This window comes from Oryctolagus cuniculus, chromosome 12 (genome assembly GCF_964237555.1).
Source record: "Oryctolagus cuniculus chromosome 12, mOryCun1.1, whole genome shotgun sequence".
Taxonomy (NCBI): Eukaryota; Metazoa; Chordata; class Mammalia; order Lagomorpha; family Leporidae; genus Oryctolagus; species Oryctolagus cuniculus.
In genome coordinates, this window is record NC_091443.1 from 37,358,877 (window position 1) to 37,503,055 (window position 144,179).

The 144,179-nt window shown below is 40.0% G+C and overlaps 1 protein-coding gene and 1 long non-coding RNA gene across 4 annotated transcripts; both read right to left on the reverse strand.

Annotated features, from left to right (window-relative positions):
- Positions 1 to 2,263: 2,263 nt before the first annotated feature.
- SSTR1 (somatostatin receptor 1) lies at positions 2,264 to 7,124 on the reverse strand. Its single transcript, XM_051822183.2, has 2 exons — positions 6,484 to 7,124; positions 2,264 to 6,320 (listed from the first exon to the last, which is right to left on the reverse strand). Exon 2 carries the CDS (start codon positions 5,681 to 5,683, stop codon positions 4,508 to 4,510), a length of 1,176 nt encoding a protein of 391 aa, XP_051678143.1. The 5' UTR covers positions 5,684 to 6,320; positions 6,484 to 7,124; the 3' UTR covers positions 2,264 to 4,507.
- A 40,124-nt stretch (positions 7,125 to 47,248) lies between these two features.
- On the reverse strand, positions 47,249 to 110,905 carry LOC103351196 (uncharacterized). 3 transcript variants are annotated; one of them, XR_007910219.2, is made up of 6 exons: positions 110,485 to 110,905; positions 103,123 to 103,235; positions 102,575 to 102,774; positions 57,162 to 57,348; positions 55,086 to 55,254; positions 47,249 to 48,016 (listed from the first exon to the last, which is right to left on the reverse strand). It is a non-coding gene; the product is annotated as an uncharacterized lncRNA (long non-coding RNA). The 3 variants fall into 3 exon arrangements; XR_001795124.3 differs by having other exon boundaries at positions 57,162 to 57,345; positions 110,485 to 110,904; XR_007910221.2 differs by lacking the exon at positions 55,086 to 55,254 and having other exon boundaries at positions 110,485 to 110,903.
- Between the last annotated feature and the right edge of the window lie 33,274 nt (positions 110,906 to 144,179).

Below are 144,179 nucleotides of genomic sequence, written 5' to 3' on the forward strand. Positions count from 1 at the left end.
CTTGATTTCTCCCAAGATGCCTTAGCAGGAAGCTGGGTTGGAAGCAGAGTAGCTAGGACCCAAACAGGCACTCTGATATAGGATACTGTATTTAAAAGCACTGACCACAGTAACTGTTATGGAAACATCTAACAGTCATTTGAGTCAAGTATCAGATCTTTCCAATGTACTACATTGAAACGAAACAGGGAATCACATTTGTTAACTATAACCCATTTCCAAAATGTCCTTTTCAAAGATTAATATAAATATGGCATCTCTATGATTTATTTAAAGTAGGTTGGGAATACATTACAATTTTTAAAAATTTATCTCCCAGAACGCTCTCCAGAGGAACTTCTTGCCTTTTTTCCTCAGGCCGAAATGACACATTCAACCTTTTCTACAATGGTTAAGTTATAATGGATGAGGCATCAAAAGATTTCAAGTTTGATCCTTTTCTGTGAGAACTGTGTGAGAACATGGCCTGGGAAATGCTACTCCAGGAACACTGAGTTCACACATAATAGAGAGAATAGTTCTTATACACTAAAGTGACACATTTTAACTTCCTCTATAAATCATATTTCATTTCATTCCCTCCTTATGAGGCAAGGCTCATTGCCTTAGGATAGTAGCACACTTACTTTCAACTTCTAGGCAATGCAAAAATGTTTGGACCTAAAGTAGGTGTGTGTCTGGGGTATGGGTGGATATTTGCTAAATACTCTTTTCCGCTCCAGTTCCTCAAAGTCTAAGATGGAGAGACTCAATTCCTGTATTTTTCCTCTAGCATAAAGGTGATATGGGAGTGTGGACTATTTTAACAAGTGAGGTTAACAAAGTTAAAGAGGGATGCAAAAGATCTGAGACGGCCACCGACAAATGGAGAGACTTGGTCAAACAGACATTCTGAGGGTCACCAGTCTAGGGCTACTCTAGTCCTCCTCTAGTCGTTGAGCCAAGAGGTTCATGAAGCCACTGTGGCTGGGGGAGGTCGCTTCTCAGCAGAGCCTGGGGCTGACCTCTGGGCTGGTAGGCTCCATGAGAACCGAGGAAGACCCTGAGTGGGCTGCAGCCCACAGGAGCTGACATGTGTCCTCACCAAGCTGAGAAGTTGAGTCTCAGGCTCTGATTTCAGCAAACTTCATCCAGGAAGTAGCCAGGTGGACAAACGGCTTGGCTCTGGATAGCAGAAGACACTGAAGGCCCCTTTCCCACTCCTTCTCACCTTTTCCTCTTTCTCTCACTCTAATGCCATTTTAGGGGTGAAACAGGAAGATGAGTCCACCCCAGAAAGTGTCCAAACTTACTCAAATAAAATTTGGAAAATTTTTAAATGGCTATTTCTATGATCAGCTCAATCAGATGTTTGAATGCTCACTTCACTTTTCCTCTCAGATAGTTAGAATAAATTTCTGAGTAGTTAAAGTCAAAAGAATAAAACCTATTTTCTAACTTATGGGTTTAATTTGCCACCTTGCTATAGCTTTAAAAAAAAATGAAGACAAAAGTCCAGCTATTCTTAGTCCTACTGAGATAAGTATAGAACCACAGGTATACAAAGCCAAGCCTTAAAGGACATTTGAAAGCATTCAAGTGACAATCTCCATCACCCCCACCCCCACCCCCAACCTCCAGTTCTGGAATCACTGCTATTGCCTGTTTGGAAAACATTCCTTTCTGCTCATTTTGCTGTGGAAATAAAACTGCTCTAAAAAATAACATCTGTTAAAGAAAACACTCCCCTAGTGCCTCCTTAAATTCTTCCAGAGATGGAAATGCCCATCACTGCACAAAGCATAAAATATGTCCTTCTTCCATTGTACAGAAACCTGATTATTCTATTTCTTTTTTTTTTTTTTTCTCCCATTTCTTTTACCCACTGCCCTGTGGAACATCTTTGGGAGACTTTTTGCCTGCCCATTATCTCTTCCTGGGATGTAAATCAGCAATTACTTAGCTCCACAACAAAGACTGAGGTCACAAATGAGGGCAGACAGTAATTTAATCAGCAGGAGATTGCGATATCATCTAGCTAGTTTGTGAGAACAGAGTGCAACCCAGTGCATTGCTTCCTATTCATATGGACTCAACCTCTTCTTATTTCTCTTGTTCTCTGAACCAACAGATTTTTCTTTTAAAGAAAATAATTCAATCTTGGTAAAGCTTCCAAAGTTAATCTGGAACTTTTCTTCTCAGAATCTAACTATCAATGTGTGTGTGTGTGTGTGTTCAAGTAATCTACTGAAACAGTAAAACTCAAATGGCAAAATGAGACAACTTGAAACAGCAAAACACTTCTGTTTATTTAGTTACTATTACAATAATAGATGCAGAGTACTATATCTGTGTCCTCTGAAGAAGATAACAATCCAGATTTTGATTTCTGAATGTCACTGTTCTTAACCAGTAAAAATCTATTTTCCAAAGGAGAAGTAATACGTGTTGTTATTATGGGACAGAACTAAACTTTCTGATATATGGCCAAAAACATTATTTGCTCATTAAACAAAGCATTAGGGACATTTTTACTCTTGGTCGCTGCTTTCAGGAAAGCACAATGTTCTTGAAGCAAATACACACAAAATAACTTTTTCAACAGCGAATTCAACCATTGTGTATCATATCAATGAGAGAACCTGAGAACTCCAGATGTATTGTCTCCAGATACACTTTGGTTTATTTAAACAATCAGCCAACAAACATGTGTTTAGTGCCTACTATGTACAAGCCAGTATATTAGAGCAATACAGGAAATACAAAGAAGTAAAATTATTGGTCATTGTCCTCCTCAGGCTTCCAAAGTAGTCAGTAAGATTTAAACATAGATCTAAGTGGTTCCACTTTCAACTGCCTTAAAAGAAATGATGATGTTAACAGGGTTCTAAGAGTCACTGCTACCAGAACCCAGAAGCAAGTCCATACTTAGCAGTGATTAAAGTCTGACTTAGAGTATTCAGATCTGAGTGGAGGTTGAACATCTAATATTAAAAGTGTTCCAGCCAAGTTCACCCCTGCCATTGTGGCTATACTTAGAATTATTTCATGGAGTCATGACAATAGAGCAAGATGAATATAAATCTATATATATGTATATATATATATATGTGCACACACACACACACAAGCTCTCTTGAATCATATATAGGGTGATGTTTCCATTATATATGCATTTCCTGGAAAACCAGGAGTTCAAGACCTCCCACTCTGTATGAAGAGGAGGTTAACCCATGTTCTCATTTATTTAAGACAGAGGACAGTAAGAAAAGTATGAAAAATCTCCGAACTTCACTGGACGCAAGCAAAAATAGAAAGGCCAGAGGAAAGACTAAGAAAAGAGGGCCCAGCAAAGGGAGGCCCTTAGCGTGGGGAGGGAGCTCTCCACTGCACCCCCGCCCCGGAGTCTTCAAGAAAAAGGCCTGGGGCTAGGCAATTAGAGAAATGGAAAGCGGACATTTTTTTTTTCCAACACCACAAATAAATAAATAAATAAATACGTTCAACGAGAAAAATAACTTTTAGGCACCGCTTGAAAGGCTGCAAACCTCTGGGTCCTGGCAGGCCGCGCTCTGGAAACTGCCTGCCGCGGTCACACGCCCAGGCTTAGCCAAGTCTTCGCGATCAACCGGAGCAGGAAACAGTCTGTTGTCTTAGGTCGGCTCCTCCCAGAGAAGCTTGGGTGAGAAGGAAAGGCAGGCCGAGGGGGCAGCCGCAATTCGGGGCAGCCCTGGGAGAAAGTGCACCGCGTCCTGTCCTGCCCAGCCCTGCCTCTCGCAGACACGCGGCCGGCAGCCCCGCGCGAGGGTGGTTTCTATTACAACGCCCCAGCCCCAAATCGAAAATCTACAAACTCCTCGTTCGTCTTGCTCTCAGATCCTTTTTGCTCCAAAGGAGGGCTTAGATGGGGACTGCCTGGGGTTCAGCACGCGGGGACGCAGTTTTACGAAGCACCTGGCTCCGCCCTGGGTGGAGTGGGAACTGGGAAGGGCCGAGGCGGGAGAGATGCGCTCTCGCCCAGAGCCCGGGGAGAGACCGGCTGCCGAGTTCAGGTTCTAGCGCGACCTCCCTTAAAGTAGGGTTGCGCCACGGGAGGGCGGCGAGTCCCGAGAGACTCAGCCAGGGGCGCCAGGCAGAAGCGGCCAGCCTGGGCGCGGCGGCGGCGCGGGGCTGAGGGCGAGCTGGGGTCTCAGCCCGGGAGTCGTAACCGAGAAATCTCGGCCGGAGTGAGGCGGCGCCCTTAACGAGTTCATGACCTGCGCTCGCGGGACGGTGAGGAAGGAAGGATGGAAGTTCACGGGGTGGGAAGAGTACAGGGTGCCCAGGAGCCAGCGGAGTGGAGAGGCCGAGAGGGCGGCCCGAAACCGTCCCAGATCATAAGCCAAACTCCTCGGTTCTACAGTGCCTTTCCCAGGTCCCTCCGCCCGAGGCGCGAGGTGTCTCAGCCTCACGTTACCCTCGCTGCGCCCCGGCGCCTCGGCACTCTCCTCCACCTCCCAAGGCGCAGGGCCCCCGGCGCGGCCGGAGCTTAGAGCGTCGTGATCCGGGACGTGCAAGTGCCATTACGAAAGACGCCGCCAGACTCCAGGTTCTCGGGCTGGAAGTCCTCCACACTGTAGGCGCGGCTCTTGAGGGCCGTGGCGTAGTAGTCGACCGGCTCCTCAGCCGCGTTGTCCATCCAACTGAGGCACAGGATGCGCTGGAAAGAGCGCTTGAAGTTGTCCGAGAGGAAGCCATAGAGGATGGGGTTGGCGCAGCTGTTGGCATAGCCCAGGATGACCGACAGCTGGCTCACCGTGGCGTCGTCCTGCTCGGCGAACACGTTGACCAACTGCACCACGTAGAAAGGCATCCAACAGATGACAAACACCATCACCACCATCATCACCATGAGGGTGATCTTGCGCTCTGAGCGCTTGCGCTGCTGCCAGCCGGCCTTGAGGGCCACCATGCGCATCTTGGCGATGATGAGCACGTAGCACAGGCAGATGGCCCCGACGGGCAGCAGGAAGCCCATGAGAAACGTGTACAGCACGAAGCCCACCAACCAGCGCTGGGCGGGCTCTGGCATGAGCATGTTGCAAGCCACCGTGCCGTCGCTGTTGGCCGCGGTGCGCGAGAAGACCACGATAGGCAGGATGACCAGCAAGGATAGCACCCACACGCCCAGGTTCACCACTTTGGCCACGGTGGGCCGGCGGTAACGGGCCGCCTTGATGGGGTGCACCACGGCCACGTAGCGGTCCACGCTGAGTACTGTCAGACAGTAGATGCTGGTGAACATGTTGACGGCGTCCACGCTGAGCACGAGGCGGCAGAGCAGCGCGCCGAAAGGCCAGTGGCGCAACAATGTGGAGGTGACCAGGAAGGGCACGCTAAGCATGAGCAGCTCATCCGCAATGGCTAGGTTTAGGATGTAGATGTTGGTGGCCGTCTTCATCTTGGCATAGCGCAGGATCACGTAGATGACCATCGAGTTCCCACACAGCCCCACCAGGCACACCACGGAGTAGATAAAAGAGATGAGGATGGCGCTTCCCTGTCCCTCGCTCAAGGTCCCGTTCTGGGACGCGTTTCGCCCTGGCTCCTCCATGCCGTCCGCACCGCCGGCCCCCGGACCCCTGCTGCAGCCGCCTTCACCGCAGCTGCCCGGGCTGGGGCTAGGAGAGGAGGAAGGAGAGGAGGCGGTGCCATTGGGGAACATCCCAGCTGAGAGGAGCCCGTGGGGCGGCCGGGGCTGGGGGCTGGGGAGCTGTCCTTGCGCCCCCGCCGCCTGCGTCCTTCGTGGGCACCCGACCTGTCTCCTGCAGCTTACAGCCACCCAGCACCTCGGAATAGAGCGCAGCAGCTGCGGGGAGCGCGGATCCTAGCGGCGCGGGCCGGGAACATCGCTTAGCGACTGCCTGCGCGCTCTCTCTTGCAGCTCAGGGGCGCCAGGACACATAGGAGCTTGGAGAGGAGAGGCTAGAGCCCCGCGCAGCACAGCCATTAACTGGCGCGGCTCCGGGCTGGTGAATGATTAATAGGCACCACTAGCGCGTCAGCAGCTACGAAAAAGGTGGGGGGGGGGGGCAGAAAGGGAGGGAGGAGGGCACATAGGTGGTTTGTCCCCGCTCCTGCAATTTTTTTCTTTTTCTTTCTTTCTTTCTTTCTTTTTTTTTTTTTTTACTTCCAAGTCTTTCCCAGGTTCAACTCCAGCGGCTGCTTCCGGGGTTCCCTCGCAGCACCCAAACTCATCCCTCAGAGGGACCTGGTGAGTTCCTCCGCCTTCCTGAAGAATGGGTGCGAATCACCGATGTAGGTTCTGTCCGGTCCCATCCTACTTCTACCCCAAGCGAAGACTGAAACGGATCCGAAACATAGATATCTGCAGTTCATCTCGGTTCTCCTCAGTTGCTGGCCCCTCCTGGGAGAACCTTAGCGCCCCACCTGTCCCTCCCCAGGGACACTAGACCCGCACCTCCCTCCTGCGCTGGCCCTGCGCCTCCGAATCGCGCTCCTTACCCAGAGAGCGCAACCTCCAGACCCGCGCGGAGGTGGCCGGTGCAAAGTGCCTGTGCGGTCCCGGAGCGCGTTGACGTTCTTTGCTGGGTCCAACTGCCTTGGAGCGCGGCCCCAGCGCAGGTGCCCGCTCCAGTCTCCCAGGGTCGCGGAAACGGACTCTAAGCTGCTGGCGCTATGCGTAGGAAGGACAGCAGCCCTGCGTTAGGAGATTCTGAGTTCTAACACTGCAAGCATATCTTCGCGGGCGGGAGAACTCGGGGGCCTGAGGGAAGCACTGTGAATCTCAAAAAAGCTGGTGGTGCCCAGAGCCGCCTGCAGCTCCCACGCGAATCTCAGCTGCAGAGGCGCGGACGCTTGGCTGGGAGCTCGGGAGGTGCCCGAGGCTCCCTCCCCAAGGAGCTGGGTGCGGTACTGGAAATCCATCTAGGTGTTCACCCCGGGAAGATAAGGCTGCGCCGCCTGGAACAGCTCCGCCTGCGTCCCCGCTGTACTTTGTACCCGAGAGAGTTGGCGGCCTCGGGGGCGGAGGGGGAGTCAGGACCCAGGCGGGCGGGGACGACAGCTGCCCAGAATCCATGCAGGGCTGGCCAAGCCGACCAGCAGACCTGTCACCGGCCACAGGCACGGCGTGACGGCATCCCAGTTCTTCTGGCGAAATGCTAGGATGTCAACCTTTTCTGGGACCCCTTGACCTGAGACCTGGCCCTAGGTCACCTGTCTAAGCGAGTAGACGCGGACATCGACGTGAGTCTGCCTAAAGCTTGCGGGCTGCTTCGGGAGCTTGAACAGTTGCTGGTTTCCGAGTGGGAGCGAATGGATATTCGGTTACCAGGAGTTTGAACGACCTCTGGGACTTCCCAGCACCCCTAACCTAGGGTCTCCTTGGCCTTCCAGTGGAAAAAAGCACACCCCATGCAGTCTCTCCTTGCGTTTTCATAACTGCTGCTCTGTCTCATGTCTCACAAGATCCCTGGTCTTTATCTGGAACGTGCCTGCTTGCCTAGAGACTGACCTTCAGGCAGCCTGCGGGCCAGCGACTTGAATGCTTTCTGCTTAGTCCCTCCTCAGCCAGCCTCAGTTTTCTCGCCCTGTACCAGGCAATCCAGAATGCAGAAATGGATGTAGAAATAATAATTAGAAAAAAAAAAAACACCAAATGTAATTTGCAATGTCTTGTTGTTTTGTCCGGGTAACCAGTTGTATCATGTGTTTTAGTTCTCAAAACTAAGTTCTCTAGTTCGGAAAGAATAGTACTGTAGCCTGTTGCCAGCAGAGCCTGAAGTAAATGGCAACGATTCCTCACGGGAATGTGTGCAATGGACATTGAATTATCAGTGAGAAAGGTGCTAGGATGGATTGTGAAATTTCACAAGGCCCAAGTTGTTGAACCTGAAAAAACTGCCTTATCTAAAATGCAACGTGGAATTAGGGTTCCGTTGCATGGCTTTTTCATCTAAAAACATACCACATACGGAGGGAAGCAGGATGACTTTCATCAGGTTAACTAAAAAAAAAAACAAGAGTGGGTTTGTACCAGAAGGGCATTTTACTAGCCAAGCCTCACAAAGATTTAGATGCCTCTGCCAATCACTGACTAAAGACACCTGGCTGTATTCCTGGGGGCGGGCATTTCAACAGTCATCAGCTAGAATCCTTGGCTTGGCTTCTATCCTACTTGCTTTGCAGAGTGGGTGATGGGAGTCAGTAAAAACAGTTTTGCTTTTAGAATTTTCTTAAGCTCCATTTGCAGCTTATCTTAGACAAAAATTCCTCTCAATTTAGTCATGCCCTCATATACAAGAAGAGAGAGTGAGAGGGAGAGAATTTAAGACCTGATGTGAGCATGCTTTCTTTGCTTCTAAAGTGGCTTCTATAATGGGTTATTTATTCATAAAAAGAGATTGACAATGAGATACAGCTTCACACCCACTAGGATGGCTATAATAATTTTAAAACACTAGAAAACAAACATTGGAAAGATGGAGAGACATTGGAATGCTCATACATTGCTGATGAGAATTTTTAAAATGATGTGGCAACTTAAAAATAATTTGGAGAGTCCTCAAAATTTTTAAAATAGAATTACAGGGGCTGGTGTTGTGGCATAATGGGTAAGGATACCACCTGCAGTGCCAGCATCCCATATGGATGCCAGTTCAAGTCCCCGGCTGCTCCACTTCTGATCCAGCTCTCTGCTACGGACTGGGAAAGCAGAAGAGGCCCAAGTGCTCGGGCTCCTGCACCTGTATGGGAGACCCGGAAGAGGCTCCTGGCTCCTGGCTTCAGATTGGCCCAGTTCCGGCCATTGCAGCCATTTGGGGAGTGAACCAGCAGATGGAAGACCTTTCTCTATGTCTCTCTGCCTCTGCCTCTCCATAACTCTGCCTTTCAAATAAATAAATCTTTTTTTAAAATATTCATTTATTTGAAAGTCAGAGAGAGAAGAGAGGCAGAGAGAGACAGAGAGAGAGAGGTCCTCCATCTGCTGGTTCACTCTCCAATTGGCCACAATGGCTGGAGCTGCACCGATCTGAAGCCAGGAGCCAGGAGCTTCTTCCGGGTCTCCAACACGAGTGCAGGGGCCCAAGGACTTAGGCCATCTTCCAGTGCTTTCCCAGGCCATAGCAGAGAGCTGGATCAGGAGTGGAGCCACTAGGACTCAAAGTGGCGCCCAAATGGGATGCTGGCACTGCAGGCAGAGGCTTTACCTACTATGCCACAGTGCCAGAACCAATAAATAAATCTTTTTAAAAAATAGAATTACAATATAACTCAGCAATTCTACTTCGGTCTTTTGAACACTGAAAATTGAAAACAGGCATTTGACAAAAACTTGCACATGAATATTCATGATAGCCCTAAAGTGTAAACAACAGAAATAGCTATCAATAAATTAATGAGTAAACAAAATATGATATACCTATATAAAGGAATATCATTCATCCACAAAAAGGAATGAAGTACTGATCCATACTACAACATAGATGGACCTTGAAAATATTAGAGAAAGAAGTCACACAAAAACTCATAAATCACATGATTAAATTTAATATTAAATTTAATGACATATACAGTATAGGCAAATACATACAGACAGCAAGCCAACTACTGGTTGCCAGGGGCTGGGGGAAGAGACAAATGGGTATGCTTAATGGGATTTTTTTCTGGGTGATGAAAATAACCTGGAATTATAGAGTGGTGAGGGTTACACAGCATTGTGAATATACTAAAAACAAGTGACCTGGCCGGCGCCGTGGCTCAATAGGCTAATCCTCCACCTTGCGGCGCCGGCACACCGGGTTCTAGTCCCGGTCGGGGCGCCGGATTCTGTCCCGGTTGCCCCTCTTCCAGGCCAGCTCTCTGCTATGGCCAGGGAGTGCAGTGGAGGATGGCCCAGGTGCTTGGGCCCTGCACCCCATGGGAGACCAGGAAAAGCACCTGGCTCCTGGCTCCTGCCATCGGATCAGCGCGGTGCGCCGGCTACAGCGGCGGCCATTGGAGGGTGAACCAACGGCGCAGGAAGACCTTTCTCTCTGTCTCTCTCTCTCACTGTCCACTCTGCCTGTCAAAAAAAAAAAAAAAAAAAAAAAAAAAAAAAAAAAAAAAAAAAAAAAAAAAAAACAAGTGACCTGTACACTTTAGAAATGTTAAAATTATGAATGTTAGTGTGAATTTTAGTTCAATAAAAAAGAGAAAGTTATTGAGGTAGGTATAAACCATGAAGAGGTATCAAATCTTCTCAGTCATGTGTTTCCAATGTATCTGTGAACTCACCTATGAGTAAATAAAAACAAGAAAAAGGTGACATTTCTGGATTAAGCAACATGTGGCTTGGAGAGGCTATGGTTTTTAATTATACAAAGAGCCGGAGTCCAGTTAGGAATCTGTCTTCCCTTAGATTTTAATTTAAATATTTCCTTTAAAATAACAGGGAAACTGATAAGGTCATGGGACCACAAGATGCACACAAACCACAGAGCATGAGATGTTAGGCCCTGTTTATCTTCCTATCTGGTTGAGAACTTTATTTTTAACTCATGTGTCTAAAGACTTGAAAAGCTTAGGAAGAACGCATTCTCTCCATGAAAGGTATCTGTCCTCCAGGCCCTCGATTCTTTTGCTACCATCTTTCTTATGCTTCTGTGATTTGAACATTTCTAAATAGGAGAGAAGGGAGATGTTTTCTGGAAAGGAGAAAATGAAAAGTCCTAATTTAAGGAGTTGCAGATTCCTAAGCAAGCTTGTTTTCTTGCTTCACGGTAGCTTTGTCCTACAAGCCAGAGTCCCCCTGATATCTTGTGCCAGGTGTAAACTTTGATTATCTATTCATTACTCTGTGCTCTATTCTGTGTGTGTGTGTGTGTGTGTGTGCACGTACTTGTCTGTCCTCCTTTATAAATCTGTAAGCTTGTTGAAAACAGGGGCCAAATCTTAACATCTTTCTGTTTCCAGAGCCCAGCACATTACTTAGAAACTTACCCCAAACTGCCTTGTTTCATTTTTTAAGACATTCCATGATAGTACCTTTCTCTTTTTAGCTTATAAAATGTAAATTCAAGGAAATGAACTGCGGGTCCCTTATAAGAAGAGCTTTATTATCTGGGTAATACCATCATCTGCAATAATTCCTTATACATTTAAATCATTCTGAATAATTTCCATTTGCATGCCCTATATCAATAATTATCACGCTGATGATTCATTCATCGATCGTTCTTGGTCTTAAATTTCTTGGCAGAGAAAGGGCTCTGGAAAATGGGTAGCACATGCTTTAGTAGCTAATGATGGTTATTTAATAGTATCCTGCAGTGTGAAAGCCATTATACATGGAAGATTGTTTCTTTTTAATTGCAGTCCTGAGTCTCAGTTGGTTTGGTGGAATAGTAATTATCAGGAGCTCAAACTCAGCTTCTGTCAAATCATCATGAATGTGCTTTCCCCAATCAAAGCCTATGGTGATCCTCAAATGAGCTTGTCTAATCCATGCCAGCAGTAAAGGGCTAACTGGGGCCAGGCATTAAAGGGGACACTTCTTGGGACTTATTCACAGTAGCATCATCAGGGTCATGTTTACAAACACCTGTCTGGGCAGATGGGACCAAACTGAGTACAATGGGTGAGCACCACTCAGCAATATGGCCCATGGCAGAGCTTGTGTCACTTAAGAACCATCTGCCACTAGGCAGTTAACATGATGGCAGACTAATAAGAAAGTTACCAGAGTAAAAAGTGGTCGTAGGGCTAAGGAACAATCCTAGTGCCATTTCTCAGGGATTCCCAGTCACTTCATAGCAGCCTTGGTAACCTGTGGTTCAGTTCATCACCAGTCTCAGCAAATTCATCCCTGCCTGCTGATTTTCCTATTGCCTCTTCTGTGAAACAGCATGTCAGTGTCTTTTTGTGCTTTCAGAAAAGACACATATGGTATACCAACTCACATTCTTCCCTGTGGATTCTCTACCACTAAATCATTTTTCTAAGAACAAGAACTCAGCACATCCAGGAAAGTTTTTATTATTATTAACAGATAAACAAAAATAGAACAAAAGTGGCCATGTTACCTGTATCATTTTGAAAAGTAATTTTTTTTACCATTAATGCATTTTTTTCTGTAAGAAAGTCTCTGTTAGTTAAGGATTTCTAGATGGATTGAATTAGTTGTGCCAAGGAAGACAGCTTAAGAAGGCTCAAGTACTGGGGCCCCTGTAACTCATGTGGGAGACCAGGATGGAGTTCTTGGCGGTGGCTTGGCCCCAACCTGCGTTGTCTCTTCCTGTCTATTGTTCTGCCTTTCAAGTAAATATATTTTAAAGAAGATAATGCTGGATTGTGTTAGTTTCAAACAATTTTGTTAAAATCTTTTTTTGGCATCTTTCTTTTTGATAGAATCATAAAAAATTATTTCAATATCACAAAACCATGTGTTTGTCTTTTTTGATACCTGATGTTTGGTTTTTGAGCAGAGCATTTAAACACTAAGAGAAAATCAGCCATTTCTTGAGAATGACTTGTTCCTTTGGAATGGGCTGTATCTGTTCATCATTTTCACTGGTTCAGAAATAGCAGAAAGCCCAATAAAAGGCTCAGTGTAGAAGGAAATCCAGTTTCACAGATGAAAGCTATATGGGCATCTTTAAAATTTTTTTTATTTTTAAACAATTTATTAATACATTAGATTCTTAGGGTCACAGCAAAGGCATGATAATTACTGCAACACAATTTTCATAAATTCTCATGTTGATGTGATATTACTACAAAGAGAAGATTCCATGTAGTTCATACATACAATTTTAGGAATATTATGCCACTTCCCTTCTTCTCTCTTCCTTCATTCCTCCCTTCCTTTCTCTCTCCCTCCCTTCTTTTATTCCTTCCTTCCTTCCTTCCTTCCTTCCTTCCTTCCTTCCTTCCTTCCTTCCTTCCTTCCCACTTTCTCTCTTTCTCTGTAGGCATCTTACACACTCTCATGATGGCTTCCATTTTAAATATGTTGAGGCTAGAAGAGTCTTAGGCACATGTTCCATCAGCCTAATGGTATACAAAGTACTTTAACATTCACAAGTCCACAAACATATTTAAGTTACAACAGAATGAATAAAAACCATATGATCATTTCAATAAATGCAGAAAAAGCCTTTGAGGAGATACAGCTACCCTTCATGATAAAAGCTCTCAGCAAATTAGATATGGAAGACATGTATCTCAAAATTATAAAGGCTATAAATAACAAACACACAGCTAATATCATAAAGAATGGGGAAAAGTTAAAGCATTTCCCCTCAGATCCAGAACAAGACAGGGGTGTCCAATTCACCACTCTCGCTTAATAGTATTGGAAGTATCAGCAAGAGTGATTAGGGAAGAGAAGGAATAAAGGACATAAAAATTGGAAATGAAGAAGTCAAAAAATCTGTGTTTGGAGATGACATGGAGAAACCTAAACACTCCATCTAAAAGCTGTTAGCAAATATAAACACATTCAATGAAGTTGCAGGTTACAAAATAAACATACAAAAAGTAATTTTTTTTTTTTGACAGGCAGAGTGGACAGTGAGAGAGAGAGACAGAGAGAAAGGTCTTCCTTTGCCGTTGGTTCACCCTCCAATGGCCGCCACGGCCGGCGCGCTGCGGCCGGCGCACCGCGCTGATCCGATGGCAGGAGCCAGGAGCCAGGTGCTTTTCCTGGTCTCTCATGGGGTGCAGGGCCCAAGCATCTGGGCCATCCTCCACTGCACTCCCTGGCCACAGCAGAGAGCTGGCCTGGAAGAGGGGCAACCGGGACAGAATCCGGCGCCCCGACCGGGACTAGAACCCGGTGTGCCGGCACCGCTAGGCGGAGGATTAGCCTAGTGAGCCGCGGCGCCGGCCAACAAAAGTAACTTTATATAGTGACCATGAACTTGCTAAAAAAGAAATCATAACAGGCCGGCGCCGCGGCTCAGTAGGCTAATCCTCCACCTTGCGGCGCCAGCACACCAAGTTCTAGTCCCAGTCGGGGCGCCGGATTCTGTCCCGGTTGCCCCTCTTCCAGGCCAGCTCTCTGCTGTGGCCAGGGAGTGCAGTGGAGGATGGCCCAAGTGCTTGGGCCCTGCACCCCATGGGAGACCAGGAAAAGCACCTGGCTCCTGCCTTCGGATCAGTGCAGTGTGCCGGCCGCAGCTGCCATTGGAGGGTGAACCAACGGCAAAGGAAGACCTTTCTCTCTGTCTCTCTCTCACTGTCCACTCTGCCTGTCAAAAAAAAAAAAAAATTATAACAAATCCCATCACAATAGATAGAAAAAATCAAATATTTAGGAATAAATCTAAGCAAAGAAGTGATAGATCTCTACAATGAAAATTACAAAATTTTGATGAAGGAAACCATCAAAGACATGCATGCAAAATGGAAAGATATCCCTCTGTCTGTGAATTTGAAGAATTAATATAATTAAAATATTCATACTACCTAAAATAATCTACAGATTCACTCTTATGTCTATCAAAATACCAATGACATATTCAACAGAAATAGAAAAACAATCCTAAAATTTATATGGAACCACAAAAGACCCAGAATAAGCAAAGTGAGCCTGAGGGGAAAAAATCCAGCTGGAGGCATCACAATTCCTGATTTTAAAGCATACTACAAGCTATAGCAATGAAAACAGCCTGACACTGGCATAAAAACCAACACATAGTGCAACAGAACAGAATAGAGAGGCCAAAATTAATCCACATTAATACAGTAAAACGATTTTTCACCAAGGTACCAAAAGCATATATTTTAGTAAGGTTAGTCTTTTCAATAGATTGTGCTGGCAAAATTGGGTATACATGATACATGTGTAGAAGAAAGATTTTAGGTCCCTGCCTCTCACTATATAAAAAAAATCAACTCAAAGTGAGCCAAAGACCTATATGTAGGACCTGAAACTTGGAATTGCTAGGAAAAGACATTTGGGGAACAATTTAAGATGTTGGTATAGATGATAATTTCTTGTATAAGACCCCTAGAATTCAGACAACAAAAGCAAAACTACACAAATGAGGTTGTATCAAACTCAGAAGCTTCTGTACAGCAAAGGAAACAATCCATAGAGTGAAGAGACATCTGACAGAATAGGAGAAAATATGTACAAGTTACTTAGCTGATGAAAGATTACTACCCAGATTACCAGGAACTAAAAAACTAAAGTACAACCAATCCAATTTATAAATGAGTAAATTACCTTAATAGGTACCACTTCATCCCTGTTAAATGCCTGTTATCAAAAAGATGGAAAATAACAAATGCTGGAGAAGGGGAGCTGTTATACACTTTGGTGGGGATGTAAATTAGTGTAACTACTATGGAAAATAGTATGGAGATTTCTTTTAAAAACTAGAAATAAACTGCCCTATGATGCAACAATCCCACAACTGGATATAGAACCAAAGGCATTAAATCATTGCATCAAAGAGGTACCAGCTTGCCAATGCTTATTGTAGTAGTGTTCACAATAGCCAAGATATAGAATCAACCGAGGTGTCCCTTATTAGATGAACAAATAAAGAAAATGTGGTACATATGCACAATGGAATGCTATTCAGTCAAGAAAAAGAAATCCTGTCTTTTACAGCAAGATGGATGGAACTAGAGGACATTATGTTAAGCTAAATAAGTCCCACATAGAAAGGCAAACATTGAATGTTCTCCTTTATATGAGGGAGAGAAAAGAGAGAAAGAGAGAAAGAGAGAAAGAGAGAGAGAGAAAGAAAGAAACAACACTGTTCTTCAACAGCAGAGACAGTGCTGTAAAACATCATCAAATTTCAAAAATGTTGATTTCATTCCTATACATTACATTTTTGATACTCTGTTATTTACCAGAGATCAGGGAAGATATATGGTATTTTTCTTTTTGGGACTGTCTTATTTCAATTAATATAATGGTTTCCATTTGCATCCATTTTGTTTCAAAAGATAGGATTTGGTTCTTTTTTGTGACTGAGTAGTACTCCAGAACATTTATGTACACCATAATTTCTTTATCCATCTTCAGCTGATGAACATCTGGGTTGATTCCATATCTTAGCTATTGTGAATTGAGTTTCAATAAATGTGTGGGTACAGATCACTCTTTCATATGCTGATTTAATTTCCTTGGATAAATTCCCAGGAGTGGTATTGCTGGGTAATATGGTAGATCTATTTTCAGCTTTCTGAGGTATCTCTACACTGTCTTCCTCAACGGCTATACTAGTTTACATTCCAAACAACAGTGGATTAGGGTACCTTTTTCCCCCACATCCCTGCCAAAATTTATTGTTTGTTGATTTCTGTATGAGAGCCATTTTTATTGGTCTGAGGTGAAACCTCATTGTGGTTTTGAGTTGCACTTCCCTGATGGTTAGTGTTCCTTAGTATTTTTTCATGTGTCCATTGGCCATTTGAATTTATTTTTTTAAAAAACTCCAGTTGAAGTCCTTTGCCCATTTCTTAATTTGATTGTTCAATTGTTGTTGTTGAGTTTCTTGAGCTCTTTATAAATCCTGGATATTAATCCTTTATCAGTTTGGAATGTTGCAAATATTTCCTGCCATTCTGTCATTTGCCTATTCACTTTGCTAAGTGTTTCCTTTGCAATGCAGAAACTTCTTAGCCTGATGTAATCCAATTTGTCTATTTTGTTTTTGACTGCTTCTGCTGCTGGGGTGTTTTCCATGAGTCTTTTTATGACCAACCCATAGCCAGCATCTTATTCAATGTGAAAAGTTGGAGGCATTTCCACTAAGATCCAGAACCAGACAGGGATGCTCACTCTCACCCCTGCTATTCAATATAGTCCTGGAAGTTTTAACCAGAGCCATTAGGCAAGAAAAAGAAATCAAAGGGATACAAATTGGAAAGGATGAAGTCAAATTATCCCTATTTGCAGATGACATGATTCTTTATATAGGGGGAACCAAAAGACTCCATTAAGAGACTGTTGGAACTAATAAAAGAGTTTGGTAAAGTGGCAGGATAAAAAATTAGCACACAAAAATCGATAGTCTCTGTATACACAGACAATGCCATGGCTGAGAAAGAACTTCTAAGATCAATCCCATTCACAATAGCTACAGAAAAATGAAATACCTTGGAATACATATAACCTAGTTATATTTTATGAGCAAATAGAAGAAAAAAGCTCCAAGCCTCCAATCATAAAACAATGTCCAAGAAGGGGAAATGTTGATTAACTGTTTCAATAAATACACACTGTATATATGCATTGAAAGAGCACACTATAGCCCATAACTACGTCTATTTATTATTACTACAACTTTTTAGAAAAAGAAAAAAAAAACACTGCTTATTTAGTTGGAATGAAGCGATTTAAATTTCTTTTCCATGATTAGTTCGAACGGGTCAGAGGTGGTTTCACACTGAAAGCATCTCAGTCTTATCTTCTGCTGGATGTAGGAAGGGTGAGGGTCAGTGTTCGTCAGGTGCAGGAAGGTGGCTCGGAACCACTGGCGCTGGGGAGGGAGGCCGGGATCACCACCCCTCCCTCCTCCTGGGGTGGGCTACCTCGACGCACCAGCACCAGGCTCTGCCTCTGCTCTTCTTTCTTCATCCATCATGGAAGGACAGTGCACTTTAGCAGTGAAGAAACGGCCTGGGTGGCTGTCTGTGGCTGGCAGGCACTGTTCTAGTCACAAAGAAGACAAATGGAGTTCTGCAGGGGAAAGTCGACATGAAGAGCTCCACAGCCCTGGGAGGTGTGTCTGACGTAGATTAACTGGAAAGGGAAGGGAATAAGGTAAGCTTTGAGTAGCCCTGAGCCACATGAAGGGAGAAGAACACATATCGGTGTTTTTCCAGCCAGAGGCAACAGCATCAGTAAACGGGTGGTTCTGCAGTTCCAGGTGTCAGGCACACCAAGGGCACGCTCTACCCCACCCCCACCTTCCTTTCTTTCTAAAACCATAATTTAGAGAGCATCTGTAGGTCTCATCTAGACGGCTCTTTGAGCCTGATGGACCCCAACAACTTTCTTTTTTCTAAGATTTATTTATTTATTTGAAAGGCAGAGTTGTAGAGAGGCAGAGGCAGAGAGAGAGAGAAGTCTTCCATCTGCTGGTTGATGGCCACAGTGGCCAGAGCTGGGCCAATCCAAAGCCAGGAGCCAGGAGCCTCCTCCAGGTCTCCCAGGTGGGTGCAGGGGCCCAAGGACTTGGGCCATCTTCTACTGCTATCCCAGGCCATAGCAGACAGCTGGATCAAAAGTGGAGCAGCCAGGATCCAAACCGGCATCCATATGGGATGCCAGCTCTACAACTGGTAGCTTTATCCACTACACCACAGTGCCAGCCCCATCAGCAACTTTCAGCCAAACACGTCCCATCCCTAGGTAGGCAGAAGAGGTAAGTGATCACCTTCATGCTGCTTCCACCCGGTTTTTCCTTGGGCTGTGTTCTGTGTTTTGCTGGCCCCTGATCCCTGACAAGGGATTCACCATGTGTGCAAGCCAAACAGAAAGCTGGAACAATGTGCTTATTCTCAGCAAGTTGGGAAAAGTTCGTGTTCTTCTGTCATCAAACACTAGCACTCATACTCCAGATTGTTCTGAAGAGAACAGTTTCTGGATCCCTGAGTTTATCCGTGAGAATGGAGCTTGTGTGGTGCTCTTTCGCCTGCTGCTGAGATTAAACAAACACAAAACCAGGGATGTGCTTCAGATTCAGGATGAGTATTGCAGTAGGAACTACAAGGAGGAAAGCAGGCCCGTTGGGGAAGGGGGTAGGATCGGAAAGGGCGGTCTCAGACACATCATAGGACAAGTAGATTTGGTGCTGTCTTCCATACTTTCATTAGATAGACAACTGTCTGACAGTTCTGGGTCAAAAAAATTCCTGGTTTTCAATTTTCAAAGATTTCTCATTGATGATAGCTTGAAATTTACATGCAAATTAGTAGAGATCCCCAGGTGTAAATAATTAATGATTTATTTTGCTGGGTACCTCCTACAGAAGATACGTGGAGGTCTTGCTGTATCTCTCTCACCAGCCACATTCTTCCCCTCACAGCAAGGAGTCCCAGGTACGACAGCAGTCACCTAATCTATACGGTCAAGCTCCCATCTGTGTCATACTGTCAATCACAGTCATCTAAACTCATCACCCCCTGCCCAGAATAAGCCCAGGACATGGCACCTAGCAACACCTACAGGCTGCAGGTACACCCTTGGGAGAGGCTGAGGCAGATGGAAGGAAGCTTGGCTGTGGTGGCTGGAGTATGTGTGCACAAGGCTGCTCACCACGCAGAACACAGCCAGGGGTGGGAATTGAAGTGGGGTGGGCTGCTGGTGGGGGCAGGTCTCGGAGCAGAGCTCCTGGTGAATGTGAGGAGTCTAAGCTGAACTCCACCTCCTGGGTCAGAATGAAGATAGGATGATCAGATGTACTTTATTAAACACATCGTAACTCTGATTTTTAATGCTCGATATAAGCAAACAAGCTAACCAAACAAACCAGTTGGACTTTCGGGCGAATGTTAATCGTCCTGTTTAATCCAAGCTACCGTGAAAATAGAGTGCATCATTTTTCTGACCATACGTTGGCCCTTTCAAACCCAAATAAAATTTTGTTCTTCTTTCATGAAAAGCAAATATTTTATAAATAACAATTAATAAATGTACACACACTCACGTGAGCACACATCCCAAACAAGCATATGTGAAAAAGCTTCAGACAACTTGTGGAAAAATGAAAATAAAAAAAATGTTTATTTTGATGCAGAAATTTTTGACATGCATATATATAATTTTTCTCCAAAAGGTATATGAAAAATGTGTATTAAATATGTATGAGTTCAAAATTTTTTCACCAAAATTTTTAATTCTATTTTCCACAAAGTTTTCGAAGTCCCCTTGTTTATAATAGGCCAGATAGGACAATGACTAGGGTACTAAGAGTGGTTGTCATCAGGTAGCTGGGTCTTGGATGCTGTCTTCTCCCTTTCACAGAGATTTCTTAAATTTCCAGCCACAAGTGTGCTTTGCTTTTTTAGATAAGAACAATAAAAGCTTTTTTTGAATTGGAAAAGATGAAAACTCCAGGCCATAAATGTCTGCTTTATTTAATGAGGCATTTGCTGATTTATTTCCTCCTTAATTATTTTTCTGCCAGAAAAGCACTAATAAATTTATTCTAGAAATTACCATATTGGATGAAAATTGAATTGAAAACAAAATGTGCCCAGCAGAAGGAGGTTGAATAGAGCTCCTCTATTATCCAGGAGTTTGCCTGAGCCTTGCAGTCTCCCCTCCTGAGCTTGCTTCAGTAATGTAAATCTCAAGATGTTTGTGCAAACACAATGTTATAGACCAAACTCCTCCATTTAAATCCTGTATTTCCCATGTATGTAACTTTGCACGGATTGTTTGACTTTTCTGTGCTTCAGTTCCCTCATTCAAAAGGTGAAGATGACAGTGCATCTACCTTAAAGGGTTCTTAAAGGCATTAAATTTATTAAATATTTAGAGTGTTTCTAACATGTAGTAAGCACTCTGAAAGTATTTGGTCTCTTACACAATACTTTGTTAATTAATCAATTAATTTTTATTTGTTTATTAGAGAGAGAGGGAGAGAGACAATAAAAATACTCCCATGAACAACTTGACCATTCTCAAATGCTGCAATGGCTTGGCCTGGGCTTAATCTGAAGCTAGAAGCCAGAAACAGCATCCAGGTCTCAACACAGTAACAGGAGCCCAACTGCCCAAGCCCTCAATATTGTGTCACATAGTCTACCTTAGCAAAGAGCTGGAGTCAGAAATGGAGCCAGGAATCGAACCCAGCACTCTGATATGGGATGTGAGCATCTGAATCAGTAGGCCAAACATTCACCTATAAAATAATTTCTAATGTATAGATCATAATGTAATTTTAGTTTTCAAATTAGCCAAAACAAGAAATTCTGTTTTGCCTCTTGCTTAAGAACTTAATACAGTAGGTCTGTCATTCATTTATTCAATCTAAGAAATGCTTACTAAGCAGTTACTATGCACTTGTTACTTATCCTGTCATTTTCCTTCCACCTGTGCAGTTCAGTCTAAAATTCAACACTGGGAGCTTTCCTCCATTGTAGACTTTTGGTACACATCACATGTTCAGCTAAACCCCTGGGTTCTAGTCCCAATTGGGGTGCCAGATTCTGTCCTGGTTGCTCCTCTTCCAGTCCACCTCTCTCCTGTGGCCTGGGAAGGCAGTGGAGGATGGCCCAAGTCCTTGGGCCCTGCACCCGCATGGGGACCAAGAAGAAGCACCTGGCTCCTGGCTTCAGATCAGTGCAGCACGCCGGCCGTGGCAGCCATCTGGGGAGTGAACCAACAGAAGGAAGACCTTTCTCACTGTCTAACTCTTCCTGTCCAAAAAAAAAAAAAAAAAAACAAGCAAAAACACAAAAAAAACCCTCCAAAGTATCAACATCATACAAGGTGAGTACCTTCTACCCATTTCAGAAGGATTAGGACTCCTTACCATATGCACTGACACAAATGACCCCATTGTTCGAATACTATACAGGCACAGACTAAGTTTAACATAAATTTCTTTTTGTCTCAATTACCAAAGAGGCTCATAAGCTTCCAGGCTGATGATTATATTTAGTAAATGCACCCACATCTAACGAGTGATGCTAATCCCTGCCTCTTAGCCCATCACCCGCCTCTATTCTACATGTAAGAGTGGGAGGAAGATGGGTGATAATTTCTTTAGAGAGTATTTTCTCAGTGTTGAGCATTTTTCTTCCCCCAGGAGATGGGAAGTGGGGGCTTATTGCATCAGTAAAGCCTGAGTAAAATTGTGTAGAGAACTTGGCAGTGTTGCTTGGGCTTTGGCAAGACACCGAGACTGGAGCCTGATACTCACTTGGAAAATTATTTATTTTTGAGATTTATTTTTTTATTTGAAAGCAGAACATGTGCATGTGCACAAGAGAGGGAGGGAGAGAGCAGGGGTGGGAGGGAGAAAGATAAGCTTTCATCCACTGTGGTTCACTCCCCCAAAAGCCTGCAACATCAGGGCTGGGCCAGACCTAAGTCAGGAGCCCTGAATTCAATCCAAGAATGAGAACAGAAAAAATAATGTATAAATTGTTAGAATCAACCACTTCCCTCTTGTAGACTGTAGGACCCAAGCATAGGTCATGTGGGAGTTGTTACAGGAACAAAGAGCTTTAAGTGAATAAGAAGTTAAAGTTCCAGTGTAGAAGGATTGCTTTTTATAAAGTCTGAAAATGAGACGTTCAACAAGGGCACGTGAACAAACGTGTTCTGGGGCTGTGTGTACTAAGTGCTTCCCACTTACAGTTTCAACACAGCGGACCCTGCCAGCTGCACCGTGAGGAAACTTCTGTTTACTGGTCGCCCATTTCGCATGTGAAGAAACCACACCATGGAGGTTAAGTAGCTGGCTCAAGTCGCACAGCTAAAAGCAGTCAAAGCCTGTATTTAACTCCAGCCATCTCGCTTGTGCTCTTATCCACGGTGCCATACTTCTCTCACTGAACTCACGTAATTAAAGGGGACTTCTGATGGCAAGGAATTGCATAAATAGCAAGCCTAATTCACTTTTGTGTTTCATGCTTTCCTTAGTGAACCCAACAATGGCCTCAAATTCTCCTTTACTTATGCGGCCAAATCGTTAAAGAGTAACAAAGTAGCCCCAATTAGAAATTTTTGAATGTTTTGAAAAAAAATGTAACCTTAACAAAATATCATTACAGGAAATATAAGATTGATATCTCTGCCCCAAAATGCATTTTCCATTAGTCATGGACCACCATTGCTTGTCAGTATGTGATGGCCAGTACTGCAGGCACAGCTCTGCCTTGTCTTTTGCATGACAATTTCTGTGGAGTTTTACTACTTTATTCCTGTGTTCTTTTCATGTCTCATCATTTGCCCCACCTGAGGCAAGTGTCTGTCTGAGTGGCGTGTCAGCCAAACCACTAGATAGAGGGTAAAGGGGCAACAGCTGCTGTGAAATGATTTGTACTGACTACGGAATCACAGCCAAAATGTATTACCAGGAAAGGAGAAGGATTGCTCCCGAAACAAAAATCAATTTTTTAAAAAAATTAATTCCCTTCCCTAGAGCAAGTGTGTGCAATTTCAAGTGGTCTAGGGGTTTGATTTTGACTTTCACTGAATTGACTGACAGCTGTAACAGATGAAAATTCACAGATGCTAAATTCATTCAGATGGAGGCATATTCTAAACAATTAAGTGGGGAGTTAGTGTATTTAGTTAGTAAAAAAAAAGTCTTAACTCATTAGAGCAGTATGGCATAAGAAAAGAAAAATTTAAAATGCAAAGCCATACTCTAGTAAACTAAAAATATTCTATTTTAAGTTCTATCATCATTTTGATGGTAAGCCTTTCAATAATTTCAATGTTTTTACCTCTGAACATGGAGATTAATAGATCTGATTTTTACTCCTGAAAAATTTTAGCATTTATCTATTTCCTTGGAAAGTTCTATCCAATTCCATTTGTGAAAACAGATGCTCTTAAGGTCCACCAGGGGGAGATTTTGACATTGAGAACTTGAGTAGAGAAAGTTAGATTTTATGCAGTTGTATTTCAGTTGATGGCTGGAACAATTTAAATTTTGAACTATACTTTGATGATAAGGTTTACATCTTGATAAAGCTACCAAAGATATTCCAGCTATATGAAAACCTCAATTGAGTGCCTAGGGAGAACTGATAAAATATTGCTCAGTCTTATCAGAGAATGCATGTGGGTACATGTGTATGTCTCCTGGAAGAGACAGAGTTGGGTATGTATGGAATGAGACTTTGTGTCTTTAACATAAGAGTCAAATGAAAAGGTAACCTTAAGCCATCACCACGGTGCACACTGTTAGTAATTCTTGGTTTCTACTCATGCATAGAAACTTGATTTGGTTCATCAGGGAGGCCTTGGAATTTGGAATACCACTGAAATTCTTTGTAACAGTGATGAAAGAAACAAAAAATGTATTTGGGGATATTTTTAGATGCCTTATTTGAGAAGAGATGACTTTATTGCAGAAATCTCTAGATAATCAACACGACACAGTAGGTCAAATTACTTGATTATATCAAGCAAAAAAGAGAGTCTGATGCAATCAGAATTCCAGTAAAATTTTAAAAAGAGAGAATCTCTTGAAAAGATCCTATAATGGTATTTGAGATGCGATGTCTTCCCCAAAGTTTGATTAACCCTTATTAACATACAGAGGTTTCCCTAATACCAGCAAAACAATCTTTAGTCGTCTCGATTTCCCTCGGTAGTGTCCTCAGCCTCCTTGCTTCCCTGCCCTTCATGTGCGATTGCCCAACCAAATCCCCACCACCGACCAACCCACCATCCACTTTCTCTACTCTAACCTGCAAGCTGCTGGGTGGCAGCTTGAAAAATTCACAACAGCATGGGATCATTGCTACCAAAAATCATTGTTTCTCATCTCCAATTGAATCTATGACTTTTGCTTGACAGCCTTTGATCTCCCTCTACAGAGTTCCCTTGCCTATTTTCCATGACTGCTATTTCAAACCAGTGCCACTCTTTTCAAGTATCCTACTTTGTTCTGACTTTTTTCTTCACTTGCTGTGGTTAGACCTATGATCTTACTTCACAGAAAAAAAAAAAGAGTTCATCTATGAAGCAGAAATTTTCTCATTTTGATTTCTTCTATTTCCCAAACTTACTACTATCCCAACTCTCCTTCTCCCTCTCATCTTGGTGAGAAGCATCTTCTTTTTCTGAGGGGAAGCCCCCTGCCCACCAGGCACATATTTTGCATCGGGTTTCTGGCTCTCCTCGGAGACCTTCTTTCAAGAATCACCTCCTTTCCCTCCCCGATAACTGACTTTGCCTTTCTACTTGCTCTTACTTCTTAACAACAACAAATAGGTCATAAGTGAGCACTTAACTGATATTGTATATTGGGTACAGTGCTAAGACTGTATATGTTTACTTCCCATAAGCATATGATGCAGCAATCACTACTCTATGCACTTAACAAATGAAAAAATGAAGCGCAGAAAGGATTTTGTGAGTACAACTTGCTCAAGTTCTCACCTCTAGTAAATGGCAGGTATCAATTCAGTTATAGAGGTTCCATTAGAGGCAATTTGCAATTAATGTATGTGTATAATGTTTTTCAAGGTTGTCCTATTCATCTTGAAAAATATAGTAACTTGAAGCTGATACTGTGGTGCAGGGGTCCTGCAGTGCCAGCATCTCATATGGGCATCAATTCAAGTCCTGGCTGCTCTACTCACAATCCAGCTCCCTGTTAATGCACCTGGGAAAGCAGTGATATATGTCCCAAGTCCTTGTACCCCTGACCCCACATCAGAGACCCAGATGAAGCTCCTGGCTCCTGGCTTCAGCCTGGCTCGGCCCCACTGGATGCCGACATTTGGAGAGTGAACAAGAGGATGGAAGATCCCCCCACCTCGCCTCCCATAACTCTGCATTGAATAACTAAATGAATGTTTAAAAAAAGAAAAATATAATGCTAACTCACCTATTGTGCTCTCTCTATTTGCCTTGTTGTATCTCCTTTCTTTCATTCAGGGACAATATTCTGGATAGCAGTCAATACTTGCTCTCTCATTTTTTATCATAGAACTGTTCTTGCTAAGGTCACCTTGTTCTTTTGGTTACTGGTGGAGTTTGGGTATTGCTTGTCTTCACTGAAACTCCTGTTGAAATTAGACTGCCACTGTGGTAGAATCCAGAGGCTATGCCTTTAAGAGATGATTAGTTCACTGGAAAGATTAATGCCTTCTTATAAGAAACTGGGTTGAATCTTGCAAGAGTTGGTTGGTAGGAAGTAAGGCTGACCCTCATATTCTTTCTCTTCTGCAGGCACCTGTTTACAGTTCCACATTCTGCCATGAGTTGAAGCTCCGTGAAGCTCTTGCTAGAGCCACACTGTCCCAGCCTTCATACCTGTGAGCCAACATAGACTTCTCTTCTTATAAATTACCCAGTCTTAGCTGTTTTTTATAGCAACAGAAAAGAGATTAAGACAATTGTCAAATAGGATGAACACATTTCACATGCTAAATTATGATCTTTCAAGTAGTATTTGGCAATGTTGATGTTCTGTCCTTTTTTTTTTTTTTAAAGAAAATGTTCATTTGAAGATAGAGAGACAGAGAGAACTACCAGATGTCATCTGCTTGTTCATTTTCCAAATGCTTGCAACAGGACTTGCCAGGACTGGGAAAGGCAAAAGCTGGGAGTCAGGAACAAATTCAGGTCTGATACATGGGTGGCAAACCTCAATTACTTGAGCCATTACTGCTGCTTCCCAGGGGCTGTGTTAGTAGAAAACAGGAGTAAGGAGCAAGACCTGGAAATTGAATCAGGTATTCTTATTTATGATGCAAGTGTCTTAATCACTAGGATAAATTCCTACCATTCTTTCCTTCTTAATGGTTTTTCCATTGCTGTTGAGAATGCAATCTCAGCTAATTTTCCTCTTACCTTTTCCTTTTTTTTTTTTTTTTTTAAGGCTCTATTTATTTTATTTGAAAGGCAGAGTTACAGAGAGGCAGAGGCAGAGAGAGAGAGAGGTCTTCCATCTGCTGGTTCACTCCCCAGATGGCCACAATGGCTGGAGCAGGGTTGATCCAAAGCGAGAAGCCAGGAGCTTTCTCCAGGTCTCCCATGTGGGTGCAGGGGCCCAAGGACTTGGGCCATCCTCTACTGCTTTCCCAGGCCATAGCAGGTAGCAGGATCAGTAAGTAGAGCAGCTGGGTCTCAAACTGGTGCTCATATGGGATGCCACCACTGCAGGCAACAGCTTTACCCGTTATGCCACAGTGCTGGCCCCTCTCTTAACTTTTCTTTTCTTTTTTTTTTAAGATTTATTTATTTATTTGAAAGTCAGAGTTACACAGAGAGAGGAGAGGCAGAGAGAGAGGCCTTCCATCCGATGGTTCACTCCCCACTTGGCTACAATGGCCGAAGCTGTGCCGATCCGAAGTCAGAAGCCAGGAGCCAGAAGCTTCTTCCAGATCTCCCATGTGGGCTGCAGGGACCCAAGGACTTGGGCCATCTTCTACTGCTTTCCCAGGCCTTAGCAGAGAACTAGATCGGAAGTGGAGAAGCCAGGTCTCAAACTGGCACCCATATGGGATGCTGGCGCTTCAGGCCAGGGCATTAACCTGCTGTGCCACAACACCGGCTCCTTAACTTTTCATATCATTTATGTGTTGATGTGCCCTGAGATTCTCACACCTTCACTTCATCTACTCTCCTAGAACAAATTTGTACATTGTCATAAGTACAGCTCCACGGTAAGACTGAGGACGTCCGTATCTATATCCCTACTTAGTTCTCTCCTGAGTATCAAGCACCTACAGGACCCCCACACTGGAATGCTTTAAATGCACCCCAACTCAAAATTTTCAAAACTGTATCACCCTTTCCTCTAAAATCTGCTTCTTATTATTCATTCATTTATTCAACTAATATCTGTTAATCACTTAATATATGCCAGACACTGTTCTAGGGTCACAACAGTAAATGGGGAAGACAAAAATCTGCTGTATGTATGGAATTTACATGGTAATGGGAAATACTGTTGTCTTTCTGTCTATATCAGTCAGAATTTACTCAGGTAATTAGAATTCCAACCAGTATTATGGACTAAAAATCTTATTAAAAGAATAATACCTTACACAGTGCTAGTAAACCTGGAAGTATCAAGGACAAAATTGAACAGGAAAGCCTTGTAACACATTGGTCTAGCTGTCAAAGTGAAAACGTGAAAACAGATGAAGGGCCATAGGGGCAGCTATGGCCTCCTTGCTTCCTGCATCCAACCCCCCTGGGCCTCCCAAGAGTAATTGCTGCTGCTTTACTTCCACCCACTTTAACATGAGAACATGTAGCAATGGTTCCAGCTTAATTAAATTGGTTGACACAGTTCAGAACCACCACCTCTCACAAGTAACGTTCAGCTGATTTTGTCATCTACCCAATAGATGAGGGGGATGAGGATCACCTATCAAAAAGGGTATGTTTTCACATAAAGATGGAGGAATAAAGACTTAAGTGTGGCAGTGAGAGTCTGGAATAATGAGATGTATCTGAAAGAAAGATTCAGGATCCTCAGCCTGGAGCTATGCTTCACTTATGGAAAGGAGAATGGGCTGGATAATTCCCTTCCCCCAAATCCATGTCTACCCAGAACCCCAGAGTGTTTTTCTTATTTGCAAATAGGATCTTCACAGACGTAGTTAGTTCAGGTTCTTGAAATGAAATCCTCCAGGATTGTACCAAAGTACAATGACTGGTATCAATAGAAGAAGATAGGCCAGGCCAGAAGACAGTAAAGACAAACACAGAGGTTGGAGTTAAGCTATCACAAGCCAAGGGACGCCAGGTGCCACCAAGGCTGGACTATCAGGAAGGATTCTCCTCGTTAGCCACGGAAGGAACATGATTCTGGAACACCTCGAGTTTGGACGCACAGCCTCTAGAACCATGAGACAATATATTCCTGTTGCTTTAAGACACTGTGTTTGTGTTAAGTTGTTACGGTAGTCACAGAAAATTAATACAAGTAAGAATATTCTGCAAACATATCACACCTCTGTAATAAAAAGGTGAGCTTTTAAAAATCTTTCCTGTATTTTCCTATCTTATATAAAATATCTGTGTATACTATTTTCAAGAAATCCATTTCCTCCTTAGGCTAGCCACAGAAGATGCTGTTGTCAACATTCAGAACTGGCAATACAGAAGAGGTGCCAAGAGGATTGGAGAGGGTAAAAAGTGATAGTCTGCAAGAAGCTGTTTAATTCTTTAAATCCCTGCCTGTTCATTAAATAATGTTAGACTATGAACTTTAAAAGTACCTGCTCTATCTTACTTACGCTGACATTTTCTCCCATTGTACTAGAATAACTATATCTAAAATTTGCTGATTGCATGTGCTTTGTGTAGATTAGGGACGAAGTGCCACAGAGGAAAGACAAACAGGTAAGGCCATGCAAGCCAAGTGTGTCCCCTCTGGAAGAGCAATATCCCCCACCCTCATTTATTTCCTAGGTAGAGTCAGGTGGCAGAGTCAGAGGAGGCATAGAAGTATAAAACCTCCGGAGGAGAAGGTGCTTTAAAAATCATTAAATGATTACTTGAATCTCTGCAACATCCCTGGAAACATGTGCCCAAAGGCTCTCTGAGCCTCTTCAGTGACAAGAAGAAGAAGTGGCAAGAAGACGGTACTTTTCCAGCAAAGGTCCCGCATCCATGCATCATGTCGAATGACAGGTAGTGACTGTGAATGGCAAGGCGATCTAGTACCTGGGGAGATGGTCGCAACAGTGACGGGTAGCAGGTGGAAGAAAGTAAAAGCGTGAGGTTCAAAACTGAGTCGTCTTGAAACTGGTAAGAATGGCCCAGGATGACAACGAGAAGAAGGGAGAACACCTAGGCTCCTTCTGCATCCAGAGGCCTGGGGAGTGTGCAGAGAAACAGCACCATTTGAGAGGGCTTCCAGAGAAGAAGTGTCTGTAGGAGGAATCCAGGAATAAGTCAGAGTAAGGTGAGGATCTTAGAAGAAATTGAAGATACAGGGGATGTGTTGCAAGACAGAGGACAGGCCCACGGGACCATCCTCACTTCTGAAACCAATTACAAGTCTGAGGTGTTCCCAAACCACTCTCGGTTTTGAGAATTCACTAAAAGTACTTGTAGAATTTACTGGAACTGATTATAACCAGCCCAGGGCTATGATGTGTTACAGGGAAAGGATACAGATGAAAAGCAGTTAGGAGTGGGAGGCGCTTGGTGCAGCGTTTAAACTGCCACTTGGGATGCCCATGTTCCACAGTAGAGTGGCTGAGTTCTAACCCAGCTCCATTTCTATCCCAGCTTTCTTCTAATGTGTGTCCTGGGGGACAGACAGCAGGTGACAGCTCAAGTTTGCGGGTCCCTGCCACTCACACAGGAGGCCTGGATTGTAGTGGGCACTAGTGAGTGGGAGACCTTTCTATCTCTCTTTCAAATAAATAAAATTAAATAAATAAAACTACAGAGTCAAGGGAATAAGTATGTGGTACAAAATGTAGGTAAGCACCCACCAAAGTTGTCCTTTCCTTGTGTAATGTAGTACATCACCTCACCAGCATTGATGTCTGATGACAACACAAAGTATTGCTAAACAGGGAGCCCACTGGAGTCTGGGCACCCAGGGCTTTTATTGAGGTTCCATCATATACACTTGGTTGATGGCACAAGTGCTGTTCTCAGTCTGCAGCCCCTCAAGAGATTGAATTGATACCCTGTGACTCAAAGCCCCCTCCCTAAACCACATTGCTATTTATCTGACTTATGCAAGGCCAGAGGACAAAGAAAGTATTCCCATGAGGCATGACATTCCAGGAGTTTAGCGATTACCTCCAGAAGCCAAGTGCAAAGGCCAGCAGTCTCTTTGGGCAAGTCTAAATTCTTTAGTACATAGTGGATTTACACTGATGGCTGACTTTTAAAATGATCTGTTTGTTTGTGTCCCTTTGGAGATGAGATCTTTGAGGTCAGAGACCATGCAACATGTCAGTTCCTGATGCCAGTATGATTCTGAATAATATAGTATCCTCAAATACCTTGGTCTGTGAAAGATGGTTTTATTTAATTTATTATTAAATTTTATTTATTTAGATCCCTATCTACTGGTTCACTCTAAAAAAGCCCACAATAGCTGGGACTGGGCCAAGCCTAATCTAGGAGCCCTGCATTCAATCCAGGGTCCCCATTTAGGTGGCAGAAACACAAGCACTTGAGCCATAACCTGCTGTCTCTGGCTGTGCATTCGTAGGAAGCCAGACTCAGAAGCAGAGCTGGGACTGAACCCAGGCACTCTTGCATGGGATGTGAGCATCACAAGCAGTGTCCTACCTGCTGCACCAAATGCCCACTCTTTGTTTTTGTTTTTTGAGAATGTGAATGAATTTCTCAACTTCTGTTATTCCTACAATGGACAAAAGTTTTCATTTTAATGGTGGGAAAATTCCTGGAAGAATGATACTCTCAAGAATTCTTACTCTACATGCTGGATGACAAAGGAGGTCAGGGATTTATTGGACTTTAGAACATAGTTCTCTAGAGTAAGGGCTTGTTGTCTAAACCGATGCAAAGGGAGAAAATGAATGGGCTGTTAAACATTTCGTGGCTTGACAAGCTTCTGATTTGTCTCACACAAAGGAAAATAAAATAATTCTCAAAGGTAAATAACATCTGATTTATTTGACTAGCAGACTTATTCTGACCACTCAAATCTCTTCTTACTACTAGAAAATGAAAGAATAGCTGGAAATGAAAGCCGAAAAGAATGTGAACAAAATGACAGAATTAAATAAATGTGTCAGAGCTCCTTTTGATACTGCAACAACCCAGTTTGAAGTATGCCAGCAAACACAGTACTTTAGAGGTGAACTTTGCAGTCATTAAATATAGCTGAAGAATATAAAGTATACGATATTTCAAAGCACTAGAGAACACATCATGGAGAAGAGTGGGCATTTAGCCCAGTGATTAAGACGTCTGCATCCCGCATCTGAGTGCCTGGGCTCAATTTCTAGTTCTAGTTCTTGACTCCAGCTTCCAACCTACGCAGAGTCCCTGGGAGGCTGTGGAAAAGACCGAAGTACCTGGGTTCCTGCAATGCACATGGGGACTGCATTCCCTCCTCCTAGCTCCTCATCCAGCCCAGCCCCACTGCTGTATGCATCCAGTGGATGCGAGCGTGTGCTCCCTCTCTCTCTGTCCCTCTGCTTCTCTCTCTCATTCTGTCTCTCTCATTCTCTGTCTCTCCCTGTCTCTGCCTCTGTATCTCTCTCACTTTCTCTCTTTCTAAGATAAATTATATATTATTTAAAATAACACTATAGAAAGAGAAAGAATCACTATTTCCCTAATTCTTCTCATAATAGCAATAAATCTTTGTAGTAATGTACAACATGAAATTTGATCATTACTCAGACTTTATGTGGAATAAATCTTTATTCTTCTTTTCTCAGAACACAATATAGGATTAGATAGTCTATAAATATGTTTCCTGGCAAAGAAAAGGCCCTGTTCAGCTCTCATTCTAAGTTGTTCTAGAGATTGTGTTTACATGCAGGAAGCAAGAAGAAGGGTGGTTAGGAGAAACAATTAAGAAAACTGCAACTATTTTTTAAATAGTAGTTCACATACAATTTGAGGACACTAACCCATGTCAACCATGTCACGGAAAAGTACTGCCATGGTGACACCTGCTTCAGTCTGATCACTTCATTTTCCACCTAACTTGATCTGTTAGACTGTGTTTTCAAGACAATTTTGAGTCAACTTTTTAAAGTCTCAGATGTGAACCTTTGTGAAACTCTTTGCAGTGTTATTGATTTTTCATCATTTCACTAGGGAATATGCTTTCTTCATTGACTATAATATTCTTAGAACTACTATTACCCACTTTATGTGGTATATGAAAATATTATCAGGACAAAATTCCATTTACTTCACAGTTCCTAAAGCAATTGTTATCATGTATTCTACTAAATCATACATTATAACCCCTGGCTAAATAAAAAGCCTTATTTTTATTTTATCAGTCATCTTTTGGAGGAATTAAGGGGAGAAAAAAAAGAACCATTTGTGTTCATTCACATTGTTACTATTTTTGTGCATTTTATTCCTTCTTGTTGATTTATGGCTCCATGTGATATTATTTCCCAAGAAGCATTTCTTATGGTACAGTTGGGCTATGTAAGAATTTTCGGTATTTTCTTACTGGATATATCTTTATTTTAACCGCATTTCGAAGGACATTTTTCACTATATATCAAATTTCTTTTTTTCTAGAATTCTAAAGATATCATGTCATTTTCTAACCTGAATTTTTCTGAAGAGATATAAGTCAGATTTTTATCTTTGTATGCAGTGTACATTTTTTCTTTGGCTCTCTTATTTGTATTTTCTCTTTATTTTTGGTCAAGAGCAATTTGCTTATGATGTGCCTGAATGTGGGTAGTCTTATTTCATTCTGCTTGAGTTTTCTTAGTTTCTTGAATCAGCAGGTGTGGTGTCAAGTCCCAGCACTCCTGATCCAGTTTCCTGCTAATGCATCTGGTAAGGCAGTGGGTGATGGTCTAAGTATCTGGTCCCCTGCCACACATGTAGGAGACTCAGATGAGTTCCTGACTCCTGGCTTCAGCCTGGCCCAGACCTGGCCCCTGCAGCCATTTGGGAAGTGACAAGTAGATGGCATCTCCCCCTCCCCCTCCCCCTCCCCCTCCCCCTCCCCCTCCCCCTCCCCCTCCCCCTCCCTCTCCCTCTCCCTCTCCCTCTCCTCCTCCCCCTCCCTCCCTCTTTCTCTTTCGTGCACTGGCTTTCAAATAACTAAATAAATCCTTTAAAAAAAGATTTCTGGTTGGGGGGGGGGTGTGTGTGTGGCACTGTGGCATAGTGGGTAAAAGCCGCTGGCTGCAGCGCTGACATCCCATATGGGTGCTGGTTTGAGTCCCAGCTGCCCCACTTCCAATCCAGCTCTGTGCAATGGCCTGGGAAAGCAGTGGGAGATGGCCCAAGTACTTGGGCCCTTGCACTGGCATAGGAGACCTGCAGGAAGCTCCTGTCTCTTGGTTTTGGATAGGCTCAGGTCTGACCTTGCGGCCAATTGGGAGTGAACCAGCAGATGGAAGACCTCTCTCTCTCTCTCTCTCTTTCTCTCTCTGCCTCTCCTCTCTGCATGTAACTCTTTCAAATAAATAAATGAATCTTTTTAAAAAAAGATATTTGGTTTTAGTTCTAGAAATTTGAATTCTTTCCCTATCTGCTTATTCTTTATGTATATCTTTTCTTGTGTGTCTTTGAATATTTTTATAGGTCTTTTAAAGTTCTTGTCTGCTAATTCCAAATTCTGGACTTTTTGGATGTCTGTTTCTATTGATTAAATTTTCTTGATTTTGGTGAACAACATTCTGTTGTTTCAGAAGATTTTTTTAAAAATTTATTTTGAATTCAAACATTCATGATTATTTTGCTATGATTAAATTGTCTTTTTTTAAAGGATGTTGAATATTTTCCTATCAAGGATTCGAATTAATGGCAAATTTTTTTCTTTCAGGCATCATTTTAATTTTGGGGGCTGGCTTATTATTTTTTTGCCTCAGTCACAGGACATATCCCTTCCTTTGAAGTGGTTCTTATCTCTAGACACGGTCTTTCTTGAATTCCAATTAAAACACGGAGGTATCCAGTGAAACTTAAATAGTATTAAAACTTCTTCTAGCCTTGTAAAATCTCTGTGTCTCTTGCAGGGAAGCTCTGAACCCTCACAGCACCACCCACGCCCCCAAAGAGGGAGTCGGCCAAATGTGCTGGTCATCTTATCTTATTTTCCTTTCACAGTGGTTGCAGTCCTGAGGTGTCTATGCTCAATGCCTGAAAAGAGTCATCTCATATATTTCGCTCAGTTTCTTAGTTTCTTTCCGCAGAAGAGTGGGTCTGCTACCATTTACTTCATCATGGTCTTAGGTAAACTTCTGATTTTCTTTCATATATACACACTTAGGTTAGGAAAAAGTGTAAGATTCAAAGCATTACAGACTATGCCATAGTTTGCTGACAATATTTTCAGCACATGATCATTGTTCAGTGAATATAAATAAAACGTATTTTCAATTGAACTGAAGTTCTCCAATAGGATTGAATTTTTTGCTAAGACTGCAAAAAAAAAATCCTCTATTATTCCTTGTTCCTTGCTATACATTCACATTATAGGAGGGGGCTAAAATGCACTACTGTAAGAGAATAAATATTATATTGGATTCAATTCAATTTATATTGGATTCAATTTACAATGATTAATTGTAAATGATTATTTTTAATATCCTATCTGTAAAATGAGTGCAATCTCCCCAGTGCTCCATCAAACAATATATCTAAGATATCACTATTGTCTACAGGTCTCATGAAAGTTGCTAACGGTAGAATTTTCCCATGAATAGATCATGCTTCAAGGAATTTTTGCTCATAAAGGAGAAGACCCAGGGGGAAATTTTTCACTATAATGCAGACGTATTAGTTGTTAAACTGAGATGAGCAGTAAAGTCATCATGCTTTTATGTAGTCAGAAGATATTGAGGTCTTGATAAAATTTCCATTGATCTAGTCTGAAACATTCTAATGAATGTTTGAATTTTGTTGAGATTGCCTTTATAAGTATTATAATGGATGGTTTCAGATGGCTTTTTTTTTTTTCTCACAGCTTAATATCAGACTGAGAACTGCAGTATGAATAGCGGCCACCTGGGGGGTGAACCAACGGAAGGAAGACCTTTCTCTCTGTCTATCCCTCTCTCTCGTTGTCTATAACTGTATCCGTCAAATAAAAAAAAAAAAAAAAAAGAGAGAGAGAGAGAAGATTTTCCTTATGAAGACCTAGGGTAAGACTATGGGGAAGAAGAAGCCCCCACCACATTCTGCTATTTAGGATTGGGTTTTGATTGTTTTATAAAGAATACTTAGGATCAAAGATTACAACTAGAAGTTGTGCTTAGTGTCATCATAAAACAATATATATTGGATTTACTTGTTGTATTTGTCTCTGAGTCCAGGAGGAGATGCCAAAATCAACTCTGATTTTTGACCAACTTTTGCTCAGTTTACAAACATTTTTGAGCAATTACCATATGAGCCTAATGGCATTCACTCTACTTTCTTTATGTGGGTTATGAAAAGTGTAAAAGAGGTGAGAATCTGCCTTTGGGGGGCATTTCTGGCTTTATAATGAACCCCACTTGCTGAAACATTTCCAATAAGGATAAAAATTACAAACAGAATGCTTTTTGCTTCTCTACCCAAAATGAACTTTCTACTGGTTGACAAAAATTCTCTACCACAAGTTTTTCCTTTTTCATCCTTTCCTTGTGATTTTAGATATTTAGAGAGTTAGACAGCTTTATGTTTTCAATGTCATAACTCTCTGTCATGGTTTTCTCTAATATTTCACGGGACAAATATTTATTAGGCACTTTGAATTAGTAAGATTTTAATTCCTTTACATAAAACATCCAGCAGAAGCTTCTTTGGAAGGAAAAGTTTAGTTTCCATTTGCAATTTGAAGGTTCACACTTTGGGATCAGTTGTCCCCAGTAGTCTGGCATCTGGGGAATGCTGGCAAGGGTGAAAAGTATAGAGGAATGATTACCTGGTGTCCCAGGAAGCAGAGAGAGAGAAGCTAGGGTGAACTTGGCTTAAATAAACAGCCCTCCTATGAGAAGTGCTGTCTGAGAGTAAGCCCCAGTGACCTAAAGGTCTCATTCTGGCCTACCTTTCAGATGCCATAATTAAATCAAATGTCCACCTTCAGCTCATCAACTATTAACATAAGACTTCAGAGTTACAAGTTTGAAGAGTCAAGTTTTGCTTAAGTTGCTTTATAAAAAACACAGATGCTTTCATGAAGTTTATGGGAAACCTTTGAGCTGTTAATAGAAAAATCAAATTAAAAGATGAAAATACAAATACAAACTTTATTTCTCAATATAATTTCAAGACATTTTTGTAAGCAATGGTATTGGGTACTTTGTTCATCCGTAAACAACTGCAGACCCTGGGAATTTTTTTAAGATTTTATTTTTTATTTAACAGGTAGAGTTACAGGCAGTGAGAGGGAGAGAGGGGCCTTCCATCTGCTGGTTCACTGCCCAAATGGCCACAATGGCTGGAGTTGGACTTATCCAAAGCCAAGAGCCAGGAGCTTCTTCCAGGTCTCCCCTGTGGGTGCTGGAGCCCAAGCACTTGTGCCATCTTCTGCAGCTTTCCCATGCCATAGCAGAGAACTGGATCAGAAGAGGAGCAGCAAGGACTCAAACCCCAGAGCCCATTTGGGGTGCCAGCGCCACAGGCAGAGGATTAACCTACTACACCACAGCGCCAGCCCCGGATCTGGGAATTTAAGCATGTTAATTCAGTCTTTTTATATTATTCACTGAAGAAAAATGGGTGACTTTTAAATATTTAGTTAAGATCATAAAATATAAAGAAGTCAGATGGCTGACTATGGAACTCAAGTATGGAAAGCGTGGGCAAAGGTCATGAAGAGGATGAAGGAGGCTTAAAATCTAGCAGAAGCAATTGAATCTAGGTTCTAGTTGGTTTGTAGGATTGTCTATATATTTGGCACTTTTCAGTTGTTTTCAGACTGTTGTATTTCCTCACACACGTACAGATTCACATTAGCATAGTTATAGCAACATGTCCTACCTTTTAGGAAGAAAAGATTTCCTGTAAATAACCAGACAGTCTAAGAATTTACACAGTCTCAAATAACACTTGTAAAAAGGCATGGGTTGCCACACTTTGTGGTAAGTGCAGAGGATATATAAATGAAAAGACAGTTATACCTGGAAGGAACTTGTAGTCTAGAGGAAACACAGGCAGGAAGATGGGCAAGCATGTGCAGTCTTCATTAGTCTTGGGATCCCATAGACATATTCTACTTCAGAACTCTGAACCATCATGAAAGTCTTTCCTGTGGCTGTTCCTATATACAGAGATTCACAACAACTGAAAGTTACTGCCCAATATCTGTGTATTATCTAAAAGAGACTGACCCTTTACCAATCAACTATCATAAGGGAAGGTTACAGTAAGTGATCTTAAAGCCTAGAGAAGTACAGAACTGAGAGTAGCTGTTAGACTAAATAGAAATATAAAAAAAGTGGCCCTTATCTTCAAAGAGCCTAAAATCTAGACGTGATTATGATGAGTACTTAATATACCAATAATATGTAATCATTTATGGTAAATCAATGAGATTTAGCATATAACAATGAAGCATTTAATAAAGAAGATTTTTGTTTTGTAATAGGTCAAAAATCTATTGTTATCATAATTATTTTAGACCTTAACTATTGATATCTTAATCTATTTCAAATAGATAACAGTGGACACAATGTGGTTAGGAAGAGAATGTTTGAGAAGGGAATATTATTGACTTGAAAATACCTAAAAATGTATAATGCCACTCAGATAAAAATTATGAGCCATTAAATATCAGAGCTAGAAGTGCCACTTACTCATTCCTAGAGCAACACGAACTGTTCCTAGATTCTCCCCTAAACCCTGAATCAGAGCTCTGTTCTTTACTCTGAGATGCTGAGGAAGCTACTTTTGTGCTCTGGAGAATGCACCACGCAGGTAAACAAGCTGAAGAGTAATTGTCAAAAAATAAAAACAACACTCAAAAATTAGTGCAGGGACTATAATATAAATGACTTCTCATGTAAATGATAATATTTTAGTGCAAGGTCTAAACTAATAAAGATTTTATCCAAATTCAAGGAGAGCACAACAAAGGAGTTCAGAAGAGTTCCTAAATTATAGGACAGTTGCTTGTGGATTAATTCAGGTAAATTCAAAGTACTTTTTTGCTACTTAAATATTCCACAGTAATGTATATCATTTAACCACCAATTTCTTAAACCTTCTTTAGTAGTATCAGCAAAAGCAGCTCTTCTGAAAACAGTGGGAAAAGAAACTAGTAAACAAAGATCTCTGTGAGTGAGATCCCAGTGGAAAGAACAGGTCTTCAAAGAGGGAGGTGCCTTTCTCTGAAGGGAGGAGAGAACCTCCACTTTGACTATGACCGTGTCTAAACAAGATAAGAGTCGGAGAACTCAAGGGGCTTCCATAGCCTTGGAAACTCATGACTGGTGCATAGGGAGATTACTGATGCCATAGACAGGAGTGTCAATTTGTAAAGTCAACAACAGGAGTCACTGTGCGCTTACTCCTCATGTAGGATCTCTGTCCTTAGTGTGCTGTACATTGAGGCTTAATGCTGTAACGAGTACTCAAACAGTATATTTCACTTTGTGTTTCTATGGGGGTGCAAACTGTTGAAATCTTTACTTAATGTACACTAAACTGATCTTCTGTAAAAAAAAAAGAAAAAGAAAAAAAGAAATTATCAATTCCCAACTTGACTCTCACTGGGATTAAACATGACAATAGGTCTGATCTGATTTCATCATCATTTAAAAAGGTGACTGGTATTCACTATAAATTGAAGAACATTGACACTAGATACAAAAAGGAGTTCAGAGAATGGAGAAGAGTAGAGGCTGTAGTTTTCAAGACCATGCAAGAAATAGGATTTCATTAATCAATTTGTCAATCTGCTAACTTGTAGTCTATTTGTAGGACATATTAATATAATCAACTTAGAAAGTTGCACGTTTCATTTTAAACATGGAAGTACCTTGAGGGCATTGAATGAAAGCTGTCTAATAGATATATAGATCTGTGGTTCAAAAGAATGGAGCTATATTCTGGTCACAGAAATGTCAAACTCTTAGCTTCTTGTTGATGACTTCTATTTTGACAACAATAGATTCTGCTGCAATGAAAAAAAAGTCAAAGGTTTAGCATAGCTATTATGTTTAATCAGACATATTGCGTTGGCATGAAGAGAAGTTTTGTACTAATCTAAAATTGGTGACCACACATCTGTAATAATACAATCAATGTACATCTTGCAAGAGTTGTTTTCCAGGGACTATATGCCTAAATAAATAAAAGAGTAAAAAAAGTGGAAGTTTAACGTGAATCAGGGCTATAATATCGCCAAATGAAATGAAAAGTAATAAGGTATTTGGAAATGGAAGCAATTGAAATACTAAAGTTATGGATGATGAAGTCTGACTTTATTCACTTCCAGAAGTGAAGCTGGGAGGAAACTGATTAAATGGGAAAAGAAGGGATGAAAAAACAGGAAGTGTCAGTGAGGTAAAAGAATAGGAATGGTGTAAGAAAAAAAAAGTAATGAAAAGATATGAGTTTATTTACAAAAGCAGGTGGAAACAACTTGGAAAAAGTAGAAAAGACTTGGAAAGAGCAATGCCTAAAGCTTGGGTTTGGGTGACTGGAGTTGAGTGAAAACTAAATCATTGGCAAGGATGCAGAGCATTCGCCCACACAGTCACTAAATGTGTAGGCAAGTGGGGGAAAGATGAAGACTTAGCCAAGCACCCAAGTCCTTGATGGACACAGATGGTGGTTATATAAGCCCTAGAATTGGATTTTCAACGTGCTATCCTGTGTAAGTTATCCTTGGGCAGCAGAAGTGAGCAATTTCAGGACTAAGGAGCTTCAACAACATTGGTACTTGCACAAGACAAGTACAAATACAGAGAATAAAACTTCTACCACTGACTAGTTGTGGTGAAATATTGTGCAGGAGAGAGCTGAAAATTTTGACTGAAATGAAGCACCCTCATCATTTGCCTGTTTTTTGTGCTTGTTCAATCTTACTCCCTTACTACCATAGATAACAATAAAATAAATTCTATATCTGATCTCTTCAGACAGTTTTTGCTATTAAACTTATTCAGAGATATTCAAATATGGAAAATTTGTAAGTTAGAACTGATGAAATATGGTGGAATTACATTCTCATTTTAATTCAGTCACACAGTGTATTTTGTTCTCTACAATTTTATATATTTCCTAATTTCACATGTAAGTATATAGCATTTGTATATGAATTAGGCAATATATACTTTTAATTTTTATTTTAAAAAATTATAAATGAATTATTTTCAGGCCAGGCTATAAACAATAGGCATAATATTTTTTTTCTTACCTTTTCCTTTCATGCTAAGAAGACTTTGATCTGCATAGCTTTAAGCTTTCCTTTTTTTGCTTCAAGTAGGCATTGGAAAATAAGCAAAAATATTTATTACTGGCCCACTAAATTGTAATCAATTTAGCAATTTGGAAACACTGTTAGTAAATTTTAAAAGCTATTTTTCAAAGTAGCAGAAATATGTGCAACATGGTACATGCTATAAAAATTCTGATTTATTTGTCATGTTCTCTATTTACCTCAATTTATTTCTGTTCACTAAACAAACATTTCTTTTTGTTTTTCTGCATAATTCTTGTATCTCCTTTTTATTATGTATAATAAGTCTTTCAGGTCCCTAGAAGTAGGTTCTTAAATCCAGAAAAATGTCTTTTGAGATTTAAAAATATGATGAAAGAAAGGGAAATTCCACGTGCAATTTAAATCTGTGAGAACTCTGCATTAACAAGTGCTTATGTAACAAGCTAAAAATAGCTGGCACACTGGTCACCTTCAATCAGCAAATGTAAAATATGTGAGATAATGAGATCACAAAGCAGCCAGCAGGAAAGGACACACAAACAAAGCACTTGGGCCTAATCTTGCCGGCACTGTTTCTGGATTGTTTTTTGAAGCATGTATTGACTGCAACATATTAGGAAATCAAGAAGAATACAGGCAGCGCTGTCTGCTATCTAAACACCCTCTCCACAAAACACAGCACCTCCACATGCATGTCCCTTCTTATGGTTAGTTGATACTTATCTAACCTCAAGTTTTTGATCCAGATCTCTCCTGGGTAGAGTATTAAAAGGGCTACTATGTCCAATTATATTTTATGTCTTTAAGTTTCCTTCTTTGTACTTAACCTGTCTTGGTTGTTTTCATGCCTTCAGGCATTAGCAACTGAGAAGTCCTAGCAATTCACATCAGCCCCAGGAGCTGGCAGTGCTACTGCAGATAGACCCCACGGGTGGTTCTGAAATGTTAGCTAACGCTCATTTCCAAATAGGCTTTAGACTGTTTCAGTACAGAAACAGCAAACCTCGGAAACTCTCTTTTTCTCTCTTTTATTCTATTTAGGGTATCAGGATAACCTCTCTGTAGCTTTCTCCCAATTCTTGTTTGCTTGCTTTGCTCCAGTCTCCAGCACCGTGAGATTCCTATTTTGAAGGGCCTGCCTCTCCCGACAGCTTCTCTGCTCTCAACCGCTCTAAAGCTTCAAGTAACTAATGAGGGGGAAAACCATTCCTTTTTTTCCTTGTTTCTTCTTATTGTTGTTTATTTTTAATTTTATTTTTTAAAAGATTCATTTAGTTATTTGAAAATCAGAGCCAGAGTTGGGGGGGGGGGGGGGGGACAGGGAGAGAGAGACAGAGAGAGAGAGGCAGGGAGAGAGAGAGGTCTTTCAACTGCTGATCCACTCCCCAGATTGCTGCAATGGACAGGGCTTACACAGGTCAAAGCCAGGAGGGAGTCTCCCATGTGGGTGCAAGGTCATGAGCACTTGAGCCATCTTCTACTGCTTTTCCCAGGCCATTAGCAGGAGCTGGATTGGAATCATAGCAGCTAGGACTCAAACCAGCACCCATATGGGGTGCTTGCCTCTCAGGTGCCGATTTTACCAGCTACACCATAATGCTGGCCTTTATTTTTGTTTATTTTTAATTGATACACATTTATGGGGAACAGCATGATGCTTTAATAAATGTACATATTATATAAATAGACAAATGAATGCATTTGACATATCCCTTACCTCACACATTTATCATGTCTTCAAGATGAGAACATTCAAAATCACCTTTTCTGACTATTTAGAAATATTCAACATGATATTATTAATAATAGTCACCTACTGTGCAATAGAAGACCAGGACTTATTCCTCTTATCTAACTGACTCCTTTCCAAAGCTTCCCACAACAATCTCTACTGAGGCCCGTGCTTGACTCTTAATCTAACCAGGCTATCACACAGGTCCCCAGACTTCTCTGCTCCACAATGTGTTTATTTTTTTCCCTCTGCATGAAACACCTCACCTCTCCCATCACCAAGGTGTCCGCATCCTGCAGTGTCTCCTTCCAATGTTATCACTTCTACAAAGGTTTTACTGGCTCTCAAGATGGGAAAATCCTCTCCCATCCCAAAACATTTAACTCAAACCTCTGTTAACGGTACCTATTATTTTTGGATTAATGTGTATGTATAACCCTTTTCCCTGCTGACTATAAAATCGCGAGGATGAAATTCATGCTTGATTTATCTTGTTGCATTCCTAGTAAGCTTTAAAGCCCATATTCATGCTTCACATACTTGCTGGCTGAAACGGCGAATGCATGATGGAAACGTCACCCTAACAGACTTCAGGTCTTCTTTGTTTCCTTGTATCAGCCACAGGCATTCGTTTCCAGATCTGCTTTTCACTAACTCCCGGGGCCTCTTTCAGGTGTTTTCTAGCAATGACATCAAAGGTTTCGATAGAAATTCTGGAATAAGGTTTTAAAACAAATTGATACAGCAGTAAGTGAGTGTGCACATATGTCTGGGTGTGTGTTCACAGAAATCCCGGTGATGACAAGAGAGACTAGGATTTCAAAAGTTTAGAACCACTTCCCCAAAGACAGACACTTCAAGCATGCTGTGCAGGCCAGGCATGACTTTTGCGGGAAAGTTAATTCTATGTGAACTCTGCCTCCACCTGTATCTGAAAGTGACATGACTAAGCACAGCTGGAAGTGAGTATTTCCCTTGGAAGGAACACATAATATTAAATTCCTCTGTGAGACAGATCTCAATGGCTGACATTTTAAATTGTCACACAGGAACACCTATAAGAGGTGACAACACTAATACTTGTTGTTTTCATTGCCATAGAAATTCTCTTACATATTGTACTCGTAAAAAGTATCTAGAAAAACATACCCAACAGTGTGTGTGAGTATAAAGATGTGGTATTAAGGAATTAGTTGATGTGACTAGCAAGGCTGAGAAGTTCCTAAATCTGCAAATGACAAACTGAACACCAGTAGAGTCAACAGTGTAGTTCTTGTCTAAGTCCAAAGGCCTGAGAACTCAGAGAACCAATGGTGTCAGTTCAAGTTCAAAAACTAGCAGAATCAAGATGCCAGGAGACCTATGCTTCAGTTTGAACTCAAAGGCAATTAAGATTGATGTTCCAGTTCAAAACCATCAGACAGAAGGAAATCTTTATTACTTAGCCTTTTTGTTGTATTCAAGTGTTTAATGGATTGGATGTGATCTGCCCACTTTAGGGAGGGTAATCTACTTTATACAGCCTACTAATTCAAACGTTAATATCATCCAGAAATACACCACAACACACCAAGAATAATATTTTCTTAAATTTTTACTTATTTGAGAGATAAAGAGGCACAGAAAAAGAGTTCTTACCTACTGGTTCACTCCCAAAATACCTACCAGGGCCTTCCAGCTAAAATGGAAGCTAGGAGTTGGTGAGTCAGTCCAGATCTCCCTGCAGGAACCCAATCACTTTGGCCAAATGTCTAGCCCAATCATAATGACACAAACAATCAACTATCACACTTGAGAAGGGCATATGTGTATGTTGCTAAATATGACAACGTGCTACTTAGGGATCATATGGAAAACTGTAGTTTCGCTAATTGACCTGTTTTAAGCACTCATAAACTTACTATTATATTTAAAAATACTATACAAAATATTCTGTTAAATGTAAACATAAAAGGAAAAGCATGATGAGGGCAACATTAAAAGAGTTTTTCAAGACGGAGTCAGGAGGTCATCAGGAAGTAGGACATGGGCACATCTCTAGCTGCTGCCTGGAAAGTGAATGTCCGTCACCCCCAGCCTTTGACTTCAAGCAACTGGAACCGTGAGAATAACTGGAAATTGCATTATTTCCAGTGGCTAAAGCTACTCAGGCGGTTAGCAGATTCTTGTCTTATGGACATTTCCATCCTGTTTATGCATTCTTTCCTTTCTCTTGTATTGGCCACATAGACCCTGTTCCTACTCGACATTTAGTAGCTCATTAAGCTTGCACTTTTCCTGCTTCCGTTGAAATGCTGATCTTAATCTGTCTTCTGAACTACAGTTCCCAAGAACCCAAGTGAATCTCTTTTTCTCTTAGAGTTTCTGAGTATGAATTGATCAACAAAAATAAAATCCTATAGTTATTTCAAGATCACTTGCTGATGGAAAGGATATGAACATTGTAGCCTAAAAGGTCTGGCTCCATAATTCTGACTCTCAGACTTAGTAATTATGTAATTTTGGCATTTTACTTAACATCACGGGAACCAAGTTTATTTATAAAATTGAGGTAAGAAAATGACCCTTTGTAAAATTTATGTTAGGGTTAAATGGGAGAGCACACATGCTCCTTGTACATAGGACATATCCAATGAATATAATTTTGCTTTTCAACATTTTCCATCTTCTGTCCTATGGTAGTAATTATGAGGCATACATCTTGAAGTCTGGAACAAATTCAAATGTTGGGCACAACAAAATTCTTTAGCTTATAGTTTTGTTAGGTAGGAAGTCAGTTATGAGCTTATGTGTGTGTGACATAAAGGCCTAAGGAGAAGACATTTATGTCCAGCATATGCTGCATCTCAAGGTCATCCCGATGGTGTTTCAGGGGCAGCCTGGTATTCCGTATTCACATCCTGCCCTGCCCTGCCTCCTTCCACCTGATAACCTGCCAGGTGGAAGTCCCACCCCTTCTGCCTGACAAATCTTCCACAATGTCTCAGGTGCAGCCCAGTATCTGCATTTCAAATACCCTGCTCCAGATCCCAATTCTCTAGGGGGTCCTGCCCACCCTTCCTCCTGTCTAATAACATTTGCATCCATAAAGTGCTTTGTTTCAGACCTTCAAGAGAGAAGTTTTTCTATTTACATCCAAAAAGCCCTTTGTTCCAAGAGGAGCAGAGGTAGGGAAGCAAGACCCATCTCCTTAAAAACCCCCAGCCTCAACTGGACTGTGCGCTCAGCCCTCTGCCTCTCTGCTGAGTCGCCCGCCTGGTCTGGCCAGGTGTAATCTCTCCACTCAACCATGTAACCTCGCTCCTTCTCCCCCACGCCAGTCCGAGCGACTGGGCACCCTCTCAGTCTCAGGCTCTGTCTGGAGAGGTGCCCATCCGTCCTTACGGATGTCCCTTCCCTAACAAACCTTGCTATTTTACCTCCCACTACTCTCTGTCTCACACCTGAATTCTTTCTTGCGCGAAGACAAGAACCCTGCAATTTCTCCGGTAACAGTTTTTGGTAGACACCAGAAACATAGCACTCTTATCAAATCAAGTATGTCAGGGATAAATTTTAAAATTGATACGAATTGACGTTGTGTACTTGTCCCATACAAAACAAAGAGATCTGAGTCTTTTTTGTGTTGCTATAACAAAGCATCTGAGGCTGGGTAACTCATAGACAACAGACGTTTATTTCTTATAGTTCTGGAGGCTGGGAATTTCAAAGTTGAAGGGGCTGCATCTGGAAGGATCTTCTTTTTATGTCAACTCACAATGAAAAAGAGAAGGTAAGGAGCTGAACTTTCATCAGGAATCCACTCCCAGGACAAGTAACTCACTCCCTTGATAATAGAATTAATCCATTTAGGAGGGCAGAGCCCTTAAGACCTAATCACTTTTTAGGTCCTGCCAGTCAACATTGTTGCACTGGGGACTGAGTTTCCAATACTTTAACTTTGGGGACACTTTCAGACTGTAGCAAGATATTACCTTGTCTGATATTTATTGTATTATATTCACTGAATTACAAATAGTACTTAGGGAGATTCTAGTATGGTACTCAGTATCTACTTTGAAACAAAGGCAACATAAAGAAATCTCTACTTGAAACAGAAAACGGGGAAGGGATTAAACTGATATTTTCTGCATCTGTGGTGTGCCAAGCACCAGTTAAAGCATCCATTAGTAACTACTCTTACTGCAAGCTCATGTTCTTCCCATGGCATCGACTTTCCTCAGGGAACATCTTATACATAATCTGATCCAACTGGGCTGGTTTTGTCTGGTGGTCCTCTTTGGTGGTGGCAGGAAAAGGTGCAGCACAGTGTCCTAGAAGATTCGGAATCTTATGAAGGGGAACGGAGGGATCTTGGGGGCAGAATCACAGTATTTTCCCCAGGCTTCTAGGTGAGACTGTGAGAACAGAGAAGTTCTTAATGTGAGTCCTGTGAGTGCTAAGCTCCAAGGCACACTCCTTGAAAAATGAAATTCTGTGGTCAATTTGGAAATCGGATACCAAATCACCCTTCTGGAAACAATTAGCATATTTGATGCAAATTAACATATTTAAGACTGACTAGGACTGGTGAGGAGGTGGGGGACACCATCTTAAAAAAAAAAAACAGCCCAATATTCCCTAAGTTGCTTGCTCTTGGGAACCGTTCTATAAGTAACTCATATTTTCTGCAGACAAATCAGATCATTTTATACTAAAACCTTTCATAGAGTATATTCTTTGTTTCAAATTCATGCATGCAAACTATTTGAATCGTTTACCTCTTGATTTTACAGAGTCCAATTAACCAGACTATTAAAACATTTTAGGCAAACATAAAAAATTATGTTTTCAGTAAGTGTCCATCTCTAAAAATGTAAGGATTTTTACAATTCAGAGTATTTAAACCCCCACATTCTTCCACTATTAACTACTTGAAGTAAAATCTTGAAGATGTCTTTTTATCAAAGTGTCAGAATAAAGCTGTGTTTGGTCTCTAATGCCGCAGCAGAGACTCTGGTTTTGTAGTATAGATTGTTGTAGACAGATGCAAAACCATCTCAGCACAAATCATGCTAGCATCTTTTGCTTTACATTCTGGAGCAACACTAAAATACTTAATGAAAGCATAACTAATGGCAGGTTATACAGTTTCCACTAAATAATCTGTTCTCTGCTATCTTTAAACTCTACTGCCTCGATTACTCAAACTTCCCTTCATCTTCTCATACAGTCTCTCATTTAATCAAGCCAGTGGAATAGAATACAATGTTCGACATGAGCTACATTTTACTTAAACTTTATTCCTATAATGTAATGACATTCTGGACTTTCAGAAGCTGCAGAGATAGTGTTTGGTATGTTTTGACTTCCATATAATATTTTCTTAACCAGAAGGAATTTATTATCTGCTACAAAAAAAAAATCAGTTGATCTAACATCTTGGAGGACATTCACTAAGCATTCATTGGGAAAAAGTCAAATGCTTTTCACAGATCCTGCTTTTAGGAAAGCCTTCTTCAGCCCAGCATCCTGGACACCATAAAAGGCAGTCTAGTAACATAATCGATAATATATTCATAGTTGGTCTGCATTTTATTATCACCATACACCATCACTGCTAAGCCTGTGTGATAAAATAACTCTGCAATGAAAAAATATTGTGTTAGTTTATACTCAAACAATTGTTAGTTACAATTGTTTATTAATGTAACCATCAATTTCAAATATAAACATTTTTATTTCATATCACTTAATAAAAACTATGTTTTATGTGTAAGATTATTCAGAGAATTCCCAGTTGATGTTTTTCCTCCAAGACTCAGCTATGTGCATTTAATTTGAGAATAAGTTTGTCAGAGATCTGAATTATTCAGACTTGTTATAGACTCAATTCCTGTCTCCAACCCCTGTGGTACTGAATATGTCTGCATTTAAGCAGTAAGTTGGAAAAAAAGATAATATAGTGATTATAAAGCTGTGTTTCTTCAGTTCTGTCATTCCATATACAGATCATTCACTGAATCTTGGAGATTTCACTCTTGTGGAAGAGTTTTTTCTTGTTTCTCCGTTTCTTTGAAAAGAAGGCATGAATGTAATTAGATAGCATTACTTTACCACTTCTTTTCTTTCTTGGCTTTAATATTTTTTTCTGCTACAATTTTTTTCTGGCCATTCTCATTAATATATGATTCATTTCATAACTATTACTAAAAATAACTTTGTCATTTAGAGGAAGTCTTGTTAAAAAGTCATCTACTCTGGTTGTCAAACATGCTAGGTAAGCTACTCTCCCATTTGGTGGGAGGTCTCATTCAACAATAAAGTCTTTTTAGAAAATAAGAGTAAGTAAGCAGTATGCTTCTTACATATAACAAGTTTCTTAAAACTGTGCCTTTTTGTACACACTTATATTATAAAGCATGAGCTAGGTTGTTTCATCTGGATGTACTCTTCCTTATAGAACATTTGATATGTTGATGTGTTTTTTTCTTTACAACTTTGGTCTGAGGTCTTTGTGATAGAGTTCAAGTGGAATTTTAGAGTATCTATGAAAGATCTTAGAAGAATATGTGTGAAATATTAAATGATACTGCTTTACACGTGGCCCACTCATATAAAGCAGGATGCAAAGTATTCTAAGGATGCCTCCTAGAATAAGCTCACAAATACAAAACACAGCACAGAGATGCAAGATACTCACGGGCACATCTTGACATCTGAGGAGTAGGAAAATTTCTTTGAGGTTATTTGGCATAGAGTTATGCAACCTCTGTAGATTACCAACCACCATTCTAAACATAGGTGAAACTTTTGGACCCTGTTTCCAGAATATTGTATGCATCTATACACAGCATAAACCTCTACAAGCTTTCACATAATATTAGTTTTACAGAACTCATCTTTATAATCTGTATTCAGAAACATAACCTAATCCTGAGATGATAAAATGACACAGGTGGGTAGAACAACCTTTCCTGCTTTCCTGGGGGCAGTCTAGTGCTTTTCGTTGAACTTCTTTATCATTTTCTGTATAATAGGCCCTTAAAACATTTGTTAAAATAAGACTATGCAACACATTTTAAATCCGGGAATAATCTACGTGATGCCAATTAATACTTGTTAGGTATTTCTCAAAAAATTTTGCATCTTGTTAAAATATTTTTCATTTAGAACTCAAGACTTTGGATAAGCATTTGAGGACGGACTGAGCCACAGTCTTGTCATCATTTATTCAGGGTGCTGTTTGCTAATTGTGAGAATTACTTCAGAGAATAAAATAGGTTCTCAGTAAATAATAACTGTTATTACAAGTTATTGTTGTCTTCACTAAGACAAGGAAACCCCTTAAAGATCACTTTACCTTTTAACAAACAAGACAGCTTTGACTAGAGCAGTGTTTTCTCCAGGGATGTGGCGCTAGCTCCTAACAGACTGCTTGTAAGAACTTAGCCAATGGTACATACATGCTCCTCAATCTCCTCTCTTACAAAATATCCCCACTCCGTGTCTGCTCCCGGGAGCAAAGCAAATCTTGACATCTGTATGCATAAGCTTTGTTTTCTCTCTTGCTAGATATTTCCTTCTCTCTCTGAATTGTTGTCTTCTGTCACCTTATAGTACCTAGCCCAGGTGATGGGGTATGTGTGTATGTTTCTACCATTTCTCTGGATCTCTTTTTATTGTTAGCTGATCAATTATTGATGAAAGTTTTGCAAGCACAAACCAAGGCTATCCAGGTCTTACATCCATAATGAAAAACTCTAACTAAATACAGAGACCAAACTCTCCCTATACACCAGAGTTTAGGGAGGCAAAATTGACCAGCTTTTTTGCTGAGGCCAGAAAGCTTACAAAAAATAAAACAGAATAAAACAAATTAAACAACAACCATCACCAATGACTGTGATGTGTGCACAGTTCCCACAACCCCTTTGCTGGAGATGGAGAGGAAGACAGAACTTTCGGGGACAATGTGTTAGAAAGGCAGGATCTCTTCTCTGTATCCCATCAACATTTTCATGGAAATAAAACAGCAATTTCCAAAATGGCATTGAAGTCTAATCTCAGAAACTGTATGTGTGTGAACTAGGCTGAGGCCATCTTCTCTGGACTGAGGGGTAGGCAAGATGAAAGAGATTGAAAGAAGAGCTACAAGAGGGTTGTCGAAGAGAGTTTCAGGTCTACTGTAGTGGCATGTGGAGCAACCAATCCTCTCTCCTCTGCCACCATACAGCCTGCAGGCATGCAAAATAGGCCAGAGGTGACGAATCAGGTGACGGTGAACTGACACAGGAGAATATTGACCCAGCTGGGGTCAGTGTTGTGGTGCAGCAATTCAAGCTGCTACTTGTGATGTTGGCATCCCATATCAGACTTAATGCACTTGGGAAGGCAGCAGAATTTGGTTCAAGTGCCTGAGCCCCTGCCACCCAAATGAGAGACCTGGATGGAGCTCCTGGCTCCTGGCTTTGGCCTGTTCCAGACCTGGGTGTTCTCTCTCTCTCTCTCTCTCTCTCTCTCTCTCTCTCTTCTTCCCACCCCTTCTCTCCCTGTCACTCTGCCTTCAAAATAAATAAATAAATAAATAAATAAAATGAATTTTTTTTTGACAGGCAGAGTGGACAGAGAGAGAGAGACAGAGAGAAAGGTCTTCCTTTTGCCGTTGGTTCACCCTCCAACGGCTGCTGCGGACGGTGCGCACCGTGCTGATCCAATGGCAGGAGCCAGGAGCCAGGTACTTATCCTGGTCTCCCATGGGGTGCAGAGCCCAAGCACTTGGGCCATCCTCCACTGCACTCCCTGGCCACAGCAGAGAGCTGGCCTGGAAGAAGGGCAACCGGGACAGAATCCGGCGCCCTGACCGGGACTAGAACCCGGTGTGCCGGGGCTGCAAGGCGGAGGATTAGCCTAGTGAGCCGCAGCGCCAGCCAAAATGAATCTTTTTTAAAAAAAGTGACCCAGTGGCAGAGGCAACAGCTTTAGAATTAATAGCTCGTAGAAAGTAAACCAACCCTATCTTGTCTATTGGAGAACTTTTTAATCAACACATGTATATGTATTTTATGTATATTATGTATTTTATGCCCCACCATAAACCTTGTAGGCACTATATCATTGAGGTGTCCCTTTCTTGAAATATTTCTAAGATTGAGGGAAAAGATCTTAACTCTCTAATGCTCCTCTTCAAGTAATCAATAAATGCCAATTGTTATCACAGCTGGGCAAATATTTCCAATGCATTGTTAACACTCAAATACAAGTCCCTAGGTAGCTGGATGATTTTTATGTCAGATGGAATAAATAAATGTAACCTTACTATGTGTACCAGACAGTAAGTGTTCAACATATATTTGGTGCATGCATGAGTAAATACACTGGACTAGGCACCAGAATGTAACACAACCAGTAGAAGTCTGACTTAATATCAGGTTTCCCAAATTACCCTTTCCTTAAAGAGGTTAAAACCAAAGGGGTGGGGCCGGCACTGTGGCAAGGCAGGTTGAAGCCCTGGCCTGAGGTGCCGGCACCCAATGTGGGCGCTGCTTCAAGACTCAGCTGCTTCACTTCTGATCCAGCTCTCTGCTGTGGCCTGGGAAAGCAGTGGAAGATGGCCCAAGTCCTTGGGCCCCTGCACCTGCATGGGGGACTGGGAAGAAGCTCCTGACTCCTGACTTCGGATCAGTGCAGCTCTGGCCTTTGCAGCCATCTGGGAAGTGAACCATGGGATGGAAGACCTCTCTCTCTCTCTCTCTCTCTCTCTGCCTCTTCTCTCTCTGTGTAACTCTTTCAATCAATAAATAAAAAATAAACAAATAAATACATCTTTTTTTTTTTTTTTTGATAGGCAGAGTGGACAGTGAGAGAGAGAGACAGAGAGAAAGGTCTTCCTTTGCCGTTGGTTCACCCTCCAATGGCCGCCGCGGCTGGCGCGCTGCGGCCGGCGCACCGCGCTGATCCGATGGCAGGAGCCAGGAGCCAGGTGCTTTTCCTGGTCTCCCATGGGGTGCAGGGCCCAAGCACCTGGGCCATCCTCCACTGCACTCCCTGGCCACAGCAGAGGGCTGGCCTGGAAGAGGGGCAACCGGGACAGAATCCGGCGCCCCGACCGGGACTAGAACCTGGTGTGCCGGCGCCTCTAGGCGGAGGATTAGCCTATTGAGCCGCGGCGCCGGCCAAATAAATACATCTTTTAAAAAACAAAAGGGTAATACAAATGCTTGATCATATGGAAAAATGGTTAAAAATTCAAACAGCAATCTTCAAATGTCTTGTTCCTAAATTCTAAATTCAATGTGTAGAAGAAACAAAATAAGAAATAGAGAAAAACAAAAATATTATCCTTTGCAAATGAAAAATGTCAACATGGATTCTATTACAGATGTGGTGACATTGCCACCCACCAAGTCATGTTTCTGTGAACACAGTTCATCTTTTCATCAGTCTGGAAATCTTAGAGAAATGGCCGTTTCCTGTCCTTTACCTAATCCATCTTAACGGATATATCCATGTGTGTATTGATGTCATGTCATCATTCATGCACAGCTTCCTTGTGGGAACAGGTTGTATAGTTCCAGGTTTTTCTTATACAATATGTACTTTGCTCATTCTGGTTTTTTTAAAAATATTATTTGTTATATTTGAAAGGCAGAGATACAGAGATAGAAAAAGAGCTCTCATTTGCTGGCCCATTCCCCTTAAGCCCGCAACAGCTTAGGTGGGACCAGGCTGCTAAACCAGGAGTCCAGAATTTCATCCAAGTATCCTACATGGATGGCAAGGATCTACCTAATTGAACTTTCATCTGATGTCTCCCAGAGTGTGTTGTTGGGAAGTTGGAATCAGGAATGGAGCTGAGACTCAAACTCAGGCACTCCAATATGGGATGCAGGCTTCCCAAGTGGTATCATAATCTACTAAACCATATTTAAAATCCCACATACATACAAAGGATTTTTGGCTACATATTGGAGGCAAAAAGTCTAGAGAATTAATTTCCCATGCACAACTCTGCTCACTTTTCATCTTCAAATATCTGAACAAAGTGTTTTTGTATAAAAGTCGATACTTCAATAACTCCTCTTTGATAACATTGATATGGACATTTAATTAATTTTCTGGTTGTAAAAAAATCTATTAAGGATATAACCTTCTATTTGTCGCCAGATAACTAGTCAACACACAGTGGTAATATAAATTGTCCTTCATTAATTTATGCATAATTAAAATTTCATTTGAAATCCCAAATTATAAAGATAGTTGAAGCCAGAACAAATTTGAAAGTGGTAATAATTACACTATCATTTACTACTCATTTTGAGATTTTATTAAATCAATCTATAATTGAAAAGTAAATAAAGCTGAGGAATAATATACCGTGTAGCTGGTAGTGAGGAAGGAGAAAACCCAAAATGTTGCCAAATAATTTAACCATTTATATGCAAACACCCAATGGGAAATGAATAGGATTTATACATTTAAAGCAAATCTTTCCCTATACTTCTTAGTTTCTTTTTAAATCTGGCAATAGCAGTCAGAGAATTAGTTTTTTAAAAAAATATCATTTGAGAGGCTGATATATATATATCCATATATATCTGTATATATGTACACACACACATATTCACAGATGTATGTATATACATATGGAGCAAAAAAAAAAAAAAAAAAAAAAAAACAGTACTGCATCTGCTGGTTCACTCACCAAATAACCTCAATAGTCCGTGGAGTTAGAGCTCCCTCATGGATAGCAGGAACCAAGTTACTTGAACCATCACCACTACCTCCCAGTGTGTACATGGGTGGCATGCTTGGGTCAGGAGCTGGTGACAGGGACTGAACCTAGGCCCTTCAGTGTGGTATGCAAACATCTTAACCACTAGGCTAAATATATACTCAAGAGAATTAAAGAATTTGCTTTGTGCTTTTTTTTTAAATTGGCACTGCAAAGTGTATATTCAAGCTGTCAATTTAATTTAGCATTAAATGTATTATACAAAAAGAGATCAATAAATTCAATTTCATAATGAAAATATTTACTAACTGAAGTATTGACATTTATTTTTGAGATGAGTTAGTACAGTACATTTTCAATTGATCACTAATTATTTAGAGTAACTTTGGGTTGTGTGTACAGCCCATTAAAAGCTAAACTTCATACAGTCTTTACAGAAATGTTAGACTAGGGGCCAGCACTGTGGCATGGTGGGTAAAGCCGCCGCCTGCAGTGCCGGCATCCCATATAGGTGCCGGTTCAAATCCTGGCTGCTCCACTTCCGATCCAACTCTCTGCTATGGCCTGGAAAACAGTGGAAGATGGCCCAAATCCTTGGGTCCCTGCACTAGTATGACAGACCCACCGGAGGCTCCTGGTTTCGGATCGGCTCAGTTCTGGCCATTGCGGCCAATTGGGGAATGAACCAACAGATGGGAGACCTCTCTCTCTCTCTCTGCCTCTCCTTCTCTCTGTGTATCTCTGACTTTCAAATAAATAAATAAATAAATAAATAAATCTTTAAAAAGAACAGAAATGTTAGACTAACCTGAATCAATCTATCAATGCCTGAGAGGTCAGTTATTTTTAGAAGCTACATTAATGTTTTAAGACCACTAATAGTCATTAGAAAATTATAATATGGCTTCATGTAGAAAGTTGGATGGCAAATATATAGGCCAGAATTATTGACTGTAGGCAAGTGTATGCTATCAGATACCTTTATGTAAGTTGTTTTAGAAGAATCCATCCACTTTTTTCCATGCTTATACCACAGCGAGAAGTTGAAGAAAAAGAACCAGGACTCAAATCCATGATGCCATTCATTCATCCTCAGGTGAATTTACATTTGCCCTTATTTTGAGTTATGCTGGCCTTCTTGTTCCCATCTGTGCAGAATAAATTGTTCTTCCAGAGTTACAGGACCTCTTTCAGATTAACAATGTGACATTTCTAAAAACTAGGGTGACAATTTATTTAATGGTACCCTGTCTGCCTAAAAGAGTCATCATATATTTTTTCTCTGCTTTTAACAGAATTTTGTCTGAAATGGTTATGGTTTGTTTTATCTTGAAACAGGGAAACAGTTGACTATAATAGTTACAATGAATTACTATAATTAAGATGTAAATATTTTATTGAAAATAAATTTGAAAACTTGGAGAATAAATAATAAGCCTGTATTTGTGAAATTCTCAACTGCAAAGCCCAGTAATTGTATGTGTAGTTCAAAATGTCTCTTGGCAATGTCATATAAAGTAGTACTAATAAGCTTATAGGCTATGCCTATAACTATTCAGTAATTATTCAACAATTACACTGATTGACAAGTACAGAAAGATAGGAAAAAATCAAAATGACTCAGAGGTCTAGGCTCATATTTTAAAAATGAATCAAAAGGCATCTGTAAAGCAAGACTAAGGGAAGAAAATATCCAAAATGAAGGAAATTGAAAAGTAAATGTTCCTTTCATATCACTTTTGAAATTTCATAGCTATATCTAGAATAATAGGATTTAGAGTACTCAAAACAGTCAATTTTTATAGATAAAGAAACTAAAAATAGGAGAGAAGGAAGGGATCATGGCGGAGCTTATTGATGGAGGCTCTCTCCACGTTCCTCTCTTCCTTCTGTTGTTCTGATCAGCTTGGTGGAGCTTTGTCCTGATACAAGGAATAGGCACCCTCTACTACAAAGAACCCCAGACTGAGGTGAGGGTGTATAAATGAATAACAGGTGACTTTACCCAGGTAGATCTAGGTGTTTTATTTTTTTAGTAGTCAGGTAGAAATAAGTTTTTATCCATAACATTTTCCAGTTAATTCTGTCACTATGAAAATGTTGATTTTCATTGTCAGAAGTAATTTCTTCCAATTTCTCTCAGTGCATGAAATGCTATAAAGCTTATTCATGAATGAGCTCATAAAGACTAGAGAAATGCACCGTAAAAGCCAGAAGGAGAAGAAAAGAGCATGACTTGCAACTGGGAAAGGAGTAGCCCAGGCACAGGCAGCTGTGCTGAGACACCTGCAGCTCTGTCTTAGCTGTGTAAGAGACAGCGGCTGTGGGGAGGCTGGCATGCACGCCTTCCATGACTGGGAGTTTCATGGCACCTATGCCTCTGTGTGATTCTTTTTGTGTGGCCTAACAAAGATATAACTAAATGTATGATAATGATGATCTTCTCTGTAGAAAATGGTTACCCGGGAACACACACATATCATGTTGGAGTACTTGGATTTAAGTGTTTATTCCATTACCTTTTTCAACTTCCTGCTAATGTGCACCCTTTTTGGCAGAATTCCTTCTTGTATGGCTTTAAGACTAAAGTCTTCTCCTTCTCCTCCCTCTCTCTGTACCCTCTTTCTTTCTTTCTTTTTTTTTTTTTTTTTTTTTTAGCTGCTAGGGACCACTGTGAGCCAAACTATGTTAAGTGTTTGGTTTGCATGCATTTCTCCAGGTAAACTAGCCTAAATGGTAGATATTGTTATTATATCATTCTGTAAAAGGGAACTGAGACACAGCCAAGTTTGCTCTAGAGCAACGCTATTGAGCTCTACACTGTACTCTAATGATGTTAATATAAATAACGAGCAACAAAAAATGCAATGCAATTCACTTTCACTCAATTCATCAAACATCCAATGCGTATGAATGTTGAAATATGCCTTTTGGCTCTAAGGAACACAAAATAAACAGCAGTGAATCCTTTCCCAAAATTAGCCACCATATATTCTTTTGAGAACTTACATATCTTCTGCCACTCATTAGTATATGTGTTGTAAAAATATCTCACCACTCCATTCCAGTCAAGGGATGAACATTTGATCAAGGCCTGTCCGACCATAATAGTCATTTTCCTAGAATCAGTGACCTGTCCAGATGTGAGCATATAGAGCAGTGGGACCAGTTGGAGTCCTTTGGAAGTGAGGCGTGGATGGCAGTAGAAAGAAGTTGAAAGAAGCTTCTTTTCTTTCGGTCTGCTAGAACCGGAGTCAGGAAAGGGGTGGGAGGACAAGTGAGTTAGAGAGAACCAGCAGCTTAATTCCCCAAAAGATGCTCATCTATAGGAAGAAAGGATAAGGCCAGTATACAGTGAGTACCAGACCTAATTGCTGGAGAGAGGGAAAAAGAAGCGAACCAAAGTCATTTAAGCCCTGGGATTCAGCCAAGCTTAAAGCCCCTGAACTTTCCAGGTAACTGAGTTAATAAATTGTGTTTTCTGCTTGAACTTGAAGTCATGTTGTTTCTACAACAAAAATAAGCCTCAGGAGGGCATTTGCCACTTTATTCAAGCAGCCAAATCAGAAGATTAAATTACAATGCATTCTAGTTATAAATAACTTACTTAAGTGCATATCATTTATCATATTCATTTATTTATAAAACTGTATGAGATAGACACCAACCACGGTCTAGCAAAATTACCGATGTAATGTATATTTATTCCCTTCACCTCATGTAGACAAAAAAAGAATAGGGAAGTTTAGTGTATTGCTGGGAGGTGGGGAAAGTGTGATGTCATGAGAATATAAAGCAGAAATTGTAGCTAAGCAAATTTCAAGCTAATGGTACAGTACTTCTCACTGATTGTGGCAAAGATACTAATATGAGATATTAATAAGGGAAATGGGATGAGGAGTACATGGGAACTCTTCACATCACTACCCACAATTTTTGTTTTGTGCCTTTTAAACAATTCTGAAATAAACTGTTAAATAAAAAACCTTAAAGCAGCATAGCTAAATCACAAGCAATTCAGTCAGGTAGGTGGCCTGGGATATCTTTTCAGAACAAAATTTTAGCCTTTAGAGAAGGAAACTGCCCATAAAACCCAGCAGAACCTCAGTTCTAAATGGTACTGTGTTGCACCTCTTACCCCATGCTCATATGCATGCACACTATACCTTCACTCTCTAGAAGATAATACTACAACCCAATACACTTTAGGAAGAATGGCCCATTTTACTTACAATTACAAGACTTTCCCCAATAAAACATGTATATTTAACAATGATTTATGTTAATGCTTATTTGTTCATTGGAAGGTATGCAATAATAATTATATATCCCTTTTTCCAGCTAGATTTCCTTTTTCAAGTCACCTGTGCAAAACAGATCTAGAAAAATTAAGATCTGATGTTGCAAGACAGACAGATTTAGAGATCTGCACCAAAACAAAAATCTCTTTACCAGACCTAAAGCACAGAATCGGAGCTAAGCTTAGCCCAGTGAATTGATGCAAGGAACAAATGAATCAGTTTCTCATTGCATTTTTAATGAATTATCCCAAATCAGTAGCATAAAACAGCACAAATGCACCAGCTTACAGTTATGGATGTCAGAGTTTTCAAATTGAGGTGTTAGCAGGACTATATTCTTCTGTGAAGATGGGGAGAACCCATTTCCTGCTTTTTCTGGTTTCTACAAGGCTATTGTGATTGCATTGGGCCCACCTTGGTTGACCAAAATAATCTGAACCCAAGATGTTTAAACTCATCTGCAAAATCCCTTTTGCCTTGTCAGGAATGTAGTCTCAGGTGTTCTTTGTTTTTTGAAATCAGTATTAGACCTCATGTCCAGTCGAGATAGAGGGTTGGATTTTTCTGGTGACCACACATAACATTTGTGGCTGCATCCCTAAAACTTGTCTGCCTAAAGCCAAGAATGTTTATGGAGATAAGAGTGGGCCAGAGCTGGCCCACTATGTAGAAGTCAGAATATCTGAGCTGAGGGCAAAAAAGTAAGGATTGGAGACCAAACAAAAGTCAGTGAACATAGTTTCGGTGATAAACTGCTGCAAGCTCCAGCCTGCTAAAATGGATGATTGTGCAGGGTTCTGCTATTAACTTTTTAAATAAAATCATATGAAGTCAAAGGTCTAGCCAACCTATCTTGACATTCAGTTTGTGATAATATTAGGGAAAAATTCCAATAATAATTTCTGCCCACAGGATGGTTCAGAGGAGTGAATGTAATAATTATGGGAAGTGTTTACTTAGCACATAGCCTGACAGCAGACACACAGTTTCAGGCTTTGTTTGTTTGTTTGTTTGTTTGGTTTTGAAGTGTGTGATCCTCGAAATTGCTTTGGTAGGAGGGCATAATTTAGAAACCATCTGAATATTTGATTGGTAGACAAAAAGCTCCATTTTTACTTTTTGCTTTTAAAGGTCCTTCTTTACTTGAAAGTAGATTTGTAAATATCTACTTATTTTGAATTTTTTCATCTCTGCATTTAGAGAAGTCTTAATTTCAAAACTATTCGTGCACTTGCCAGATAGAGGCAAACAGCTTGTTAGAACAAAGGTTAAATACAATGTTTATGCTGCCTTTTCTTCTTTTTGTTGTTTACAAAAATCAATTCCTAGCATTCAGGTGGGCAGAATGACTGAACACGATGACTACAGTGAGACTGGTTCCCTTTTATTACAGGTTTCCAGTTCTTCAGACTCCTATGGGAACTATATCCAACTTCTTGTAGTCTGGTTGTTTAACTGGGCTAAAGGTTTCTGGAGATCTGGGAAATGTTACTTCCCAGAGCCTTTTGTATCAGGCCCTTTCTTTAACAAACTGGAGCTTTGTTGCGAAGAAAACACACCATGTATTCGCAGTAAAGCTCTCAGCAACATCCTTAGGAGTTTAATCTTAAGGAAAAACATATTGGCTTTAGCCACTTGACAACTGATGCCTTGAAAATAAAATTATGAAAGCTATCTTAGTCAATAGTGAGTAGCTGACTAAAGTCCATTTTAGGTTTAGATTTCAAAGCCGTTGATAAATACTGCTGGAGAATACTGAAGCCTCATATGGGGAACTGTGGCTGCTCATTGTAATAGAAATAATAGGCATCAAGTTTTGGGCACCACTGTTCATTCCACTGGACTTTAATTGGCATGTACTCCAAGCATCTAAGTTCTCTTTCCATGACTCTTTAAGCAGAGATCCAACGTTATTCTCCACAAATGGATCAGGGTTTGATATGTCTGAACGAATGACTGCTTTTCTAAAATGAGGTCACTTCTGTTTCCCTTACTGTCATGGCAAGAGGGTTTGTATATCAGAAACGTTTGTTGGATTTCAGAAAACTAGCAATGCAATTTCTTTTGCTGGATCATTAAAATTATCAAATGAGAAGCAAATAAGAGTCCTTTGTGGGAAATCCCAAGTAATAAAAGCATCTAAAAATTTCCCAAATGTTCTTTGTTGAGACAGATGGTAAAACTATTCAGTGAGAGTGGCAATGCCTGCATTTGTAATATTTAAACATTTTGAATGGTGGTTGATGGAGCTTTTGTAATGCAGCCATTTCTTCAAAAATCTTGTTCTTCAGTGTAATAGGAATGGAAAGGTCTTAGTCTGCCGTACGTTTGGGCCCCCTACATAGTCAGTAACACCACATTCAAAAATACTTCCTTTATATTGTTTCACTGGTAAATAGTAGGAAAGTTTTACTGCATGTGAATCCTAAGAAGAGTAATTTGAAACACCAAAATTTTCTGTGGGCCCCAAAGCAGCCATTTGAGGTCTGCTCAAGTTTTGTTGTGGAGATTGGATTCAATTATTTGCCAAGACTATTTGAAAATGAATTTATACTACCAGCTGCTGTCCAGCTTTTAATGCCAAATAAAGCAATTACCTTATTATAGCTAAAAATTGACATAAATAACTTTTCCTTTTCCAGTGTAGCCTACCCAAAAGGGAGAAGCTAAGAGGAACAAATTAAAAAAAGGAAGTCAAAGAAATAAAGAGCTAAATATCAGACCATCATAAACTTTGGTACTAAAAATAATAATATGCAGCTCAGAGAATCAGGCTAAAGTCTACTTTGTTTTACTGTCAAATAATAACTTCTATGGAATTTTTAATAATTCAATAGTATCTCTTTATTTCTGCTTTTGTTCATAGAAAATCAAATAAGTTACAGTCATAGCCCTCAGAATTGGCTATTCAGAGACAGGTGTAATCCTTAAGCAAGTTGAATTGGTCCATCAAAGAAAGGTGAATTGCTTTTCTGTTAAAGGCAATATAATAATTTAATAATTTATTTTTACTATAATTCACCATAGCCTTCAGTCTTGCAGGATGAGAAACTAAATTTTTCTCCAACCACTTATTTATATGTACCTCTTAAGTTATTTGGTACTCAGAAGTAGATTGACAATAACTAAGTTTGCACTGTGATTGTATGAATCAGGAACACTTAATTTTGTGAGGTCAGCTTATCTTTCTCCAGAAGCGTAGTTACAGAGAAAATAGGATTGTAATAAGAATGTCAAATTACTAATAATGATTAATAGTTGTTACAGGGACAGCAACCCTTAAATTGTTAATTTGCTCTTCATTGGAACAATGCTGGAAGTCAATTAATTATTAGACAATTGACTATAACTTATTTGCGGCAGTCAGGGAACAGACTAATATTTTATATCATAGAGTGTGGGGAGCAACTCGGACTAGACTAAGTTACTGGAATTAAGACTTATTCTATGCATCTGCTCTCCCACAATATGGCGCTGAGAAGGGAGTAACAACTTCTACGCAGCTGCCTCTCGCCAACTTGAGTGATGACCTCCAGGAGCTAATCCTGCTCCTGATTGGAGGAGAGCAGCGTACTCGGCGTGTGGGTAGCAGAGTTGGGATTGGTGGAAGAGGACTATAAAGGAGGAGAGAGACAACATGCACCAGGAACATCTATCTGAAGGAACACCTGAGCAGCCCCCGAGAGAGCCGGGCGGCGGTGTGCCGCTCCCCTGCGGAAGTGGGGAAAGTGGCAGGGGGAACCGCCCTTCCACGGAGGTGGAAGGGTCGGTAGCCAACCCGGGAAGAACCAGCAGCAAACCCGGGGAGGGCCGAGCAGACAAAAGAACAGCGCAGGGTCCTGTGTCGTTCCTCCACGAAGAGGGGGAGCGACATAATGGTGCCATGACTCAGATAGGAAGCCTAAGAGCGACAATAGAGACCTCCAAATATCATAGCCTTTAATGTAACAACACTGTGTGGGTCATACTACCCCAGGGGGCCATCTAAGGACCTGGATTTCTGCTATGGTGGCATCCCACTACTCTCAGGGGCTGCACCCACTTAGCTGGTTGGAGTTATCTCACAGCTATGTACAGCCTCCATGTTGAGGTTAATGGGAAAGAAAGAGAACGTGGGAGTAAGCGGAGCTGCATCTTTATTTTAAAGCTATGGCCAAGTGTATCACACAGTACCCTGTTCATATTCCATCACCCTAAACCTTGTAACTTCGTGGACCTGCAAGGGATGCTACAAAGTGTAGCGTCTAAGAGATGGTCATGCTCAAGTTTGGGCACAGAAGGGAGTAGCCTGTTATTAAGGAGGATAATTAGCAGTTTTTGCCAGAATAACATATTTGAACAAGTTAGCTGCTTAGCATAAACAGCCTATCATAGGTCATTCCAGTTGTAACTGGTTAGAGTACATGTTCTCATTCTTCCTTTTTCCATTGATTCCTGATACCTCTTCTGTGATGAAGTGAGCGTAATATACGATACACACCAATCATTGCTACTTACTTCCTGAAGTTATTTTGAGGACTAAATTAGTTAACATATGTCTATCAGTTAGGGTCCAGCACAGAAGAATGAAGTAATGGTTAACTTTTATTATTACCATTGGCATCCCAGTTGTGTGTTTAAGACACACACGCATGGTAGGCTCTGTTGTTTAGATTATCAGGCTATATTGATCATACTTCCTGTTTTTCTTTAATGATTATATATTTTTAAGAACAAGGGCTTTTTTCAACTTTTATTTATTTTCATTCTGTTTGAAAGGAGAGACAAATATCTTCCCTTCACTACTTCACTTCCTAAATGTCTGCCTGCAACAGCTGAGACTTGGCCTGGCCAATGCTGGAAGCCAAAAATTCAGTCTAGATCTCCCATATGGGTGTCAGGGAACCATATACTTGAGCCAGCACTTTCTGTCTCCCAGGGTGAAGTAGAGTCAGAACTTGAACCCAGGCTTTTGAATATGGATGGGATCATCCCAAGTAGTATCTGAACTGCTGCTCCAAATGCATTTCCCAAGAACTAAAGTTTTCTAGTTATTTTAAGAAAAAAATCCTGTAGTTATTCATACACAGTTATTGTGTCACTTTAAAAATCAATTGTCCTTAAAACTATATATTAATTTGGAAAAATATACATAACAATATTAAGAAGTAGGACCTTTTTTATTTTAAATTTACTTGACAGGTAGAGTTATAAATAGTGAGAGAGAGAGAGAGAGACAGAGAGAAAGGTCTTCCTTCTGATGGTTCCCTCTCCAAATGGCCAGTACGGCCTGCGCTGCGCCGATCCAAAGCCAGGAGCCAGGTGCTTCTTCTGGGTCTCCCACTCGGGTACAGGGGCCCAAACACTTGGGCCATCCTCCACTGCCTTCCCGGGCCACAGCAGAGAGCTGGACTGGAAGAGAAGCAACTGAGACTAGAATCCAGTGCCCATATGGGAGCTGGCGCCGCAGGTGGAGGATTAACCAAATGAGCCATGGTGCTCATGAGGCGCACCATGAGGGTACCACTCTAATACCCGGGTTTAATGCCTTTATAAAAGGCTTTCAGGGGCCAGCACTGTGGCACAGCAGGTTAAAGCCCTGGCCAGTCACACCAGCATGCCATATTGGCACAGATTCCAGTCCTAGCTGCTTCATTTCTGATCCAGTTTCCTGTTAATGTGCCTGGGAAAGCAGCGGAGGATGGCACAAGCCCTTGGGCCCCTGCACCCACATGAGATACCCGGAAGATGCTCCTGGCTCCTGCCTTTGGCTAGGTTCAGCTCCAGCCTTTGTGGCCATTTGAGGAATGAACCATCAGATGGAAGACCTCTCTTTCTCTCTCTCTCTCTCTCTACCTCTCTGTAATTCTGTCTTTCAAATAAATAAAATAAATCTTTCTTTTTAAAAAAGAGCAGGCTTTCAGGAGCAGATTTTGTATTTGCTCTTCTGTCACATGAGGTTGAACATTCAATAAACATTCAGAAATGAATATTTCAGGGTAAGAAATAATTCTCTATTCTTTTTTTTATTTTTTTAACTTTTATTTAATGAATATAAATTTCCAAAGTACAGCTTATGGATTACAATGGCTCCCCCGCCATAACTTCCCTTCCACCCGCAACCCTCCCCTTATCCACTCCCTCCCCCCTTCCATTCACATCCAGATTCATTTTCAATTCTCTTTATATACAGAAGATCAGTTTAGTATATATTAAGTAAAGATTTCAACAGTTTGCACCCACATAGAAACACAAAATGAAAAATACTGTTTGAGTACTAGCATTAAATCACAATGTACAGCACATTAAGGACAGAGATCCTACATGAGGAGTAAGTGCACAGTGACTGCTGTTGTTGACTTAACAAATTGACACTCTTGTTTATGGCATCTGTAATCACCCTAGGCTCTTGTCATGAGTCGCCAAGGCTATGGAAGCCTTTTGAGTTCACCAACTCTGATCATATTTAGACAAGGTCGTAGTCAAAGTGGAAGTTCTCTCCTCCCTTCAGAGAAAGGTACTTCTTTGAAGACCTGTTCTTTTCACTGGGATCTCACTCGTGGAGATCTTTCATGTAGGTGCTGGTTTTTTTTTTTTTTTTTTTTTTTTTTTTTTTTTTTTTTTTTTTTTTTTTTTGCCAGAGTGTCTTGGCTTTCCATGCCTGAAATACTCTCATGGGCTTTTCAGCCAGATCCACATGCCTTAAGGGCTGATTCTGAGGCCAGAGTGCTGTTTAGGACATCTGCCATTCTATGGGTCTGCTGTGTATCTCGCTTCCCATGTTGGATCGTTCTCTCCCTTTTTTATTCTATCAGCTAGTATTTGCAGACACTAGTCTTGTTTATGTGATCCCTTTGGCTCTTAGTCCTATCATTATGATTAATTGTGAACAGAAATTGATCACCAGGACTAGTGAGATGGCATTGGTACATGCCACCTTGATGGGATTGAATTGGAATCCCCTGGTATGTTTCTAACTCTACCGTTTGAGGTAAGTCAGCTTGAGCATGTCCCAAATTGCACATCTCTTCCCTCTCTTATTCCCACTCTTATATTTAACAGTGATCACTTTTCAGTTAAGTTTCTACTTGAGGATAACTGTGTATTGATTACAATATTCAACCAAAAGTATTAAGTAGAACAAACAAAAAAAATACTAAGAGGGATAACGTATTAATTTGTTCATCAACAGTCAGGGTGAGGGCTGATCAAGTCACCGTTTCTCATAGTGTTCATTTCACTTTAACAGGTTTCCTTTTTGGTGCTCAGTTAGTTGTCACCAATCAGGGAGAACATATGGTATTTTTCCCTTTGGGACTGTCTTATTTCACTCAGCATAATGCTTTCCAGATTCCTAACAGGGATCACTTTTCAGTTAAAATTTAAACACCTAAGAATAATTGTGTGTTAATTACAGAGTTCAACCAATAGTACTAGAACAAAAAAAAATACTAAAATGGATAAAGTATTACATTGTACATCAACAGTCAGGACAAGAGCTGAGCTGATCAAGTCACTGTTTCTCATAGTGTCCATTTCACTTCAACAAGTTTCCACTTTGGTGCTCAGTTAGTTGTTGCCGATCAGGGAGAACATATGATATTTGTCCCTTTGGGACTGGCTTAATTCACTCAGCATGATGTTTTCCAAATTCCTCCATCTTGTTGCAAATGACCGGGTTTCATTGTTAGTCTCTATTCTTTATAAATTACTCAGTCTCAGGTATTTGTTATAACAGCGCAAAATCGACTGACACCTTCTTTACAGCTCCTGCCCTATCATTGCAGGCACCTCCCTTTCCCTCTGGAGGACACCTTGTCAGCCCATTGAAACAGATTAAAATGATGCCTTGCCATTTTAATCTGTCTGTCTTTTCTTGCAGGTGTAGGCTCTGTTGAATGTTGCCTCCTCGACATACTCTCTCTTTCCCTTCCATGACATCATTTATCTCTTTTTTCCTATATCATTCGCTGTTCTACCTCAATCTGCTTTGTGAATTCCTCTTCTTATTGTTTAGATGCTGTTGTTTCACACCCGACTTACTTCTCACTTCACAGTATCCCTGGTAATCTCATTCAGTCTCAGAGCTTCAGTTACAGCTATGATTATGAATCTTCAACTCAAACCTAAATCAAATCTAAACACCATATGTATATATTTAGCTGTTTACTGCATATTTTTTCTTGGACATTTCAAAGTCATTTCACATTTAACAATTGCAAGATTCAGTACTTAACATTCACTCAAGTATATTCTTTCTTCTATCTTACCAATCTCAATTCTACTATCCACTCAGTTCTCTAAGCAGTAAATCTGATTGTCGCCTTCATTTTTTTCTACTTGACTTTCAGTAGAAGTTGAGAGCCTATTGATTATATCCCTTAAAATTATCTCCAGTCTGATTGATTTTCTCTATCTCCACGACCACGAATCTGGTCTAGGTGACCATTTCTTCCTGGGTTATCCTCACATCCTCCTTACTAGTCTTCCAACTTCCAGTCTGGCTTTTGAAATGTTTTCATCTTAATGCAGCCAGTGTTGTTACTGTATCTGATCATGCTATCACTTGCTTAAAACCATTTAATGGAACCCCGCTACTCTTAACACAAAGACTAAATGACTTACTATGGCTCAAGTGGCTCACAGAGAGCTTGTGACCTAACCCCTGATTAGCTAGAAAGCTTCATCTCTTACTATTTGACCCTACCATTTCATGTTCCACCCATGATGAACTTATGATTCTCTGAACATATGCTTTTTTCTCATCTCTTGGCCATATAGAGCACTTTGTGCTATAACCTCTGCATGTGATCATTCTGGTAGTTAACTTCTGCCAATTCTCAGTTCTCACATTTTTCTGTAGAATTTTTAGAGAAAATTTTTTAGGTAACTTCTACTATAGGTCTTTGTAGCACCCTATGTGCTTTTTCAATATTTACTGTGGTCCCTTAGAATTATTTCTTACTCCACTATTAGACTACTTAGTCACACAAGAATAAGAATTTAAATTTTATTTTTACTCCTGTACCCTAGTTCAGCGTTTGACGCATTATATAGATTCAAGTACTAGTGGATTGAGTACTGATGGAAGAACAAATCTGGCCCATAGAAGTAGTTTAAAGACTAGGGGATGGAATATTTCTGAGTAACCAGAAGGCAATGCTTGGGCCTTGAGATATATGGAAGGGAATACATTGCTGAAAGGAATGGTGGTGGAAATTTTAAAGAGTGGAACACAACCACTTCACAAAATTCATCCATGATGGTAGATAGGTAGAACAGATCCAAGAATGTAGATAAGTAAAAATAAGGACATCAATTTTCAAGTTTGTTGGAATCAGAAAAAACATGGAAAATATTTTAGCTTAGTAAGAAACAGTTTGCGTAGTTGAGCCGAGTTCTTCTACTGAGTATAGACCTAAAGGGTAGCTTTATCCACTCCCCACTGTGCAAAGTGACCTGACTCTGGGTGAACTCCACAGCTATCTTCAGAAGAGCTTTGCATTTTTTTTTGCTTTTGTTTGCAAACTATGCATAATGAGCTAAGCTTAGGATGGGCCCAACATTGGCTATGTATCATTTTTGTAAATGGCTCGCCATCTCCACAGAGAGAAAACATCAGCCTGAGAATTGTCATAATTATGCTGGAAGACACATCACCTTGGAACCTGGCAGAACCATAGCTTGGCATTTATGCAGTCAGGTTGAAAACAAGTGCTAGGGCCGGCGCCGCGGCTCACTAGGCTAATCCTCCGCCTAGCGGCGCCGGCACACCGGGTTCTAGTCCCGGTCGGGGCACCGGATTCTGTCCCGGTTGCCCCTCTTCCAGGCCAGCCCTCTGCTGTGGCCAGGGAGTGCAGTGGAGGATGGCCCAGGTGCTTGGGCCCTGCACCCCATGGGAGACCAGGAAAAGCACCTGGCTCCTGGCTCCTGCCATCGGATCAGCGCGGTGCGCCGGCCGGCCGCGGCGGCCATTGGAGGGTGAACCAACGGCAAAGGAAGACCTTTCTCTCTGTCTCTCTCTCTCACTGTCCACTCTGCCTGTCAAAAAAAAAAAAAAAAGAAAGAAAGAAAGAAAACAAGTGCTAGGACACCTATAGAGAATATGTTTTACACATCAGAAATCTTCAAGGGCTCCAAACTCTTGCAGACGTATTTCCCTATTCCCTTCTACGATACCTAATATAACTTCAAGGTTTGAGGAGCAGAAGATAGTAATTTTTATCCCATCTTCTCAGGAACTCCCTATGGGAGGAAATTAGCAGAGAAGCAGATTTCATGACAGCATATGGAGATTTTTACCACCCTCGGAGTTGTCTAAAAATGAGAATGAACTAACTGCCTCACAAATTCTGAAATTCACTTCACTTGCATCAGAAAAGGATAAGCTAGATCTTTGTTTTCAGCAGTGATTTGGGAGGAGGAGACATGATGACCTCTAAGTTCTATTCTGATTATAAAATCCTATGATGTAATTTTTTTTCTTAATGACTCAGAAGAATATGACGAATACAAATTCCTGTGGCATATAGGAATGCATTGAGGTCCTTAGTGTCCATGAGGTAAATTCAGTTGTATTTTTTCTATGATATGTTTGTCCAGGCAGCTGATGTGTTTGGTTGTGTTTGTGTTCTTCCATCCCCAATCATTTACACTCCCCTCCTGACCAAACTGCTCAGCTAACTCCCACTCTGAATGGAAATCCTTGGAGGACAGGAGATAAGGCTTGGACCTAAGAATTCTATAAATGTGGCACTCCATGAAAATCTAGTGATGGATGCATGAACTCCTAAGGGAGAAACCAAAAGAGAATCCTATTCTCTATTTTCCACAGCTTACAAAGAATTCTTGCCCCATAATTCAGCCAAAATCCAAGCCACTTAGACCCTTTGACATTCTCTGACACAACACCTTGTGCTACATTCTGTGACTTGAAATTTCAACTTTCTCTTCTTACAAAAGTTTATTCAGCAATTATGCTTCCATTCAAGTATGTCCTCTGTGATACTTTCCCTGGGCATAATTAACTGCCCCTCTTAATTGCTCTGGAATTTCATACATACTTTTATTATACATCTTTAATATTTTATTGTAACTATTTGTTCCCATTTATTTCCCCAGTGAATTCTGAAAGCTTCTGGAGGACAGAGTAGCCTTCTCCTGCTATAGTGCCTAGCATATAGAGATGCTCAGTAGACACTGGGGGAGTGGGGAACTGAATGAGTGAATTGATTTGTTCCCCATTGATAAGGCAAAGCTCATGGCTTTAAGATACTCATCTCAGGGGGCATTTTTGGCCTGCTTTCTAATTTCCAACTTTGTTCTAATAAAAACCTGGCATCCACATTAATGAGTCAGACTTTACTACAGTGACATTTACTGGAGAAACACACACACACACACACACACACATGCACGCACCCTTTAGTATCCCTATTACATTTTAAATCTTTTGTATTTTTAACAGATTTTTAGGAAACCATCTGTTATCATACTAAGGAAAGTTTTTTTATGACAAACACATTGTATGGAAGCCAATTCTTGTTTGATATTTTGACTGACCTAGAATTACATAAGGTGCAGCCTAGGAGATGGCTTCAGTCTCCATATTTGAAATAATGCACTCACTTTAAGAATATTTATCTATTATATAAGTTATTGGAACTATTAGTTTATAAATATATTAGATGTTGGCCACCACAAACACCACAATCAAAGGTGCACAACCAAGCTCTTCTCATTGTTTGTCATTAAATTGTTTCCAATATTATATTGAAAGAAAAGCTCACTACTCAGTTATTGAAAACAGTTATTAGTTTAATTAATCCCACAAACTTTCACTGTGAAAAGAAAAGAACATTGTAGAAGGTGAGCTTGTCTACTAATTAATTACATCAGTGTTCAGATAATAAATGTGATGATCTCAGATTGTACCACTTTCCTCCCTTGCTGATTCATTGCTGGGAATTCATGAGATAGTTTTTGGCACCTAATGTATTATTGGCCTTTCTTTCACAGGCAGGAAGAACAGGTAAAGATTGGTCTTTACCATCATCACATTCACCATGGCTTGTGCCTACACTACATCTGCAGTGTTCCTGGACAGGAAAGTTGTGTCTCTTGGATCTCATCTTCTTACCTGAGGACTGAAAGATAACTAACTCCATGTCACTTTGGTCAACAGAAGAATTTGTTACATAAAAAATGTATATTTCTTCTCTCTCACGTTAGTTATTCCCTGAATTTAAACTAACATGAAACACATCAATATTAGCATGTCCTAGAATAGTTCTCAAAATACAAGCCATTGGCCAGCGCCGTGGCACACTTGGCTAATCCTCCAACTGCAGCACTGGCACCCGGGGTTCTAGTCCCGGTTGGGGCACCGGATTCTGTCCTGGTTGCTCCTCTTCCAGTCCAGCTCTCTGCTGTGGCCCGGGAAGGCAGTGGAGGATGGCCCAAGTGCTTGGGTCCTGCACCCGCATGGCAGACCAGGAGGAAGCACCTGGCTCCTGGCTTCGGATCAACATAGTTTCAGTTGTAGCATCCATTTGGGGGTGAACCAATGGAAGGAAGACCTTTCTCTCTGTCTCTTTCACTAACTCTGCTTGTCAAAAAAAAAATACAAGCCATAAAAACTAAGCGTGTTTTGCATGATGTTGGTGCACAGATCTACCAACAGAAGCACTGTGAACTGAAAAGTACATGGAAAAATACTACTATATTAGATTGTATTAAGACCTACTGCAGGCCGGCGCCGCGGCTCAATAGGCTAATCCTCCACCTAGTGGCGCCGGCACACCGGGTTCTAGTCCCAGTCGGGGTGCCGGATTCTTTCCCGGTTGCCCCCCCTTCCAAGCCAGCTCTCTGCTGTGGCCAGGTAAGGCAGTGGAGGATGGCCCAAGTGCTTGGGCCCTACACCCCATGGGAGACCAGGAGAAGCACCTGGCTCCTGCCTTCAGATCAGCGGCCATTGGAGGGTGAACCAATGGCAAAAGGAAGATCTTTCTCTCTCTGTCTCTCTCTCTCTCACTATCCACTCTGCCTGTCAAAAAAAAAAAAAAAAAAAAAAAAAAAAAAGACCTACTGCAAAGATTGTGATGCCCTTCCACATTGTTCCAGATAACATATATTGGGTTTTTCAAATTATCTCATTCAAAAATAAAAAAAATAATTATTTAAATTTTCTAATTGTAAATATTTTGGTTAAATTTATCCAAAAAGGAGACAGATTTTTTTCATTTCTTGTGCTACAGCTGTGTCAGTTTAGTAGAAACTTAGTCTATTACATGATCAAGTGTTAAGCACTTGTGCATAATTCTTTAGATAAAAATGGATCTTCAGTTCCATATTTGGATGCCTTAATCATATTTATCTCACAATGTGAGACAACGTTCTTTTCGATACTATGGCCTTGCACTTGTACCACTGACCTGGGATGGAGGCATCTATAGGGAGTGAAGAAATATAATGGGGCCGGCGCCGTGGCTCACTAGGCTAATCCTCTGCCTTGCGGTGCTGGCACACTGGGTTCTAGTCCCGCGGGGCGCCGGATTCTGTCCCGGTTGCCCCTCTTCCAGGCCAGCTCTCTGCTATGGCCAGGGAGTGCAATGGAGGATGGCCCAAGTACTTGGGCCCTGCACCCCATGGGAGACCAGGAGAAGTACCTGGCTCCTGCCATTGGATCAGCGCAGTGCACTGGCCGCGGTGGCCATTGGAGGGTGAACCAATGGCAAAGGAAGACATTTCTCTCTGTCTCTCTCTTTCTCACTGTCCACTCTGCCTGTAAAAAAAATAAAGAAAAGAAAAAAAAAAAGAAATATAATGGGATCTGAGAAGGAGGGGAAGGAGCAATGTGGTCGACAGGGGAGGGGAGATGAGACCACTTATTCCACATAGGACAGCCCCTCTGCTCCTCCTTGTCCAAAGATAAACCTTGGAGAGTTTTTCTCTTCTTTTTTTTTTTATTTATTTATTTATTTATTTTTTTTTTTTTTTGACAGCCAGAGTGGACAGTGAGAGAGAGAGACAGAGAGAGAAAGGTCTTCCTTTGCCGTTGGATCACCCTCCAATGGCCGCCGCTGCAGCCGGCGCACCGCGCTGATCCGATGGCAGGAGCCAGGATCCAGGTGCTTTTCCTGGTCTCCCATGGGGTGCAGGGCCCAAGCACCTGGGCCATCCTCCACTGCACTCCCTGGCCATAGCAGAGAGCTGGCCTGGAAGAGGGGCAACTGGGACAGAATCCGGCGCCCCAACCGGGACTAGAACCCGGTGTGCCGGCGCCGCAAGGTGGAGGATTAGCCTATTGAGCCACGGCGCAGGCTAGTTTTTCTCTTCTTTTGTCTTTTCCATTACCCCTCCATGCTGCATCTCAATATTGTTTCAGATCATGTAAGACAAGATGGCAGAACATTGACCAAAGAAGGGTCAGATAAAGGCAGGGAATAAGCTGAAATTGGAATAAAACAGTGAGACTTGAATCAGAGTCTGAAGCAGAAGGGAAGCCCTGGCAGCAGAAAAGGAGTTCCAGGATGATATGTGGGTGAGGAGGGAGGAAGTGAGAGGGGGTATGTGAGTTACAGACCACCTCTACCAATATGCAGAGAATAACTCTTCCTCTATTCTTTGAGGATTAGAGATTTGAGGGCCATATTTTTTAGCATTTGAATTCAGTAATAACCATGAATATTACACATAAGGGTTGTTAAACTGGAGTCCCATAACCTGGACACATTAGAAAAGAAGCAATGGGATGTCTGTGATGGACATCCACTGAACTAGTGGTCTGGAAATCTGAGAGTTAGTCTAGACCTTGACCCATCAACTCTGTGTAAGTCTCTGGATGGTCGAACAAAACCACAGCATCTCAAAAATTCTTACAATACTTTCACAGGCGACTTTCCTATTTCTTGGCTGAGCAAACACAATTTTTCTGGATTATTAAGCAGTCCATGGGCAATAATTCCAAAATGGAAGGGAATGGACTAGGCCATGGAACAACAGATCCCATTAATGAGACTTTTAAAGTAAGAAAAATCTTAACCTACAACCAAAGAGCCACCTGCAAATGTCAAATTTCTATTTTCCTATATAATAATTCCTCCATATAAAGTCTTACCCACTTCTAATTTACTAGTAATTGTATGATTAGATAATATTATTTAAAATAGATTTAAGCAAATGATCATAATACTCCTTATTTTACCAATAGACTTATTCATTCAACCAGCATAAATAAATCAGTTTGACCACTATTTTATATCATTCTTTAAAAATATTTCCACTATTGGGACTGGCACCGTAGCTCATTTGGTTAATCCTCTGCCTGAGGTGCCAGCATCCCATATGGGTGCCAGGTTCTAGTCCCAGCTGTCCTTCTTCCAGTCCAGCTCTCTGCTGTGGCCCGGGAGGGCAGTGGAGGATGGCCCAAGTGCTTGGGCCCCTGTACCCGCATGGGAGACCCGGAAGAAGCACCTGGCTCCTGGCTTCGGATCAGCACAGTGCCGGCTATAGCAGCCATTAGGGGAGTGAACCATCAGAAGGAAGACCTTTATCTCTCTCTCTCTCACTGTCTATAACTCTACCTGTCAAATTAAAAAAAAATATTTCCACTATGGAGGAAATACTTACATACTATTCATCAGAAAGGGAGTTAATACCCAGAATATATAAGGAACTCAAACACTTGATAATTATAAGAAACCCAGGAACCAGCACTGTGGTTTAGTGGGTATAGCCACAGCCTGCAGTGCTAGCATTGCTTATGGGCACCGGTTTGTGTCCTGGCTGCTCCACGTCTGATCCAGCTCTCTGCTGTGGCCTGGAAAAGCAGTGGAAGATGACTTAAGTGCTTGGTCCTTGCATCCACGTTGGAGACCTGGAAGAAGCTCCTGGCTCCTGGCTTCTGATTGGCCCAACCCCGGCCATTGTCACCATTTTGGTAGTGAACCAGTGGATGGGAGACCTCTCTCTCTTTCTTTCTAGAACTCTGCCTTTCAAACAAATAAATAAATCTTAAAAAAAATCCAATTTTTAAAATGGGCTAAATACCTGGACAAGTTCTTAAAAAAAAAAGTCCACATACAAATGGCCAATAAGTACATGAAAAAATGCTTGATATTACTAATCATTAGGGAAATGCAATTCAAAGCCACAGTGAAGGGTAGGCATCTGCCCAGCAGTTAAGATGCCCATGTCCCACGTTGGCCAGAGTACCCGTGTTCCATACTGGTCTGGTCCTAACTTCAGATTCCTGCTAATGCAGATCCTGGAAGGCAGCAATCATCCCTCAAGTCCCTGAGTCCACAAGCCACCCTTGTGGAAGACCTGGGTTGTATTCCTGGCTCCCAATTTGGCCTTTACCCAGCCCTGGCTTTTACGGGCATTAGAGAAGTGAATCAGTGGATAAGAGTGCTTTCTCTCTGTGTGTCTTTTTGTGTCCCTGGCAGGGAGCAAGCAAGCAAGATAACAAAAGAAATAAATAAAAACAAACTACAATGAGATGTCATCTCACTTCAGTATGTTTATTATCAAAATGGTAAAAAATAACAAATGCTGAGACAAGCATGCTGTGACAGGGGAATTCTTATATGCTGTTGTTGATAATACAAATTAGTGCGGCTATTACAGAAAGAAGTATGGAGATTACTTTTAAAATCTGAAAATAGAACTACAATATGATGTAGCTATCCATTTACTGGATACATATCCAAAGAAATAAAACCATTAAAAAAAAGGAAACTACTATATTAAAAAGACATCTGCACGCCCATGTTTGTTGCAGCACTATTCATGAGAGCTAAGACATGGAGTTGACCAAGGTTTCATCAACAGATGGATTACATGAAGAAAATGTGGGGTGTAGGCATAATGGAATATTAATCAGCCATAAAGAAATGAGGATACAGTGTTTGGCTCAGTGGGTTAAGCTGCTACTTGCAACATTGGTATCCTGTATTGGAGGGCAGGGTTAGAGTCTCAGCTACTCTGCTTCTTATCCACCTTCCTGCTAATGCACCTGGTAAGGCAGTGAAGATGCCCCAAGTGGTTGGGCCCCTCTCAACCTTGTGGGAGACCTGGATACAGTTCCTGGCTCCTGGTTTAGCCTGGCTATTGTGGCCAGCAAATGGGAAATGTTTCCTATCCCTCCCCCGCCCCCACCTTCTCTCCGTTTCTCCCTCTCTCTGTCTCTCTGCCTTTCAAGTAAATATTTTTTAAAAATGAAGCCCTGTCATTTGTGGCAAAATGGATAGACCTGGAGGATATTATGTTAAGAGAAATATGCCAGTTACAGAAAGACCATTGAGGGAGAATGTTCTCCCTCATATGTGGAAGCTAAAAAAGTCCATCTGAATATAGGAGAGTGGTTGTTAGAGGCTGGGAAGGTGGGGAGAGGATGTTTAAAAGGAGAGTGAATAACAAATACCAAAACACAGTCAGATAGAAGGAATAATTCCCAGTGTCCCCCAGCACAATGAGATGACTGCAATTCACAATTATCTATTATATATTTCATGAACAAATAAAAGAGAGGAGTTTGAAATATCTAAACACAAAATAAGGCAAGGTGAAGAAAACATTAATAACCCTGATTTAATCAGTACATATTGTATCCACTTATTGAAATATCATACCCTAGCATTTAAAGATAGACAACTGTTGTGTTAATCAAATTTTTTAAAGTTCGAGAACAGAAGAAAAGTTTCCCCACTATAGAAGTTGTTACACAACTTCAATATTATCAAAATGACTTTCACCCATTACAAGGTGTATTCAAAAGCCTTATTATAATTTTGTCACCTTTCATAAATCCCAAAATCCCTCTGAAATTTAAACCAAAATGAAGCATGAGAATGACTGTATTTCTGGTGGAATATTACCTCTGTGTTAAAATGAAAGCTATTATTTATTGAACATTTATTTTGAGAATGTTCTATGCTGGCCAGATGCTAGTGGACCCAATGAGGCAAGCAAGCATCTTTATTACCTGCAGGTTATACTTGGGCACTTGAGTCATTTGTAATAGGACAAATATCTGATCACCAACAAAGAGAGGATTTTACTCAAATCTGTCTGATTAAATAGAATTACTCAACAGAGGGGAGAAATGCTGGGCATTGTCTGTGGTTTAAGATTTGTCAGCACATACCCTAATCTGTTCACTGCTGCTGCACAGAAACCAGACATGTGTTATCCTGGAGCCTAAACTGGGACCATCGCACTTCCCCTCCCTATGGATTTGAGTGACAGGAAGTCTTTAACTAGTATGTGCTCCTTGATCATTTGCCTTCATTCTTGCCCTAACCTTTTGAGGCATAAAAGCCAGTAAGATCAATTCTTTTCAGACACGTTGTGAGAAATGGAGACCCTATCATGCTCACAGATTAATGAAGAGTCCTGCTATTAGAGGTTAGTTCCACCTAGGGAGGGAAGTGGCGTCTGCTTTTTGTTGGAGACTTCTGGTACACCTCTATTTCTTAGGGCAAGAAAGGTCAGTGCATGGGGCAGTTAGAAAATGTATCATATGGTTTTGATGGCAGCTGGTGTGACTTAGTCATCAGGTTGGCAGTCTAGATGTGGAAATAGGGGTGCAAATTGGTGAAATCGAATCTGAGAGCCGAGCAAAGAGACATCTAGGACTGCCAATTATCACACTTTTCTTTTTTAACGAGTGACAGCACAGTTCATTTATCTTCCTTATGCTATTTAGCTCAATATACTTAAGCAAGCAGATATATAACTAAAGGTTAACTATGTAACTCTTTAGCTTTAGTTAACTTTAAAAATCTAAAAGTGAACATTTCCTTATTTAATGGTGAGACATATGAGTCACCATAGTACAAAATTAGTCATGACTGAAAGACTGGCTTTGAATAATTACATTCATGATAAAAATGATGGTATTACCATAATATAAATCTGTTCAGTAAAGGGCTTTACTCACATAATTTTATAAACCAAAGAAGTCAATGGTGCAATTGATGTTTCTCAGCTACTCCCTCAGAGCAAGGATATAATTTTTCTTAAGTACCTTGAGCATTTTAAAAATTCACACCCAGGGGCCAGAATTGTGGTGCAGCAGGTAAAGCCACTGTGTAAGATGCTGGCATCCCATACAAGCACTGGTTTGAGTCTTGGCTGATCCACTTCTGATCCAGATCACTGTTAATGCACCTGGGAAATCAGCGGAGGACAACCCACATGCTTAGGACCCCACACTCACTGGGAAACCCAGATGAAACACCTGGCTACTGACGGCCTGGTACAGTCCCAGATGTTGCAGCCATCTGGGGAGTGAAACAGCAGATGGAATATCTCTCTCTCTCTCTCTGTAACTCTACTTTTCAAATAAGTAAAAAAGTCTTTAAAAATATTCACACCTAGTGATACCCTTTTACATTTGATTTTACTCCCAGAGAAAATTCCATCTTACGTATTATTTATTTTACAGAAAACATTCAGACATGTTATTGAACTTTAACTATATAGTTTATACAAATAAATGCCAAATTAAGATTAATATTAGCATTTGATTTTAAGATATTCAAATTTTATGATATATAGTCACATTACTTTTTTACAGAGGGTTCATGCAGTAACTTACTAGGTAATATCAAAAGCTTTACCAATTCTCAGGATTTGATTAAAATACTGAATGATGTACATAGGATAGCAAGGCATATATAGAACTATGATTTTAGAGTCAGAAAAACCTATTTTAAATATCCCATAATACAAGCTCTCCAATTAGCTGTGTGCTTGTGGAATCTAGTAAATGCTATAAAATACAAACACATGTCCTTAACTCTGTGGAGCACAGAGGGAAGTTACTCATTAATGAAGACATCACAAGGTCCTCTTCCTGAAGTTTAGTTTGTGCCCTGAATGCTAAGGGATATTACTTTACTCTTTACCAAGTTTTCATTGTTATTATAGTAACAACTATTATTATCAGTAGACTTCTCACCTCTTTTTGAGTCCATTTCCATACCAACAATATAGTAATGAAATAAAAATGATGCATCTCCATCCTGCTTAAAAAATCCATTCACCCACCAATCTGTCTATTCATTTACCTATTTGTTCTTTATCATATTGCTTTGTATTATTTTAATAGTATTTATAATTCAACTGTATAGTTTAATATTACTTAATATTTTCTATGATATACAGGGAACTATAAGCCATAAAACAATGAAAGAATTAAATGTAAAAAGATATTTTCCATTCTTTAATGAAAAGAGCTGCTTCTGCCTTAATCATTTTTTGTTGTATTCAATTTCTTAAATTTATTTATAATTAGCTAAAATTAAATAATCTATTCCTGCATCTTAATTTTGCAAAGATTCATTTCAAATGAACCTCTTCATACCTCACAGATGAGTAATGCTTTTCTTATCATGTTATAAAAGAGCCAAATGTGGCAGAGATGCTCTTGTAGCAACACAGTTGTAAACATGGCCTCTTATTGATTGTCTGCTCATTCCTGAATTTGTCTGTAATTGGAAAAAGCTGTGCTGAGTTCTTACCACGGTCTTTATTTTCTCACTCTTTTTGACAGGTTCACGTCATACCATAAACCTCATCTGAAGGAAGCCAAGATTCCAGAATTATCACAATAATTGTGTGTAGGAAAGCAGATGTTATGGATTTCATATTTAATACAATACAAATTTAAAAAACATTACACTAGAATGAATCAAAAACTAATTTGATTGTGGTAGCATTTTAAAAACAAAAATAATAATAATAATAACCTTTGGAGTGTAATTTAAACAGTCAGACTCACATCCTCAATGTGTTAAAAACCACAGATAAAAATTAGTTTGCTTACACATTCTAAAAATTGGAGAACTTATCACACAGTAAACTATGACAAAAATATGTAGACTGTAATCAATCCAGACATTTCTATTCTAGAAAGTAGCATGTTGTAGAGGACCCAAGAGCATATTCCCTATAGAGGAGTTTGCTTTCCTCTATGGCGTCTTTGCTACTGAAAGTGGTACAAGGCCCACTTTCGGACACAACATTTTTCTTCTTTTTTCTGCACTCTCTTCTTTCTTCCTTAGTGGTGTAACTCTTGCTTCAGAATTGTTCTCAGGATAGATCACATAGGTTCCAAAGTAAACAACTCACTAAAGAGCTTATGTATTTTGAGGTTGCCAGAGATGCACTCCTTTAGTAACAGAATATAAATCTTATATCAAAGCAGAGCTTCTTAAACTTGGTAAACTCCCAGAAGCGCTTAGAATCCTTGTAGGATTCCATTCTTTAGTCTCTTTTCTACAGGTTCTGATTCAACAGCTATCAGATGAGGTTGAGCTGCCCAGGTAACTGAAAATTAACCACACCTGGAACACAATGACCTGAAAAAAGATTTTTTGGCTGTAGATTTCAGATATTAATAACCCACAGATTCTTCTTGTCAAGGCTGTCATAATGTTGTAGCCATGGTTTTAAAAATTGTTTACTCCCCGGAGGTGCAGTTTTTTTTTAAGATTTATTTATTTTATATGAAAGGCAGAGTTACACACAGAGAGGAGAGGCAGAGAGAGAGAGAGATTGAGAGGGAGAGGTCTTCAATCTGCTAGTTCACTCCCCAGTTGGCCTCAATGGCCGGAGCTGTGCCCATCGGAAGCCAGGAGCAAGGTGCAGGGGCCCAGGGACTTGGCCATCTTCCACCACTTTCCCAGGCCATAGCAGAGAGCCAGATTGGAAGTGAAGCAGCCGGAACCTGAAGCAAGACCCTCATGGGATGCTGGCACTGCAGGCCGGGGCTTTAACCCACCGCACCACAGCACAGATTGGGCCATTTTTACTGCTCCCCCAGGCCATGAAGACAGCTGGATCAGAGTGGAGCAGCCGGGACTCGAACTGGTGCCCATATGAAATGCTGGCACTGCAGGTGGCAGCTTTACCCACTATGCCACAGCAGCGACCACAGGTGCAGGTTTTTGATGTTCCAGTTAAGCCACCGAATGGTGTGCTCAATCCCATACTGGAGTGCCTGAGTTTGAGTCCCAGCTCTGCTCCCTATTCTAGCTTGTGAACTCTGAGAGGCAGTAGATGGCTCAAGTAGTTGGGTCAGTGCCACCCAAGTATTGATCCAGACTGAATCCTGGCACCCAGTTACAGCTATTGAGGGCATCTGGGGATAAACTGCAGGATGGGACATTTGTGTCCATGTGTATGTATTTTTCTGTGTATGTGTGTGTTGTCTGTATCTTTCTGCTTTGCAAAGAAATAAAATGTAAATAAATGTTTACTCCAGGGAATCAGGGAGTTATGCTAGCATGTTTTATAATTTCAATTCAAAATGATTGTAATTGATCATCTTTAAGATTTGACTTTCAGGGCCAGCACCATGGCACAGTAGGCTAAGCCTCTGCCTGCAGTGCAGGCATCCCATATGGACTCCTGTTTGTGTCTCGGCTGCTCCACTTCTGATCCATCTCTCTACTATGGGATGAGAATGCAGTGGAAGATGGTCCAGGTGCTTGGGCCACTGAACCCACATGGGAGACCTGGAAGAAGCTCCTGGTTCCTGGCTTCAGATTGGCCCAGCTCCAGCTGTTGTGGCCATTTTGGGAGTGAACTAGCAGATGGAAAACCTTTCTCTCTGTCTCTCCCTCTTTCTGTCTGTAATTCTACCTCTCAAACAAATAAATAAAATCTTAAAAAATTTTTTTGACTTTCCATTTCCTACTTTATACAGCTTTCAGAAACAAATAAAGTAACTCTCAGAGGAGCTAGCATTTCTTGTTTCTTAAAACTAAATGTGAGTTCTAGGAAGATGGCGGAATAGGGAGGAAGCACACCGATGGTCCAGGAAGGGAAGGTTCAAAGAGGGGTGAGAATTTGTAGTTTCAGGGAAAGGGAAGCTCTTCTGAAACTGGGGAGACAGGGTGGACCTGCAAGGAGGACACGGACGTCTGAAGCGCAGAACACCAGCAGGAGTGTGTACGAACCAGCACTGGAAGCCAAGGTGAGACAGGGCACTCGCCCAGCACTGCTGTAACAGCCACCGCCGCCCCTCCCCCAACCCACCCTGGGACGGACACTGAGATACGCACAACTGAGTGGGGGAGGAAATAGAAAACGGAACAGAATGACATGATACTATATATAGGGGACCCGATAAACTCCTATAAGAGACTATTGGAACTCATAGAAGAGTTTGGTAAAGTAGCAGGATACAAAGTCAACGCTCAGAAATCAACAGCCTTTGTATACACAGATAATGCCAGGGCCAAGGAAGAACTTCTAAGATCAATTCCATTCACAATAGCCACAAAAACAATAAAGTACCTTGGAATAAATTTAACCAAAGATGTCAAAGACCTCTATCATGAAAATTACAAAACACTAAAGAAAGAAATAGAAGACGACACAAAAAAATGGAAAAACCTGCCATGCTCATGGATTGGAAGAATCAATATCATCAAAATGTCCATTCTCCCAAAAGCAATTTACAAGTTTAATGCAATACCAATCAAAATACCAAAGTCATTCTTCAAAGACCTAGAAAAAACGATGCTGAAATTCATATGGAGAAACAGGAGACCGAGAATAGCTAAAGCAATCCTTTACAATAAAAACAAGGCCGGAGGCATCACAATTCCAGACTTCAAGACATACTACAGGGCAGTTATAATCAAAACAGCCTGGTACTGGTATAAAAACAGATGGATAGACCAATGGAACAGAATAGAAACACCGGAGATCAATCCAAACATCTATAACCAACTCATATTTGACAAAGGACCTAAAACCAACCACTGGAACAAGGACAGCCTCTTCAACAAATGGTGCTGGGAAAACTGGATGTCCACATGTCGAAGTATGAAGCAAGACCTCTACCTTACACCTTATACAAAAACCACTCAACATGGATCAAAGAACTAGAGATGTGCCACGACACCATGAAACTAATTGAGAGCATAGGGGAAACCCTTCAAGATATTGCAACAGGTGAAGAATTCCTGGAGAAGACCCCAGAGGCACGGGTAATCAAAGATAAAATAAACAAATGGGATTACCTCAAATTGAAGAGTTTCTTTACAGCAAAGGAAACAGGAAAGTGAAGAGGCAACCAAAAGAATGGGAGACGTTATTTGCAAACTACACAACAGATGAAGGATTAACAACTAGAATCTATAAAATGATCAAAAAACACCACAGAATCAAAACAAACAGCCCAATAAAAAATGGGCCAAGGACCTTAACAGACATTTTTCAAAAGAGGAAATCCAAATGGCCAACAGACACATGAAAAAATGCTCAGGATCCCTAGCCATCAGGGAAATGCAGATCAAAACCACAATGAGGTTTCACCTCACTCTAGTTAGATTGGCTTACATACAGAAATCAACCAACAACAGATGCTGGCGAGGATGTGGGGAAAAAGGGACACTGATCCACTGTTGGTGGGAATGCAAACTGGTAAAACTACTATGGAAGACAGTTTGGAGAGTCCTCAGAAACCTGAATATAGCACTACCACAGGACCCAGCCATCCCACTCCTTGGAATTTACCCAAATGGAATTAAAGGGGAGAAAAAAAGAGCCATTTGCACCTCAATATTTATTGCAGCTCAATTCACAATAGCTAGGACATGGAATCAACCTAAATTTCCACCAACGGATGTCTGGATAAAGAAACTATGGGATATGTACTCTATGGAACACTATACAGCAGTAAAAAACAATGAAATCCGGGCATTTACAACAAAATGGAAGAAGCTAGAAAACATCATACTGAGTGAAATAAGCCAGTCCAAAAGGGACAAATATCATATGTTCTCCCTGATCGATGGCAATTAAACGAGCATCTAAAATGATACCCATTTAAGTGAAATGGACACTATGAAAGACAATGACATGATCAGCCCTTGTCTAGACTGTTGAGGAACAACTTACTATTTTATTTCCTTTTAGTATTTTTGTTGTTGTTGTTGTTGCTCTGTTTGTTCTACATAAGACCACTGGTTGAACTTTGTAATCAATGCACAATCATTCTTAGGTGTTTAAAATTAACAGAAAAGTGGCCGGTGATGTGGCTCACTAGGCTAATCCTCCATCTTGCTGCGCCAGCACACCGGGTTCTAGTCCCGGTCAGGGCACCGGATTCTGTCCCAGTTGCCCCTCTTCCAGGCCAGCTCTCTGCTGTGGCCAGGGAGTTCAGTGGAGGATGGCCCAAGTGCTTGGGCCCTGCACCCCATGGGAGACCAGGAGAAGCACCTGGCTCCTGCCTTCGGATCAGCGTGGTGCGCCGGCCGCAGTGCGCCGGCCATGGCGGCCTTTGGAGGGTGAACCAACGGCAAAGGAAGACCTTTCTCTCTGTCTCTCTCTCTCACTGTCCACTCTGCCTGTCAAAAAAAAAAAAATTAACAGAAAAGTGATCTCTGTTAAACATAGTAGTGGGAATAAGAGAGGGAGGAGATATATAAGTCGGCGCATGCTCACTCGGACTTACCTCCAATGGTGGAACTAGAAATGTGCCAGGGGATTTCAACCCTATCTTACCAAGGAGGCAGGTACCAATGCCAGTGCACTTGGTAAAGTGATAAGTATAAATACACAACCGATCAAAAAGATAGGGTAAGTGTCGAAGAGATTTCACAAATAATACCAGTGTAAGCAAACAATGAAGGATAAAATTAAAAGGGAGAGAATGATCCTGCGGGGGAAGCAGGACACACAGCAGACTCATAGATTGGCAAATGCCCAAAACAGCACTCCTGCCTCAGAATCAACCCTTGGGACATTGGGATCTGGCTAAAAGGTCCATGAGAGTCTCACAGGCATGGGAAGCCATGACACATGACAAAAAACTATCTAAATGAAAGATCCTGGTGAACAAGACCCCAGCAGAAGGAACAGGCCATCAAGGAGAGAGGCACCTTTCTCTGAAGGGAGGAAGGAACCCCCCACTGTGATATGGCCTTGACTAAACAAGTTCAGAGTTGGTGAACTCAAGGGGCTTCCATAGCCTAGACAGCTCATGGCAAGAGTCTCAGGTGATTACTGATGTCATAAATAAGAGTGCCAATTGTTAAATCAACAACAGGAGTCACTGAGTACTGGCACCCCATGTAGGATCTCTGTCCTTAATGTGTTTTACTATGAAACTTAAAAACAACACTACTAGTCGAACAATGCCCTATACCTTGTGCAGTTGTGTGAGTGCAGCCTGTTGAAATCCTTGCTTAGTGTGTACTAAGTTGATCTTCTGTATATGAAGGTAATTGAAAATGAAACTCGATGAAGGGCGGGATGGGAGAGAGAGTGGGAGAGGGGAGGGCCGTGGGAGGGAGGGAGGTTGGGGGGGGAGCCACAACAATACAAAAGTTGCACTTTGTAAATTCACATTTATTAAATAAAAATAAATAAATAATAATAAAAAAACTAAATGTAACTGCAAACATTAAAAAAAATTCTGTTTAAAACCATTTTACAAATCAGTTAGAAAGCCAGTCCCTAGTGTTTAATGAGATTTTTTTAAAAGAATCTATGTTGAAAGTCAGCATCTTAATTATCAAAATGAAGATTAAGAGTGGAAATAAAAGTGATGATTATGGAAGCAAATTGAGCGTGACATAGGAATGACTTAGTCTTGGAAAATAATAGTTGGGAAGGATTATTAGTAGAGAATTTTGGCTTATTTTCCTGTTCTGAGATTTAGGACACTAGATTTAATATTTATGTCATGAATTATTAGATACAGTAGTACTTTTTGTCAGCATCCACGTAATATTAAATGAGTTTGACCTTGTGTGAGACTCATTTAATGTGTAGAAGGGCTATTCCACTCTGCATTCATAGTATCAAGAACTTTAAAGAAGAGAGTGGTAAAGAAAATCTGAAAGTGATATGCAATTATTTCACTTTTTAACATATTCTAATAAATTAGAGAAGAATTGGAAAATGTATCTATTTTACTGTCTCACAAAGGAAATAACCTGGTAAGACTGGATAGCTTTATTGTTCATTATTATTATTGAACTATGAGGATAAACTTCATTGAAGGGTGAGAATAAAATAACCATCAAATTATCTGTTTCTTTATGTCATCAAAGATATATCTGCTTTGAACTTACCACAAATTAACTTTCCGATCTTGGGGAAGTGACTTCACCTCTGTAGATCAGATCACACTTCCTTGTCTGTAAAATGAGTCAGATTAGATGATCTTTTGCTACCATTGCTGTGACACAATGTGGGGCCCCTTCCTTGACTCCTAGATGATTAGCAGTAAGATTTGTGTGTAGCATTTCTGTGAAGAAGCATTTATGCATCATACACAAATGGAATAAATTATCCTGTTTAAATAAAAACCTTAATGAGGTTTCACTTCACCCTGGTTAGAATGGCTTTCATACAGAAATCAACAAACAATAAATCTGGTGAGGATGTGGGGGAAAATGTACCCTAATCCACTGTTGGTGGGAATGTAAACTGGTGCAGCTACTGTGAAGACAGTATGGCGGTACCTCAGAAATCTGAATATAGACCTACCATATGACCCAGCCATCCCCCTCCTGGGCATTTACCCAAACTGAAAGAAATCAACATACAAAAGAATTATCTGCACCCCCATGTTCATTGCAGCTTAATTCACAATAGCTAAGCTATGAAATCAGTCCAGATGTCCATGAACTGTTGACTGGGTAAAGAAATTATGGTGTATATACATTATGGAGTACTACTACTCAGCTATAAAAAAAGAATGAAATCCTGTCTGTTTCAACAAAATGGATGCAACTGGAAACCATTATACTTAATGAAATAAGCCAGTCCCCAAAAGACAGATGCCATATATTTTCGCTGATCCAAGGTAACTAATAGAGCCTGGAATATAATGTATTAGAGTGAAATGGGCATTTTGAGATTTGATGATTATTTACAGTCCTGTCTCTTCTGTTGAAGGACACTGTTTTTTACTTCATACCATTTGTTGAAATCTTTTACTTAGTTTAGGAATAGCTTTATGATCATTAAGTAAACTGAAAGTAGATCTTTGTAAAACTTAAGAGTGGGAATGGAAGAGGGACGAGGAGGAAGGGTTGGAGCATGGGCAGGAGGGAGGGTAGGATGGGAAGTATCACTAAGTTCCTTAATCTACATATATAAAATATATGAAACTATATAACAAATATTTTTTTAAAAATATGCAAAAATGCTCTGTGGAAGAAAATAAAAGGACTTGCTTGGACATAATGATAGTATATAAACAGAAATAACCATTTATGGATTATATGTATGTATATTATATGTATGTATATAGGGAGACATATATATTAGTGTAATGGTCACGAGATAATGATATGTAAATAATGGATCAGTAAAATGTATGTTTGATATTAAATGCATGAGAACAGTGTCATGCTACAAGAATATTTAAAAGCATAAATGTAAATAACAAAATTATCCTACTGTATTACATTTCACAAAAGCATTAGTAGGAATGGAGAGCACTCCAAAGCAATAGTCTTACATTAACTCAGTTAATGATCAAAACAAAACTATAATGTAGATACTATTAATATTGGCATTTCCATTTTACAGAGAATTCTGAAGCTCAGAGAGGTTAAGTATCAAGCACTCTGTCACCCAGAAAGTAACTGACACAGCCAAGTTTAGGATCCAGGCAGTCAGGTTCCAGAGTCCTTGCATACTAAACCGCAATCTGTGTTACCTCTGTGTTAAGTTGTAGGAAGCACAAATTTATGTCTAATTGCTAAGGCTGCATTGTGAGTATGCTGGGGCTGAGACTGGGTGTGAGACTGATGCGGGGTCAATAATTTTATTGAGAAAACAAACCAGGATTGCTAATTTTACCTGAAGAGGCAGAAATAAAGTCAGTTGCAGAAAACCGAATTGGCAGTCACTTTAAGACATAGACATCTGAGGGTACTTTAATTCATTCATGGAAATGAAATCAAATGATAAAGCTATTTTGGGGGGAAAAATGAAACCCATTTATAGTTTTGTCACAACACACATTTTTCATGAAATTTTTGAAATACTGGCTACCACACAGCCAATCAAGGCCATGGCTGGTGAAAGGTAGATCCTATCATCCAAATCTGGTGATGCCTCCAATTTCACAACCCTCTATCAATTGTTAATAAACTGTTGCATTTGTAAAAGAAATACCCATGTCTCCAAAAATGCCACCACTATAACCAACTTACAAACCAGGTACCTTTCTCTGAAGGGAGGAGAGAACTTCCACTTTGACTATGACCTTGTCTAAATAAGATCAGAGCTGGCGAACTCAAGAGGCTTCCATAGCCTTGGCAGCTCATGACAAGAGCCTCGGGTGATTACTGACGCCATAAATAAGAGTGTCAGGCCAGCACCGCGGCTCACTAGGCTAATCCTCTGCCTGCGGCACCGGCACCCCGGGTCCTAGTCCCGGTCGGGGTGCCAGATTCTGTCCCGGTTGCCCCTCTTCCAGGTCAGCTCTCTGCTGTGGCCTGGGAGTGCAGTGGAGGATGGCCCAAGTGCTTGGGCCCTGCACCCCATGGGAGACCAGGAGAAGCACCTGGCTCCTGCCATCGGATCAGCGCGGTGCGCCAGTGGCAGCGCACAGGCCGTGGCGGCCATTGGAGGGAGAACCAACGGCAAAGGAAGACCTTTCTCTCTGTCTCTCTCTCTCTCTCTCACTATCCACTCTGCCTGTCAAAATAAATAAATAAATAAATAAGAGTGTCAATTGTTAAATCAACAACAGGAGTCACTGTGCACTTACTCCCCATGTAGGATCTCTGTCCTTAATGTGTTGTACTATAAATGAATTAACGGTATAACTAGTACTCAAATAGTACTTTATACTTTGTGTTTCTGTTAGGGTGCAAACTGTTGAAATCTTTACTTAGTATATACTAAATTGATCTTCTGTATATAAAGATAATTGAAAGTGAATCTTAATGTGAATGGAATGGGAGAGGGAGCAGGAGATGGGATGGTTGCGGGTGGGAGGGAGGTTATGGGAGGGAAAAAGTCGCTATAATACAAAAGTACTTTGGAAATTTATATTTATTAAATAAAAGTTAAAATTGATAAATTATACTTCAACTTTTTTCAAAAGTTCAGGCTAAGTTAAATAACAGCATTAGTCATCAGCTTACTGTTAGTCTTTATTTTTTCAATATTTGCATTTATTTAGTTATTTGTTTTAATTTTATTTAAAAGGCAGAGACAGAGAGACAAAGAAATGGAGAGAGACATTCTGTCTGATGGTTTACTCCCCAAATACCAGCAACAGCAAGAGTAGGACCAGGTGGAAGCCAGGTGCCAGGAATTCCAGCTAGGTCTCCCTTGTGGGCAGCAGCAACCCAAGTACTTGAGCCATCATCCACTGCCTCTAAGATGCATTAGCAGGAAGCTGGTTAGGAAACCGAGTAGCCAGGATTGCAAGCAGCAGTCTAACATGGGATGTGGGCTTCCCAAGCAGTGGACTAACATGCTGCATCACAAGACCTGCCCCCAGGGTATTTCTTTCTCTTCTTCTAAGGATTTTTATTAGGAATTGTTGTTAAATATCATCAAATGTCTTTTGGTAATTATCAACATAGCCATATTTTTAATTCTTTGTTACAGATGGTCTCCAACTTATGATGATTCAACTTAATGATTTTTTCAGCTTTATAGTAGTGTAGAAAATACCACACATTCAGTAGAAACTACACTTTGAGTTTGGAATATTATCTTTTCCTGGGCTGTGACATGTACCACAGTGCTCTTCTGCAATGCTGGGCAGCAGCCGTGGCAGTAGCAGTGAGTCACAGCTCCCAGTTAGCCATGTGATCACCAAGGTAAATAATCAATACTCTACAGTGTACTGTGTTGGTAAGCTATGATGTTTGGTAGTTAAACATATTAAATGCATTTTCAACTTATTATGGGTTTATTGAGATATTGTTCTATCATAAGTCAAGTAGCATCTATGCTTTAATATTAATACTTAAGAAAAATTTTTGTTATTGAATCATAGCTACATCCCACAGGTTATATTGAGCTGTTTCTAGGCATATATTGGGCAATTTTAAGGGTATTATTACAATTTTCTAAATACAAAAGGACTATATTTAATTTGACCAAATAGGTTTTATGAATGTCTAATACAGCAGAAACTACTGAAGCAACTTTAGAACCTTTGATAAAAAAGAATGCTACTAGTATATACTCCTTTCCTTGTTTGCCTTTGAAAGTCTATTTCTTATTAAATTGTGTATCTGATTGTCAGCAATACTTGGATCTACAAAATAAAATAAATGAAGCAAACCAAGTCCATGGGAAATTTTCCCTTACAGGTCTTAACCAATGGAATATAAACTTAGAATGTTGTCTATACCTAAAAAGATTCAAGATATAACTATGAATACCAGTCTAACATTTTTAAGAGAGGTACACTAGGCCGGCGCCACGGCTCACTAGGCTAATCCTCCGCCTTGCGGCACCGGCACACCAGGTTCTAGTCCCGGTTGGGGCACCGGATTCTGTCCCAGTTGCCCCTCTTCCATGCCAGCTCTCTGCTGTGGCCAGGGAGTGCAGTGGAGGATGGCCCAAGTACTTGGGCCTTGCACCCCATGGGAGACCAGGAGGAAGCACCTGGCTCCTGGCTTCAGATCAGCGCGGTGCGCCGGCCGCAGTGCGCCAGCCGTGGTGGCCATTGGAGGGTGAACCAACAGCAAAGGAAGACCTTTCTCTCTGTCTCTCTCTCTCACTGTCCACTCTGCCTGTCAAAAAAAAAAAAAAAAAAAAAAAAAAGAGGTACACTACGAGTAAAGGAAAAACTAGATTTCTCATCAATTCAGGGGTATGTGTTCTTTGAAATTATTTTTATTGGAAAAAATTTAAAGTGTACACTATGATATTTTTTACATAGGATTCCTTGTGTAATGACTCCCATAATTAATCTAATTTACATATTCATCATCTAGCATGGCTACCTCTTATTCTTCAGTTGAGAATACTTCACATATACTCATGCAATCATTTATCTTAGCCAAAAGTCTAAGAAGCAATATATATATATATATATATCCTCCGTTAGCAAACTTCCAGTACTCTACATTAAATTACCATGCTATACATTACATCTCCAGGACCTGTTCATCTCACAATCTAAAGTTTGTTCCCTTTTACAAATTTCTCCATTTGCTCCATCCCCTATACTTTGACAGCCACCATTCTCCTCTGAATTTCTCTGATTTGTTTAGATCCCACATAAAAGTGATATCATGCCTTTCTGTGCCTCAGTTATTGCACTTAGCACAATGTTCATATTGTTGGCAATGGCAAGGTTTCCTTCTTTTATAAGGATGCATTACATTCCATTTGTATACAAGTTGAACATCCCTTATCTGAAAATTTGAAATCCCAAATGCTCAAAACTCAGAACTTTTTGAGCATGGACTTTACATCACAAGTAGAAAATTTCACTTCTTTCTAACTTGACAGATTAGAGACAAAATGCAGGCACACAAAAATAGTGCATAAAATTACTTCATATTAGGTACATATGAAACATAAATGACTTTCCTGCTTTGACTTGGGTCATATTCCAAAGACACATCATTAGATATTTACAAGTATTCCAAAAACTAAAGGATCTGAAAGATTCCTGGTCCAAGCACTTTGGATAAGAGATATTAAATGTGTATATAACAGTTTCTTTATCCACTCATCTTTCAACACTTAAGTTTTTTCCACACTTTGGCTCTTGAGAATAATGCTATAATGAACATCGAAGTGCAGATATCTCTTCAAAGTACTCATTTAATTTTCTATGGATATACACTCAGAAGAAAGATTGCTGTATCATGTGATAGTTCCAACTATAATTTTTGAGGAGTGGCAATACCATTTTCCATACTGATTGTATCTATTTACATTGATTTCACTAGTACATAGGCAATACTCTTTTTCCACATCTTTGACAACTACTATCTTTTGATTTTTTGATGGTAGTTATCGTAGCGGTATGAAGTGACATTTAATTGTGTTTTTGACATGGATTTCTTTTTTTTTTTTTTTATTTTTTGACAGGCAGAGTGGACAGTGAGAGAGAGACACAGAGAGAAAGGTCTTCCTTTGCCGCTGGTTCACCCTCCAATGGCCGTCACGGCCAGCACGCTGCAGCTGGCGCACCGCGCTGATCCGATGGCAGGAGCCAGGTGCTTCTCCTGGTCTCCCATGGGGTGCAGGGCCCAAGCACTTGGGCCATCCTCCACTGCCTTCCCTGGCCACAGCAGAGAGCTGGCCTGGAAGAGGGGCAACCGGGACAGAATCCGGCGCCCCGACCGGGACTAGAACCCGGTGTGCCGGCGCCGCAAGGTGGAGGATTAGCCTAGTGAGCCGCGGCGCCGGCCTGACATGGATTTCTTGACAGTGAAGGTGAGCACCCTTTCACATATGTTTTGCCCATTTCTGGTCTTCTATGGCAAAACGTCTATTAAGTCCATTACTCACTTTTTAATTATGCTAAATTTCTTTTGCTATTGAGTTGTATAAACTCATTATCTGTTTTTATTTACCCATAATTTGATATATGCTGCACAAATTTCTCTCCTATTCTGTGGGTTGCCTTTTTGTTTTGTTGATTCTCTCCTTCAGTGTGCAGAATATTTTTACCTTAATGTATCCCCAATTTTTTTCTGTTGTTTTCTATGCTCTTGGAGTCATATTCAAAAAACAGCTTCCAAGACCAATCTCAAAGATAGTATTCTTTATTCTTATATTTTTTCAAGTAATTTTATAGTTTCAGGTACTTCCTTTAAGGCTTTAATCCATTTTGACTTTTTTGTGGGGTGTAAATTAACGGTCAATTTCGTTCTTTTGTGGTTCTAGTGGTATCATCTGAATGTTAGGATTTATTTTTCTATTTCAGTGAAAAATGCCATTATGGTTTGATAGAGATTTCAGTAAATCTGCAGATGAGTTGAATGTAATGGACATTTTAGCAATATCAATTCTTCCAATTCATGGACAGGGGACGTTTTTCCATTTATTTGTGACTTCTTTGGTTTCTTTCACCATATTTTATAGGTGTTGGTGTACGGGTCTTTAATGGTCATTTTTTAATTCATTCCTAAGTATTTATTTATTTTAAAGATTTATTTAGCCGGCGCCGTGGCTCAATAGGCTAATCCTCCACCTTGCGGCGCCGGCACACCGGGTTCTAGTCCCGGTTGGGGCGCCGGATTCTGTCCCGGTTGCCCCTCTTCCAGGCCAGCTCTCTGCTATGGCCAGGGAGTGCAGTGGAGGATGGCCCAGGTGCTTGGGCCCTGCACCCCATGGGAGACCAGGAAAAGCACCTGGCTCCTGGCTCCTGCCAGGATCAGCGCGGTGCGCCGGCTGCAGCGGCGGCCATTGGAGGGTGAACCAACGGCAAAGGAAGACCTTTCTCTCTCTGTCTCTCTCTCTCACTGTCCACTCTGCCTGTCACAAAAAAAAAAAAAAAAAAAAAAAAAAAAAAAAGATTTATTTATTTATTTGAAAGGCAAGATTACCGAGAGAGGTAGGAAGAGAGGAAGAGAGAGAGAGAGAAATCTTCCAATGACTGATTTACTCCCCAAGTGGCTGCAAAGCCTGGGGCTGGGTCAGTTTGAAACCAGGAGCCTGGAACTCCACATAGGTCTCTCACATGGGTGGCAAGACACTAAGTATTTGGACCATTTTCTGCATCTTTCCTAGAAGAAATAGCAGGAAGCTAGGTTGCAACTGGCACCCATATGGGATGCCAGCACTGCAGGTGACAACTTAACCTGCTATGCCACAATGTCAGCACCCAGTATTTTATCCTTTTTGTAGCTATTATATTGTAAAACATATCGTTTTCTTGATTTATTTTTTGGATACTTAATTGTTAGTATGTAGAAATGCTACTGGTATTTGTATGTTGATTTTGTATCCTGAAACTTTGCTGAGTTCATTTGTTTGTCATAACATTTTTTTGGTAGAGTCTTTAGGATTTTCTGTATAAGATCTTGTCATTTGCAAATAAGGAAATTTTAATCCATTTCTTTCCAATATTGATGCCTTTATTTCTTTCTCTTCTGTAAGTGCTATGACTAGGATTTGTGGTGCTACGTTGAATACAAGTAGCAACGGTGAGCACCCTTGTCTTGTTCCTGACCTTTGAGGAAAAGCTTTCAACTTTTTGCCCTGAAGTATGCTGTTAGTTGTGGACTTAGTATACTTGGTCTTTGCAGTGTTTAGGCACATCCCCTCTATATCTAATTCACTGAATTTTTTAAAGGTTGAAATTTTTAAAGGATGTTGGATTTTGTCAAATGCTTTTTCTGCATATGTTGACTTCATTGTATGATTTTTATTCATTTTATTGCTGTGGTCTACCACATTTATGGATTTGTGTATGTTGAATCATCCCGGTATCCATGAGATAAATTCTACTTGGTCCTGGTAAATTATTCATTTAATATGTTGTTGGATTTTGTTTACTAGCATTTTGTGGGGTATTTGTATATTTTTATACCTGTTCTTGTTTTGTTTTGGTATCAAGGTAATGCTGGCCTCATGAGTTTGGAAGTATTCTCTCATCTTTAACTGTTTGGAATAGGTTAAGAATGATTGCTCTTAGTTCTTATTTAAATGTTTCATAGATTAATTTCTTCATTATGAATTTCCCTAGCTCCTGGAGAACAGATGAAAGGAATTCTTGAACAATGGATTCTGGGTAAAAACTAAATTCTTATCCTTTCTCTTCCTTTTACTGTGGCCAGAGCCCAGATACTCTAGGTATAAGAATGTAGGTACTTGTTTTCTTGGAAGAAAATGAAGTGATTTTTTTAATAATTCCAAAGTTAGAAAGTTTCCTTTGAGAACATATAACTTACAGTTAGAAAGGGTATACTGCTTTAACAAAGAGAACAGAACTGTTCTGTTACTAGCTAGCTATGCAACTTTAGGTAAGTCACTAACCCTCTTAAGGGCTCAATTTATCCATCTGTTAAGTGTGTGTAAGAATACCAGTATTCCCATAGTGAAGTGATTAACTCAGTGCCTGGTACACATAAATTATCCAATAAATATGTGTTAAATATATATCCATATGTGCACACATTATGAAATATTTTCCAAGCTTCTGCAAACAGATGGCTGGCTAGAGTTTTCAGGTTCCAATAATACAGTCAGATAAGTGCCCTGAAAGATAAAATTAATTGTAAACTCAGCCAACATAGATGCTGAGCAAAGCAGTGCTATAGTAAAATGTTCCAGATCCAGGGGAATAATTCTTGTTATCAAAATTTATTAAAAGGTTCATTCTCCCCACTGAACAGTCACCTTTGAAGTTCAAAGGCCTTCCTCTAAGGCTTATAAATTGCAAATCTTTGCCATGAGAAAGAGCCCACAGAAAGAAAGAGAAAAATAATATGAATATTCTGCCCCCAAGTCAAATATTACATTTAAAATTAAAATTATTGATCAAATTAAGCTCCATCATTAAACTAATTACTTAGGGGATTAAATATTTATCAAAGTGATTCTAAAATTAATTTCACTGAAGTGATGCAGAATAGGTAGGCAGACTGCTTTATTATGACTACCATACGTGGCAGCAATATGTTTTATTTTTAGCCTCATTTTTCCAGTATGTAGAATATTTCAAGAATATTTCTTAACCTAGCTGGTCACTGCTTTGGTCCTTGGTTTCTACTTCTGGGTTCTGGGCAGGTCAGAATAAAAAACTTCGATTCCTTGATAGGTTTAATGTTTTCTGATTCCATGTTGTGACAGGGCAGGTTGCATTGCACAGCTCCAAATAGGAAATGACCCCTGAAGTTGTGCAGCCCAGAGTCCAGGGCAAACAGAATGAGCTCTGATTCCCACCTGGCTGTCCTTTCAAAGCCTCAGTTGGCTCATTCTTAAAGTGAAGGGACTGGACCACATTCCCTTCCAGGGCTCCTATGAGCAGCCTTGCATTCCACACCAAAGCCCCAAAGCTCTTGCCTTTGGAAAATTTATAGTTAGGTTCCATTTGGAACTGCCAATTAGAGTAAAAATGAATATTAAGAACCAGCATCTGCAGATCTTTTCCTAATAGATGTATAACTGGACATAAAGTTTCTGACACATTTGCACTGAGTGCTAAGTCACCCAACCATCTGGCTCTGGGACAGTTATGCAAAGATCTGCTCTCCGTCTGGGCATGAAGAGCATTTATATTCACATCCTGCTGGGCCAGCACATGCAGAAACTGACTGATTGGTCCAAGGTCAAAAGCCAAAGAGATTTGAAAAACACTTCAACTGTGAGAATAATTGAATAAAACTGATTTCTCATGAAAATTATGTCTGTGGAGCAGCAAGGTTGAGATAAAGTAAAGCTTTGTGGCTGAAGAAGGACATTAAAAGGTAGACTTCAATACAGCCTTTAGCTTAGACTTCAAAGCAGAAGTATGTGGGTATTTTGTCTGGTCCTTAAATCACTGGTTAGGATGTCCATATTTCATGTTGGAGTACCTGGGTTCAAGATCCGGTTCTGCTCCTGGTTCCAGCTTCCTGCTAATGTGTACTCTGGGAGGCAGCATGTGATGGCTCAAGCAGTTGGGACCTTGTCATATATACAGGAGACCTAGAATGAGTTCCTGGCCCTCAGCTTCAGCCTAGCCCAACCTTGGCCATTATGGGCGTTTAGGAAGTAAACCAGTAGGTGGGAGTGCTCTCTCCCGCTCCCTCTCTCTTAAAAGAATCTATCCTTCTTTGGTAAGATGAGTAGAGATGTTCTTGACTCAGGATTTGATAGAATTAACACTGCTAGCCACCATCATCCAATTTCATTTATTCCCAGTTGACCTTTTGAAAATGTTTGCCTGGAAAAATGTAACCATTGACATATATATTCAAAATGTACTGTGTGCCTTAGAGATAACACACCTTTAAGTTTGATTATATTTCCTTAATTAAATACAGATTTCCATGGCTCCCAGGTGTCTGGAACAAATTTGATTAAAAAAAAAAAAAAACTGTGGCAGGCTGTGAGTGAGAAGTCTTGGCAGTGCTTGTTAGTAGAACAGTCACTTGGTAGGTGCAGTACACTACCATGTTCTCCGCCCATGCACAGGAAAGCCCTTTCCTTCTCCAATTTCCTCCCCATGCTCACTGATTTGTTTAACAGGAACACATTGTGTCATTAAGAACTAGAAACACGACTTAGAATCAAGCATCCCTGAGAGAGGTAATGTGTTCACTGAAATGCAAGGATTCAAAGGGCTCGAGAAATAATTCACTTTTCCATACTTGATAGTCTTTCTTACTTCTTATTTGTTGAACTCTATTAAGTGAAGCCATTAAGCCTTTGACTATAATGTAAATTTAAAATGTTATCTCAAAAAATAAATGTTAAGTTGAAGAAAACAAACAAATGCTAACCTTTCTTGAATATTTCTAAATACCATCTGGGAGGTTAAAAAAAAAAAAAAGCACTAACTTTCAGGAAGATGCCTGAATGAAAGGAAATAGGAAAGGAGCTGGGGGTTGGTAGGGCCATGAGACCATGAGTTGAGTTTTACAGTGGGTGAAGTAGAGTGGGAGAAAACACCCGTGACTACTGTGGAGTCTAAGGAAGACTCTGCAATGTCATCAGGGAGTCCTTCAGTCAAGGTCACTGACCAAGGTGTCATTTGTCTCCCAAGAATGGTCCTCTTTCATGTCCCCATGATGGAGTTCAGTAGCTGGGCCCCTGAGTCAGTCGTCATCCTTGAGTGGGGAGGTCTTTGAGGCTCATTCTCAGGATTGCACAGTAGGTGGTTAATGTGCTCTGGATCTCTCAGCTAGTTGCTGGCAAAGGAATAAGACCTGTATGACCTATCTTCAGACATACAGAAATGTGTAGCTGGAAGCCTAGAGTTGCCAAGCACGGGGCATAGAGCCCTTCCACATTCTCCATCTCATTTGAGGCTCCCTGAGTTGCAAATGCTGCCAACGTGAATCTGCAGTGCCACAGAGCACAAGAGAGAGCTCCTGTCAGAGGCAGCTCACAGCTACCTAGTGCACTGCTCTCCCACAGCTTTAATAATTTGTTGTAAAACAAACAAAATCACCGGGGGAATTGCTGCCAGTGGATAATGGTCTCCTGCTTTGCAATTAAGTGCTGACATTCAGCTTTGCCTTACCAGCCCCAGTATATTGCTGCTTCCGGTCCCAATGTTCTCACCCACGAGCATTCTCTGCTAATCAAATTTATTAGCCTATACAGCAGATCTTGACATTCGTTTCCTTTCCAACCTGCTGGTGAAGGTTTAGAGAGCATAATTTTTAAGCTACCTGTCCTCTGCAGCCTGACATTCATGTGGCCTACAAAGAAACACATGTAGGCTTAAATGAAGCACATACACTTCCAAAAGTTTATGTGGGGAAGCAACACCAGCTGGCAGTGGCATTCAGTCGCAAGACAATCTTCAGTCGATCAGGGAATAAGAAGTTGTGAATGTCCCTTTCATGCTAAGCTAAGAGCCCGTTTGACTTGAGGTTCAAGTCTGCAAATGCTGAATTCTGATATGTGGTCCTGTGGGATCCAGTGAGATCTCTCGGTTCACATGTCCCAGCACCTTTTGGCTCTGCGATCATGCTTCAGTTCTCGTGCCTGGGAAGGGTTTCTCAGATGCCACCTGGATGTCACTGGCAGTCTCATTCATTCAAATACTAGTTGCTCCACAGGAGGGGTTACTTCCTTAGCAGCCTGGAGGCTAGGAATTGTACATTACTCCGCTTCTGAAAGCAACATATCTGTTACTCTGGGACTAAAGGAGAGTGGGCCACACTCCCCACAAGTGTATCCCCTCCTTGAAATGTCTGTGCAAGATTTAGGAGGCTGAGCCTCTGAGGTCTCAATTCCCTCCTTTGGAAATTTAGGGCAATGAATCAGGTGATATCACCGAAGTTTTTAGACCTAAAAGGTCAGCACTCTGTGATAACCAAGAAGTCATAATTAGCACCGGGAACCTATTATTCTCTTCATTTCTCCACATTAGCTTCTATTTCCCTAGCAGTGAGCCATCTTGAGTGTCCAGATCCTTCTCCTCGGCTAGTCTAGGTCCAGCTCTGGTACCTGCTTTCTCCAGGCCACAGCCACCATTTTCTCTGCCTTCTCCTATTGCCTCCCTGTCTTCCTCTCTCATCATTTTGCTACCATGTAATCCAGATTTATCCCTAGACCACTCCAAAGATCAATTTCATTCTTGCTTTCTACTTCCCTTGCCAGAGGAAAAGAAAACAAATTTATTATACAATTAAATGTGAACAACCTTGAGGAAGCTAAAAAGGTCATTTCAATTGCACGCTAAGTTTAAAAAACATGGAAAATACTTTGCAGAGCACAGAGGGAAAAGCACATGTGTTACAGAGTCAGGGAATGAGGAGGGGTTTGCAGGGGAGGAAAGGAGCAATCATTTATTGAGGATCAATTAATGTCTGAAAATATCCTAGGCATTTTGCTTTTTAACATATCGCTATACTATGTTCTTATTTGAAAGCAATTTGTGCATCTCATGTAAGGCAAACACATATAAAGTAATGGAATGAAATTCTTATCCCACTCCCATACAGGCACACAAATCTCCTTCCAAAATCAATGACCTTGACAGTTGTGTTACTTATGGATTCAAATATTGAATGACTGTTCACTGTTTACCAGGCCCTGTTGTTGACACAGCAGTGGCTAAAACAGACAAAAACACCTACTTTCATGAAGCTTATGTTTTAGTGGGGTAGGGAGGGGGATGATTCATTACCCTGATTTGATCATTCCATAATGTGTACATACTTAGAATTATCACATTATATCCCATAAATGTGGATAGTTATCAAGTGTCAATTAAAATTTTAAAACCAAGGTAAAATAAGTAGCATCTTAGAGATGATGAGAGGTTTAGAGGAAAATGGAGAGGAGAAGGCTTAAAAAGGCTAGGAGAGGGGCATGGGCAGGTGAACAAGTTGCAATAGTGCTATCAGAAAACATACTGCTAAGAATGCCGAATTGAGTCAATATCCAAAGTTGGTAAAGTGCGTGAACATATCTTTCTCTAATTTTCTCTGTGCTCATACTATTACTCCAAACATGAGTGAGTGCCCACAGTTTTGCTTTAGTGCTTCTTACAAAATGAGATTATATTATATACATTACTTCACAACTTGATTTTTGAATGGAAGAGTAATTATTGACATCTCTCTAGGTCAATATATACGGATCTTGTTCATTGTTGTGAATAACTGTATAATTCTTCATTGTTTCAGTGTACCATAATACATACAGATGTCTTTCCACTATTGGCATTCAGGTCATTTTATAATTCTCTTATTCTTTTTATACTCTTTACAAATATTATTGGTATTCAACAAGTTTGTGGAAAGCACATATTTATAAAAATTATGCATGGATTGAAAACATTTGCACCAAAATAAATTTATTTTAATTTCATCTCATAAACTTTTTTAAGTACTCTCAGCTACGCAATGTTGTAAAATTTTCTTGGCCTTATTTATTCATGACAAAGTTCTAGATATTTAAAATATAACTAAGAACTAGATTTCATTATTCCTCTTTTTTTGGAACCCAAAAATCACTTGGTCATTTAGCTACTGAGTGAAAGAACAAAGATTCCACCTTAAGACAGCTTGGTTTCAAATAATATATTCCTAAAACTAAACCAAACCTCAGAGGTGAGACTAGAGCTCAAAACTGAGGACAAGAGGACAAAGCAGAGGTACTGTCCCCAGGAAAGTTGAAAGAATAAGAAGGGGCCGGTGCCACGGCACAGTAGGTTAATCTTCCTCCTGCAGCACCGGCATCCCATATGGGCGCTGGTTCAATTCCCGGCTGCTCCTCTTCCAATCCAGCTCTCTGCTGTGGCCTGGGAAAGCAGTAGAAGATGGCCCAAGTCCTTGTGTCCCTGCGTCCCTGCATCCGCATGGGAGACCTGGAAGAAGCTTCTGGCTCCTGGCTTCAGATCTGCGTACCTCCGGCCATTGCGGCCATTTGGGAAGTGAACCAACGGAAGGAAGACCTTTCTCTCTGTCTCTCCCTCTCACTGCCTGTAATTCTACCTCTCAAATAAATAAATAAAATCTTGGAAAAAAAAAAGAAAGAATAAGAAAAAAGGGAGGGTTTTTTTGTAGAATAAAATTTATTTAGCTCAAGAGCTACCAATTTCTTGGAGATTTTACACGTCCCATGTTTTTGGCATTAAATTGATTTGCTTCCATGAAGTAAAGTGAGTACAGATGGTGGCCTGCATTTTCTAATGAATTTACTTGGAAAATAATTTTTTTTTTAATTTTACTTTGATTTCCCAAGTAGACATATTATAAAGTACCACAGAATTCTGGATCCTCTAGAATAGAGTACGGTGTGAAAATTCCAGACTTAGCCAGCAAAGATCCAAGCTATGCCATGGCTGTGCCTCTGTCCCAAGACATACTTTTCTTGTCTGTAAGACTGAGATTGTGATACATTGCAACTCCATACAAGAAGAGTGTTTTATTTTGCTTGGTGACAACTCTGTGCTTCTCACAGACAATGTCTAGAAACAAATCTAATGGGTAACAGTGAAGTTTCCAAGTTTGGAAGAAAATCAAAGCTGAGTAACATTTGAAGTGAAAGATTAAGAACTCATGTTATAAGTAATAATAATAATAATAATATAAAATATTTATTGAGTTTGTTACATTATCAAATATATATCCTGTTAAATTTATATGGGAAACTGTTTATTCTTATTTTCCATTTGATTGAGCTAACTTTTTATAAAAAATATACAGATATGAATTTAAGTTTTGTGTTAAAAGTTGACTATGATAGTATCCTTAAATTGGAGGAAACATTTCTCCATTAATCCTAGCATTCAGAGTCAAAAACTCACATACACACAATACACAAATATATGAAGTTATAGATTTGACACAAAGGTGTGAAACAAGGAATAAAAAATAGCTTAATCAAAAGAATCTAAAATAAAATAGCCTTAGAAAAAATTTATTCTTCATGTACAAATAAAAATTCTTTACCAAAAAGATATAATTTTTTATAATAATATATGTTTAATTTTATAATGTTTTAGAACAGAATTGTTCTAACTGTGGTAGAATGGTTAGATCTCATATTAGCAATAGCTTCAATTTTATAACTTCAATTTTATCCAAGAAGTTCATCATACTAGGAAACAGCCTGGAACTCCTGCTTCCTGTTCACTTGCTGTTTACTAACACAAAGCATGGACCCTAAGGTTCACACGTTCTGTCTCACTTCATCAAACTAATGAAATTCTCTAATGAAGAGTTGAACAATTTATTAAAATCTGAAAAAAAATCCTCCACTAGTAAGTGAATATTAATCCGGAGTGACAGTACCTCTCAAACGCACAAGTGATTTTCCCACAGCGTCAAGAAGCCAGAATGTATGCTCCTCTGTAATTACAACAGAGCAAATATCTAAACAAAAGATGTCTGCAAGCAGTTTATTGCATGTAATTTATAGTCCTAATCTGTTCTGTTGGGTGGAGTTGGCAATGTGTGCTGACTCTATCTCAATCAGATCTGGATTTATTACGAGAAAATCAAAATGCTAACTGAAGTAAGAGATAAGGAATTAATGTGGAAGGTGGTTTCTGGAAGCTCCAGCTATTATTGTCATCATGATAAAATTAACCCTGCTGTCTCAGAAGCACCATGATAGCTAAAGTTAACACAGGCACTGTTTAAAAATCTGCTCTGAAAAACAAGAGCTGAAATTTGGCATTTTACAAACATGTGATAACCAGAGAATACAAAGTATTGAATGCCATAGCTCTGATTTTTAACATTTAGAAAAATAAGATAATTATATTTCTGAAAAACTTTCTAGGCTTTCTTTGGTTCCACTAAGATTCTGCCATGGACCTTGGAAAATGGGAAATAGCCTTGCCTTACTTAATTTTTATTTTAGGGGTAGAGTTTTCCATACTATTGTATTAGTTCTCTCCCTATTATAAATCTGTAACTGGGAAATGACTACTATTCCAAAAATAACTATGAAACTTGGTAACAACTTAAAGAGCAAGACTAGGTCAATAGAAATAATAAAATCTGGTACATACTTAATTTCCTATATGCTCAGATAGAAATGCTGTTAAATAAAAGCTATATCTTCGTGATGGGTAGATCCTATGCTTTCAAATTACCTCACAAATCCTGGTTAATCTCAGGAAGTTCAGTTGTTTGAGTTTTTTCAGAAATGTTCAACCTGCTTCAAGAAATATTCATAACCAAGAAGTTCCAGTTTTGCTTGGGCTCATCAAAGCACAGGGTGCTAGCTTTATGTTGCAAAATATGGGTTTCTTTGATCCTTTCTTACTTATCACATAATTTAGTTTAAAAAAATCTAGGAGTAACAAAGAAAAAAATAAAGAGCAAAATAAATACATATTCATATAAAATTATGTAACATTTAATAGAAATATAAGCCAAAGATAATGAAAACAAATTTAATTTTCATATCCTGTAACTTATTCTTCCCAAAGTGGCAACTTTTGTTGTAAAGTAATATTGCAAGTTGAAGTAAGACCAACTTGCATTGGCCTACAGAGTAATGGTGGTTTAGTAATTGGAATGGAGTCCCAAGTGCTCTCCTTAGGAAAAGGCCATTCCTACCCTCCTTTCAATCCAAGCTCTTTTCTGGCCTTCTAGTTCAATGCTAAATTGGTAACATTATTTGAACAAATAGACTGACCTTTTTAAGGTTGTGCTTTCACTTTTGCAGAAGTAGATAACATCATGAAGGTATTACAAGGCCAATTTCATAAAATATATCACACAGCATTCTATTTTGATTCATTAAGCCATCTATAAAGTAAATCAGTTAGAAAATCAGACCACAGAAATCTGCCATGGTATTATAGTTTGAATTTGGTTGAAATTGGTGATACCCAAAGACTTCCAACTGTGTTCTAGATTCTATGCAGGACTTACCTTCAGATAGCAACAGCTTTGATTGCTTTCCTTAATACACAAGATGGATACAGATATAAATCCCTAACTTCAAAAGTCTTTCTCTTGGGAATATATAAGAGCTCTCAAAATTGGAAGGAAACTAAATAGAAGGAAATTAATAATAAGCCAGAAGACAATAAATTCCCTTATTTCTCTTTTTGCCATTAGTATGATACTATGAACATCAGAATTTTTTAGTATAAATTGGGAACCCTGGTGTTTTAAGCAAAACCTGCGAAATGATTATGCCTCCTCCACTGATAAAAAATTAGCCTGAACAACAAGTTGCCTTTCTACTTACTATTATGGAAATCTTTTATTCTGAGAAATTCCATGTGCTTTAAAACCTTTATTTCATCCCCTAGACTACTGATAATTTGTTTGTTCATTTGTTTATTGTGGTAAAATACTCACAGTACAGAATTCACTATTTTGTTCATTTTATGTGTACACTTCTGTGGAATGAAGAGCATTCACACTGTTGTGTACGCATCACCATCACCCATCTAAGAGTGTCTCTCATTTTCAAACTGAATCGCTTTACCTATCCTGCCTGGCGCCCCTGGAAACCACCATTCTGGCTCTGAATTCAACTACTTTCGGTACTTCATGTCAGTGAAATCATGCAATATCTTCCCTCTTGGGTCTAGCTTTTTTCAATTGGTCCGGTATCTTCATGGTTCAGACATGTTGTAGCATGTGTGAGAATCTCATTCCTTTTTAAGGTTGAATAATGTCCCATTGTATCTATAGACCACATTTTACTATCCATTCATCTGTTAATATACATTTAGTTTCTCTCCACAGTTTGAATATAATGAAAAATGCTACTGTGAATATGGGTTTGCAAATGTCTGTTCGGTTTCCTTCTTTCAATTATTTTAGGTACATACCCAGTATTGAGATTTCTTGATCTTACAATAATTCTGTTTAATTTTTTTGAGAAACTATCATAATATTTTTCAACAATGCTGCAACATTGTACATTCCCAACAACACTCAAGAGCTCAAATTTCTCCACATCCCCCCAGTACTTGATGTTTTGCATTAAAAAAAAAAAAAAACAGCCATCATAATGGGTGTGAAATGGTATCTCATTGTGTTTTTAATTTGTATTTCCCTAAAGACTAGTGATGTTGAACATTTTTTCATGTGCTCATTGGTCAACTGTATATTTTCTTCATGAAATTTTACGTTTAAGCTGTTTTTCATTTTAATTGCTTTGTTGTCAGTTGCAGTTCTTCATGTATTCTGAATGTTAATCTCATATTATTTACATATATTTTTCTTCATTCTGTGGATCACCTTTTCACAGTGTTAATAATACCTTTTGATTCACAATTCTTTTTTAAAAATATCTATTTATTTACTTATTTATGTATTTAATTGAAAGAGAGAGAGAGAAAGATCTTCAATCTGTTGATTCAACTCCCCAGTAGCCACAATAGCTAGGGGTGGGCCAGGCAGAAGCCAGGAGCCAGAAATTCCATTCAGGTCTCCCATGTGAGTGGCAGGGACCCACATACTTGTACCATCATCTGCTACTTTCTCAGGTGCATTATCAGGGACCTGGACTGGAAGCAGAGAATCTGAAACTCAAACCAGTGCTTGAAAGGTACCAGCATCCTGATGTAGAATTATTTGGAAAAATTGTCTGAGGTCTAATTTATACATTTTTCTTCTGGTTGCCTATGCCTTTGGTGTCATATAGAAAATCATTGCCAAACACCAAGCTACAAAGCATTCCCCTTATGTTTTATTCTAAGAGTTTCAGCTCCTATAAACTTTACTTAGGTTTTTAATCCATTGTGAGTTATTTTTTTTGCATGTGGTGGAAGGTAATGACATAACTTTTTCCTTTGTTCTGTGGATATGCAGTTTTCCTACCATCTCATCTGTTGGGTGGAAAAAAACAGTTTTTTTTCCATTAAATGATCTTAGTAGCTTCATGTTATGTGACATTAATATACCTGTTTCCAAGAAAAATAGTATGTATGTGTATATGTATAATAGTTACATGTGAAGTGAATAATGGAAAAGTGTTAAAATTGTTATATCTTAAAAGTGAATATATATAATTTTTAAAATTATTTAAAATCATTTTTTAAATTCTCTCATATTTGAAAAATAATATTTTTATTTAAGATTTATTTCTAGGCTTTATTTCTAGGCTTCTTTATTCTTTTCTATTGATTTGTATGTGTATATTCTGGTATGAGACTATTTTGATTACTGTGGCCTTGTTATAAGTTTTGATTTGAATATGTGAGACTTTCAATTTTATTATCTCTAAAGATTGTTTTGATTATCTGGGATTCCTTGAACTTGAATTTTAGAACAGATATTTCTTCTTAAAAAAAACTTTTAAAAGATTTCTCTACTTATTTGAAAGAGTGACAGAGAGAGGAGAGACAGAGAGACAAAGATCTTCCACCTTCCAGTTTACTCTCAAGTGCTCAGAAAAACCAGAGTTGGGCCAGTCCAAAGCCAGCAGCAATGAATTCCATCTGGGTTTCCCATGTGAATGGCCAGAACCCAATACTTCAGCCGTCTCCCGCTGCCTCCCAGGTATATTAGCAGGAATGTGGGTTGGAAGTAGAGTAGCCAGGACCTGAACCAGGCATTCCAATCTGGTCTGCAAGCATCCCAGGTTGTAGCTTAATCCACTGAACTACAATGTTCATCTCTCATGGTGAGTTTTATAGTCATCAAATTGAATTTGCAGATAGTTCTGGGTATTAGTCATTTTTAACACTATTATCTTCCAATATAGGAACATGAGAAAATGTTTCACTTTTTCTGTGACCTTGGTTTTATGCGGATAAAGTGAGTGATTCACTAATTACTGAAAAGCAGTTCTCTCACATTGAAGATCTGTTTCAGAAAACACAAACCCTGCTACACTACAGTAAATACAGAAACGATCAGTAAATACAGAAGAATAAATGACTGAATCAGTGAGAACTAGTATGTTGATGGACAACAGAATCACTTTTCCTTCACACATTCCGCAAATGCTTTTAAGCACTGTCTCTGCGTCATGATTGTCTGTCAACTACACTAACAACATAATGGATGCAGTTCAGTCTCAGTATGTGGATGAAACTGAAGGTGTTGATTTGTGGCTACAGGTCTTTCCTTGCGGAAATTATAAAAGCCTTGTTCTGCCCACAGTTCGGTTCAGTAAATAGCCCTGAAGACACAACAAAATAGCCTTGGCGATCTGGAGTGTGTGTGTGTGCGTTGAGGGGCGGTGCAGAGTTACACAATTCTTGCCTCTCAGAGCTTACAGTCTAAACTTGAGAGGGAGTGGGTTGAATAAGACAAGCATATAGTTAGAGGTGAGTTTGTATTTAAACAATAATATTTTTAATCACAATGACTCAAGACAACACATTGACTTCCACAAGTCATTCACCATCTTTCCTATCACTGTGGATTTATTAACTCTACTCCTGGTAAATTTTATTTTAAACACTGAAGTCTGTAAGTATCAGAAATACTGATTTTAACATTATGATAAAAAATTAATTTGATTTTGCATGTGATTTTTTCCCTGAGAGTTAATATTGTGGCAGACTTGGAGCTTGTGTTTACCATGTTGTTGTTAACTTCCAAACTGGAAATAATAATATATGGTGTAAAGCCACATAATATCCTGAACTTTACAATAATTTATTTTTGATGATTTTATTTAGCTTCTAAGTTTTGTTGATTTTTTTTTATTTATTTGAAAGGCAAAGGGATCGAGGGATGGAGAAAGAGAGACATATAGAGAGGTGGATATGGCCCAGTGTGTGTGTCTTCAAATGCTGATTTACATCCCAAGTCTCACAACAGCTGGGACTGAGCCAGGCTGAAGCCTGGATCCAGAAATTCCTTGGAGGTCTCCCACACGGGTGGCAGGGACCAAACTCCTTGAGCCATCCCTGTTGCCTCCCAGGGTATGGATGATCAAGAAGCTCGATTGGAAGCAGAGGTGGGACTTGAACCCTGGTATCCTGAAATGGGATGTGGCATCCCAAGTAGCAGCTAAACCAATTGTACCATAACATGTGCCTCAATTATTAAAATTTTGAATGTAATAATACTACCATAAAGTCTTAACAGAACTTCAAATTGTTTTTATTGATTAACATAGAGGCCATCAGTTGAGTTGTCACTGGTGGAAATGTTACCAACTATGTATATTTGCTGTAAAATGACCACAATTCATGAATATTTTATCCTGGCCCATTATTTGGCCCTTGTATTTGGGTAAAATCAATTATTTTTTTTATAGCTCATGATATTTTAAAACGATTTTTGATGGCTGATAGTTCAGAAATCATATAAAATTCAAGCATATGTCCTTTTAAAATCCTAGCAATCTGTCATTTAATTGATTTGCTTGTGATTTTTTAAAAAAGAATGGCAAAAATGACTAAGAGATTTGATAGTTTTCTGTACTATCTAACACCCTTTTTTAATATTTAAGGGACATGATTTTATAAATATTTTCAGGCACAGTATAGTTTTTAACTTCACTTTTTCACTGTTAAGCAATTAAAGTGTGGCAATGGTACACAAATTAACAACCTCTCTTTTTTTTCTTCTGGAGCATCAAATTTGAGTAACTAAATTCTTTAGCATAGTGGACATTTGGTCCATAAAAGAATGACTAGAAACAGATTCTCAGGAGACTGTACACAAGCTGATATGTATTTTAGATGCAATCTGGATACCATAGCTGGCTGATGACTAGGTTACAGTCAGCTGTCCTAGGCTCAAAATCATGGGTGAGCCTCCAGGAACATGCCTATTGGGAAATAACCCTTAAACACACAGGCCACAAAGAATTGGCAGCTCTGTGTCATGTGGCAGTAAACACTCAAACTCTCTAAATATTCTACCCCAAGAACATGAGGATAGGGCCTATGTCCAAATTGCTTTAGCTGAAAATAAAATTTAGTATGGTGCTTTGGGCCTGGTAAACACTAACAGCATGATATGATGGATTTCTTTCCTTCTCCATTAAACAAAATTTAATCTATCAAATGTATGGTGAATATCCACTATGTGTCAGGTCGATGCCAGGCACCAAGATAAGATGAATGACAAAGGGTCTGCCATCAAGGAACTCATGATGTAGTGAAAGAGACAGGCACATAAATATATTAACTACAGATAGGTGGCATGTGCTTGGAGAGACAGAGGTAAAAAGTTTCATAAGTGCCCAGACAAGATAGCAGTGGCTTTTTATCATCGTCATTACTAATATCAATATCCCTAAAATTGTGTACAGTATTATAAAATTTGAATGTTATTAGATTTTTCAATACCTATAATATGAAGCTCTGCATGGATATTCATATACACCAAAGTATGCATTACTTTAACACTGAATGATCTCCCATATACCTTGTTAGTAATTAAAGCTATTTGTGGATGCTATGGTTGTGAAAACTGTTAATGAGTTAAGTGACTTAATACCACTTAATACCCTAATCACATGATGGAAAATGTCATGGACTATAAACTGTACCATTTCACAGAATATCCTGTCTCCCTGAAAAATTGTGATTATTCTTCATTTCAGGTTGTACTTGGGAGAATAGTGCATGAAATACACTCTCCCTCCAAATATTACATTTCTAGTGAATAAAACTTGAAAAGTATAAGAAATTGCCCTGAAGAAAGCTTCATTCCACTTTCGCTCAACACTTTTTCATAGTTCATTTTTGGATTCCTCATTATTTCATTTTTCTTTCAAGTTGACCCTCACCCACACACAGCAGCCTGCTGCTATACCTCCAAGTGGTAGAGTTTGATTGCCAACCGTTTCAGAGCCTGTAATTATCGATCAGGACTAGGTTGGTAGCTTTCACAAGGGAGTGAAAAAAATGTTTAACTTCTGTCACCCTCCATTATCATGATCCTAACAATTGTAAAAAATTATATTTTTCAATTTCATCAAGGAAAGATAATATGGGGCTAGAGGCAGATTGAATCGCACAAACAGATTTAGAGCATCATAAGTAGATAGTAAGAGGTTAGCACTTTTCAAACAGCAAATAGGTGCCAGACATTGTGCACAGTTTTGTATATAGAACACATCATTAAAAAATCTGGCAAGGTGAGAATGAAAATTGAGTCTCAGAAAGCCATTGAGCTACTAAGTGGTCAATACAGGATTCATATTCAATGGAAGAATTAAATGCCTGGCTGAGATACTAAACGGCCAATACAAGATTCAAACCAGGTGGGCACATTGAATCACTGGCATGAGGGGCATTGGATATGACAAGATTCAAGGCCTGGCTGCAAATATTGGAAAATAGAATGTTGAATTCAAGTAGGCAACAGTTGAGAAGGAAAGGTGCATGATTGTCGAAGCTCTCTCATTTTAAAATTGTATTTGTGAGGCTGGTAAATTAAAGGAGTCAGGGCTAGAGAGATGAAGAAACAACAGTAGGGTTAGGCATGTAGCTCAATGGTTAAGTTGCTTCCTGGAATACCCACGACTCATATTGGATTGGCTGGAGTCCTGGCTGCTCCACCTCCAATCCTGCTTTCCGCTAACGTGCCCCGAGAAGCTCTAGATGACAGTTGGAGTCCTTGTATCCCTGCCACACACATGGGAGACCCAGACTGAGTTCCAGGCTCCTGGCTTCAGTCTGGCCCAGCCCTGGCATTTGCAGACATTTGGAGGAATGAACCAGAGGATAGACAATCTTGCTCTCTTTCTTCCTCTCTCTCTTTTTCTTTTTTCCTTCCTTCCCTCTCTGCCCCGCCTTTCAAATAAAATGGGAAAAAATAGGAGGCAATAATAATGGTTTGATGTTCTAATGGGTTGGGAATGGAAAACTCCCCTTCCATAATATAGAATTAGGAAGGCTTTATTACCTCAGGAAAAAAGCTGTTATTATGAAAGTCCTATGTATGGATGTGTCAATGACAATTTACAATGAATTGCGTTAAGCAAATTGTCCTCCATAATGTGGGTAGGCCCCCCCTCAATCAGTTGAAAAACTTACAAGCAAATACTAAAGAGAGTATCTTGGATCAAGAGAGCTCTCTTTCCCCAAATGCCAGCTTCTTGAAATAAACTCGTTCCTCTTACCAACACTTTTCTCTGGTGAATTGGCTATCGAAGCAGCTAGCAGCAAGAGCTTGATTATTTGTCCAGTAGGAAAATTGGTAACCACAAAGGGGACTTGGGATGTGTTTTTCAGGTGGCCCAATCCTCTCACATTAGTAGAGAAGGGCAATGGTCACTTGCATCCCATCCCAGAGCTGCTTATGGTGAGCTGACCCTGCAACCGGGAATCCAGGGTTAGGGACAGCCCAGCAGCTGCCCGGAGCACTTGCTCCACGGGGATTCTCCCTTCTCTCCTTGCTGCGGGGTCCGCTGCCTATAAACGCTGTGTGGATATGAAACGGTTCTTTTGAGGAGCTGACCGGCTCTAAGACTGGCTAAGTCCAACCGGGAATCCTTTATCTCTGCCGTTTGGAGTTCGTGCCAGGTGGACATAGCTTACGTCATTTGTTTGGCAGGTACCGGTTGGTGGGAGAGAAGATTCTAAGATTTTGCCTCAGTTCCTCCACTACGAGAATTTGGGTTTGGTTTTGGAGAGTGCTCATTTGTATGAGAATGTCTTTCTCTTTGGTGAAATAAGAGCGGTTCAATTTTAGTTCTGTCCAGGAGCTCCAATCCAAAAGCTTTCATCTTGGCTGTCTGGGCAGCTTACAATTAAGAGCTCTGACTAAGAAGGAAAGACTGTTCTATTTAATACTGCATGACCTATGTGTCTGTCAAATTTTCAAGAAAGGTTGCTGTTCAATGGATCCCTGTTATGCTGTTCTGCAGTTGGAGAGGTTTGTCAGAGATTTGGTAAGTACCTTAAAACTTAACTGCTGTGTCTGCGGCAATTGACACGTTAGAAGTCCCTCCTAGACGGCGCCGTGGCTCACTAGGCTAATCCTCCGCCTAGCGGCGCCGGCACACCGGGTTCTAGTCCCGGTCGGGGCGCCGGATTCTGTCCCGGTTGCCCCTCTTCCAGGCCAGCTCTCTGCTGTGGCCAGGGAGTGCAGTGGAGGATGGCCCAGGTGCTTGGGCCCTGCACCCCATGGGAGACCAGGAAAAGCACCTGGCTCCTGGCTCCTGCCATCGGATCAGCGCGGTGCGCTGGCCGCAGCACTGGCCGCGGCGGCCATTGGAGGGTGAACCAACGGCAAAGGAAGACCTTTCTCTCTGTCTCTCTCTCTCACTGTCCACTCTGCCTGTTAAAAAAAAAAAAAAAAAAAAAAAAAAGTCCCTCCTAATCTAGAAGATGCGGGAGCCACAGCACAACCTCAACTGGGTGGTAGCGCAGAGGCCCAGGGATGACTCTGCTCTCTTAAAACTGGTAGTGAATTACCCCGGATACCCCTGATGCAAATGACAGTGAGGAACAAAAAATCAAAAGCATAATGCAACAGAACTATTTCTCTGTTCGTGTGCCAACTGAGTCTGAAATAAAGATACAATTTTCTTTACATGTGAAAATGTCCTACTTCTTTACTGGGACTAGAATTATTTTCTAAACTAAATGCTCAAGTAAAGTTCTTTTTTTCCTTTAGGATCCAATTGAGAAAAAGCATAGTTAATTCAGGTTACTAAGAGCAAGAAGCAACTCTAATCAATTGATGGTAATTTCTTAAAGCAGTTACATATTTTGAAAAGCTGTTACGCGGTGTAGGAGGCTAACCCTCTGCCTGTGGCACCAGCATCCCACATGGGTGCTGGTTCCTGTCCCTGCTGCTCTTCTGATCTAGCTCTCTGCTGTGGCCTGGGAAAGCAGTGGAAGATGGCAAAGGTGCTTAGGCCCCTGCCCCCAGTGGGAGACTTGGAAGAAGCTCCTGGCTCCTGGCTTTGACTCACAGTCTTGTGATGTATATTAATATATGTGTTATATGTGTGTACATGCTGCATGTTGTGTCCATGTGGAAGAATTTGTTAAGAACTCTGCTTTAATTAACTTATAAAAGAGCACTCATATAAATTAAAACTGTTAAGTTAATCCAAAATACATTTTTGGTTCATGCGACTTATATAATTCTCTGACAGGTTGTTTTAAATTTGTTGGTAAAAAGAAATAAAGATGCTTTCAGAGTCTTTGACATGTTCATGCTTCAGTTTGCTGGTCGAACAGAAGTCATACTTATTTGTGTTAGATATTTGCAATCATAAGTGCATAATATTGACCTAAAAGCAAATAATTTGGGTAAAAGTGTGATGCGATGTTCAAGGGTTCCTATAAAGTCTAATTTAGCTTCTAGAGTTGTTCTCGGCAAGATCGTAACTTAAGATAATTACTGTGTTTATCTAATATTTTAGTGTCTTAGGTAATTTAATTGTTAAACGGTAAGTTGGTTCAAAATTGCTTGCTATGTTTTCTGTTTTTTTTTTAACTTTTATTTAATGAATATAAATTTCCAAAGTACGACTTATGGATTACAATGGCTTCCCCCCCATAACGTCCCTCCCACCCACAACCCTCCCCTTTCCCACTCCCTCTCCCCTTCCATTCACATCAAGATTCATTTTCGATTATCTTAATATACAGAAGATCAGCTTAGTATACATTAAGTAAGGATTTCAACAGTTTGCTCCCACACAGAAACATAAAGTGAAAAATAATAGATGATTTTTTTTAAATGATGATGAAGTCAGATCAGACCTATTGTCATGTTTAATCCCAGTGAGAGTCAAGTTGGGAATTGATAATTTCTTTTTTTTTTTTTTTTTTTTTTTACAGAGGATCAGTTTAGTATGCATTAAGTAAAGATTTCAACAGTTTGCACCCCCATAGAAACACAAAGTGAAATATATTGTTTGAGTACTTGTTATAGCATTAAATCTCAATGCACTCTTGCTATGTTTTCACTTGATATTAAGTTACTGGGTTTGGGGATGGCTCAGTGATGCAGCGGGTTAACGCCCTGGCCTGAAGCCCTGGCATCCCATATGGGTGCAGTTCTAGTCCCGGCTGCTCCACTTCCTATCCAGCTCTCTGCTATGACCTGGGAAGGCAGACGATGGCCCAAGTCCCTGGGCCCCTGCACCCATGTGGGAGACCCGAAAGAAGCGCCTGGCTCCTGGCTCTGGATCAGTGCAGCTTCAGCTGTTGCGGCCAACTGGGGAGTGAACCATTGGATGGAAGACCTCTCTCTCTCTCTCTCTCTCTGCCTCTCCTCTCTCTGTGTAACCCTTTTTTTTTTTTTTAAGATTTTGTTTATTTATTTGATAGGAAGAGTTACAGACAGTGAGAGGGAGAGACAGAGAGAAAGGTCTTCCTTCCGTTGGTTCACTCCCCAATTAGCTGCACAGCCGGAGCTGCACTGATCCGAAGCCAGGAGCCAGGTGCTTCCTCCTGGTCTCCCATGCGGGTGCAGGGCCCAAGCACTTGGGCCATCCTGCACTGCCTTCCCAGGCCACAGCAGAGAGCTGGATTGGAAGAGAAGCAACTGGAACTAGAACCAGAGCCCATATGGGATGCTGTTACCGCAGGCAGAGGATTAACCTAGTGCGCCACAGCGCCGGCCCTGACTTTCAAATAAATAAATAAATATTTAAAAAAAAAGTTACTGAGTTTAAGAAATAGCTCTAAATCAACGTATGGAATAAGAATTTAGAAGGTGGAGCTGGCATTGTGATGCAGCAGTTTAAAAGTTGCTGCTTGCCATGCTGGCTTCTCCCATGAGTGTCTATTCAGGTTACAGCTACTCTGCTTTTGAGTCATGTTCCAGCTCCTTGGTTAAACAGCTGCGAAAGCAGCAGAAGCAGAAGATGGTGCAAATGCTGGTGCCCCTGCCACCCATGTCGGAGACCTGGATGGCGTTTCCAGGATCCTAGCTTTGGCCTGGCCCAGCCCTGGCTGTTGGATGTAAACCAGGGTATTACATGCCTTCTTCTTTCCCTCTTTCTGCACCTATGACTTTCAAACAGATAAAACCAGGCTTTGGTCCTGTCTGTTAAAGCAATAAGGCTTTTTAAAAAATATACAGATATTAATAGTAAATATTTGCAAGAAGTTTTGATCTTTTATTTTAAAATCAATTTCTTAACATTTTCAACCTTCTTGTGAACTACAGCTTCTTTTAGTTTCCATTTAATTGACACCTTCCCTCAAAATTCTAGGCATTGTTTGTAAGCTATTTTCTCCTCCTTGGTTCTGACTGTTATGGCCTGATATTAAAAAATGTTTATCTTAGGAGCATAGAATGATAGGATAACCTGATTCTTTACACCTGACTTTTCTTGATGTATTTAAATGATTCCAAGTAATCAGACAATTTCTTCTGCTTTTGTCCCTAAGTGGTATTCTGCCCTTCAAAGTTTTCTTGTTGTTTTTACAATGATGCATACTTGTAATTTTGGACATACACACTTTCAATGTCTAATTAAGTTTGGGTACTTTTCCATAAGGTTCATCTTCCAAGTTATCTGGATGAGCATCCTATTAGACAAACACCGTACAGGAGAGTTTTCTTTACTTTTTGGTAATTAAATGAGGGAAAGGAATTTTATGTTTTGTTAAGATAATCTCAATTACTCTTGGCTATCGTTTTTGGTTTTGAATGTTTAGAAAACTGAATCTTTAAAGAGTTTGAGATTTTGAATATCTTTTTAAAGTATATATATTTGATTATTGTATAAATGTAAGTAAACCTGGTCTGTAGCTGGTTAAGTCACTTTGATTGAGTAAATGTTATTATTCCATAATGATCAGGCTTTCTATTTTGACCAGATGGTTTTAAAAATTCGATATTTTTCACAGGTTTTCTCACAATCAAAGTTCTAAATTAAGTCTTTGACTTTGATTTCCAGCTGTGTTCCTGGAAATCCTCAAAGAATATAGCACACATCTGTACAGTTTATAGCTAATTGGGCTCATTTTATGTGGAAAGTATTGCCAAGGTGCAAGGTTATAAACTTTAAGTTACATTTATATAGGAATGCTACTGGTGTAAATATTCTAGAGATTATACAGCATTAATAGACATCTGATGTTCCTTTTGGGATATTGTAAGTTGCAATTGTTCAAGAAAGCAGGGGTCTGGGGCCTTGAGAGTACCTTTAAAATTGCTCTTATCCATCACCGGCTGAGATGATGTGCTAGTTTGTAAAACACTGCTGTGCTTTTTGAAATGCTCTGTACATCAGAAATAATTATGGTTCCTTTTCTGTTACTAAATTATTTTCCAAATTTCAATTGGATGATTTTCCGCCTTGTTATTCTACAGTTCTGGTTCTTCTCTGAAAGCATTTATAATTATAAGACTCTCAACAAATGTTTATAAATACAGGTTTCTCACAAAGAACAATGAGATAACCCCCCCCCCATTCCAGAACTCTGAAGAAGAAAATAATAAATTCAATGAACTGGTGAAACTGGCGGGTTTCTCTGTTGTGTATTTAAAATATTGCTGATTTTATTCTTAAATGTTTTGTCTCCTAAGTTTAAAGATTTTCCTGAAATTTCTAGGGAGAGTTTTCAATACTTTGGTAAACTATGTGTTTGTAAACAGGCATAAAATTTTTCTAAAAAAAGCAAATATTGATATTTGCTGAAGAAAAATCCTGTTTCCAGACTTCCTGAGTTTCTGATCTTTGGATTAAACCTGTAATATCAACCTTCTCTTCAATTTCCATCTTGCATCTTGACCTATGGATTTTAGTCTTGCCCTCACCCAAAATCTTTCCACTTTCTCCATAGATAAATAAAATAGGCAGATGGGCAGATAGAGACATGGATCCAAGATTTATAGATTTCCTTTTGCTATTGCCTTCAGAGTATAAATTTTTTACAGAGATATTTTTAACCCATAGACTCTAAAACTGTTAATATCTTTTCCTCCATTTTAAGTGCTCTATTCGTGATATTTATTTCAGTGATTAGCAACTTTTAGGACTGTGGCTAACTCAAAAGAAAGTGAATAATAGCCTGTGGTTCAAAATGGAGCATAAATATTTATATGCCTATGAATTAATCAAAATTGAAATTCAAAAAACTTATTAAAGTAGTGAACACTTTATCAATTAGGAAGAGAGAAGACTGGAGATTTAGTCATGTGTTAGAAGATAATATGCAAATGATGAATAAACTTTCTTTTGGCAAATAAAATATTCCATAAAGTTTCAAAAGAAAAAGCAATTTCCATTTTTTATTGAATAATACCTCATATTCTGCTGAAGTTTTATATTACTGATGTCTCAAGTGCACCAGAAAGCCTTTGCTTCACTCAAATATTTACATCAACTCAATCAACTTTACTTTCAGCTCAATTCTTTGATTTGGCATATGAAAGGAAAACATAATTTTATTTTATTTAAACAAGAATTGATTTCTTTTTTTCCAATTCTGTAGAGCTGAAAAACTCTGAAATGAGCTTTATTTGTGCTCAAATTATTCATTCATTTAAAAATTTAATAATAAGCCTCTATGACATGAATGAATCAACAAGATCTTAAACTCCAAAGGAGACAATGAGGGCTAAACCTTGGTCACTATTCTACAGGTACTTGTTGCATCTTTTAGAAGGCAAGGCACACACGAAGTCCAATAACTAAGGATGTTGCATTTCAGTAAATGCCATGATTCAAGGTAGTATTAAGTGATAAAGAAAATAACAGAAGAAATCAATCTCTGTTTGGCATGAGGGAGATCCTCTGACACCCAGGAGCTGGCCTGCTTGGATCAGTTAGGTTTGGGTGCAGTTCCTATCTATCTGGGCATTCACGGTCAAAGGTTGGTGTTCTCCTGCTAAATATAGACAGTTTCCTAGAACATTAAACCTGACAGGGCCACCCCATGGTTGTGATAGATCAAGATTTAAAACAAAACACTCCTACGCTTGTCTGAATATAGACAAATTATAAACTTTGTCCATGCCACAAAATGGCCACATTCCCCTACCCTGGCCATTGTGAGTGCCTCTTGCTTTTTCTTGCTCCTTTTTGCTTGTCGTTCTTTTGTTAATTTAGTGAAGAAGCTAACTTGTATGTCCTCTAGAGTTTCCCACGCTACCTATTGTATAAGGAGTGGCAACTGCTGCTTTACCAATTACCCAATTATAGATCCAGTTTTCCCTCTTCCTAGGTAAGATTGATCAACATACTCAATCATCTACCCAGATCTTGTAAACATTTTCTATTACCTTTAATGAGACACTCCATGGTTTCCCTCACCGTGGAGTTAATTAATATGAATTATTAATTAACAACAATTAACAATGAACATAAAACACTGCTAGTATGTTTATGGTGGTCTTTGACCAGAGGTCATCGACAAATGGTAGCTTAAAAATGGATGTTAGGGCCCGCGCTGTGGTATAATAGGTTAAGCATCCGCCTGGAGGGCTAGCATCCCATGTGGGTTATGGTTTGAGGCCCAGCTGCCCCACTTCTGATCCAGCTTCCTGCTAATGGTCTGGGAAAGCAGCAGAAGATGACCCAAGTTCTTGGGCCCCTGCACCCATGGGAGACCCAGAAGAAGCTCCTGGCTCCTGGCTTCAGATCAGCTCAGCTCCTGCCATTGCTGCCATCTGGGGAGTGATCCAGTAGATGGAAGACCTCTCTCTCTCTGTCTCTGCCTCTCTCTGTTCTAACTATGCCTCTCAAGTAAATAAATAAATCTTAAAAAAAAAAAAAAGTGGATGTTAAACTTAGAAAAGGCTAAAACTTGTGAGAATTAACTTGACAGATATCCAACATATGCCACGAATGTGAAAGACAACGTTTTGGAGAAAAAAATAAGTCATATGTCATAGATGTCAGCAGGGGCCCTTGGCCTGTTCTGAGATATCTGTTCTGAGATATAGCTGAGATATACTGTTCTGAGTAAATTTCCAAACAGCAGATGGGAAGATTCTGGAAAAGGTAAAATTCCTACTTCCTAGGCAGGTGGCTTCATAAAGGAGGTATGTCATGGACTGTGAGTGTCACAAACAGAAGCTCAGCACAGACCAGAGGTTTTGGAACAACTGAAAGCAAAAGGCAGAAACAAGTGTCTTATGCTGTTTAGGTTGTTATCACAAAAAATATCACCAATTAGATGGTCCCTAAGCCCTGAAATGTATTTGTCTCAGGTTTGGAGGCTGAAAAGTCGAAGATCAAGGTTCCAGGAGAGTTGTCAGCTCTCTTTGTCATTGATGGCATCTTCTAGCTGTGTCCACAGATGACAGAGAGACAAACAAGAGCCCTTGGGTCTCTTCTATAAGGGAGCTCCTCTCACTCATGAGGGCTCTACCCTTATGACCTAATAATATTACTGCATTTGGGCTTAGGTTTCCGTGTATGCATTTTGAGACACACACACACATTCAGACCATAGCAACAAGTACTTAGCTATTTTACCAATGAAGAAAAAAGCCAACATTTAAATTACTTGGGAACTTCTTGTGAGTTTGTACTAATGAGACAAAGGACAGGACAAGACAGGAAAGGATAGGAAAACAGTAAGAACAGGAGAGTATAAAAAACATTTTTTTCAAATAAATTACAGCCTGGGTTATTCTCTGTAAATTTCTCAGAATTCCAGCTTTAAATCCATATGAACATCAAGATACTCTCTACTTGGTAATGTTATAATGATTAAATATTCGTGTATATCATAAGCTGTATTATTATTTTAATCGTCCATTTCCTCATGTTTGTGAATAACAAATATTTATTAGGCACCTACTGAGTGTCATGTGCTGAGTTAGGCACAGGTGACTAAACAAAACAAAACAAAACAACTATGTTCTGAACCATCTCTTCATTGCCATCACTGCTCCAGTTTGTATGTGAACTTGCCACTGTATGCCCTACTAAACTCATAAATGATTATGATCTTCTTTTTCTTTTTCTTCTAAAGATTCATTTATATATTTGAAAAAGCAGAATGACATGGTGGCAGGAGCTCAAAGCCAGACCAGAAGGTGAGTAGCCAGGGCTTGAACCAGCCCTCCAATAAGGGATGCTGGCCTTGCAAGCAGCTGCTTAACGCACTGCCCCAGAACATCAGCCCCTGGTCTTTTCTTAACTGAGTTTCTAGCCTTTCGTATCTTTACCTCCCCCAACAATTCCTGACATTCTGATGCTTAGTGTATGGTTCTCCATATACTCACTAAAATATGAGTTCATTAGTACAACGTTTAAAACTCTCCTATTCTCTCTCTATCCTGTTTTTCCAGTCTTATTTATTAATGTCCTATGTGGAGCTCCAGTAAAACTGAATATGGCTTCTAAAATGTCACATACCTTGTGTTTTGAACTATTTTCTCTTCTTGGAACACCCTCCCCTACATTTGAATGTTCAGTCCTACCCATCTACTGTACAAAATAGGGTCAACTTTCCTCATCCCTAAATGAGTTATTCCCATGCATACAATGACATTGCTTCTCTTTTCTAGACATGTTTATATATATATATATATATACACATATATATATATATCCTTCTTGAACGTGAGTTCCTTTTAATTAAATTTTGTCATTCTTAGATACATGCAAATTCACATACAGTTGCAAAAAACAAAACAAAATTAGGGGCTGGCACTGTGGCATAGTGAGTAATGCTGCCACCTGTAGTGCTGGCATCCCATATATGGTGCCAGTTCAAGTCCTGGATGTTCCACTTCCAATCTTGCTCTCTGCTATGGCCTGGGAAAGCAGTAGAAGATGGCCCAAGTCCTTGAGCCCCTGCATCCATGTGAGAGACCCAGAAGAAGCTCCTGGCTCCTGGCTTCGGATTGGCTTAGCTCCGGTCCTTGAAGACATTTGGGGAGTGAACCAACAGTTGGAAGACCTTTCTCTCTGTGTTTCTCTGTAACTCTGCCTTTAGAATAAATAAATAAATCTTAAAAAATATCGTTAACCTTTTATTTAGTTTCCCAATGGTGGCATCTTGCAGAACTATAGTACATCATCAGAAGAAGGCTGCTTGCATTCATGTAGTTGAGACACAGAATTTTTCTGTCACTACAAGGATCCCTTGTGCTCCCCTTCTATAGCCAAACTCATCTCCCTATGCTCTCATCCCCTCTTAAACCCCTGTCCACCACTGAGCTGCTCTCTATTTCTCTAATTGTGTCATTTCAAGAATATTACGTACATAGAGCCACACAGTGTGTTTAGGTTTGGGGTTTTTGATTCAGTTTAAGTATCTTTATATCTACTCAAGCTGTTGCTTGTATCAATAGTGCATTCCTTTTCATTGCTAAATAGTATCCCCATGGTGTGGATGAACTACAGTTTGTTTAATCATCTACAAACACCTTGATTGTTTCCAGTTTGGGGCTAATAGGAATATAGCTGCTATAAATATCCAAGTATTGCTTATTTGGATTTACATGAGACAGCAATTCTCTGGGTAATTGGACATTAGAACAATTACATATCTAAACATTTTAAAAATAGCTGAATGTTTTTAAGAAATTTCTGCGGCCAGCATTGTGGTGTGGAGGGTAAGGCTGTGACACTGGCATCCCTTATGGGCACTGGTTCATGTCTTGGTTGCTCCACTTTTGATCCAGCTGCTTGCTAATGGCCTGGATGGGAAAAGCAGCAGGGGATAGCCCAAATTCTTGGGTCTCTGCTACCCACGTAGGAGACAAGGAGGATGATCCTGGCTCCTGGCTTTGGCCTGGCCCAATGCTGTCCGTTGCGACCATCTGGGGAGTGAGCCAGTAGATGGAAGATCTCTATCTCTGACTTTCAAATAAATAAATAAATCAAAAAAAAAAGAATGAATTGCTAAAATGTTTTCTGGAGTAGCTGTATAATTTTACATTCTCACCAGCATATATGAATGATCCATTTTCTCTTCCAAAGATTTATTTATTTAAAAGTCAGAATTACACAGAGAGAGGGAGAGACATAAAGAGAGAGATCTTCCATCTGCTTATTCACTCCTCATATGGCTATAATAGCTGAGCCTAGCCAGGCAAAAGCCAGGAACCAGGAGCTTCATACAGGTCATCCATATGGCTGGCAGGGGCCCAAGCACTTGGGCCATCTTCTGTTGCTTTTCCCAGGCCATTAGCAGGGAGCTGGATTGGAAATGGAGCAGGACCGGAGTCCATATTGGATGCTGGTGTTGCTGGCGGTGGCTTTACCCAGTATGCCACATTGCCAGCTCCTCTCTTCATGTTTACAATGGTGGTGTTACTTTTATTTGAGTCATTCTGAAAGGTGTGTGTGTTACTATCATCCAAAGATGTCCCCTCACAATTTGTGTGTTGACAGTGCAAGCCCCTAGGTGGTGGTGTCAGGAATGGGGCCTTTGGGAGGTGATTAGACCACGAGGGGAGAACCCTCATGACTGGGATGAGACTACTTACAAAAGAGGCCTAAGGGAGCTAGTTTGTTCCTTTCACCATGTGAAGATGGCGCTAGAAGATGCTGTGTATGAGGAACATTTCCTCACCAGACACTGAATCTGCAGGTGTGTCCACCTTGGACTTCCCAGTCTCTGTAACTATGATAAACTTTTGTTCTTTAATAGCTACCTGAGGACAGCACTGTGGTGCAGTGGGTTAAACTACCACCTACAATGCTGGCATCCCATATCAGAGTCCTGACTGCTCTGCTTCCAATCCATCTCCCTGCTAACGTACATGGAAAAGCAGCAGACTATGGCCCCTTTATGTGGGCCTCTGCTATCCATGTGGAAGACATGGTGGTTGGAGCTCTGAGCCCCCAGATTCAGCCTCAGTTGTTGCAGCCATTTGTGGAATGAACCAACGAGTGGAAGAGCTCTCTTTCTGTCTCTCCCTCTCTCTGTCTATTACTCTGCCTTTCAAATAGTTGAAAAGGAGTCTTTAAAAGGTTAACTGGCCGGCGCCTTGGCTCAATAGGCTAATCCTCCGCCTGTGGGGCCGGCACACTGGGTTCTAGTCCTGGTTGGGGTGCTGGATTCTGTCCCGGTTGCCCCTCTTCCAGGCCAGCTCTCTGCTGTGGCCCAGAAGTGCAGTGGAGGATGGCCCAAGTCCTTGGGTCCTGCGCCCCATGGGAGACCAGGAGAAGCACCTGGCTCCTGCCTTCAGATCAGCACAGTGCGCTGGCCGCAGCGCGTGGGCCACGGCGGCCATTGGAGGGTGAACCAACGGCAAAGGAAGACCTTTCTCTCTGTCTCTCTCTCTCACTGTCCACTCTGCCTGTCAAAAAAAAAAAAAAAAAAAAAAAAAAAAAGAAAGAAAGAAAGGTTAACTATCCTTACTATCTGTTTGGACTGCTATAACAAATTACATAGACTGCAGATTAGATGAGTTTAACTTCATGAATTTCTCCTTTTTAATCCTCATCTGTGCTCCCCAAATGTGCCAGTGATGTTCTCATCCAGGTCCTTTTCATTGTCAATCTGCTCTGTCTAGAGTTCTTTCTCCCTGGATAATTACACCATCTAATTCATTCCTGTGCCTGTGCACCTGTTGTCACCTTTAAAGAGGTCATCCTTGACTGCTTTCATCACACTTCCTCCTCTCACTTCTCTTAATTGCATTTATCTATCCCTCACATTACCCTTGATTTTCTGCATATTGTTTGTATCACTCCTGAGTGTAAGATCCAGGAGCAGGAATATTTTCCTTTGTTTCTTGCTATAACCTCAAACCTAGAATAGTGTGAAGTGCCTCATGGAATATGTATTTTATGAAATAAATAATCCTTAAAACTATATCCAAACTTGGTTAATAAAGTCTGATTCCATATTCTATGGAGTTGTCTTTCAGTTATTGTATATTTGTATCTGAGACTATTAAGATCCGAGGGAGCTGTGGCTTTCTCAAAAGGCCAACTGGAGCTGACACAAATGCAGAACTGGTATTGAGCAGACACTACCCATGTTCTTACAGAGAATGCAAGATGCAGACTAATTTTTCAAGGAATCCAAGAGGCCGACTAATTAATGTAAAAGATAAAAAGTCAATATGTCTTAGAAGTATTAGATGGCCTAGGGCCTGATTATGCATGTTATTAACCAAGAGAAGGACTTGAAATGGCAGGAAAATCACTAATGATATGAGCCACCCTTACAAAAGGCACTGCTATAACAAGCCAGCTGGGTGATTACTATACTGAAGAGTGTTATCCAGAATATGATTCCAAAATATAATTAGGGTGCTGATTTTTAATATGATTTATAATTGTGAATCATCTTATTGGCTACTATTATTGTCTTTTAGATAACCACTTATATAGGCTTGCAGTTATTTTGTGCAAGACCTATAGTAAAGAAATTTAATTCACTTTCATGTATTATTTATGCCTTTGTAAGTGTTTTTCTATATTATAAAACCACTTCTAAAAGAGTTATTGGGCAATGATGATTTGGGGCTTATATGTAGCCCTGCATCAGTATTGGGAAGGCAATGTTCTGCTTCTACCCAGCTGCAGAAATCCTTCTACCATTCATCTGCATGATATATTTAGCCCACCTTGCGACTGACCAGTCAGGAAATTGTTTATATAAATTCTTTTGTCTTTTGCCTGGAGAAAGAGACAAAATTGATTATCTGTGTATTGTATTATATTGCACTGGGGAAAGAAGTCTACCAAAATATATAGGCTATTAAATTCTGAGGTTACTTGCAATTGATGGTTTCTATTGCTGGTAATTTTAATAGAATAGATATGTCCAAGTCATCATGCCATGCTTGGGATAGAATCTAAGTTTTCCGCTGCTAGCTAGTGTCATGTAACATGTAGCCATTGGACCATCTGCCTCAGAATTACCTGATTTGCTTATTTCAAACACCCCAACTCAGATATATTGAATCAGAATCTCTGAGGGTGAGACCCATGCATTTGCTTTGTGGTCAAACATCCACATATACACACCAGGTACTTAAATGTGTACAGTAAAAAGATACTTTAAATTATGCCCCTTAAAATCACTATTACATGCTAATGTAGTGGAGATGCCCTTATATTCAAGGGTAAAGGGAATAAAGAACTAAAAATGTCATTAATGATGATCATTTCTACTTTTCTTATGAAAACCTTTGACGATGTTCCCATCCTATGACCTAACAAAAGAGGAAGTAGGGGTCAAGTGTGAGTCACAGAGTCAAGAAGACGACAAGGAAGGATACAGTTAATGAATCACTTGTAGAACAATGTCACTGCCAAGTTGCAAATCTACCACAGTGTGGGGTGGCACAATATGCTAACGCTAGTTGCATCTTGATTTTGTAGTCACAATTATCTGAATTTAAATCCATATTTTGTAAATTGCTGACCTTTAAACTTTCTCTTTTGTGTCTTCCAACTCATTTTCCATATAAGATACAGATTGATATTTTTAACTGTAAGTAGTACCATATTACTATTCCTGAAATATAAATCTGTTGCTTTCTTATTTCCTTTTTTTTTTGCAAAAACCAAAGTTATTTCTGTGCATTACAAGATGGCATGATCTGATTTCTCTTTATTTCTCCAATCTCTTCTAAACCCTTTTCACCCAAATTTCACTATCATCAACTCCAGCTAACCTATTTTTTATTCCTAGAAAATTGCAGAGTTCTTCCTGACTACCTGGAAGCTTTACACATGCTGTTTCATCTGCCCAAAGTGCTCTGCCCCTGAGCATATGATATTAGATTTTGACCTTTCAAACCACTTGTTTAAGGCAGAGAAACAGAGAGTGAGAGAAAACAGAGAAAGAGGACTCCCATCTATTGGCTGGCTCACTCCCCAGGTAGTGGCAATTACTGGGGCTTGGCTGGAGCCAGGAGCTCGGAATTTAATCCAGGTCTCCCTTGTGGGTGATAGGGACCCAATTACTTGGGCTGTCACCACTGTATCCCAGAATCCACATTAAAAGGAAGCTGAAATCCAGAGAAGGAGCCAAGTATTGAATCAAGATTATTAATGTAGGATGTGAGCATTCGAATCAGTGTCTTATGGCCAAACCACATTTTACCTTCTTATCCATCTATTACTAGCCTAAATGTCAACTGTTTAGACAAGTATTTGCTTAGACATTATGTAAGTATGTAAAATATATTTTCTATAATTGTAGTATAATGTAGCATCAAATGATCAGTTGTTGAACCACAGTGCCTGACTTAGAATACACTAAGCTCTAACTAAATATGTTATTACTATGATTATTATCAATATGGCATGATTCCATTAATTGTATACACAGTTTAATTATCTTTGTCTATTTAATTTTTAAATATTTAATGTAAACTTCCTCTACCACAAAAAGTTCCAAAAGGGACCATTCTGGGTCAGATTTGTTCACTAATCTAAATCATATTCCTAGGCAAGACCTAGAAGAAGTTCTAAAAATATGCATTAAAGGAATGAATTAATGAAAGCAGAAAGTATTTAGGTGGTAGCCTTTGTTGTTTTCACTATAACGACATTCCTCATACAATACTATATTTAATTAGACTTTAAGTTCTACCTGTTCTAAGGACCCCCAAATTCTAAGGGCTGGATAGTGCCTCAATCTTCTGAGAGTCACAAGATTGGACAATTACATACTTAACCAGTATCTGTTCGGTTGAACTGCTCAAAGATTAAAAGAAGCAAAAGTGTCATGGCCAACAGGAAGAAAGAATTATCTCTTTACCCACATGTAAAGCATAATCATGTTTTGCTTCAAAATCAGACAGCTAGAAAAAGATGAGATGAAAAGAAGACATCTGAAAGAATTGATTCCAATACTTATTAGATCATGTAAAATGGAAATGATGAAATTAGATCAAATAAAAAGGAAAAGGATATAATTTTTCCTCATCGAAATATTTGGATAATATTAATAAAATGACTAGAAGGTTTGCAACAGCAAGGAAAAGAATGGTAATAAACTGTTCCTGCTACTACTTTTTGCCTTTAATTAAGTCATCCATATTTAAGCCATAAGGTTAAAAGTTTTTAGCTTTCTATTCTTTAATTATCAGGTTAAATGTTTGCTGAATCGTGTTCACACTTTCTGGTGCTCCTCTCACCCACCTGCTCCTGTTTCATGGCTACCACCCCAGTCGGGTCCTCCTTAGCTTCTCCGGGCACTTGAGGTTTTCTTTCCAGTGTCTCTGATTTTCCCACCAACTCTAGAGAACTCTTCCAAACTACCGCCTCATGTTACCACTAGAACTCACACATTTGATTGATTTTAGAGCTTCCCTGTTATCAGACCTAGCTACTGCACGTTATTCGTGAAACAAGGGCTGGCACTGTAGCACTCTATTATTTTTAACCTAACTTGCCTTACTTACTCCCTTTTGCAACACACTCACCACCCACTCAACCTCTGATGAGCCTCTTGCCTTTCTACTGTTCTATTTATGCCTTGTATTTTTAGTTATTATTTGTCTTCTGTCTGTAAATTTTGTCTTCCCCAAATCTGGCTGTCAAATGCACAGTCTTCATTCCTGGATCAAATGTTACTTTTCCCTATAGCCTTGCCAGATTCCTTTAGTTAAAAAAAAATCTTCCCCTTTGTGTGTTTCTGTAGTACTTGAAGCACTTATGATCTACTGTATAATACAGGTATCCTGTGTACATCTATGTCCCCCACTTGATTGCAAGCCAAGCAGAAATCATCAATTATTCAGCTTCGTATAATTCACAGTACAAAGTGCCTTGGACATTGATATTGATCAACAAGTTCTATTTAAGCTCTAGTAATTCAATGTAATCATTTTATTTGGTTATCAGAAAACTCATCACTTTAAATGCTAATTGATTATATCCATTATCAATTGTATCCTGTCCTGGCTTTTTTTAAAAAATCAGAAAACCAAAATGAATTGATTCATTAATAAAGCATAAAATTTAAACCAACTAATACTTTTAGAACCTACATTCCAAAAATTAAAAAAAAAACTATGTCATTTATATTATAACTTCAAAATTAAGAAAGGACATTTTTTTCATGATTCAAAAGATCACATTATTGGGGTATAATGAGATAGAATGTTGTCTTGGGAATGGAATAAATGAATATATTTTAATATTTCATTTCTTTAATAAATCTGATTGAATACAAACTATATGTCCCCATCTATTCTTCACCCATTTTGCCTTTTAAAGCCATACAAATATCTCTGGTTTCTGCTCAAAATTCCACCAATTTAACATCCATTTGCACCCTTTGTTTACAATAGTTAGATTTGGCTAAGGCTGATTTTCTATTTTCCTTTATTCCTTCTGTATTTATTAAATAGAATTCTTCTGTAAGGAGCTTTTCTTTCTCCAATGTTTTTTTTTTTTACTGTCAAAGAAAGAATCCAGAATCTATGAGAATCATTATTCCCTAAAACTTAGATCCTGTTTTCCTGTGAGGAGCCATGCCATTATTTAAGTTGGATTCAGAGCTCCTCTACTCTTAAAATCAGCACTCAGTCATGGTCAAATTGAATGCTCTCCGGCGACAGGACAAGGTCTCATACCTTGCTCTGTGAGTGAAAACACGCTGTGGTACTCACAGGGGCTTAATCAGTGTTTACAGATGGTATCTGACAAGTAGGCACTGAGCTTGAAATGCAAATTAAATAGCAGAGAAGTATTTAGAATTAATATGTAGCATTTCAGTGACCTTTCTCAGGTGTAATCACTTGGAGAGGCAAATGACAGAATTTTTCTCATGCTACAAAATGAGTAACGGGATTACTTGTAAAAATGTTTTTCATCTTCTGCTCAGATTTGGTGTCTAGACCCTGTTTATGTCTTCTGAATTAAGAAATAAGTGAATAAGTCAAATATTTGACCTGCACATTAAACAATATCTAGTGTTGTACTGCATGTAAATCATCAATATACTTTTGCCTATTTTATCAGTCATCATCAAACAATCATTGTATGGATCGAAAGCTATTGCTGTCCTCAATTTACAGATCCGTAATCAGGGACAATAATTAAGTGACTTACCTCAGTGTGGGCTCCTCGTTCCCTCCACTGGGCTATCACATGAATTGTTTATTATTTTTTTCTCTGACTTCCTGATTCAACAAATGTAATGGACAGCCTATGTTATTTTTTTTTAACAGGCAAAGTGGACAGTGAGAGAGAGAGACAGAGAGAAAGGTCTTCCTTTGCTGTTGGTTCACCCTCCAATGGCCGCCGCGGCTGGCGCGCAGCGGCCAGTGCACCCGCTGATCTGAAGGCAGGAGCCAGGTACTTATCCTGGTCTCCCATGGGGTGCAGGGCCCAAGGACTTGGGCCATCCTCCACTGCCTTCCCGGGCCACAGCAGAGAGCTGGCCTGGAAGGGGGGGCAACCTGGACAGAATCTGGCGCCCCGACCAGGACTAGAACCCGGTGTGCCAGCACCACGAGGTGGAGGATTAGCCTAGTGAGCCGTGGCACCGGCAGCCTATGTTATTAATTCTATTTGTCCTAATGCATTTGCACCTATAATAGAACTACCTTTTATTACTGACTCAAGTCATGCAAGAGATCAAGCTGATTTTATTCAACAATAGAAAGTGGTGGATGACCCATCCCCCTATGTGGTTTGTAGGTACACTGTGTCATGGCCCGGAGTGTGTTTACTCATACATAGGGATCAGGCCGGCGCTGTGGCTCACTAGGCTAATCACTAGGCGGCGCCAGCACACCGGGTTCTAGTCCTGGTCGGGGCGCCAGATTCTGTCCTGGTTGTCCTCTTCCAGGCCAGCTCTCTGCTGTGGCCAGGGAGTGCAGTGGAGAATGGCCCAAGTCCTTGGGCCCTGCACCCCATGGGAGACCAGGATAAGCACCTGTCTCCTGCCATCGGATCAGCGGGTGCACTGGCCGCTGCATGCCAGCTGCGGCGGCCATTGGAGGGTGAACCAACGGCAAAGGAAGACCTTTCTCTCTGTCTCTCTCTTTCACTGTCCACTCTGCCTGTAAAAAAAAAAAAAAAAAACTCATACATAGGGATCGCTCACCTGGGGTGTTCTGTGAGTGGTGTGTGATCTGCTACTAAAAGTCTCACCGGCGCCGCAGCTCACAAGGCTAATCCTCCACCTGCAGCGCCTGCACACTGGGTTCTAGTCCCAGTCGGGGCACCAGATTCTGTCCCAGTTGCTCCTCTTCCAGTCCAGCTCTCTGCTATGGCCCGGGAGTGCAGTGGAGGATGGCCCAGGTCCTTGGGCCCTGCACCGGCATGGGAGACCAGGAGAGGCACCTGGCCCCTGGCTTTGGATTGGCACAGCAGGCCGGCTGCAGTGGCCATTGGAGGGTGAATCAACGGCAAAAGGAAGACCTTTCTCTCTGTCTCTGTCTCTCTCACTGTCCACTCTGCCTGTCAAAAAAAAAAAAAAAAAAAAAAGATAGTCTCGGGACCAGTGCTATGGGGTATTAGGTAGATCGGCCACCTGCAGTGCCAGCATCCCACGTGGGTGCCAGTTTGTGTCCCAACTGCTCCAGTTCTGATCCAGCTCTCTGCTCTGGCCTGGGAAAGCCGTGGAAGTTGGTCCAAGTTCTTGGGCCGCTGCACCAGCATGGGAGACCCAGAAGAAGCTCCTGGCTCCTGGCCTCAGATCTGCCCAGCTCTGGCCTTTGCAGCCATTTGGGGAGTGAACCAGCTGTAGGAAGACCACTGTGTCTCTGCCTCCGCCTCTCTGTGACTCTAACTTTCAAATAAATAAATAAATCTTTAAAAAAATAGAGTATGGACATTTATTTTCAATAGAGATAAAAATTAAGTATTGAAGCATTTCAAGTATACAGTGAAGAATTAGTAGAGTCTGGATTAATAATAGTTTGCTACCTCTTAGTATTTTACTTTCTCATAATAAATGTAATATATGTTCTTAAAAAGAAATGCAAAAAAATCACAAAAATATGTAAGTTGGAAAGGCAAAGACTCTGCAATTCGAAATTCAGAGAATACCTGTGTAAACAATTTAATGGATATCTCCTCTAAAACATATGTGTTTACAAGAAGTGCAATCATACTACAGAAACTACTTTGCAATTCATACTTCTCCTCTAACAAGTCTAGGACATATTTTTATGTCAGTATGTACAGAATGACCACACTCTTAATGGGTATACAATATGTCATAGTATGGATATATGGTGGATATAATATATATATAATATATATATATATTATATATATATATATGGTGGATAGAATAAAATATTCTATTATATGATGCACTGTAGCATATTAAATTATTTATCTGTTCATTGATTTTTTTTCAATTTTCAAACAGTACTTCAAGGACTATTCTATGTATTTGTGCATTTCTAATTGTTCCTCAGGAGTATAAATTTTTAAAGTACAAATACTGGCTCAGCACTCCATATTTTAGTGAATACTGATTGTAAAATAGTCCTTCAAAAACACTGTGGCTTTTGGGTAGTCCCACCAACATTGGATACAAGTATTCAATATTCATATACTACTAATCCTTATTAGGACACTAGTGAAAAACTACATGTTTACAAAGAACTTTCACATATGATGCACTGGAGTTAACCATGTCTTCTCAAAACTGATATGTCAAAGCCCTAACCCTAATGTGCCTACATCTGAAGACAGAAAGAAGTGATGACAGGGTGAAATGAGCTGTGAAGGATGGGACCCTAATCTGATAGTACTGGAACGCTTACGATGAGATGCCAAAACGTGCTGTCTCTACTACATGGAAACAGAGAAGGAGGCTGTCAACAAGCCAGGAAGAGGACCCTGACCAGAAGCCGGCCCTCCCAGACCTTGATCTAGGGCATCCAGCCTCCAGTACTGTGGGCACAGGTGCTTGTGTTGCAGCCTATGGAATTTTATCATGGTGGCCCAAGCAGAATAATACACATGCATTCAGGGAGAACACAGCTCCTTTGACTTGCAGTCGAGAGTTGTTTTTCACTGCAGTGAAGTTCTCTTGCTTATTACAGTTCTAACTCACTTGTTAGCTTCCACTATGGGCAAAATAATGAAATCATAAAATGTTTCATTTGGGAAAGCCTTTGGAGATTACCTAGTCTAGCAAAAAATGAAGCCCTGAAAGATCAAGTTATTGGCACAAGTTCACACAACTAGTTAATGAGAAAATTGGGATTGAAATTCAGTTTGATTTGAGTCTAATATTCTTTAATTCTGACATTCATATTTCAGTTTTATTTTTTAAATGTATGAAATCTCCTTCCTGAGATTAAATCTATAAAAACAGTTATTTTCCATGTCCCCAAATTTTTCTTATAAAATACAAGTTGTTTTTAAATTCCAATCAAGTTTTATTTTCTGATGCCCTTTTGATAAAGTGATGTAGCACATAAGGGCCAATGTTTGTTTCAATTCTTTATTTAAGCATGATTAAGAGTAATTTCTTTTTATATGGCTCTATTGTAGGACTTAGTTCATTTGTGGACTGAAGGTTTCCACATCTCTTGTTTCTATGCTAATTAAGATGTTGGTTTCTTCAGTCTTTGGATGTGTGCGACAGGAGATTAGAGTTGTGTCTGCTTCCTGTATATCAGCAAAATGGATCATACTGCTGCCAGGAGAGTCCCATTAGTGTCATAAATCTTAGAAATACTATACATTTTCTGAAGATGAAGCTTTGGATTTGGAAAGAAGTAGAGTAATTTTAGCTGACAGTTACTCTACTAGGACAAAAAAAGGAATGCTCTTAGGGGCAAAACCACAGATTAGTCTCAACATTGGCAATGTGAGAGATACTTTTGGAAATTAATTAGTTTCCCTCTATAAAGTAGTATAGATTTTTTAAAAAATATTTTACATTTTTCAAAATTACTTTTGGCATTTAGTTCCCCTGAATATGAAAGTTACATTGAAAATAGCAAAGAAGCCATTCAATACCTTTTTCTACTGCTTGCAATATCACACATTCATGAGCCAGGTTGGTGATTTCAAATATATCTTTAAACAACAGAAAGAATTAAACTCAATAGATTATGTGTTAGGCCGGCGCCAAGGCTCACTAGGCTAATCCTCCGCCTTGCGGCGCCGGCACACCGGGTTCTAGTCCTGGTTGGGGCAAAGGATTCTTTCCCGGTTGCCCCTCTTCCAGGTCAGCTCTCTGCTGTGGCCAGGGAGTGCAGTGGGGGATGGCCCAAGTGCTTGGGCCCTGCACCCCATGGGAGACCAGGAGAAGTACCTGGCTCCTGCCATCAGATCAGCGCGGTGCACCGGCCTCAGTGCACTGGCCGCTGCGGCCATTGGAGGGTGAACCAACGGCAAAACGAAGACCTTTCTCTCTGTCTCTCTCTCTCACTGTCCACTCTGCCCATCAAAAATAATAATAATAATAAATAGATTATGTGTAAATACAACGTGTAAATTCATTGTTTTTCTGTAAAACTGCTAATACAGTAGAATACATAGTGCATAACTATTGCAATTAATAGGGGAACTGAAAGGTAACATTAACTCACTGAATATTTCAAAGTCTTAGGAGAATTTTCAACTAGAAAGAGCTTGAAAACATCTGACCTAGGTTTTTTTCTTGTGTCTACAGGAATGAGGGGACTTTAAAAACTCATTTCATAATATCTTAAGTATTTAATCAAGTATGAGTCATAATTTAATGAAAGAATCAAACACAATTCCAAGAATTATTCCCATAATACTACCCTCAGGAAGTTGATTATCAAACTATTTCATTAATTAAAATGCAATGTTACTCTCCACTCAGAAGATAATATAACAGAAGAAAAAAGGCAGGAGGAAGCAAGACATTGGAGGGACGGACGAAGTGGTAGGCTTCTCTGCACACAAAAACCACTTTGGGAGTACAGTGGTCCACACAGATCAGTGTGAATCTGAGATTCTGATTCAATGGCTCTGGGTTGAAGAAAGGCACGATTCTCATCTTTATCCTATTTAATATACCCTCTATACCAAACACCATACACAATACACTATACACCATATACTATATACCATATATCATATATTAGACACTATACACCATACAGTATATACCATACATCATACACTACACCATCCATTATATACCCTATGCCATACAACATACACTGTACACTATACCTCATACACCATATCCCATACACTATATGCCATACATCATATACAATACACTATATGCCATATATCATATACCATACACTGTATGTCATATACTATATACCATACTCCATACAACATACACTATACCCCATATACCATATACCATACACTATACCCCATACACCATATACCATATACTATATATGCCATACACCATATACCATACACTATATGTCATACACCATATACCATATGCTATATGCCATATATTATACACCATATACTATACACCATACACTTTACATGATACACCAAACACTATACACTAAATACCATACACTACATACTATATGCTGTACACTATACACTATACATCATATACCATACACTATAAACTATATACTAGAAAGAATAAGGAGATACATGTGGGGGCACCTGAGGAATCCTGGTGGTCTCAGGAGCACTGCAGAAAATGGACACTCCTGCAGTCTGAAGGTTCTCATTCTAGGTATGTGCTCCACTACCCCAAAGACAGGAGCTGTTGGCATCCTGGCAAGGAAATAACTGGCCATGGAACCAGATTGTGTATGCTTATGCAAGGTTTTTAATGCTTGTTGCTCCAATTTCTTCACCAGTAAAGTCAGCAGGATGGTAGTACCTGTCTCATGAAGTTATCAATATGATACAGTGAGATGCTTAGCTCAGTGCCTGGCACTTCCCAGTCCCTATTATCTGACCACTCCATTGAGAGAAAGTCATGAGAGCATATCTTCACATTTTAGGTACTTACTGACTCAGGTATTTACCAAGAAAGGGAGGGAGGGAGAGAGAGAGGAAATAATAACTCAACTGAAATGTGCTAAACATTTTACAGAATGTGGAAAAATAAGCAAATAGACATGTCCGTCTACCAATGGAGCCCTCATCACAACTGGACTCAGATTACAACAGGAGCCCTCACTCAGCCTGGCTCCTCGCCTGCCAACAGAGAAAAAGAGAAGCAGCAGCCGCAGCAACAGCAGCAGCAAGTGTGCTGTCGTCGGTGTTGCTGGGGCTGTTTATGTATAAAGAAATGACAGTAGATCCATAAGGCAAAAGAAAAAAGGGAGAAGTGACACTCGATAGAGACAGGTGTCAGATGGAACAGGACCTTGAGGAATCTGCGTGAACCAGCTTGGCCTTGGATGGAGCAGAGCGATGTCTTCTACCGAGACAGAAGGAAGGGCATTAGGAAACCGTGAAAGCTAGTCAAATAAATGTGTGGGCGTGGCAGGAGAGAGGGAGGGGTCTCTCTAGATGATTCTTATTTTCTCTGTGAAATAGGAGCTGAGGTCATGTGCAGGAGTTGGAACAGGAGAAGAAGGGAGCTAGAGGCCAGTGGCCAGGGTTTTACATAGCTGCTGGGGTGGTGGGGGAAGGGGTTAGGTCCCAAGGGCTCCAAACTGTCCCTTACTGTGATAAGTCGTTTAGATCATATTCCTGACTCTAGGCAGTTTCTTGAAAATTTGCAGCCATTTGGAGATAACTAGTTTTCCAAATAGATCCCACTTTGGGAGAACCAATATTGCTTGCTATAATGTATTTTTGTAGTACTTTCTAAACAGCAATAAAACATTCTGCCATCTAATCATAATAAAGAGATCTATATAAAGTCTCCCCTTCATTGAAAGGTGTTGTCTTCTAAAACTATGCTGCCGATATTGTTCTCTCCAGTACATTGTGAGTTGCTGCCAAATAGCTATCTTTCAGAGGAGGCAGTGGAAGTTAAAATGCATTGTTCTTACCAAGAAGATTTTTATGTAGATTTTTTATGTATATTTCTAACCAGTTGATTTTGTGAGGTTTTTTCTTTGGGGGAGGGGTGGGGACTAAGAAATTTCTTGTATACATGAAATACACAAGCAGGAAAGTAAAAAAAAAAAAATGTAAACACATATATGTCCCAAAAAGTTGGCCACCTTTCCTATTTTTCCATCTTACCCGTTAGCCAAAAAATTTTCCATATACTTTGATCTAGTGAATAAAAAAAAAGGCAAAGAACTGAGGAAAGATAATAAAAAAGAAGCATGAAAACAATTGAGGGAAATGAAGGAAGCACTGGAGCAAACCACTCTGCAGATGGAATTTACGCTGAGGGCCACATGCAGGCCAGAACTTGAAATATGGTTGAAAGCTTAAAAGGTACAGTGATAAGAAAACATAGCAGAGGCCATGATACAACTCCTCAGGGGTCTAATCACAAGTGCCTAAGAGGATTAGAGCTTCAACAAATATATCACTTCTTTCAAGAAAGTCAAACGCAACATGAAAACACTTGCCTTCAAAAAGCAATCAGACTTACTTGATTTGCAAAATAAAGAGAATTACAGTGTGGAAGGAATAATAATTACTTTTATTAATCACTAGTGTCTCACTAATCCTTACTGCTACATTTATCCATCATGTCATTGTATAATTCAATTCATTTTCATTAAATAATTTAAATGCTATTATCCTAGACCATGAAAACATGCAGAAGGTACACATACAGAAGTGACTTCAAAACATTCATGGAAATGGAATTTAAAAATTAGTTGATTTTGGTGCAAAAAAAAAAAATTCAACCCCAGGGCCAGCGCTTTGGCATAGCAGGTAAAAACTGCTTCCTGTGACATCAGCATCCCACAGGGTTCGTGTCCCAGCTGTTCCTCTTTTCATCCAGCTCTCTGCTATGGCCTGGGAAAGCAGTACAAGATGGCCCAAGTGCGTGGGCCCCTGCACTCACATGAGAGACCTGGAAGAAACTCCTGGCTCCTGGCTTCGGATTGGCCCAGCGCCAGCCATTGCAGCCATTTGGGGAGTGAATCAGCCAGTAGAAGATTACTCTGTGTCTCTCCTGTCTTTGTAACTCTGCCTCTCAAACAAATAAATAAATAAATCTTTTAAAAAAACTTAACCACATGCACAGTTTTTTATAATGCACATTTTTCATCATTTTTCATGAGCTTTTTGGAGCCCCCTCATACACATGTCTAGAAGTTATCATTTCCTTCTCTTAGGCTGTTTCATTGAACGAATCTATAGGTTATAATCTATAGTAGATTGTTGCACAGTTCAAAATTATAAGCTGCCACTCTGTGCAGAATTGTATTTTCTCTCCATCTTGAAGTCAGTTTTGGCCCTAGGACCTGCTCTCTGCAATGAAACTACAGCAGAAGTTCTATGTGTCTGCGCAGAAAGGAATTAGCACAGCACACCTGAAATGTGAGGCTTAGAAAGGCCTCTGTGTGAGGTTGGCTCTTGGCTGGTTTTAGGGAGCTTGAATACCAGGAATATTCCCACAATTCCTTGGTAATAATCATTTGTGGTACATAAACTCTTTGTGCAAATAATATGATTTAGGCTGAGCATATGGTTTGCTTTTGGAAGTCCAGAATTTGGATATATGTTAGGCATGGAGGGTGCCTATGTGATTATCCCCAATTAAACCCTGGGAATGAAGTGTCTCATTAGGTTCCCCAGTAGACAAGGCATCTCATTTGCTGTCACAATTTGACTGGAGGAATTAAGTTCATCTGTGTGACTGCACTGGGAAAGGACTCTTGGAAACCTGCATCTGGTTTCCTGCAGGCTTCACCCTCTACCCTCCATACTTTTCTGTGTGCTGAGTTTGCTTTGTCTCCTTTTGCGATAATAAATATACTGTATTGTTCTGTGCTGTAAGTCCAGCTAGTGAACAACACCGTGTCTTCCGTGACTCTCTCTCCTCTGTGATGGGAAGTGTCATGGCTCCAGGTACAGGGTGCTCCTCCTTCTGAGCTATGGCATGAAGATGGTATAACACAGCCATTGCCAATCTTCAATGGACTAACAGGAGAAAGAAAAAAAACCTCTGAAATTTTGATACCTTTGGAGTTTCCATTACCACTACAAAGTTTTTCTGATTGATAAATAATCCCTGTGACACATTTGCATAGTTCTCTTCTGCTCTTTAAGACTTTCCTTACACTATTTATTTTGGCTTTCCTGAGACAAGGAATTAGGATGATGATATCATATGTAAGAAAATAGCTGAGAACTGGACTCATCCATCGATATCATCTGATATTAAATGAATAAATCTCTACTCAACCTGAGGCATGGTTGCATGGAGTTGCCCGTGCAAGAAGCAGATGAAATAAGTCACCACAATGTGGAGCATTCGCAGTTATAACTTTTATGTGAATTTACTTCTAGGGATACTGTCTTTTTGGTTTGTTTTCCTGTCCACAGCACCTTAATAAGCACAGATGTTTTTCCAGACCTCTAGCTGTCCATAAGTTTAATCTGCTCTGGTAGATATTACTTTGAGATGATCTCACAGAAATTATATGTGATTTATGCCACATAGACTATATTTTAAATCATATTGAGCCAAACATAGACATCAAAATTTGGAGAAACCCAATTTGTTAATTCCCTGTTGTCATTTAACAAATTGCTCCAAAACATATTGGCTGAGAACACAATAAGCATTTATTATCTCAAAGAGAGGATGAGGAATTTGGAAAATCATAACTAGATTGCTCTAGAGCAGGATTCTCAACAGGATCCTCACAGGAAACAGCATTCAAGGCTGTGGTCATTGTTTACTTGACTAGATCTGGCGGACTGCCTTCATGGGGTTCATTGGCATGGTTGGCAGGTTAGATCGCAAAGAGGCCTCAGTTCCTCATCACATGCATTTTGCTACTGGGCTGTGTGAGAATCCTCATTCCACAACCACTGGTTTCCTCCAAGGTGAATGATTCAGAAGAAAGCAAACAACAAGACACAATGTCTTTTGTGACTTCCTCCTGGAGGGCATACAGCACTACCTCTGCCACTTAAGTCCAGGTTACACTCAAGAGAGAGGATAGACTGCACCATTTGAAAAGAGAAGCACCAAGAGCTACTCCTTTTGGAAAGAGGAGTGGCATAGAATCAGAGCCATTTTTTTTAAAGATTTTATTTATTTGAGAGGCAGAGTTACAAATAGAGAGAGGGAAAGAGAGAGAAGGTCTTCTATCTCTAGTTCACTACCCAAATGGCCGCAACCACCAGAGCTGGGCCAATCCGAAGCCAGGAGCTTCTTCTGGGTCTCCCACATGGGTGCAGGGGCCCAAGCACTTGAGCCAGCTTCCACTGCTTTTCTAGGCCATAGCAGAGAGCTGGATCAGAAGAGTAGCAGCCAGTACACCAACCGGCACCCATATGGGATGTCAGTGCTGAAAGCAGAGGCTTAGCTCTCTACACCACAGTGCCTTCCTCATGGGAACAAATTTTAAAACAATCACATTTATTGTATGTAATTATTAGCATTCATTTATCCACGTCTCCTCACCTCTAGACACTTCCTGACTTCCTCATGTTTGAGTGGGGCCAAGAATTTTAAGTGAACTACCCAACAGTTAGAAAGTTAGATATTTATATGGAAAAAGACAAGATAACCCTACTTCATTTAATTCATAAAAATAAAGGGCAAATGAATTAAAGAGGAAAATTGGTAATATTAAAATTTTCCCCCAAAATGTAAGATATCATATGATCTTGGGGAAGGCAAGAAGTTCCTAAACAAGTCATAAAAAAAATATAAGCTACAATGAGAAACCATTTCACACCCATCAAAGTGACAAAAAATTTAATTGTGCAAGCACAAACTCTTAACTGTGTAGCAGACTATGTTTTCTAACATGGGTAGATCTTGAAAAATTCACAATATTATTCCATTTATGTAAAATTTAAAACACATAAAACAAAGCCATATGATGTTATTGAATAAAAACACTTGCAAAAACGATGAGAAGATCTGCATTTGTTTCAATACTGAGAGATCACTTCTGGAGAAGGAAATAGACAAAAAGATTGGGGGATGGAAGAAAGATGGTTTACTGTACCAGGTGTATTTTTTTTCTGTTTTTAAGGAAATAAAGCAAAATGCTATCACCTACTAAATACTACTGTGGTAGTCAATGCCTCTGATTGTTATTTTACATACCTTTTAGTATGTTTAGAAAATTTTCACATTGAACTTTTAATTTATGAAAACTGTACTGGATTATCTCAATTTCTTATGGCATCAAAATCCATTATCTTAATGGGAAGAGTGGTAACCCATAGCTCATAGTGAGTGATTCATAAGATCCAGGGCTCTTTAGATTAATATATATTAGCAACTCCTCTGAAGATGTATTCTGGATGTGATATGCAAAGCTACAGTGCCGGGAGCAGGACTCACGGATGCCCGGCTAAGGAAGGTCTCAGACTACCCAATGTTCTTTCCCTTTATAATGAGATAGGGCCCTTATCTCTGTTCTGGAAAATTGTAGTCAAATCATTTGTCTGTATCTCCTCAAAAGAACCAAAATGGTTGCACTCTAGAGTTCTATGATGTCAAACTAGATGACATGATAAAAACTTTTTGTTTTAAAAGAGACAAAGTTCAAGGTATTATATTCCCTCTTTCCCTCAAAACCAATCCACCCACATTTAAATTTGTTATGATTGAAAAATACACAAAAATCTCCATCATCCCTTGATTTCCCAAAGAAGGCTTTGGAGAGTAGAAACATGTGAGTTGCACTTTGAATGTAACTGCTTCTTCCTGGACACAGTTGGATTATGAGAAGCTGTAAAATTGCTTGATTTTTTTTAATCTAACAGTTCTAGTTTTGCTGTCAAGAGAAAGGTCCAACTTTCTCTCATGGGAAAGATTTAAGCTTGTTATACTTCTCAGCACATTTCCGGCTGCACAGGACTGAGTGGTACAGATAAGCATCCCATCCTCCAGATGCTTATCCTGAATAAATCTCTAGACTTCGAAGGAACTGCCTGAGAACCAATCTCAGCTTTAAGCTTGCGGTAGCCAACAATGAAAAATAAAATGCTGGAAAGCTGATCTGCTTGCCAGTTATTCTTCCCTATCAAGTATAGCAGTAGCAGCAATCTCAGTTTCAGCTACAATATTTCTGCATTGGATGTTATTGTGTGTATGTGTTTTTGTATGCATGGATGAAACTTTATCCAAATTACCTTCTCCATCTAAGGGCACACAATTGCTCTGTTGCAGTAGCAGGCTTGTAAGTTTCCACAGTGTGGGCTGTGTTTTGGACCTGAGCCAAATAGCCCACTATTACTAAATTATGCTGGTCATAAATTGTCCACTCTAATGAGCCCAAAACTCATGATTATTTCCATCAATCACTTTCTTTGATGTGCCTGCCATTTAGTCATTCAATAACAAGTCAACACTTACTAAGTACTTACCCTGAGCAGATTCTCTGCTAGGCATTTCACAGGAAAGCTTATGGGATCAAAAAGCAGCAGTCACTTCCCATTTTTCATATCAATTAGACAACGGGAAAACTGAGTCACAGAATTCCTAGTGAAGGATATGATTTCAAGCTATAAAATCAGAAAATATGGCCTGGGGCAACACTGGTGGGATAACTCCATCACTGTAGTCAATGGGCTGCCAGTAACTCAGCAAAATTAGACAGGATGACAACAGAGGGAATCAAAATGATTTGTACTGCGAGAATTCATCACATTTTTAGAGAAAACCACACAGTATACTGTAATGAAAGCCATTGAAGGGAAAATGCATTTCATTAGCCTGGTTTTCTAAGGACAGCTGGTATAAAAACCAGTTTGCCTTGTTTTAATCCATTTCCTCTCTTCTCTGCCACATATCATTGTGTTGTCATGGGTGTTATGTGATGATCTTGCTACTTTTATGGGAAGAGGGAAAAAAGAAACCCCAAACTCTTGGATATGATGGATTATATTTGACACTTTACTTCCTTTATCTAGGAAACTTCAACAGAAACCCAAACTTTAAGTTACCCCACAAACACATTTTTAATATTTAGTTAGAATTCTTTGCAATACATTCCTTGAGTCTGAGAATATGAAAGTGAAAGTCTGAAAAGCTCAAAGTTTCAAGAGAAAAAGAAATCTACTTTTGATACGTCTTGGCTGAGTTCATGTGCAGTATTTATATGATTATACTTAACTCTCAGAGTCTCTCACTCACAACTGAGATAGTTGAAAGATAGACATTTATGTATGAGTCTCTATGGATGTGTATGGATGTGGAGAGAAGGACAAAAAGGAAAAGGGAGAGAAAGAAACCAAGATCAGCAGGAAAAAAAGAGACAAGAAGAACAATCTGACTTAACAGCAAAAAATGAAAATCTGTCACAGATTAGTGCATATCAATTAAAGTGTGGATACAGTCTGAAAGGAAAATGCTACCAATGTACAGCTTCTCAATGTGTTCTCCTCCTACAGTCCAAGGCACTAGTCTCCAGGCATACCTAAAGCCAACCAGCCACTATGTTTTCTGAATCTAATGTCAGAACATTGAAAGGAAAAAAATTCCAAATCTGCAAATGAAAAGAGCACACATGCCCTTGCAGAAAATTGTATAGAATGAATGATGCTGTACTCCAATTAGTTAAACATTACCCTTTCATTGAGAATGCACTGCCACCAGGCCAGAAGAAAGCTACCAAACAGGGATTACAAACATATTGATCTGGATTATTAAGAGAAACTTTCACATTTTAGATACAGGAAAAATATAATGTATGTGTATTTTTAAATATATCTTTATATACATGGAAGTTATATAAGCATCTACATTATTTCCTTTTAGTGTATTGTAGTAGTGGGTTCAGACTATTTTATTTTATTTTTGCTTATTTTATTTTCTAATTTTGTGCAATATAAATGTACTGCTTATAGTAATAAAATGTTATTAAAAATAAAACATCAAAATCATAAATAAATAATGAGTCAGAGGATCATACCCTGAAAGAAGGGAAACAAAACACAAGAGCATTTTATGAATAAAATAATTTGGTTTTAAATTCAACAGACAGTTCTGTGCTTTGGGGAGAAGAAATAATCTACAAATCTAGAGAACACAAGAAATGACTGAAGCCATTTTAAAATGAGTAACAGTAATCATCAAATCATTTGAAAACAGATATAATGTGAAGTAAACTATAGGCACATAATATAATACTACCAGTGTTATGAAGGAAATAATTCATAATATAACTAAATGTAAGAAGTGAGATTCAGAATGTAGAAGAAAGCATGACAGCTCCTTATCTTTCACAGGAGAGAGATAACAGCTTCTGTCTCAGGATGATAAAGTAATAGGAAGTTGGAAATACTTATGAATCTATCCCTTGAAAATATGGAAGAGAAAGGAAAGGGTTGATAATATTCTCAAATTACTATGGAAAATTATGATAATTATAATAGTAACAACCATGATTTTTGGAAGATAACTAAAGAATGCTCAGTATAAATTAATGTATATTATTCAAGAATACATATTGAAAATATGTGAACAAAGTTGGAAAAGTGAATGTAGAGGCCGGCGCTGCGGCTCACTAGGCTAATCCTCCACCTTGCGGCCCTGGCACACCAGGTTCTAGTCCTGGTCGGGGCACCGGATTCTGTCCTGGTTGCCCCTCTTCCAGGCCAGCTCTCTGCTGTGGCCCGGGAGTGCAGTGGAGGATGGCCCAAGTCCTTGGGCCCTGCACCCCATGGGAGACCAGGAGAAGTACCTGGCTCCTGCCATCGGATCAGCGCAGTGTGCTGGCCGCAGCGCGCTGGCCGCGGCAGCCATTGGAGGGTGAACCAACGGCAAAAGGAAGACCTGTCTCTCTGTCTCTCTCTCTCTCTCACTGTCCACTCTGCCTATCAAAAAAAAAAAAAAAAGTGAATGTAGTGCAAATAATATTCTGTTAAAATATTTTTTTAAAAAATGAGATAAAATTTAAAAATATTTCTAAATTTTATAAAGCTTTTCATATAAGTTAGAAATATCTAGCTGAAATACATGTTTTATTTTTCAAATTACTAAAATTGAATCGATAAATCTAAATTTGTCTAATTAAGAATCTGATCAAATTTTGATAAGTCTGATAATATCTCACCTTCTGACGAACAAAGCCTAGAATATTTTTTAAAATAAAAAAGTTGAATATATATACAGATGAAACAAATTACTTCAGTGCTAATTAACATTTTTTCAGAAAACAACAGAAAGCCCCCAAGTTTCTTTTCCTAGAGCAAAAAGGATTACATATTAATTTCATTTATAATAATAGCAATGAAAAAATTCTAAATAAAATGTAGCTAATACATTTCTATAGCACACGTAGAGGTCAATATATTAAAATAAGTAAGTCAAGGTTTATTCAGAAATTTAGGCAACACATATGAAAATCAATAATAGGAAACCAATTTATATAATTTAATTTCATAATAAAGGCAAAAAGATATCATTTCTGTAGAAAATAAAAATTCCATTTAGTATAATTCAAAAATTCATTACTGAGGATTCCAAGATGGCTGAATATGGAAAAGGCACACTGCTTTAAGTGAGGAGAAAATAGCATAAAAGAAGTAGAAAAATTCATTCCAAGGGGAGAGTCAGAAATCTTCAGTGCAAATTCTACAGAAGGAAGAGGGATGCTGTGGATCATCATGGAAGGTGCAGACACAACACACAATCCCTGCAACTGAGAGCTGGAGGATTTGCCAGCTTTGGAGAACGAAGTGAGAGCAGACTGCAGCAGCCCGTGCCATTGGTGATATTGCTGAAGGGAGAGCCTTCCAGAGCACACTGTCTTTAAGTCAGGCCTGCAGCACAAAGGGGACAGGGTACCCAGTTAACCCAGTGGAAGAAAAGGATACTTCTTTCTCCCCATCCCCAACAAGGGCACTTGGCAATTGACGGGGATAAGGCATCATTTTGACAACAGTAGTGGCTGCAGCAGCTCTGGTAGACATATGTGATCCAGGGATTTTACAAGAGGAAAAAATCGTGTCCCCCA

What these genes read in the sequence shown, in the direction of transcription:
- SSTR1 (XM_051822183.2), bottom strand. Translation starts at nt 5,683, where the DNA reads ATGTTCCCCAATGGCACCGCCTCCTCTCCTTCCTCCTCTCCTAGCCCC.